Source organism: Athene noctua, chromosome 1 (assembly GCF_965140245.1).
Source record: "Athene noctua chromosome 1, bAthNoc1.hap1.1, whole genome shotgun sequence".
Lineage (NCBI taxonomy): Eukaryota > Metazoa > Chordata > Aves > Strigiformes > Strigidae > Athene > Athene noctua.
The window spans coordinates 19,700,013-19,844,191 of record NC_134037.1 but is presented as its reverse complement, the minus strand read 5'-3'; the positions used below and the strand labels follow the sequence as shown (position 1 = coordinate 19,844,191).

General features: G+C 40.7%; 3 protein-coding genes across 3 annotated transcripts; 2 read left to right on the top strand and 1 right to left on the bottom strand.

Moving 5' to 3' along the window:
• Positions 1-30,650: 30,650 nt before the first annotated feature.
• On the bottom strand, positions 30,651-36,748 carry CMPK2 (cytidine/uridine monophosphate kinase 2). Its single transcript, XM_074922223.1, has 5 exons — positions 36,473-36,748; positions 36,076-36,190; positions 35,097-35,298; positions 33,725-33,958; positions 30,651-32,022 (listed from the first exon to the last, which is right to left on the bottom strand). Exons 1-5 carry the CDS (start codon positions 36,566-36,568, stop codon positions 31,902-31,904), a joined length of 768 nt encoding a protein of 255 aa, XP_074778324.1. The 5' UTR covers positions 36,569-36,748; the 3' UTR covers positions 30,651-31,901.
• Positions 36,749-44,259: 7,511 nt separating this feature from the next.
• On the top strand, positions 44,260-49,726 carry RSAD2 (radical S-adenosyl methionine domain containing 2). The gene is made up of 6 exons (XM_074922210.1): positions 44,260-44,620; positions 44,802-44,963; positions 45,406-45,635; positions 46,938-47,087; positions 48,988-49,020; positions 49,562-49,726. Exons 1-6 carry the CDS (start codon positions 44,260-44,262, stop codon positions 49,724-49,726), a joined length of 1,101 nt encoding a protein of 366 aa, XP_074778311.1.
• Positions 49,727-54,061: 4,335 nt separating this feature from the next.
• On the top strand, positions 54,062-124,587 carry RNF144A (ring finger protein 144A). The gene is made up of 9 exons (XM_074895679.1): positions 54,062-54,224; positions 58,811-58,958; positions 94,546-94,691; positions 111,698-111,802; positions 112,006-112,066; positions 113,169-113,376; positions 115,215-115,362; positions 116,655-116,744; positions 119,846-124,587. The coding sequence occupies exons 2-9, from the start codon at positions 58,913-58,915 to the stop codon at positions 119,975-119,977; spliced, it is 936 nt and encodes a 311-aa protein (XP_074751780.1). The 5' UTR covers positions 54,062-54,224; positions 58,811-58,912; the 3' UTR covers positions 119,978-124,587.
• Positions 124,588-144,179: the final 19,592 nt, after the last annotated feature.

Genomic DNA, 144,179 nt, shown 5'->3' with positions numbered 1-144,179 from the left:
GAGCACTGAAACCTTAAAAAAAAAAAAAAAAAAAAACAAAAAAAAAACCCAGAACAAAATAAAAACCCCAAACAGCACTACTATTGTCAGTTTTAAAATAGCACTCAGTTTCCTAGCAGGTTCCTTTGAAAAGAGAAATTGTGTATGAGGATCATGTGCATAGGGACATGTTATCAATTCTGAACGATTTTCAAGATGTAGTCCTGCCTGCTGCTAACACATTATACAGTGCTGCAAATCGGATGTACCCTTAAGAAAGGTCAGAAGAAAGATATTTTAAATACCATGGGATTCTTCTTCTTTTTATACAAAAGGCCATGCTTTATTGAAGAGGTTAGGAAATATGGTATTGTAAAATCCACAGTGCAGAACAATTCTGTGGCACTGAAATAGGAGGGTATGTTATTTACTACATGTGTAAATATTAAGGAATTGAAAATCTGTTCTAACTTAACATTAAAACACATTTTTCAGAGATCCAGGCATGTATCTAATAAATTCACCCTCTTATTCAGGCAAACAAAGAGGTAGAAATAAGTATTAAAACCTTCTACCAAACCTGTCCAAAGAAATATTCACTGATGATTTTCATTCCTTATTGCTTTTTTCCCCCTCATTTCCTTTCTGCCTCCTCTTCCTTTTTCTGGGTCTATAAATACTTATTTTTTCAGGGTCAGGAAGGATGTTTTATAGAAAAGGAAGGAAAGTCTCCTATTATTTCTTCTTTTTTTTTTTTAAAAAAAAATCTTTTTTTTCTTTCATATACTGCAACAGAAATAGTTTTAAAATACTCCCCAAATATTGAAATTCAAAAGAATTAGAAACTTTCAATCTTTTTGCCCTGACCTGATCAACCCTCATTCTAGTCTCTCCAAAGCATTCAACATTTCACTCAGTCAAGCTCATGGCTAAAAGATTGATGAGGAAATATTTGTCTTGCTGTCCGATTTTATTATTTTAACAATAAATATATACTGGTTTTACTGTTATATTTGACCATGTCTTCATTGTGAGATTAATAATTTCTTTGTGTCTATTTATTGGTCCTGACATTAAATCCTTCTCTCATTGATGCTTTGTAATCATCACACACCTTTTAAAGTAAGAAGAAGGAAACCAAGGAACTGTTTCTTTATAGAATGTATTTCCTGCCTTGACATTTCAAGAGCCAAATGCAGATGTTAAATATCTGCAGGTAATGTGGTTTACCTCTATTCTGTCAAATAAGATCAGGTAAATCAAAATCTACCAGGACCAGTCTTTGCAGCAATAGTAGGAAAAAAATATCTCTTGTTAGGGAGAGTACACAGGAAGGCTGCAATGGATGTATCTCTGCAGCTGTGACCCAGTCTCCTTTGTCCACCAAGACAACATCAGTCACCATCACCAGACATGTGCCTGTGTGTACCCTCTCTGTGGTTACATTTACCTGGAGAGGAACACCTAGTTATATATGAACCTCTGTTTGAAAACTTGCCTTTGTTGAAATACCCAGTTGTCTTGAAAGTTATTAAACAAATTGCAATTATGTGTCCATGCATAGTTGCAGCTATAGTGCTATCTTTGTATTTTGGATATTAATTAATTAAAATTACTCATATAAATACACAGTCTTCTTTCATTACTGCTTTACACTCAATAAATCATAAAATTAAAGACAGAGCAGAGCAATAGAGTGTATATTATAAACACTCCATCTACAAAATTTCTATTCCTGAGATAGCTTCTATCAGACAGGACAAAACATGGATCTATCTTGTCATTAGAGTTCATTAGGCAAGTTGCATACATGTCGGCTGAATTCCTGGGTCAATGAAAGGAGGCACTGGAAACACAAGTTAATCCACCCTGTGCTGTAGTTCCTTATCTCAAAACCATGAAAAATTATTGCCTTTCCCAAAGGGGTATAGGAAGTACAAATCTATTAACGGTTGTGTAAACTTGGATGTTACAGTGTTGAGGACCATAGGAAGAGCTTTTTGTATCTTTGTTTTCTTGATTTCCTTCTGACTTTTTTATATTCCTTAGTCCCACCACCCTCTGGGAATTCCTACAAATATTCCTCCATCTCATCTTGCCTCCTTTGCATAATGTACGCTGGTTCACCATGACTGAATCCAGCAGTGGCTGGGGTCAGGCTGTAAAACTATGAAACTGGGAGCATAATCTCATGGTTTTAATGGGGATCAACCACCTCCTGAACCCTTCCTCTAATGGTAGTATATCTTAACATATGCATTAGTGAGGAAAATCAATTAAATTACCACCACTTAATGAACTATTGCTTGTTGGCTAAATCAGGGTACCTGACTATGTTTACCACAATTAAAAAATAAGCCATAAAGGGATAAATTAGATGCATTTCATTTCTAAGTGAGGCAGGCTGGGATTTCGCACATATTCAGATAGCAATGAAAAGTATCGATTGGGTTTGTTTGTATTCAGTCTTCCTCTGTGGACAAACTACAAGTCACAAACTACAATCAATAACTAAACCTCTTCTTTGGCATCTCCCTGCAGCAGGCTAGAACTAACCATGTCCCATTGCTCTTCCTTTCCCTGAACTATATGTCTTGCTTTGGACTACACCTTAGCAGGAATTCTTGATAGAATATTTAAGACAGGGAATCAAATCACTGCTGCACAGTTATTCATACAGGTACAGTCAAACGTTAATTCAGTTCTGCTTAAGCTACAGAGCATATTTCTTAGATCATTAAGGACAACCCAATGTTTGTACTGGTGCAAGGATTAGCATTTAGTTTGAAAACTTTGGGGCTTTTTAACTTTATAGTTCCTAATACATCTAAGGTTTCAAGCACTAAGAAATTTGTGATCATGCAGTTGCTAGTAGTTCACACTGCAATGTCAGCAGTGAGTGTCTTGCATGGCTCTACACAGGAAATGGCCATAAATGATCTGGACTAAATTTCCCCTTTTCCCTCAAGAGGACTTCCAAGGTCAGAGTTGAGGTCATTAACAGGACGGTGTGGGGAAACTCACACTGCAGCTATCTCTTGTGTTTGCAGCTCATGGATAAACAACCGACTTCACTCTAAAATATTTCAGTCCATTAATCTTCATAAATACAAATATTTATAATGCAGTAAGAATGTATTAGCCCTGTACACACTGTCTGCCTGGTTTGCTTCCTTTGTGCAGTTCATTAACTGTTTTAATACAAGCTCCAGTTTCAAGGTGTGCTGTATTCACTCTTCACCCATCTCTCCATGTAAATCATCCACAGAGTATCTGAGAATGTCGGGATCATCTTCCTGCTTGTGGATTTTGTTATGGCATTTAAGAGTACTTAATCCTTCCAACTCTGTCCTCTCCCTCCAAGGCTGACAAGGCCATGAGAAAGAAGGTACTTTCTCCAATCGCTTTGAAAATCTTGGGAGCACCTTCAGAGAGTACAAAAAAAGAGCAATTCCATAAAAGGTTTTTTTGTACTCTATTCTCAAACTGTGCCAAGCACTTTTCAAAAAAAGATGTTGGTCCAGAAGAATAGTATTTTCAGAACAGACTTTCCTCTTTGGCATTTTCATTTAAACAAAAAAATGTCTCATTCTACTCATCGATGCAAATAACAATGTACTTACCACCTCGTAACTGAGATCAGTATTTTTTCCACTGTGCCTACCTTTCAAAAACAGGTTCAGAACTCACAGCTGCAAGGAATGATTTTTCAAAATACAGAGCAGTAATACTGATGCTGTTTTTCTTGTAGAGCTACTATAACTGACATAATATCATATCTAATGGGCCACTGTCAACAATGAACCTTCCATGAAAGAACACATTCAGTGCTGTCACTTTCTAGGCAATTAGTTTCACCATTTAAATTATTACATTTCCAGTAATGTTATGGCAGTGACATACGCACATCAAGAAAAAACTGTATTCTGGCAATTCTTCACCCATGCTAATTGCTTGCAGGCCTGCAGAAAAGGCAATAGAAGGAAAATAAGGAGAGGAGAGAAGGCAAAACAAGCCTCTCAAGTTATGAGTCCCTGATGGAAATAGCAACATTAGTATTGTGTTATATCAATTTATAGATACATAGATGTTGCTTGTACTGTTTTTACAAATATTTGCTTAGATTGCTAGTTTCATAACATTAACTAAAGGATCAAAATTATCTAGTGTATCTTTTTTCTTTCAGATTTCAAACATAGAAAAGTAGTTCTACTTACTTGCTTAACTTACTAACAGAAACCAGTCTTTTTTCTATACGTAGCTAAACTTTTGTGTTTTGCTATGCCCAGCCACCAGTGCAGATCATCAGCACCATACAGCTTACAATTTAGTGCAGGATTTTCTAATAAGCAGCTAGATTTTTGCTCCAGATAGTTCTGTGAACTGGGCAGAACAGGAGCGTACTCTGGCACCATCTAGCAAAAGCACAAAGTAACTCTCATTCTGAGTATAGACTAAAATGGGGACATGAAATAACTTAACTGGGAGAGAATTCAAAATATTGGCACTGGGCCTCTTTTTTGACACAGGTGAAAGAGTGCTTTAAGGATCATTTGTAAATACGTACCCACTGCTCAAATGTGGTTTTGTGCTGTAATAGCAGATACTAATTTCTTCTATTTCAGGGCAAATGGAATAACATATATAATCTACATCAATGATTTATGCCTCTGCAGAAGGGGATTAAAAAGCAAACTCTCATTTCTTAAGTGTAGGCTTCTGCTTTAATCTTATTTGAAATCACCAACCGAGGCAAACACCAATTGTCTCCTGAGGACAGGGGTGATTTTAACAGCAATTTGTTTACTGACCATGGAAAAGCACCTGACACTGGTTTTCAGTATCTCTGTATATATAATGGAAAAACGAGATTTCTTCTACAGGATTGGAGTGAAAACAAATTCTTGAACACTCACTGGTTCTTCTGAAAGCATGTCTCAATCTCAAGCAACTATTTTCCTTCCTATTAATACTCTAATCAGACAGCTTTTAGGCAGAAGCTTAAACTTTTAAAGGGACTTGAACAATCAACACCTAGAGATGAAAAAGGAAAACGTGTTATTGTATTAAAGGGAGCAGATCTGCTGCTCTTGCTTTACCTCAGGTACAGAGGGTGAGCTCCTCATCTGGTGATATAAATTGCACTCCTTCCACCTGGCTGCAAATGATACCCGTTTACAGTGACTGAACGCCTGGCCTGTGGTTTTCTAGTAACTCTGACCTTACAAATCCCTTTGTGTGAAGACATTTTATGGAAATGCCTTCAAAGCATTTGTTTTTGAAAGACAAAATCAGTCAGAGAAGCTTTTTCATCAAATAATAAATAATTGCTAATTTCTCTAAATAGGGCTTTAGAAAAGTTAAACACAATTAGCCTAACTTTATAAGTCCTATTGTTTAAGCTTGTGTTTTAATTTTCTTTTCATCAAATGACTTGTTTCATAAATACTTCCTTTTCTTTCATCTCACCAGTGCCATCTCACTTATACTTTCTCATAGATTTTGGGATGATTTATAAAGAATGGGGGTTTCTTAGTGCTTGCAATTTATCCAGTCATTTTAAAGTATCTGTAAACTTTGGAAAAATCAGGGGAAAAATTGTTTAGAGAGGTTTGAATCTAAAATTGTTAAAACCGTGTAAATTATTTCAGACATAAATTAATAACTAAAATGCCCAGGTATTTGTAAACACGAAGTTTATTTTAGAAGTTTAGCTATGGAGTTTTTCTTGCCCTTCTCCATTTACCTGAAAGAAGGAATGTATTTAAATCTCAATTTAAGCCTCATTCCACCCTCTCTTTTCCCACCTATTCTTGTTTCATTCCGTCACATCCTGTATGAAAAAGGCCAACTTTTGGAAGATCTACTCTGGAACCTGAGTGCATTGAAATTCTCCTCAATACTTCATTAATTAATTCATATACCATTATATAATATCTGTGAAACACTGACAGGAGAGATCACATTTCTGATTTTCTCGCCTTTACAAAGGGACACAGACAGTTTCCAGGTCTGACGGATTTTCTCTTCCTGGCTCCTCTTAGTCCCTGTAGCGCATATTCAGTCTACAAAGAGCTAAATGCTTCCATCCGCAGGGTGTAACCTCAAGATATGTTATAGACCTCTCAGTTGTTTTCTGGGCCAACAAATAACTTTGATGGAGATGTGTACAAGCACACCAGGTTATCAGTGAAGAACAGGCATACATACCTTGCCTCCCATGGCATACATAGGCACAGCAGTCCCTGACACAGCAGACTCTTAGAGTTTCTCTCGTCACCAGCCTCTTCTCATGGGTGGGATGTCCCCACAGTCACTGCCTCCCCCAGGCACCCTGAGTCCAAGCACAGCTAGTTGAATCCTAATTCGAAGTCATGCTCCCAGCTGAAGGAGCCACATGGAGACTTCATCAAATGACCACGCTAATAAATTGCAGCAGCAGGAGAGCAGTATAACTCACATGACTGGTCTGTGGTCCTGCCACCATTGCATGGACTGGTGGGCGGACTTAGCCCAAGATCTCATGGAGATCCATAATGTCAGTTGATTATAGGTGGATAGCTTTTACCGAAATGCATTTTTAAGAACAACATTTGGAAACATTTTTAAATCTGATTGTATATGTTATTTAGCCACCTGCATTGGCTATTCCACACACAAATACAAAATTTTGTTGGCTTCTTGACATGAGTTTAAAATATGTTTGTGAACATAGCTTTGTGGGAAGTGATTTGAAACTGGACCTTCCTCCATTCTGCTGGAAAAATCCCTATGGCTTCAGGGTAAACTAAATGGAAGGCATTTTATTTAAGCTCTGGCAAGTCTCCATGCTCCAATTTTTCACAAATTCATGATACACATAAGGAGAAAATGTTGACATACCTGAAGTCTTTATGCAGCACAAATGTCATTCTAATAATAAAACAAATGGAGTATGGTTTAGGCCTGGGTTTTTTGCACCATGCCAAATTCCCCTTTAAGATGAAAAACAGAGAAATAATCACTGGAAAAACTGATTGATTATACTTAGTTTCATTAATAAGCTGTTGGTGTCTTCCTCTAAAAGATCTACATATGCAAATACTGGCCTTCATATATTTAGATTTTTCTCTATCACCTCAAGACTGTCCTAGCTCAATGCAGCTGTGTCCTTTCCAAGCTGTCAGACTCGCATATTAACTAATATTTCATCAATTTGGCCTGAGCTGCATTTGTAACTGAGCCCCAAGGGGAAAAGCTAATGCATTAAACACAGAACATTAGCCTCCTGGAAGTCGTATTTCCTTCAGAGGGAAAGAAGCCTTCCTCAGTCGAGCTGTACAAACCAGAAGCACCAAGATGTCATGGAGAAACTCATATTGTTCCTCGTGAATTTTTCATGAACACTTCTGCCCATGCATCTCTAACATCCAGCTGTATTTTACTGACCTTTACTTAGCCTCATACTCATGGTAAAGATGGGAAAGGTAAAAGTGATCTGGTCCTTCACATTTTTGGGGGTATTCGATACAGAAGGAAAATTAAGATGCTTCTGTTAAGATGCTTCTTTTCTGTTTAAAAGGAATTGAAGATACCAGGGAGTATTTGGAGCTGGAGGTGGGAATCAGGATGGATGGATGTTAGTCTGCTACTCCACAGCCCAATGTCTACAGAATCATGCAGTGCCGGAGGTAGTTAGTTTGTAGCTGCACAGATGGTCATGGATGATAAGATTTGCCTCAGGCAGGAGAGCTGTTCTTGCTTATTCTACTGAAATGCAGCCTTAGATATCTGTAGCTAAATTGCTTTGATTTTTTTATTGTAAACTCCTCAAGTTAAAAGGGTAAAGCTCAATTTACGAACAAGATGTCAGAAGGCAAAGTATAAAATGCAAGCATCCCTTAACCTAGCTTAAATACAAATTTCAGAAACAATTTCATTTGAAATACATTTAACTTGCAAGCTTACCAATCGCATCATTTCCCATACAGTTCAAATCAAGACTCAGCAGAACTTTCTCATTAATGCATCAAATAATGCAGATGTCCTTTTTTTGCCCCCTTTGAAGTGACATATGCTTCAATTTATTTTTAATCTTCTAAGTGATGTTGTAAGTAAAGCCGCCCTGTGTGACATATGAAGTTACTATTCTCTTCATTGCTGTGGATCTGGAGAACTCAGACAGTAGTGGCTTAAACCCAGATTGAATCAGGCTGTTTAACCTAAACGAAAGGAATGAAAGCCAGCATTTAATTGTGAGGACATACACAAAGGCAAATGCAATGAATTTGCCCCGTGCACTAAGACACAGAATACACTAAACACTTAAAACCCCACATCTGCACTTTTCTTTTACAAGGCACATTTTCACTGCCAGATGAAGCCTTTCAGTTGTAGCTATGTGGAACAACAGTGTCATCCAGTGGTTAGCTGGCTAACCACAAGTTTTTTCTTCCCTCCGGATTTTCCGAAGTGTGCATCCCAAGCTTGCCGTGTTGCTTGAGAGATGACAGCTTGAAAATGAGCTGGCATAAACAACTTGCCCTCTGCATCACATGCTTAAGCAATATTTCAGGTAATAGAATAGCTTTCTGCAGTGTCAACACTGGGGGAAGGAGAATGGGTTCCATGAGGAGCCTTTTGGGGACAAGGTGCAATGAGCAACCATTTCACTTCAGACTGATGCAAGCAAGGAGAATTTGCAGCTCAAGGTGGTCAAAGACATTTCAACAGATGTTTTTAGGTTTTTGACTCTGGAAAGTCCTTTAAGAAGACTGCCCAGAAGTCCAGCTAGCCCAAGGAGGGCCAGGTGAGGAGGCCTTCACACTGCTATAGTGACACTTTGCTAACTTCCCTTGGCCTCTGGAATTTGCAGCCAGTCTTCCTGAACCAGCAGCAGCACCCCCATGTTCAGCAGCAGACTGTCATAGATTTTCACCCTGTGGTTTGTCTGCTTGCTTGGCAAAACTTTGATCCTTCCACATGCAAGGTGCCCCATGGCTTATATGTACTTGGGCAAGGTAATACCTTCTCTTGTCTGTTTTGTCCTTTCTCCTTCTTACAATGGAAGGGGAAATGAATAATCTATCCCCATGCATTTCTAGGCCATCATGGTGCCAGATCTCCCTTCATCCACCTCTTTCCAGCCTCCAGACCTGTACTTGATCACAGCAGTCATTCTACATCCTTGAGCTTCTTTGACCTTCCCTGTGCTGTTATCAGATCTACAATATAATTTTTGAGACAGAAAGACATGACTGCAGGTAATATTCAAGATTAAAGATGGCACTTTAAGCAAAGCTGAAACATATTTTCACTTTCAATAAAAGAAAGTCAAAATTAATAATATGGTTTTGTTTCATTTAAATAACATAAATATCTTCACTGGTATTAAAATAAATTGATTTGGCTTTATTGTTTTTGTGCATTTTCCTCTGACCTAAGTATTAAATATTAATGTTACTCTCTATATAACATATCTATCATAGTTAATATTTTATACTGTGATTTACCATGGTCTAAATGAAATCCTTGAATATTACCGAACTGAAACTTTCTGACATTTTCGAAAAATAAAATGCAGTAAATGCTCTGATACTTCCAAACTTAGGGACATAATTAATAAATGATGCAGTCTGACATAAAATTCAAAATTTCCTTTTTATTTTGGCATAAGATGGTTTAAAAAAAATTCCATGGGAAAACTATTCTATCTTCTAAAGGCTAGTTGCAAGAGTTTTCCAGATGGGAAATGATGCAGGTCCTCATGGGAATATAATGTTTTCCATATATTTTGTTAAAGGAGTGCATATGATCATTTTGGAAAAGATATATTAATCTCAAGATTTATACTATGTTTGCAAGAAAAAGATGCTGCCAGGGAAAAATAAAACCTAAAAGACAGCCTCAGAGAGGCCATCCTTATGAGTAAAGAATAAATTTTTGTCTTTGTGAGAGATACCCTCCTTTTTCAAGGCCTAATTCTCCTTTACCTTGAATGGAACCTTTAAAAGAAAATCAGCGGTCTCAGAGCCTTTTCTCCATGCAGACTTTCTATTTTACTGAAATAGAGCACTGGAGATAAGGAATTTTATAAAAGAATATAAGCGATTTAGGTATAATTAGATATGTGCTCTTAAATCTGCTAGGTGCATTTAAAAGTCTCCCTAGACAGGTTATGACCATTTATATCCGCATTTATATGGCCTGACAGGACTACTTCTTTAAATTAGCTTGAAGCAGGCCAGATATACCTCGAAGGAAGTCAGTCGTCTTTTCTTTTTTGGCATATAGATAGCCATTGCTTCTGCTTTCAAGGCTAGCAACAAACAAGATGAGGGTAGAGATAAAGAGGACAAAGACTAAACTATCTTTTTCCTCAAGAGCTCACCATGCAAGCAGCAAAATGTCAGAATGAATTGGATGAAATAGTAGAGTAAACTCCAATAGGAACAATACATCTTTTGAAAAGAAAGGCTGCCAGATAGCCTGAAAATGTTCCTTGGCTAGATTACCTCTTCCCCAGCAAAACTCATGAAATCATCACGCTAAGCAATCACAGATAAAATGATGGGGTAATTATGAAGGTTTGAGCCATAATACTTGAACTTGACAAAAAAGCAAGATAAAAGCTCCCTGTTCATTAGTGTTATTAGGTTTCAGTTTGTGCTGAAAATCTATGATATTTTAAGGAGTCTGGAAGCATAACTCAGTTTGAAGAGTAATTTCTGCACGAGCATACAATGAAAGAAGAGGAGAGCCTGTGTGATAGGATCTCTGCCAGTCTAACTGGAACTGGGTGCTGGGGAGGGTGGGAGAAGGCCAGAGTAGGTCTTATAATGCTTCTCGAAATGTAGCATTGCCAAGAAAGTTTCGGGGAATGTGTGTTGAGAATCTGGAGTAAGAAGGCAGGTTTTATATGAAGGTGACCTTTAGAAACAAGCAGAATTTTATCACTGACCTCTGCCTACAGCAGGAAGAGCAAGCGGGAGGGGGTGGGGGGGAGTGGGGTCGCAGCTACAGACCCAGGTGCTCTCCATATGTCTTTGTAGTCTGATTTTAATGAAACTATGTAACACTGATGCCTTTTTTTTTTTTTTTTAACCCACTGCTTTGTTTGGGGTCTTTTTTTTTTTTTTTTTTTTTACTAGGTTTGGGGTTTTTTGTTTCCTTATGTCTTCGGCAGGGTGTTTACAGGTGTCCATAGCTGCAGCTGTCACATAGCAAAGCATATGCACACACACATATGTTCTGGGTTCATATGAAATAAGTTTTCCAGCCTCCAAGGAGAAAGAAGCAGGAGAAGGAAGCCAGTGACTTCATGCAATAAAGTCTTTAGCCATGTGAAGAGTAGCGCACAGAAAGTTCATGTTATCAGACGGGAAGAGAAAAAGCAAGTTCATTCACAGAGAGCAAGAGGCTGAAACAGGCAAAAAGTGACCTCAGCCACAAGAAGTCTTAAAAAATATTGTCAGCATATGGACAATACAGATGTGGGCACCTACAGGGTTAAACACAACATCCAAGGCAATACAATGAATTTAAACTCCCATTCCTAAAGCAAAGTTTCTCTAAACATGACTCTCTCTGCAGCTGTTGGAAGCCAGTCCTTCACAACCAAACCACCCCTCGCCCAGGTTGGTGGTGCGGAGATCCTCTAATTCACTTGGGTTTACAAAACCCAAGGTGACACCTCCACTGACACTGCAGGGGACAGACATATCCTCTCCCTAATCTCTCCACACTGCTCAGGACTGTTCAATAAGACTGCTTCAGACAAGAGCAGAGAGGCAGCAGTGATAGTATGCCTGCCCCATAGTGCAGCAAGTGAAATACTCCAGACCCTCACAATTGCGTCTGTAATTCCATTGAGGGTTTCTGGTGACATTAGCCAACCCCTCAAGTCTTTCTCTTGATGGAATTAGAGACCTGCTATGGTCTGTGGGATAGACATCGATGCTGATGTCATTAGCATCAGCGCTGGTTCTGCCTGAAAAGGCTGAAGCACTGAAAAACAGTTTCTAAAAGTAAGAGCTATTTGAAATAAGGTTTTAATGGAAACCAAAGAGCTCACATAGCTTAGTTCATATATAGCTTTCAAGTCAGCAGTAGCTGAAAGATATAACAAAATACAGAGAAACTGAATGTGCTGCTTATATTATTTGTTACAACATGGTACCTCCTTGCTTTTCACCTTGCTTGCACCAATATCAACTAAAATAGCATCACTGAAAGCAGTGGGATCACACTGTATAAACCCTCCTGATGTGAAGCCAGGATGGAGCTTTAAATATAAATATATTACTAATTCTAGGGCAGCTACTGGACAATGGTGGAAATCCTCATTACCTAAGGGGCAGTTTTGTGCCTGGAGCCCTGTTCACACAGAGCTTTGCCTTCCATAGACAGCTGCCTAACTGGTTTCTGCACTTTGTCATCTCAAGTGGCCTAAAAATATGCTGACAATAAAAGCTTTTTTTGACAGTTGTGTAGAGGCCTCTACTGGGGAGATAAACAGAGGGTGGAGGTTATTCATCCTTCTCCCTCCCCCACCCAGCCTAACACTCCACCCAAGTCAGCAGAGCCAAAAATGTGTCTGCTGCAGAAGCTTTCTCTTATTTTCGAAAGTTAATCTCCTCCAGAACTGGATTACCACTGGCTAATCCCTTTAACCACAGGCACATAATGTTGGAAATGGATAATTTGCTTAGAAACCTGCTCAGAGCACACTCATTTAAGATACATACATGGCCTTTTGGCTGCTCGGCATCACGCCTGTTAGAGCAAACTGCCCACTGCTATTTGCTGGCTTCTGCCTTGCCTAAAAGGCCTGTCGTGCCCTTCCTATGTGCATTACAGAGGGGTTTTTACTGAGCTGTTGTGCGCTACCCTCCACATCATGCTGAAGCTCTGCTATTCCACCTCCTGTCTTCTTGGAATGTGTTTTATATTTTAGTTGGAGAGCTGTAGTAAAGATTTTAAATGAGCGGTTTCTGCTCATTACACAAGCCTGCCGCCCTATTAAACAGATAGATGTTGCGCTTCTCATTGTGCTGGAGTCTTCTGCAGCAGTTTGTGTACTGTGTCCCATACTACACTGCTTTTTATTTACCTTTCAAAACACCTGTCTAGAGCTGTGCATGCCGCACAAGAATTAAAATTACAGCCTAGTGCTGGAAATATGCTAAATATTTCTGCCTCATTGACACTGCACTGGAATGTGTGAGAGGAGAGAGGGAAGAAAAAGCATTATTATTTCTCTCAGAAAGTATATGAAGAACAAGAGCTTTTTGATTAGCAGTGTGAAGCACAAAGGTGAGTTATGGTGCAGGAGTAATAATACATCTTGGCTGATGAGTCAGCAGCACCTAGCAGGGAGGCAGTGACATTGTTTTTTAGTCTGAGCATCGCTGGTATTTGTTCCACAATCAGACAGTATCTGCAATATTGATTACATATAGATAGCAAAACTGGCTATAGTCTAATCATATAACTGGAAGGCAGCTTCCAGTTATATGAACATACAATTACTTATACAGAAAATCATCCATGCTGTGTGTTGAATTATCATATAAAAAGGAATATTATTAATATTCTGTAATAGCACAGAGGAGAAGGTAATGATGATCCAGTACATCATGAGTCTCACATTAAAGACTAATCCAATGCTACATTGTGATTAGAGTGTGAAGTTAGAGGCAGTCAAATGCAGTTCTACCCACCTCATAACCTTGTATGTTGATACCTGCTTGATGTGAGATGGGTCTCTTTACTCTTTCAGCATAAGTAAACTCAAATTTACAGATTCTTCTTATAAAATGGTCATTGCATTTGCCTGCAGGCTCTCTGCAGTACCAGTTTCTAATCAGATAAGTATTTTCAGTATGTATAATCCGTAGAAAGTCATTCTGTGTTACCTATGACTAGAACATTTAAAACTGATACAGAGAGACACTGTCATATATGAAATCAGGCCCTGTTTAAAAATCAGTGATAATGAGGAGCAAAGGCATTATTTCTTTTTGTCATTTTAATATTGACCAGCACTGGCATAATCAATTAAGAAGAGTTGTTAGATTCACAGATTTCTACTACGTTGGAAATACAGAAGTGACAGTATGACAGTATGCCGTATGTGCATCACTTCTGTCTCCTAGGCATAACAGGGAAACAATTTATCACTATAGTGCACCCAACATGTCCCCATCTATCAGCCATCCCCTTTATCATATGTTTGTGCCTTCATTTCAACAGAAGGTACCAAATGTCACACTCGTATTTACTACTGCATGGTTCTGCTGAGGCAGCTCTTCAAAAGCCTTTGTACTACAAACACCAATCTTTCACCAGAACAGACATTAAAATCATGCACAAAGACTGTGCCAAGGTAAGTGTCTGCACTGGTTCGGCCACTGTTGGCAGAAATCCAAGGTCTAGGTAAACTGTTTTGGAAACAGTTCAGATGCTCAGACAATGTCTAGTCTACAACCAGCATGTGAGCTTCACCTGCTGCCACGAGATTTCCAACAAGACAGCTGGCAAGTGAGGAAGTCCATCAGCCCACGGAGGCTCAGAGGTGTTGATGCTGCCCTTCTGCAGGCATCAGCTAAAGCAGTCTGAGGATGGCCTTTGTCTCCAGGGGGAAACTATCTGCAACAGTGAAGTTTTTTCAGTTCTGTCAAACTGAGAAGTGTTTTCCATATGCTGAAGGTTTGTTTTATTTTTGATGCTGTGATGGTTTACTGTAATGAAAGAGTGCAATATGGGCTGTAGTCTCACTGGAGCAGAAAGCAGAAATTATCTTAATTTATTAAGATGAAGACTTTAAGTATTGCTAATTCCTTAAAATAATTCCTAAATGAGGCAACTAAATCTACAGAAGACATTTGCTTCCAGTCTGTGGAATGGGGCTGGCTCTCAATGTTGCAGTGACGAGGATGTTGTCAGATATGTCTGACAGAGACTGCATAGATGTTTCAATTTAATCATGTACAGAAAAAAATTACAGTTTTAATTCTAGTCCCCCTCCATTTCCTATAAAATTCAAGGGTGCTTTCATTAACTGAAAGACCTGACAGTGATGAGAGACTTATAAATCTGGACTTTAAATTAGGTAATTTAGATTACTTGGGATAATCCAAAGCACATTCTTAGTTTGACTGACAGAAGCTTTGTGTCCCAAAATGCTGAATTCAGATCTTTTTCATGGTCCTCTTGGGAAGACAACTTGGCCAGAGACTGCTGTCCCAGAATAGGCTACAGGTCTCAGCTACATCTGCATGTTCAGCTGAGCACTGGTGCAGGCTCACCTATGATTGTTAGCGCAGTCCCAAGGATGTTCAATGAACTAGTACAGATGTCTTGGTTTTCAGGATGACAGCAGATGACGCAAGAAGCTGTAGAGACCCCACCTTCTGGCTGCTGTCAATCACCATTTACCACTCCAGAAACCAATATTTGATATTTTCAACCCATGATTTGGGGGCTTTACAGAGGTTCCTAAAAGTGTGACTGTTTGTTTGAAATAGTACAAGCTGTAGACAGATCTTTCAACCACTGCAACACCCAGATGCAATTTCTGCCCCAGTTCCTTCAACAGTTGTGCATGTTTTCTGAATGCTGGACTGAATCAGCTGGGACATCACAAATCTTGTGCAAAGTTTCTCCTGGAGAAATGCTGCTGAATCTCCTCCTTATCAATACACAAACAATTTTCCTAATTTGACTGCAAATCTTAGTGCTATATTGCCCGTAAGAGCTATTCAAACGTTGCTAGTTCATGAACTGAACTCAGGCATGATGGCATCTTGCACTTACCTTCATAAGACATAAAAAAATTAAGCAAGAGCTTCATTGCAAGTGTTTAGTACAATGAGTTCATAATTTTAAATTAGTTAATTGCAAATAAACAGACCTGTAATAGGTAAGGAACACAAACAAGTACCAAGGAGTTTTTACATCCATTATATTCTCACCTTAACAAAGCAAAATTATTTAAAATTACTTTGGTGGCAAAACAACTGGTTGACTATAGAAGGGAAGATACCACTGCTTAAGGGAAGATACCACTGCTTAAGAAACAGTATTTGCCTCACAGTAGTAGGTGAAATCTGTCTCATGCATGCATTTTGGCCATCAGCTGGTTTTGTGATGGAGCAGCAAAGAGTGTACAGATGGGAAAAGATCTTTTTTTTAAAAAATTTGAATCTCCTACTTTGAATGTCTGATAATGCAGCCAGAGAATGCATTGAGGGGAGCATGCCGATGAGGCACCTGGATGAAGTCAACCTAGCCAACATTTTTTTTTTTTCAAATGATAAAAGTAAAAGGTTATACAAGTAAGTGCAAGAGCATCTTCAAGAATACACACACAGACCAGAGATTACCAGGTTCCGTGTGATTAGTTGTGTACTGACACATTAAACTGTTCATTTCAGTGAATTTGTAATAAAAGGACAGGTCACTCCAGCAATTTGTTTCTCAAACAGGTAAGCATCCTTGGGGCCAAATTGTGGTGCAACTTCCAGAGTCACACAAGAGAACAACAGAACTCAGACTCCCCATAAAAAAACTATATGTGAGTGGCTACTAGAGCAGGGCACTTGGGGTGACTCATCTTGCCTTGCAGTCTGCTGCTGGAGCAATGTATCATTATCCAGCCCTTTGCATGGGTCTCACAGCAAAGCCACAGGTTGGCCTTGAAACAATAAATCTCCATCATCATATTATGCCTAAACTGTCAGCGTTAACAGGCCAATGGTTAGTTTTGGACGTTATATGGTGTTGCTGGTTAATATAATGGCCAAACATGTGTAAAGTGGGAATTCTGAATATTGCAGCAGGATATTTAAACTTAACATAGTTTGTCAAGGCAAAATTCAGCGTTACTGTTAGTGGCAGAGTGATGGCAGAGTCTGTGTTGGGTTTGGGGGCCAAGGAAGTGTAAAAGGGGACAGAAAGGTAAAGAGGCAAAAGTTTCAGTGAAGGGAGCTTAGGTAAGAAGGTCCTAAGGAAAAAGCGTGGCAGAAAGGAAAAGCAGAGAACACTATAGATGGAAATGCTTTCCTTTCCTGCTACTGCTGGTATGGGAATAGGGGCAGCAATTTTATCTGGGTAGGAGGAGTTCATGCCTTGAAGTAGTAACTGTCCCATATACTCCTGCATGGAGGCTGGAGCTGGGGAGTATATAAGGTGGAATAGCCTGCCTCAAGGCAGCTACCTGCTCTGACCCTGCCTTGAGCATTTTTGAGATGTCCCACCTTAGATTTTAGCTGTCACAAAAAGCGGGAGCTCCACTCGCTTTGGCGTGCCACCTCTTCCTTTTCTTCTCTCATCCCTGGAAGCAAGAGGGGCAAAAGCACATTGCATGTGTTGCATGTTGCCAACAGGAACGGCCACTTGTGAGTTTTTAAGTCACATGTTCATTGAAGAATTCACATCTTGTTTAACGGCTGTGCTCACTGTGCTCCAGCCTGCAAAGCTGTGCTGCTTTCACACGGGAGCCTGAAAGGGTTAAGAGTCTGGCTGGAGCATATGCACAGCTGCAAGTTCTGATGAACTCTTGCAGACATTGTGCTTCACTGTTTGTACAGGGTTCATTTTCTACTGCGCTCCAGCACACTTGCATACCCCCGCTCACACACATATACACATACGAGTACCCCTCTGAGAAGATTACAGTAACCAGCAGTTATAATTTTACTTAGGCTTTTATAACGTTTTTAATTAAAAAGGCTTTAGTGCTTTTCTAGCATGACATTTGATTGCACTCTAGATAATGCACCCTTGCCGATTCTGGCAGCAGCAAAGCGTTTAGAAAATACATGAAATATTTTTATAAGGAATTTTGCCTGATGTCTTCAGTGAAAGACACAATGATTTCAAACCATGTGTATTCTTGTGAATAAAACAACAACATATGTCAGAGCAAGATAGCTGAAGAAAATCACCCTGTCCAAGCTACTGTCCATTCAAAACTGTGTTTTCATTCTTGCTGCCTAGATTCCTGTTTATGTTTTATATAAGAAATTACTCAAATTTTTTGTACCGTTTTGAAGTACTGACTGAAATAAAGCCCACTACAAGCTGCTTCTTCCCTGTCTGGAAAAGCCTGGGTCTGATGCCCTTGTCATCCATACCATTTTAATTTATTTGACTTAATCCTGATTTTCATCTCAAGCAGAATCACAGACCCTCACTCCTCAGAAGCTGTCAGAATTATGCTTTATTATTATTTTTATCACTATTAATATTTATATTCCTTTGATTTATTCACATGTATTCCTTTATCCACTTTGGTCAGCAATAATCACACTTTGCTTAAACATGGTACCTTGTTAATCTCTGACACTGAGCTCTAATGATATGCTCTTTCCTGGATTTATGCAAATGTGAAAGCAGATATGCTGTTACTAAGGTCCTCACACACTTTGAAGCCATGGATGCATTTCCAAGATCAAAGAACAAAATTCTAACACCACTGAAGTAATCTGAAGGTAGCCATTGACAAAAAGAACACCAGATCTTTCTCAAAATAAAATATCTCTTAGACAATTTTATGTTTGTTTTGGTTTGGTTTTTTATCTAGTTAGGCAAAGATTCTGATATTTCAAACAGTTTCCACCCAAACTGAAGCAATTTTTAAATTTTTTTTTTAATCAACTATGAGGAAAAAATCCTGGATAAAACCAAGTTGCCATTATTCAACAAATTAAATTTTTTTTTTTTCAACTTGTAGCAAAAACTGTGTATATTTTGTGCTGAAAAATGTTGAGAAAATTTTACTTTGATTGTCTCTTTTCAAAATAAAACCTCAGTGGAATACCCATTTAGAAAGATTCAGTCGTGGGAAACAAATCAGTAAGTTCATGACCAGTTTGTCTATGGCTCCATCAGGATAGTATGCAAATGCTTCCCAAATGGATTTGTCCTGATAGCATCCTTATGACATGAATAGTTCTCACCCTTCTCCTGCTATGGATGAGGAAAAAGGTACAAAGATTCACATCAAAACCTTCTCATTTGTTAAATCCTTATTTGAAATGCCAAGCCGCAGATTTTTTAGCTAATGTTGTTTTGTGGTGCTTTATTTATCATAGGATGCTTTATTTACTCCAAGCATAATTTCCAGTGATTCCAGCTGTCACCCTGAAAGCTCAGTGTTGCTGCAGACCAGATACCAGATGTCCCCTGGTAGGCACTACAATGAGGAACACACACACTTAGTTACCACCTGTGAATAAAAAGTGATTTATGCCTCTTGCCCAGGGATGTGGGGTGACCTGACCCTGCAAGAGCCCTGGGGCTTGGATGGACCTGCCTGAGCCTTGGCCCATCTGCCTGCATAGAGGGAAGGAAGGATGGAGGCGACTGGCAGGGGGCAAGCCGTGTGTTGCAGGAAGGAGGTGGCTCCTCAGGGGACCAAGCATTGTGTAGGAAGATTGCCGCAAATTCGATATCTGCTTGAAAAAATTTGCCACACATTGGATCTGCTGTCAAACTCTTTGTTTGGAAGGGGCTGGGGAGAAAATTGTTACCCCCACTGAAGATTGCACAGGGCTTCACAGTCAGAGGGCAGGATTGGGTATCACTCTGCTTTAACGACCCATCGAGCCTTCCCCTGGCTGCAAGCCCTTCATTGCTTTCCACTGTTAAAGTGAGACGAGGGTTCTTTTTAAAAAGGCTTTGCTAAAACCCTGTGTTGATCCATTTCCTGAACCCCATGTATCTCATTTAGTGTGCAAGGTGGGGATATAGAAGAGAACATTTTGTTGGACTGAACCTGGTAAGTCCTGTCTTGTTCACCAGCGGCTGGAGCCTCAAATGACAACAAGCTCTGTCCATTGGCTCCATAACAGAACGTGGTCCTCCGTTGTGCACATTTGAGTATGTAGCTCCTTGGTTTTGGCTCATCCCAAATTTTTTGATCCTGAGCTCTTCTAACTGCCCAGCAGTCCTGGTGGTGAGCTGGGAGAGCCGGCAGAGGCAGCCCTGTGTCGTGCCCAATGCCTGATGCTGGGTGTGGGTGATGAGGCTGCAGGGAGAGCTCTGCTCAGCCCCGTCAGATCATGCTCACCGATGGCAGCATTGGGTCTCTTTAACAAGCCTCCTCTGAGCTGCCATGAATTGAAAGGATGCTGAAGCTTATGACTTGGCCAGATGCTGATAGCTTTTTTTCAGGTGAACAGTACAAGCATGTTTCTGACACCTAGTCAGGAGTGGCCCACAACTCAGGTTTCAGATGTGGTGCAAACAATGGAGATACTAGAGTCCTTCAACAAAATGGTGGTCGAAACTTTCTAAAATGGGTGAAGCAGCTCATCTTTTCTTGTATGCCATGCTGGGAAATCAGTGCACCATTTTTGAAATGTTTTTCCTGGATGCTGTCTAAGACTTTTCCAAAAGCATTCACCCAGGGGCAAGCATGCAACAGGGGATATTTCAACTCAGAAAGATGACAAGGTTTTGAGAAACTAAAAATGGGGTCTTAAAAGGACACATTTCAGGCACCTTTCATTATTAGTAAATACCACTAATTAGACTGTTTAGAAGAGTCATGGACTTTCACAGTACATGCAATTCTTGAGGCACCACAACTGATTTTTCAACAGCAAATTTTCCCCCTTCTTTAAAATCAAAACTCAATACAAGCTTAACTGGGGAGGTAACATGTTACCTCCACAATGAAATTTTGTAATATCTTTAACACCAGTAATTCATATGACTCCAGCCATTATTTGTGGCCTGAAAGATATCAGAAGAAGGAGGGGGAGGAATTCCTACTGACTTGAAAGAGGTTTTAAGAACCAGTGTATTATGGAGTACAGTCCCCTTTTTCTTAATGGCCCAATTTGGTTCAAAGAATGCTTCAAGGCATTCAAAAATGTTTTAAAAGCAGCAGGTTCTCAACTGCATATGTCAAGTTGCAGCCAAGAGTGAAATTTTATAGCTCACTGAAAAATAAGATCGTATTATGGAAAAATCTGACACGCCCTTAATTATTGCAGCCTGAACGAACCCATTACAATAAAGCAAACTGATAAAACTCAGGAGACACAAAAGACAGGTCTGTAATAGGAAGCCAGATCAATGCCATGCGTGCCTCACTGCAGAGCTCTGGGGATCTTGACTTTTTAATCAGAATACCTGGCTTGTAGTCTCAGCAGCGTGCCTTCTGCATGGCTGCATGGAAAACCAGCCCAAGATACACTTGAACAAAAACCAGCATCATTAAAAAAAATCCAGTTATTTTATGCTAGTTGTAACAATCAAAGCTCCTGAGCCCCAGGTACCTGCAACATATAATCTTCTTACACTCTTTAGTGTATTGAGCATGTTCAGTTTCTCTGTGAGGGGAAGAAGTTATAACGCATTCATTTCAGACCTATAGAGTAAATGGGGCATAGGGGAAATAGGACTACAGTATAATTTAGGTACTTCAGTTCGGCAATTTTTCTGAGTATTAGTTACCTAATTATCCCTGAGGATCTGAGTTTGGGTGATTTGCTCACAGCCACACAAGAGAGCGGTGACAGAAAAGCCAAACCTTGCTTCAGCAGTGCTGTTGTGAAGATAAAGTATTGTGCTTAAATTCTGTGCAATCGAGGGTAGTATTAATCATGCTATTTAATATACCTCTTTTCCTTTTCTCTTAGAGGGATGGTATAAAGGTACTTGTAAAAGCTACATCTTTATGTCATTCAGCAGTTTAGGCAGCTTAGCCAGTGTTCTCTATAAAAACAAATCAAGAATTGAAAAAAAAAAAACCAACACCTACCACATGTAGCAGAATGGCTTTAAGTTATCTTTTGATTTTCCACCTTTTAGTGCAAACATACCTTCTGAGCCAGGCCCCCCTGTTCCTCCAGCTCTTTATGTTTTATGCGTTTCTATCACTCTAAAGCTGACTGTGCTTATCCAGATGTATAATCCCCTCTTAAATCATAAACTGCCTTATTTAGTGCTCTCGCTCCCTCTCGTGGCCCTATATTATCTATACACCGACTCTAAAGGATGCCTTGCAGAACTGCAACCAACTTCAGAAGAGACAGTTTGTCTAATGTGCTGCAGATTTCCCTTTATGTGCAAGCATGCTTGATACAGTGGATTAATAGGAGGCGTAAAATAAAAGAAACTTAAAAGAAAAGGAACTGGCATCTCAACACAGTTAGGCAGGCAAATGGAGCAATGTGGGTGGGTCAGACAGAGCCTGATGTCTCATCCACAGTGCTTCCCTCTTTGATGGAATTTATGGCACGGTGCATTTTGAAATCAGACTGCTCACATCGCCCATGCCAGATCCGCTCCCTGAGTGGGGAAATCTGGGCAAGCGGCAGCAAAGTCTGTGAGGTTCCCTCAACGAGGCTTTCAGGGGATTGTTTTGTCAGATGTTGGCCACCCTGCAGATAAAGCCTCAGGGTCTGTAGATCTCTGAGGGAGCCTGCCAAAACCAAGAGTCACCTACCTTGGGTGGCTGGGGCTCTGCCCTCCCTCTCCACCTCCTCTCAGACTTTGTGGAGGGGAACCTGCCTCCCTTCATTTCCCTTCGAGCCCCTGTGGTCCTGCAAGAGGAGGGTTTCACAGTACAGGAGTCTGCCTTGGGCAAAATTCACTCCCCAAATTCACACTAAAAATCCTTTTTCCAGAGGTCAGAAAGAGGATCTTAATGTCAAGAGGCAGGGCTCCTTTCTGTATGAGTCTCTGCACAGATCACCAGGGACAACAATAGGTCATGTGTGCAGGCAGCCAGTGATGGAAAAAGCATGCAATCTGAGATCCCTGCTTCTCTCTGGGATGGGTAGACAGCTCTTACAAAAGAAAACGTTTGACAAAAGAAATAAGAGATATTTGTCTAAAAGAAATGCTGTTCCTTCCATGCCCTTTTATGCTAGAGAACACATTATGAAGACAAGGAGGTCTTCTGAAATTCATTTAAAGATTTCCCATACAACTCCATTGCTTCAAATTTTTGATTCTTTTTATTGCAGAATTTGAAAATTAGTATATCTTGAGTCTGTAAACCTCTTCCACTGCTTGAAACAGAGCAAGACACTTTTTCACCACTGACCAACATGCAGGACCTGCTAGGCTGAGCCTCAGCATGCGTGCAGCTCTTGAGCTTAGTGTCCAAGGCTCTCTACATTTGAATATTAGATTCCAAATCCACCATGTGGATCCTGTTAATTCCACACTGAGAAAGAATATTAGAGCTCAGAGTGATAATCTGTAATGGACCTAATCCAAATCCCCAGTCGAAGCAACTGTGACCTCTGAAGGAGTTCAGACCCAGATCCAGACTTCTGTGACGTGCCCCAGCTCCACAGGCTGCGCATGTAACATTAACACAACCCCAGTCCCAAGAGACAAAAGCAAACCCCAGACTTGTTGATGCCTCATCTGTGCTTGATTTACTGAAACTGGATTCAGGACTTTCCCTATCACAACTGGCCATACCACTTGGCATGGCTGGAAGCAAAATAACATGATTTGGGTTTTTTTTCTGTGGTGTGCTAGTATGTTCCTGTCTATTTTCTCCCTAATACTGTAAGCCAAGGTAAAGCAAGGTTTGATATTTACGAAAAAGCTGTTTCTCTGTAGGGTGAAAACTAGAACGAGGAGCTTGATTACAGAAATCTTTCAACTCCTCCTTCCCACTGGTCATCTGTTCACCCCCTCTTGGGTCACTATCTCCAATTCTGCTGCTATTTTCTGCTCCTTAACCTGACAGTGGGAAATGTTAAAATCACTCACCTCTAAAATTTTTCCTCTGGGATATGAGCCAACACCATCTACAATATATATATTCATTTCTCTCACAGTAAGTACAGCTGCTGAGGAAGACAACAAAACAAAAACAAACCCTCAAACAGAAAGGTGAAACAATGCTGAGAACAAGCATCTCACAAAGCTTTGAAGCCTGCTGTGGTTTTATTGACACAGTCCCCTCTGTGAGCAGGATTTCTTACTGCCTTAGCATTTATAGTCCTGTGTGAAGGTGGGGAGAGATATATGTATGAGAGAGGTTGAGCTTCAGAAACTTCTTGAGCAGTTTCTTGGGCTGCTAGGTTTGGTTTAAGCATTTCAATCATGTCCAAAACACTCCTTCCATCCCTATTGCTGACGATTTCTAAAAATTGATCAACACATCATCTTTTTGCTGTCTGCCAAAGATGAAATCAGAAGTTTGAATGAGGTACCTGCACTTTACATGCAGAATGTAGACTTTAATCAAGGAACTCATTACAGCAATTACACACAACTTAATGGTCTCCAAAAGTACCAAAGTGGAAAGACTGAGCAGAAGGTCCATATTAAATCCTTCTCCCTATCAGATGAATTACTCATATCTGCCCAGCAGTGCAACCACACCTTGGTGGTATCCTTCCAGTGAAAAGACTGGCCAGGGCTCACCCACCAACCTTGAGAGCACCAGGACAGCAGTGCTCCTCCTTTGTACAACAAATTGACAAAATACATTCCACGAAGGCATAACCACCGGTCAGATCCTTACTCTGCCTTCAGAGGTTCAGTCCCTTGACTCTTTTCTCTGATAAGAGTCAGGCTAAAATTGCTTTTGGAATAAGAGTGTTCTTGCTCTTGTAGCCCTGTAGGGAAAAGATTAGGAAATCACCACCCTTGTCTTTCCTATGTGAGAGAAGTCACGCTCTACCAGAGGATCACAGTGCAGACTGAGTAACATATGCAGTGGTTTTAGAAGTGTGCTAAATGGCACTCAGATCTAGGGAGGCAAAACAACACATGTGAAGCATTTCACCCGCTGAATTGTCCCTTGCATGGATCAGGTTATGCATGCATGGGTCATTTCTCCCCACTGGTGAGCTATACAGGCAGCCTGGGTGAACTACTGGGATCCACTGACCCACAGTTGCCATTCCTTAGGGATGCACATGAAAATTCTAGGCATGAAGCATTTGAAAAAAAAAAATCCTGTCATATACTTAAGCTATGTATTCAAAGACAGATTTAATTCCCTATGCCTTCCCCCAGCACGGATGTACACACATACACACGCACATGCACACATACACGTATACACAGTTCAGGATGGTGTGCATCCAGTCCAGCATCCTTGCATACTTGCAATCTTACAATCTTGCATCAGTGTGATTGTCTCATCGATGGTGAGTTTTTGAAACAGAAAACTCTCTACCGTTTGCTTTTTCTTCAGGTTTGGGTTTTTTTTTTCTATTGCTGATTTTGTATGGAATATTTACTGTGGTTTTTGTGGCAGGAGGGAAATGTGTGTTCCTCTGAGCCTGCCTTTTGTTTGAATATCCCCCATTTTTCCTGTCTCATTCTTTATTATGGCATGGGCTGACCACAGCCCTCGCTGATTCCCCTCTGACTCAGATCTCCCCTCCACTTGGTGGGCCACAAATGTAGAGCAGCTCCCAGGTCTCCCAGGTTGTTTTGTTTGTGTTGGAAGACTTTTCCTGGTTTCCTTTGCCCTCCCCAAGGTGCTTTTCTGCAGCCTTCTGCCATTTTGTTTGATCGAGTTTCTGAGGCATGGGCAGTGTCCCAGGGCCCTGTTGTCAGGGTGGACATCAGGGACTATTCTGACCAGTAAATTTGTGTGTACCGTTCTGTAAATGGCTGCAGACCATTCTGCTCTCCTTCTCCAGGACAGTTCTGCAGCTGCTCTTTTGTTTTGCCCTGAAAATAACTGCCCAAAGAACTCCTTTGGAAAAGATGAGGGTAGCAACCCCTGTCCCTTCTGAATATCGTGAAGTCATCCTGAAAAACCACCTTATAAATCCAGTGGCTCTGGAGATTTATGTGAGCACAGATTTTGGTCCAACAGATTCAGATTTACAGGAAAACCTTTGTAAAATGCCAAGCAATTTCTTGCTAAGATCAAACACTTTGAGAAAGTGAATCTATTTTTGGTGATCTCTGGCAATGCTACATATAGGTGCTTCCTTTGAATTGCAGCTGCAGATAAATAAGTTCTAATTTCCTATGCAGAGCCCACATTCAGATAATTTCCTAGCTGTCTGCCTAGTGAAACTCCCACACAGAAAAAGAAGAGGCTTTTTACAGTACCTTGAGAGCAGTTTGTTGCACAGATGATGCATTCTCCAAGGGAGGCAGCTGTAATTGTAAAGTAGGTGAACTCTAGACCTGAACTCTGCTGTGTTACAAAAGTCATATGAGAATGCTGATGGTAGCTGAGGAGCGGTGCTGCTACAGGGAAGCAGAGTCAGACCCAGTTAAAAGCTTTTGATCCCAAATACCACAGTTAAAGCCAATGGCAGTTCAGAAGCTGGGAACTGCTAAATAAAAGCTAAATAAGGGCTTTCCCTTCACTAAAATAGCCTATATTGCATTTACCAAACAAATCTCGTGGAAAATGGAAAAGCAGAGCAAAACCCATATTGTTTGGGCAACATAGATACGTAGTACACAAAAATAAGAGATGAAAGTTATTAAGGAATGTCTATATAGCTCATTTGACAACAGACAGGCTTAGGTAATCAGCTCCTGTAAAACACTGCTGTAGGGTGAAAAAGCTCAAATGAAAATATTCGCACAGAAACATGTTTGCCAACCTGACACAGAAGCATTACATACCATTTTGGAGAGAAAACTAAAAATAGTGTTAAGATGTTTGAGGATTTCTTTTTTGGAAGGACAAGATGGGTATTGACGTGTCTGAACTTGTGCTGCCAGCTCTTTGGAATGCAGGAGGGAAAGGGAAGTTTCTGGGAGCTGCAGTCATGGACTGGAGCATTTATCCTGAAACCTTACAGGCTGGAAACAAGGAGTACATGCAGCAGGATACAGACCAGACTTCAGAGACAGCAGAAGCCCAGTAACTTCTGTGTGTCAACAAACCGAAATCTGCTTGCGTTAGCAGGTGAGACTCGTTAGTGTGGAGCATCGTTACTTACCACGCCAACCTCATGCAAGTCTGACTGATACCGCTAAAGTCAAGGAAAGCTTATTTGGACATGGTCTTCTACAAGAGTGTTTGTATCACCAACAAAAGCCTCAGAGTTGCTGGCCTGGGAGACCTACAGCTGTGGGAGGTGGTCTTGATCCTCTGCAGAAACTGTGTCTTCCACCCTTTCAAGAAAAGATGTGCCTGCCTGATTACAACATCTTTTGCAAAAAACTGAAGGCCCAAGTAAATGCACAGACTGCACTAACCTTTGACCTGTACAGCCCCAGGGGTGGGGAGAGCAGCAGAAAAAGTAAATTACCCCACTGGAAGTCATTCTGTACCTACAGAGTGCTTAAAATGGGGCTTTATCTGGCTGGCTCTTTTCATAAACAATGAATTTGCAGACATAGCATTTTTCATCATATTTCCCCTGCTTCAGAGTACATGACATGCACTGTCTCTATGGCTCAATAAAAGGTCATGACTGACCAGCTGGTAACACAGAATGCATTTTTCCACTAATGACAGGGTATTCTAGCTTTTGTTTCACATGACAATGACTGCATATTTACATAAACCCTACATCTGTTTAGTTAAATTAAGCCAGAGGGTGATGATCTTTGTCTTTACAAAAGAGCTGATTTAATTTTATTGAACATAGCTTTCCATTTAAAAGATCAAAGTCAGTGCAGCCCCCCGCAGCAACAATTCAGTCTTACGTGTTTCTTCAAAAATTCAAATTACAAAAATAAGGGAACTGGGACTGAAAAACCTAATGAATTTTAACAGACAACTAGCAATTATTCATTCCTTTAAAAAAAAAAAAAAAAAAGGAAAAAGGAAAAGGATAATGGGCTTGAAGAGAGACATTTTTTCTTCCATCAAAGTCCCATGGAATGTCCTGACTCTTCTTCCACTGAAACTGTCAGGAATTGATAGTGGAAGCAGCATGTGCATTTTGAGGCAAAATTCTAGAAGCTGGTAATGCTATGCAGAAAACACGCAAAATACGGAACTGTGAAGAAACCTACAGAACTGAGCTCTCTGGCTAATCACGTGTTAGTTCAAAGCACTCAGCACAGTAAACTCCTACTTGATAGAACACCAGGTTGTATGTAAAGTCACTTGTTATCTCTACAGAAAATAATGGTAAAAGTCATGACTATGAAACTCTATCTGTAATGGGGATAGGTATTTCATGTCTTCTGAAAGAGCCTGCATGTCACCGCCTAGCATCTGACTTCAAGGAATTTGTCTTGCAGACTTTTGTTTTTGGGAGAAGAATGGCTGAACATGAGCCTTACATTTCACTGCTGAAGTTTGATAGTTGCTTACAGGTGGTTACCTCATCTCTCAGGCTGATAGCAGCACTTACTACTCCCATCTCTGGGTGAGAGCACCATGGGTACACCCCATGCTACGGCAGGACGGGGCCAAGCACACACCCAAATGCACTCTACTCTGCTTCCATCCTGTGGTTACCCCCTTCAGAAACCTGGGAACATGGACCAAAAGGAGATGTAGCATATTCCAGGTCAGCCCTCAATCAGGACACTGAGGAAACCGGACCTGAAGTCTGTTTTGGTTCCAAGGAAACCTTTCCAATAGATACATGTTGCTTCTACACTGCATCTATTTAATACAACCACATTAGCATTTCAGCTTGGATCAGCAACGCACTTCTGAAGGGTTCCTCCTGACCACCCCTCCTCACCATGCTTTGTTTCACATCGTGGAACATCCTGGCGTCTGTGAACTGGACTCCATCCGTCCAAAGCTAAACCAAATCTGGTGTAGGAGCACAATTACTGTGCTACAGCTGCTGACACAAGACCAGTCAATGTGATGAGATTCGAGCTGGTCTAAATAAATCTCTGAAACACATGAAGGGCGCACACTGGGTCCTCTGTGCCAACTCCTCTGTGCTACGGATCTGCCCTACTTGTTCCAGGCCACCTGCTAATATAGGCATAGCCCAAAGAGGCTGCACTGCTGCTTTCTAACCCTCTCACTGCTTAAATGGGTGAATAGTGCCATTTTAGGCACCATATGGTATCCCTGCAGGCCTCCAGCTGCCACTCTGCAGATCAACAGCTCAACCAAATGTCTCGTGTCATATCTGGCAGCCCCATACAGACATCTCAGATACCTTAGGGAGACTAACTGTCTGCGGATGTCTATGTTTAGGCAACTGAATACCATTTTATTTAAGTATCTATTCCCCTCTAGACCAAAAAAATAGAAGCAAATGAGATTAAAAATGAGAAGAGAGATGCTTGAATTACTATAGTGAGTTCTATAAAATAAAAGGACATTTTTCGTAAAATTCTCTCACCTAAAACTCTTGGGGACTTTTTGTAACTAAAAAGTACACAAAGCTTAATTTGGGCCGATGAAATTATTGGTTTGCACTTCAGGAAACATCTGAACTTTACAAATAGCATTTATTGTTCAATAAGGGCCAGTTTCACTGACTTTAACAGCACTATTGAGAAGCTTGAAACCAAGTGTGTGTGTACTTCACTGGTCTAACACCCCAGATGCTCTGAGGACTGTAGCATCAGGATCTTTGCAGGATCACATCCTAAAGCTATGTCTGTACTTGTAAGTTAGTAACTAAATTTGCTGGGGTAGTAATAAAAGAAACAGGCTTTGGCATATCCTCTGCCCTGAGGATGACTGACAGAGAGCAGCGTTCTTCTGTGCTAGCAAATGCACCGCCTCCGGAATGGGCTGGCTGCAGATAATCGGAGGTGCTCCAGGGGCTGACCACGCTTGGGACTGTGGCAGACAGAGACTGATGGCCACAGGCCAGCGCTGTGTCATGGGCTGATCTCCCAATTTTACACAACGATCACACTCCAAAACTGCAGAAAATCGGTCTTATCTACCAAGAAACGGCCTAAATTTCTGAATCTGCATGGAAATACTTGGAGCTTCAGATCTTTTAAGCACTGAAGCCAAAATTCTGACCTCTTGTGGCCATCAAACTGCCAGCAAAACAGCTTCTAACACATGAAGCAGGTGATGCTCTCGCTGGGTGTGCAAGAGCCAGCATTCGTGTATTGCTGCTGCTCCTCTCTCAGACCTGCCTGCGTTTCAGCAGCCAGCGACAAACCTCTACATTTGTTATAAATGTAATTTAAAGTAGTAGTGCAGTCTTTTTAGACACTGTGGACAAAGATGTGGCAGAAATGGGAAGTATGGGAGTGATTATGCACACCAACATCCTGCATGTGGCACACAACCTCTTGACGACCTTTAATTCTAACAAAGGCATGAGAAAGGGAACATTAGTCTGCCTTGCTTTGCTGTTCTGCTAGTCTGCCTAAGCAACTTGGGGTTAAAGAAAAACATGGACTATGAATATATACTGCATGTGTGTAATTAATAGTGTCTGATTGCCACTCGTTGCATATATATTATCAATGCTCTTTTAAATACAAACCTATACTTTTAAGAACTCAGCATTAAAAACCATGCAGTTTGGCTTCATGCAAGTTTGCAGAAGGAGAAAAGGCATTCAGTGGTGTTTCTCTGGCCAACTGATTTCTAACCTGAAAAAGGTAAGGCTACACAATGTTTAGGGCAAGAACACTGTTTTTACCCTAATTATCCATGTGCAGTGATGCCCTCTATATGTGAATTTCCTCTATCCAGGACTGAATGCTTGAATATTTCAGAATTTTTAAAGTAAGTGGAGCACCTAGAACTATGTATTTTCTGTCTGCATGTATGGAAAATCCCAAGGCTACTGTTATGCAAATAATACACCAAATACAACAGCATATATTACTAATATGTATAAATGTATTATATTAATTGCATATACTCACAAACATTAAACAGTGAATTAATAAAATCTATTTTTAGAATATCACCTTGCATATACAGATTGGATATAGGAACTGCACTAGTAAGTACATTTTTCTTTACAGGACAGATTCATTGATAATTGCACTTGCTTAACACATGGAAGTAAGAAAAATAATGCTTTAAACCAAATTTACATTTTAGTTATGTTCTTTCTGGATCTGCAGTTCATTTCTGACCCCTCAAAGGCTTATCCATGTATTTAGTTTTGCATTTAGCAGTAACAATAGTGTAACTGATGTACATAAAAACAAGCCTTTGCAGAGCTGAAGTCTTGATGGTAGACTCCTTTCACATTCAACATGTGCAAAAACCCACACAAGAAAGAAAAGGTGAAGTGAAAAGGTACAATCATTCCCATTCCTGAGATTCTCAGCAATTTTTCTTTTCACATTCTCTTAAAAGAACACAAATACACATTAACAAATATTAATAGGATAAATGTTTTCTTCAAAAATACTTTAGCAATCATTTATGATTTAATTTCAGGTTCTTCTCAGGTATCTCTTTATAATATGTCAGCATTCTCTGTTTCCCTCTAAAATGAATTGATATTTCAGTTGCGTATGTTGACAGGCTTGGACTTTATTACTTAGGAGCCTAGATGTGCACTGGCCCTCACTTATGACACATTTTTTCCAGGACGCCCATCACAGCAGCAGCTACTCATTCTCTAGTCCACTAAACAAGACTGGGCCACTCGATTGTCTGTTCCTAAATGTTATTATTATTTTATTGGTTTACTGCTGGATGACATTTCAGCCTCTCCTTGGGCACCTAATGCTCCTGCTGCAGTCCAGTGAAATCTGGTACACAACAGATGCAGGAACAGGTTCTCCTGGTGATGAAGATGCAACATGATAGTGTCTTGAAATGTCACTGTGTCAGAGAGCACTTTGAGGTACTTCGTACCATACTATGTTGTGGCTTTACTAAGAATGTTGAATAACATGTGAGTAGTATTTTGCCTTATACAGAAAAGTACAGTAGGCAACGGTGAAACAGATAACCTGCACAGATTACTGTTGACAGAAGAAAGAAAAGATTCTTCCGTGGGATGAAACACATAACAGTGCATTTTCAGGTACCAAAACAAAAGGGGCAATAAAAAGCATCTTTTAAGTGCACTAACAATTATCTTTTAAGTGCTATTACACAAAAGTTGCTTTCACAAAGCACAGTGTTTCTTAATTAGTTGTAGCACTGTCTTAAGAACTTCTTCCTTGGAGGGGCTGGCATCAACCTCTTGGCATGCAGGATTCACCATCCTTCTGTAGGACTCTTCAACTCTATTTAAAACAAGAGAAATGAAACTTCAAATTACAGGGATATGAAATGGCATTAGTCATCAGTCTTGGGAGAAAGTGTTCACACTGCAGACACAAAGGAAAAAATCTAATATGAAGCTAAGAATGAAATCTACTGCAAAGAGCAATAAACTCATAGTAACTGTTACAATATGAACCTCAAAGGGCATAGTTTCCTTGACACTGATTCCCAGAGCTCTATCCATATTCACATGGCATGGCATTGAAGTATTTCTTTCTTTACAGCTTTGCACTGGATACAGTCTGGTATAGCAGTACAGTGGACAACCTGCTTCTAACACCTGAATTAATTTATTCAGAGCCTGCTAAGATGTCTCTGAACTATATGGCAGGGCATTGTGCAGGTGTGCTCACTGACTGATCTCAGTTTTGATTACTGGATTACAGAGTTGACCCATTGTTCAACTCTTTCCTCTGATCAGCTCTGCTAACTGAGGAATAATGGGATGAAATACAGGATGAGTACCTCCTTGCTTAGACTATGAGCCTTCTCATAATGCAGAACTCTTCCACACTTAGACTGTGAGAATGTGAATATCATTTTCTATGCCCCCACAATTAATAATGCCAAACATTCAGGCCACAAGTCATAAGATGAATCAAGCAAGATTCTGGATGTTCTCACATCCAGGTTGACATAATTAACAAGTAGAAATAACCAAACCAAAGGCTTTCTGACAGAAATAGGAAGAGAATTAGAACATGAAAGATTCTTAAATGGCAGCATGTTCCCTAGCTCACTCATCCCTCTGCAGGTTCCACTGTATAAACTGTGTGTCCGCACAGAGTTTCTGTCAGAATTAAGCCGTGGATATTTTTTAAGGTATATCATCACCAGAGATGTTAAAACCCTAGAGGTAGATTTCAGCTTTGTGATTTGTAGGTGCCGACACTGACATTCAGGTGCCTATAACTGAGGTATCTACATGAGCACTAGGTATTTAAGTTTCCACTGCAGACAGTGATGATCTAATCAATACGTTAGGCAGAGTCTAGACAGCAATTCAGCACACCCTGAAGTCAGATACCTAGGGTGCAATTCGGTTGCTTAACGAATGTATCTAGTACTGCTTGAGATTCTCTGGACTATCTCATTTAGCTTCCAGCTGCTGGACCAGAAAGTGTCCACAGATTCTGCATCACATCTGCCAGCTTCATGCAGATGTCTCAGATCATATCAAATGGCTCTAGATACTTACGCTTAGATCACTGGGCTCCAAGCAGGTGGTGAGTTGAACCACTTTGAAGGCTCCACTGAATGTATTGACTATTTTATTCTCTTAATCTGGAGCTCAATTCCAGACTTTTCTGGGGAAGCTATGTGTTTCAACTTCTTCCCTCCCAGTTCTGGAATTTTTAGGTCTCTCTCCCTCATTACCTCAATGAGAAAAGTGCTACAATAAAAGCAGCAAGTAGCAAAATACAATTATTTTAACTCAAAGCTCCTTTGCAGGAGAATGAAGCTCTTCACCTTCAGCTTTCAAACACTTTCAGTTGGAAGTGACAGACCCTCCTTGTCAGCCATGAACGCTTTCCAAAAAAAACCTAACCCAACAGCTTAGATGCAGGAAATCCTTGTCCCAGTAATGCGAGTGGGACATTTGCTACTGACCCCACAGGAGCCAAGATTGCCTCCATCCTTTTATCCCTCACTAAAGCGTACCTTTGGCGAAACAAGGTATTAGCTTCCAGCTCAGCTTCCTCCTTTGTTTTCTCCAGACCCCGACGCTGAAGTCTCTGAACTCTCTCCTCAGGGTCAACAGTCAGGAGAAGAACAAGATCGGGTTTAAGCAGATCATCTGGCCACTGGTACACCTTGTCGTTAGCTGGAGGAAGATCCTGGACTTTCCCATTTATTTCAGTGGCAATTGTGTAGGCAGCTGTGCTGTGCCAATACCTGTCAGGAAAATACAGAATGAAGAGAGAAATTTTAAAGAGGACACTAATTCTTAGGTAATATAGGAGACAGGTGTCACTGTAACAACAACTGCATAATGACAAGGAAGGTGACACTGTGATTTTGAAGGGAAATGTAAAGAACAGTTCTGTGCTATCCATTATTTCTTAACAGAATGATAATACTCAACACAATATGCAGAATTACTGCAAATTTTTAATTAAAACATATGGCGAAAGCTACACATTCTGCAAACTGTGTTCCAAATAATCCTATCAAAAAAAAGTCTTCTCATAGATAGGTCAAAAGAAGAGACATTGTATGTCAAAATCCAATACCCTTGAGTTCCTTCTTTGTGGTTCCCATTCTACTTCATGCAACAGGCAGTAGAGAAAGTACAGTCTTCAACCACATGTGAATGAAGACAGATTTTAATAGTTGTGCATTTCACTTGCATTTAACATTCCCACCACTATAAGTCACTGTATTTTATACATTTCAGTGGTTTTGAGGCTGGTTAAAACCAGCATGCAAACCACTCTGTATCTATGTTGTGGGGGGAGGTTACAGTACATCTACTAAAAGAAGCCAGGGGTTTCAAAGTGCATCTAGACTTTCTTTATTAAGAGTAATACTGAAAGCTGTCTACATTAGTGAAAATAAGAAATATATAAACAAAACCAAAAAAGTGGGAAGCATATTTCTGGCTTTACATCCTCAAAGAGTGAGTCTACCTGAAACTCAGTCATTCTAATCAGCCTGTATCTCAGACCCATCTTACATACAGACATGATCAGCAGCCCTGATTCTCCTCAGGTTTATCACAGAGCCCTGGTTTGGCTCAGGCCCCACAGTCCATACCTCCACTATTCCTAACTGAAGATGTACAACTTTTCAGGTGTCCTAAAGACAGTTACGAGTACCACACTGTGATGGAAGTCCCCCATCTTAAGTATTACTCTTTAGAGTAATTACTATTTATCTGACTATCTGCAAAGTAGCACTTCAAAAAAAAAAAAAAAAAAAAAAAGAGAGAGAAAAAAGAAGAATCCTAGAGTCTGTCATGACAACTTCTGCTTGTAACACTGAACAGCTGTATGATAGCACTGACGTAAGATGACTTCTTAAATATACAAACCTGTCTATGATCACCGGTGCCTGAGTGGATGCTTTTGCTATTTCTGAAGCAAGAATGTAGTTGCCCGCAGCATAAAATGCTCTTTTAATGGGTGCTGGCTCACCATCAAATATTGTCCTCCACTGGCTGATGCAAGATGGTGGGGAACTTAGCAGAATGCCATTGAGGGTGTCCTTAACAGACCGGGTTACAGTGGTTTTGCCTGCATTCCATTTAGAGGAGGAAACACTTATTATATTGTATATCAGATGCAACTGAATTTTAAAAACTGGAGCTCCTACCTGTTCACCTGGAGCACATGTTCTGACACCTGACTATGTAACCTGAGTATCTTGTGATAAGGTTTTCAGTGGGAAATGATTATGTCTGGTTGCACTCCCTACTCTCAGGGCCTTCTGCCCCTCCCTCCTGCCAGCTTTCGGTCTTCACTCCTTTAAATGCATTAAATGTATGGCAACTTCTGTACATACCCATTTATAATATTTTTCTAGGTCATAGTTCATGTGGATGTTGACATGCTGTCACCCACTACTTTTTAGAGGGAATTTTCAGTCCTCTTTAACTGAAAAGTCAGAAAACAAAGTTATTCAGAGGCAACTAGTATTTCTCTCTGAGACAAACTGCTGCCAGTTTTCAAGACTACCACCACTTCAGTTCATTTATTAGAAAACTCTTTTGCAAAAGTATGTTTTATAATCTGCACAAGAAATTTAATTTTCAGTACTCTACTCTTTGTATTCTTTCATTTACATATTATAGATAAGGAATTCATCCACTGAATGAAAATTAGCATAGGCCGTTTGATCTTTTACAAGTAAGAGAAGATGGACTGGTATTTATAACTACTGATTCTTTCAAATCTGTCACAGGTTTCCAGGGCTTTTTGAATTTTTAAGCCTCACGCCTGGCTAAAAGTCATAGCAGTTGCCGTTTCCAACAATTTCTCATTTGCAATTCTTCAACAGTACATTGCTCTTACCTGTGGCATCCAGCCCTTCAAAAACTACGACGGGAAAACTTCCCTTCTTCTGGTGCTCAGGACATTTCTCCAGCAGGTCGAGTAGGGCTCCAGCCTCCGGGATACGCGCCGCGCACTGCCGGGAGAGATGCGGCCCCTCGCACCCGTCCTCCGCCCGGGATGCTGCCCGCCGCCCGCTGCGCCTGCAAGAGCCGCCGACCGCGGGCACCGCGGCCCCGCGGCCCCGCCGGCGCTCACCTCCCGCACCCCGCGGCCCCGCCGGCGCTCACCTCCCGCACCCCGCGGCCCTGCCGGCGCTCACCTCCCGCACCCCGCGGCCCCGCCGGCGCTCACCTCCCGCACCCCGCGGCCCCGCCGGCGCTCACCTCCCGCACCCCGCGGCCCCGCCGGCGCTCACCTCCCGCAGGCGGGCGCGGACGGCGGGTGCGGCGGGCGGCAGGACGCGGCGGGGAGACCCGGGTCCCGGCGGCCCCGGGGCGCAGCGCCGCAGCATCTCTGCCCAGAGCCGGGGCCGGCAGCAGCGCGGAGAGGGGCGGGCGGCGGCGGAGCCAGCGGGAAACGAAACCAGCCCCGCCGGCCAGGAAGGAGCCTGTCGGCGGGGAACGAGGGCTGCTCCTCGCAGGGGCGGGTTTTCTGCCTCCCCCCGCCCCCCCGCTGTAGTGGCACTGGAGTGAACGGGTTTGGCCTCCGCGGGAAATGCTCTGTGCGTGGACGGACTGGAAGTGAAAGTGAAAGAGAAGGTCTTAGACTATGGATCCGGTCTGCCCCCGCCCCCCCCCCCCCCCCCCAAAAAAAAAAAAAGTGTTCCTACGGAGTCGCGTAGCACAAATACACTCTGCTGCTTGGAACCGTCCCAAAGAGATGAGCAAGTCATAAAACAAATCGAAACTGGTTTGCTGTGTTTCAGTGCCCAAGTAGCACCAAGCCGTACCAGGGCATGTTGGTAACTTAATCCTTTTATTTTTTTACTCAGTGCTTTCGATAACAAGGCCAACGGACTCAATTCATTTGGGAAGTAAAACACACTTTTACAAGCCTGCGGTGTTTTCATAACTTTTTGATGGCCGATTTCAGCTTTCATCAGCTCAGGGGCAGGAACCAGAAGCACTGCAAATAGCTGTAACACTTACTTAGTTTTATGTCAGCTGCTATGAGTAATGTTGCCCAAAATGTGGATTTTTCAAAAGATGTAACTTGAAATGTAGGTCAGCCTGCACCTCTGCAGAATCCTGCTTCTCCCTTCAATAGTTGGGAAAACTGCCACTTAGAGATATTTAAAGTTAAGCTTCTGATTCATCTTCTGAAACAATATACAACAACTACACTCTACAATAAATTCCTCAGAAACTTGATGTCTTCATCTGGTCAGCTGCACAAATAAATACCTTTTGCTTAGCGCATCTGCAGGGAGAGGGGAGCAGCTGGTAGGCAGTGTAGGTTAGCTTGAGATCAGCTATACTGGTTAGAAGCTGCCTGTGCTGAGGAAACTGGTGGCAGGCAGGGCCAGAGCAGGAACTGGGAACACAGTCTCAGCAGCAAGTACCCAAACTAGCTTTTTCAGGCGAAATGCACCCTTTTTCATAACTAAGAACTCTTGCGTCTTTCCACATCACTCAAACACGTGGCTATATACCAAATACCTAATACCAAATTAGGTATGTTAGACAGCACATCCTCATCTCTTCCTCTTAGCACCTATTTATGAATCCTTGCTCATACATGTGTCTAAATCCCTTTTTGACTTTGCAACAGAGTCTACCTCTGCAAACCCCCATGGTCTCAAATTCCAGCAATGCACCTGTTGCATAAAACCAATTTTATTTTATAAGTTTTAACCTCACATCCTACTGGTTTCAATAAGTGCCCCTTCTAATAATATTACTGACTTTGGTTAATAACAGATCAATATTCAGCTTATTTATCACCTTCATGATTTTGTAAAGGTCACTCAGATTTTCCTTTCAGCTTTTTCATGTCAGAAGTGAGAGTCTGAATCTCTTGTAAGGCAGCTGCTTCCATCCCCTTGATCATTTAGATACAGGGATAACTTCTTTAACTCCGCTGAAGTCCTGCCAAGGCGTGGAGACCTGAACGGTATCACTAGTCAAGGTATGGTTACATGTACCAAGGTTTCACAGAGCAGCAAACTAATGCCATCTGCCTTGCTCTCAATACTTTTTTGGATGATACTAAGATTTTTGTTGACTTTTTTTGCTGCTGCTTCCCACAGAGCCAGTGATTTCAGAGGGGTAACAACAGTGACTCTAAGATCTCTTTCCTGAGATGAAAGTGCTACTACTGAGCTCACCATTAGGTATACAAGGTTTTGGCTATTTTTTCTGATGTACATTTATCTACACAGTTTATCTGCCAATTTTCTGCTAATTCATTTTTTTTATGTCCACTTGACTTGCAGATAAGTTTCTCTTCAAAAGCCCTTGAAAAGCTGGCTGTGTTCATCACTGACTTATCTGATTCCTTGCTCTTCTGTTTTCATGTTTTCCTGATGCCACTGTTGCCTTTCCCCTCCCTGCTGACTAAATGGGAAGAGCTTACTTTCATTTTCCCTTATCCCCTCCCATGGCCTTGATACAACTGTTTACAAGCATTTGCCTAGTTGGTGGTGCATTTTTCTTCATTTATAATATGCTTATGAGATCATTTATAATAGGTGTGTGATGCCTGTCCTCCTGGCTAATTACTTAAAAGTATTTTCTTGCAAGATTTTAGGTCTTTCTCATCAGATCATACACAAAGAGTTCAGGAAAAACTATAGGAAAAGAGAGTTGCCTTTTATGTCCAAGACAGCTCTCTGTATGTGAAATCAGTGTAGAGAGTATGAATCTGTTTTGAAATTATCTTATGATAATTATTTTTCAGTTTCTTCAGAAGGACCTTTATCATTTTGTCCTCTGTATAACATGAAATAACATGGAAGAGCAAATGTGCTAATTGTATGAAAAACACTGTTCTGTAGTCTCTTCACATCTTTGAGGGCCCACTGTACTTGGGTGTAGGTATAGGAAAGAGATACAGACACAAGAAGCCGTATAACCATTCTAAAACTTTTTAATCCACCTGAAATGGAAAAAGAGGAAAAAAACTGCAAATAAATCAATCTGTAACTTTAAAAATTTATCTGAGTGCACAGTCCTACAATGTAAATAAACAGCTGACACAATAAATTACATAAATCAAAGGCCCATACAATACATAGGTATGTAAAATACACACAAATAGAATGTATGTATTTTCATGCAGAATAAACTTTAAAGGACATCAGTAAGGGGCCCTGCAGTAAAGATAAAAGGTCTGCAGATAAGATCGTAAGGCCACAGAAGTAAGTATAGTGTCAGGCCCTCCTCTTCTGCCCATGACAGTGGCCAGTGCCAGATGTTTGCCAGTGGAAAGGACACAGAAGGATCCTTCTCACATCCTGTCCCAGATTCTGGGAGTCATCTGTTCCAATACTTCCTGAGCTGCAGATCACATACACGCCATTAAGGTCTCCTGGTAGACATGTTTCAAATGTGCCTAATCTGAGTCTATATTACATGTTTCATATGTGTTTCATAACCTGATGGCATGCAGGCTTTAACTTTCTATTTTGTAATTTCAGTGGCACCCCTTGGATTTGTGCATCCCGAGGAGGGATGAGTCACTGCAAGGACAAGGTCCTTAACAGAATCCCATTTATGGTGCTGCAGATGCAATGGAGAAGACACCATTTCCAGCTGGCAGTGGATCAAGAAACAATACATTTATCAAATGCTAAAAACGACATCTGCCATTGTGTGACTTGCTTGGATGTCCTTGGACCATTTCTGGTCCTCACAGGTAACATGATAACAGTTCTTTCTTTAACCTTATTTATGTTTGTCATGGTTTGAGCCCTGAGGGCACTTGAGAACCACACAGCTGTTCAATCACCCCTTCCTCCCCGCCACCCCCCCTACCCCCACCCCCACCCCCAGCGCTGGGAAGCAGAAAAAGTATCAAAAGGCTCAGGAATTGAGATAAGGACAGGGAGGGGTAGCTCACCCATTATGAGTATGGGCAAAAGACAGGCTTGTTAGGGGAAGGAAAAAACTGCAGCACTTTAATTCAAAACACTAATGACAACAACACTTAGCAGACAAAATAGGACAGTGAGAAGCTTACCACATCTTAAAAACACCTTCTCCCACCCCTCTCTTCTTTCTGGGCTTGGTTTTGTCCGGATATCTCTACCTCCTCCTCCCAGCAGCGCAGAGGACAAGGGATGGGGGGTGTGGTCAGTCCTGCCGCTTCCTCCTGCAAGGAGAGGCAAAGCCTTCCTCTGAATTCTTTCACCAGCTCCAGAGGCATCTGTCTCTTAGGAGACAGTCCTCGACAAACTTTTTCTGCCTGAGTCCTCTCCACAGGATGCATTCCTCTCAAGATGCTCTGGTGTGGGTCACCCCCACGTGTTGAAATCCTCCCAGCGCCAAACTACAACAGGGGTGGGACTTCTCTCCACAGAGCCCCAGGCCTCCTTTAAGCACAGCTGCCTGCTCTGGTGTGGAGTCCTCTGTGGGAAAGGACTTGAAAGAAGCAGACAGGACAACGCGCCCTGCTTCACTGTTGTTGTTAGAAGGGGATGTACTGGAACCTGTAGGCCATAAACCTTGGGCAGCCTGATAAAGGGAATAAAGAAGTGCTGATGTGGGGGAGAGTTACTGCCCTATGAGTCATGTGGCACTGGAGAAGAAGAAAATATAAAGTCTCTGAAAAACAACTTAGTGTCCGCAAAAACAACTTAGTCGTAAACAGTCCTGTTGTTAGAGTTTTAATTAACTACCAATCAACGAGCATTGATAAAGAATGTGGAAGTATAGTAACAAATCAATGTAAGACACTTATTTTTGATTTCTTCTAATTTTCTATATCAATGAATGATTTCTGCAATAAATCTCTTGGGCTCTCGAGCTCGGACTCTGCTTGCATCGAGCTGTGTCCCGTCTCTCAATCGCAGCAGTCCTCCACAGGCTACAGGGGAATCTCTGCTCCACTGTGAACCTCCATGGGTGGCAGTGGGGGCAGCCCTTCTGTCTCACCACGGGATACAGGGATGGGTCTCTGCTCCAGCGCACCTCTCCCCCTTCCTCCTTCTTCTTTCCAATGACCTCAGTGTTCACACAGGTGTCCTTCTAATACGTCCTCCTCACAAGTCTCCACCCCCTTCTTAAATACCTTCTTACAGAGGTGCGGCCACCATTGCTAACTGGCTCGTCCTTGGCCAAAGGCGGGTGACTTGGAGCAGGGGAAGCTCTGAGAAGCTTCTCACAGGGGCCACCGATGTAGCCCCCTCCCCCACTACCAAAAACCCCACCACACAGACCCAGCACAACGTTACTGGCTCATGTCAGTAATTTGCTTTCCTTAGCAAGCTACTGTTTGACTGGAACTGCCAACTAGACACACTGGAGAAAGCAATCTCTTTCTTTAAATAAATAAAACCACATTATTTGGATAAATAATATAAAATTGTTTAAAAATTTTGCTTTCCTGGCAACTAGGGAGCACAAATGCATTATCCATGTTTATCCAGTTGGATTCTTCCATGCTAGTTGTGTACCTATGTACCATCCAGTGCACCATTAATAACAATATTGACTAATTTTTGAAAAATTGTATTTATCTTTAAAAGGTTTTTGGTGCAGATTTGTAGAACTGAAACATTTTGAGTACTGGGATTCCATGATATGACTATAAAATGACTTCCTTAAGAAAGAAAGGGAAGGAATCAGACTTCCTACTGCTTTCAGATAACATCATGCTTTTCTGAGCCTCTTCTAGAAGGCTCCAGGACAGAAAATTTCATTACATTTCTTGCTTGCAACATTTCTTGCAGATTCAAAGCTAGTGTATAAAAATGCACATTTGTGTTTCTGGTAGGTCTCACCATAGAGTCTGTGAGTTAGAACAGTTTGGAAAGTAAAATGTAGAACATCTTCCTTGTTGCTGCTAGGACTTGCACATCTTTAGGGGGGCATGTTCCAGTTTACTTTGTGGGGCTTTACAGTAATGCAGAGAGTGTCACCTGAAAACATACTTAGTGGAGGCAAAAAATGGAGACAGCTTTTATAGCTATCATTTTCTATGAAAGCATAGATAAAATGACAGAGAACAGGAAGTCTTGAGTAAGCTTGGGTGTTAGGTTCTCTGCATGTTTTGTTCCTTGGAACAGAGATCTTCCCTTTCAAAGAAAATGGTAAAGTTTTTGTTTACTGATTCACTGAGCAACACTCTTCTGACATGTTTTTGGAGTGTTTGTGTATCAGATGTAGTCTTGTGTTGAGAGAATTTGTTAATCATCAAGGATTTTTTACCGATTTTGGAAATTAAGTATTTCAAACCTAATTTTTCTATCCAGCTGAGGCACTAGTCAATGAGTTCAGGGCTGAGGCTGCAATAGGTTGAGGTCATTGTGCCAGTCTCAGTGGATCATCTGCAATTCTCAAACTTTAGAAGGTCAGGGAAGTTTATGAGACAAGGTCAGCTAAATGATAGTTTAGCAGTAAGATCTCTATGCAAAGCTATATGCAGAAATTGTGAGCTTGGTGTCAATCATATATATATACACACATACACGTATATACTCAGACACAACAGAATATTTCTTGAGATGCACATTTCTCTTTAAGATCTTATGCTTACCTTTATTCTTAGTAAAAGTTTTCCACCTCAAAGGAGAGAGAAAGGCTGTACTGCCTATATCTGGGCTGCATCAAAAGAAGCGTGAACAGCAGGTTGAGACGTGATTCTTCTCCTCTGCTCCGCTCTCATGAGACCCCACCTGGAGTACTGCATCCAGCTCTGGGGCCCCCAACATAAGAGGACATGCACTTGCTGGAGCAAGTCCAGAGGAGGGCTACAAAGATGATCAGGAGGCTGGAGCACCTCCCTTATGTAGGATGAGCTGAGAGAGTTGGAGTTTTTCAGTCTGGAGAAGAGAGGGCTCCAGGGAGACCTTATAGCGGCCTTCCAGTACTTAAAGGGGACCTACAAAAAAGCTGGAGAGAAACTTTTGACAAGGTCATGTAATGATAGGACAAGGGGTAATGGCTTTAAATTGAGAGTGGGTTTAGATGTAAGGAAGAAGTTCTTCACGGTCAGGGTGGTGAGGCACTGGCACAGGTTGCCCAGAGAAGCTGTGGCTGCCCCCTCCCTGGCAGTGTTCAAGGCCAGGTTGGACGGGGCTTTGAGCAACCTGGTCTAGTGGAAGGTGTCCCTGCCCATGGCAGGGGAGTTGGAACTAGATGGTCTTTAAGGTCCCTTTTAACCCAAACCATTCTATGATTCTGTGAATATGGGAATTGACAGCTTGGTCCCAGTCTCTCACGGTGTTACCATGAGGGGCAGCCATCTGCCCTGCCAACACGTCACTTCAGGCAGTTGCCAACTTTCCTGTTGTTAAGACTAACTATATTCAACTTAGTGCAATAGCTTTGCTTGAGGTGCTTTAGACAGTATTGGAGACCAAGAATTAAAGAACCTTCAAGTACTTTCTTTTCATGAATCTGAAGTCATCAGGCTCCCTAACCTGGTGTGCTCTGCAATGCAACCCGTTTAAACTTACAGTAGCTCATGGCTGTCTCTGGGAAGGATGCAGGCAGTTATAGAAGCTCAGCTTTCCCCGTTTCACGACTCACGCCGGTTTTGACCAGAACTGAAGCCACTGAGCTCACACACATCGAAGGGCCCCGCTGGTGCTGAACAGCTACTGGCCCTGGGCCGCCGCAGGGCTTCGGGATGGCCCGGCCCAGAACCCGGGCTGGGGGGGTGTGGAGCAGGGGGGAGGAGGGACAAAGACAGCCAGGGCCCGCGGCTCCGTGCCAAGTTTCCCTTCTGCGGGAAACGAAAACGAAACCGAGAGCTTCGGCACGGCGGGGCGGGGCGGGACTGGAGGGGCCGCCGCGCTCTTAAGCGCGGTGCGCCGGGCGCCTCGCTACGGCTTGCGAGCCGAGCCGGGTCCAGCCGAGTCTACTCTGGTCGAACTGAGCCCAGCCGGGTCGAGACCAGTCGAACGGAGCCCAGCCGGAGCAAGTCGAGCCGAAGTGAGCCCAAGCGGGTCCAAGTGAACGGCAGCGCATCCCGCCGGGTCCGAGTGAACGGCAGCGCATCCGCCGAGCCGAGCCGAGCCGAGCCGAGCCGAGCCGAGCCATGCCCCTGGGCTTGCTGTGCCGGCTGCCGCTGGCGGTGGCGCGGGCGGTGCTGGCGGCGCTGCGCGGGCGGCTGGGCGCGCTGTGCTGGAGCCTAGCGCCCCTGCCCCTGCCCCTCTCCCTGCCCCTGCCCCTGCCCCTGCCCGGCTGGCGGCGGGTCTCGGCCCCCAGCTCCGCCGCCCCGGCGGGACCCCGGCGGGAGCGGGAGCAGGACGACGCGTCCCCGACGCCCACCAGCGTCAATTACCACTTCACCCGCCAGTGCAACTACAAGTGCGGCTTCTGCTTCCACACGGCCAAGACCTCCTTCGTGCTGCCCCTGGAGGAGGCCAAGCGGGGGCTGGCGATGCTCAAGGAGGCGGGTGAGTCCCTCGGGGAGCGGCCGGGGGGAGCCCGGCCGGGGGGATGCGCGGCGACCGCGTCCCGGCAGGACCAAGTGGCGTCGAAGAAGTTTTGTCGGGCGATGTCCCCCGCTAGCGCTGCGGAAGGAGCCGGGAATAGGCAGGCAGAGGTTCACAGCATCTTCCTTTGGTCCTTTTTTAGGAATGGAGAAAATAAATTTCTCCGGAGGAGAACCGTTTCTTCAGGACAGAGGCGAATTTGTAGGCAAACTGGTCCAGTTTTGCAAGCAGGAGTTGAAGCTACCAAGTGTCAGCATTGTTAGCAACGGCAGCCTGATTAGAGAGCGGTGGTTCAAGAAGTACGGTAAGGGAAAACAGGCGTGCGCAGAAGCACGGGCGGGTTTGGGAGCCTCCTCGGGGCAACCTCACCGAGAGACGTTTTGGTGCAAGTGGGAGATGGTTTGTGAGGGGTTCATTTACAGTAAACACAAGCCAAACGTAGATACCAGTGAAATATTGTTAATTGCATGTTGTGAACATAGGCAGTTTGTACTATTGCTTTTTTGGTATACTAGTATAACAAAATAATAGCTGAGACTATCTCCGTAATGCTGAGGACACACACACGCACACAAAATAGGTGTTTTGCTGCTGCTGCCGAGGCGTTTGTGGTTCATGTGATAACTCCACAAAACTATGTTTACATGGCACTTTGTGACAGATCACAAGGAAGTGGAAGTGGGCAGGGTCCTGCCAGCTTTTACCCAAGAGACAGAATATTAATCAATTTTAAAAATTGTTTTCAGGTGAATATTTAGACATTCTGGCAATTTCATGTGATAGTTTTGATGAGGATGTCAACGTTTTAATTGGCCGTGGTCAAGGCAAGAAGAACCATGTGGAAAATCTGCATAAACTGAGACAGTGGTGCCGAGAGTATGCTGTTGCTTTCAAAATAAATTCAGTGATCAACAGATTTAATGTTGAGGAAGATATGAATGAGCAGATCAAGGCACTCAATCCCGTGCGCTGGAAGGTAAGAAACTGGTGTATCCCACGGGTTTCCTGTTCAGAGAAAAGTAATAGCCAAGTCCTGGAGTTGTCTGAACCTCTAGTGATCTCAGTCAGTTTTCCAGCTCCAGCTGGGGCTGGTGCTAGCTGACTTCTTGTCAGTGTTACATGATATTGAGACAGATTCTGTTTCTTTCTGCATTTAAATGGAACCCAACATGTCAAGGATCTTTTTTTGTTGTGATATTTACAGGAAATTACCATTTCAGAATAACTTGATCTAATTTTTTTACGATATTAAATATAAGATAGAAGGTCTTTAACATTTGAAAATGTGTCATGGTGTAGACAAAATGAGGAAAAGTTAGTGTACAATGATACATTATAGTTAATATAACATTAGCAATGTGTAAGTGTACATTAGACATCAGTGTTCTGTTATAGAGTGTTAGGGGCTAGTGTGCATATAGTATGATATTTTCTACTAGAATTGTATTAAATACATTATCAGTTTGAAGATGGATAGAGATAATGTGACTTACAGATATGGGAGAACTTGTGGAATAATTTCTCATTATTTGTTTCATGGAAATTGGTATACACACATGATTTCCCAGGGAAAAAATATCACTGCAAGTGAAATCTTGGTCCTACTAAAGGAGTGTAAGGAAAATATTACATACATTTTAAATATTTTATCAAGCTTCCTGGCCTACTTTTTTTGCCAGAGTTACAGAGCATGTTCATGGCAAAGGCATCGTTTTTCCCCAAAAATCTATTCTGAATATATTTGAGGACTTGGCCTTTAGAAGGAGGCTCTTAAATAGACAAACTATTATATTTTGTTTCTGGGGAGTCATCCCTGTCTTTTCTGTGACCACCTGAAGCTAGTTAAACTTACAGTCATCAATCAGGTTAAAATCTTTAATAATAAAGATTGAGTTGATAGTCTGCATTGTACATAGCACTTACTGGTATTTATAATACAGCCATACTGCTTGAGGTTCAATCAAAAGTATATTCGAGTTTTGATTATATGTGCCCTTATTAAGACCAGAACAGTTAAGATTTCTGGGGAAATCTGATCAGGAACCATGACTCTATAATTACATTTAGAACTATGTAATGTTAATTTGCTAAAAATAAATCTGCACTGTGCCTTTCATGTAGTATTCACTTATCACAAATTGTGTCAGTATGGCTCCACTGACAGAAAAATTAAAGACATTGCTACTGAGACAACTGGAGGTTTTTGTCATGGTGACAGTCTCTTATACACAAGGCAAGTGAAAACAAAAAATCTTAACCAGGTGTTTTCTGTCTTCAGGTATTCCAGTGCCTGCTCATCGAAGGGGAGAACACTGGTGAGGATGCCCTGAGAGAAGCAGAGAAATTTGTTATCAGTGATGAAGACTTTGAACAATTCCTGGATCGCCATAAAGATGTCTCCTGTTTGGTACCTGAATCTAATCAGAAGGTAAAATTGAAATGGTCCCTTTGTAACTTTATTTTCAAATAAAGTTGGAAAGATGGAAAGGAACTAGAAATTTTCATGGCAATTAACACTTTCTCTATTAGTATTGGCTTAGAAGAGGTACAGTACAACATTGTCAGCAACCAGTTTTGTTATGGTGGAAGCCAAGGTCTTTAATTTTCTTTAAGGCTTTTTACTGAGCACTAAGTTATTAACAGAAGAGTAAAAACTCATTATTCCCAGTCCTGTGGAAACCACTGGGAGTCCTCTCACAGCATTGTGTGGGCTTCTGCTCAGTGAGACGGATGTATAAGTATCAGCACGGGAACTGGAGAAACTTGTTTTTTCCATAGCTGAATGGTGAACTTCAAACCATAATTAAGCCCTTTGGAACTGAATAGCTCTCTTCCTCACCAGGGAACAAGATCCTGAAAAGGTTGAATGTTGATGTAAATGCATAGTTTTCTAATAGAGATTCACCATGATGTTACCCTATGGCAGTGTCATTGACCTACATCAAGTAAGATATCATCCCAGTCAGGATTATATTGGGTATCGAGGAACAAGAACTAGTATTTTTGCCTGACACATCTTACTGGGTACTCCTGCCCACAATAAAGTTACAATTTTAACACTGTCTATCTGAACTCCTTTGGACTGCACATTCGGGCTCTTGATTCACAAGCAGACTTCAGAGCCCAGCAGTTAACTCGATGAGCTGCCATTCAGTTTACAAAGCTCAAGTAAAGGACTTTAGTGCCTAAGGGTGGAGCCCAGGGCATTTTGTAAGATGCCTACAGACCCTATACATTGGCATGAGGAGAGTTTGAAGACTCACTGTTAAGAAAGTTTATGAACTGAGTGAGGAGATAACTCAATTGAACCAAGTTCAGGAATGCCTTACAACTCAATCTCGTGTTCCTTTTCTCCTCCACAGTTTAAGGCTCTCCATTTACAGTTTACTTCTTAGTGTATAGAGAGCTCAAGTGAGAAGTCTGGGTTGCCTTTACTGTTAAGACATAGAAGTGGGACTGTGCAGTCTATTGTTTAGGCATTTGGTGGGAGAGAGCACTCATCAGAGAAGGTATATTAGATGAGAACTCAGAAAAGTTTCTACATTTTCTTCCATGTAAGAAGTCCTACAAAAAACCAGGATACTTCCCTTAGTAGGTTTGGTTCCGGAAGACTGTTTTTGATTTCTGTTAAACCTCTGTGAAAGATGGACACCAAATTGATCAGATTTCCTGTTCTACACAGCTGCAATCTCCAGCTACCCAGAGAATATTAGGGAGGATCATGTAGGAGATGCCCAGTTAGCTGAGCAAACATGTCTTATTTCAGCTGTTGGCCTATTTCTTGGTGCACACCTGAGAACTTTTTGAGCTGGGAGATGACCTTTGAGCTGGGATAAGACCTTTTAGCTGGGAGAACACCTTTGTCTGCTGGGGTGATAAACACTCCATCTTAAACGGTCATGTCATTTTTTTTTTTGAAAATGACATAATCATAGAATCATAGAATGGTTTAGGTTGGAAGGGACCTTAAAGATCATTACAATATGCAAAACAGTGTAAGTTCTGCTAGTGCAGAAGGTAATAGAAAACTTGGATATTATTTAAAATGCCTTTATCCAGTTGGGTACCCACATTTCAGTTAGATGTTTGAGAGGTCATATTTCAAGGATTACTGGTTTATTCATGCATTAAATCATGCTAGTAATCCTGTCATTTATTTCTATAAATTTGATCCAAGCTCAATGAAACAGTGTTAAGACACTACCTGTTTGTATTAAAGATTTGGATCAGGCTTTGAATGAATAGTTGTTTGTTTCAGCCTCGATTTTTCACTAGAATGGAATTTTGGTTTCTATATTAATTTAGTTTTTTATGTTGATCTATTACAGATGAGAGATTCATACCTCATTCTGGATGAATATGTAAGTCTTTGTTTGATACTTGGTATTTGTATGCTAATATATGTATGTGTACAACTGTGAAAACCAATTCAATTTACTGTGCATTCTATATAATAATTTTACCATGAAGTACAAGGAATAGATGTGATTTCTTCCCATCAGACATACTGAGAACTTGAATATAAGTATGACCTAGGGAGGACTTGCCATCAGGTTGCACGTATAATCATTGCATCGCGAATCTTAAAAGTATAGATGTGTATCTTTGCAGGGCATCTTTGCTGGTTTTCTTTAATTTAAAAATACAGAACTTGTCTTGAACGCTATGTTTCAAAAAGCCTACTTAGTTTACATGTAACTGAAGAGCAAACAGTCTTCAGGAATTATGGTGTGGCTTTGTTCCTGCTAAAATGTGTCCAACCTGAGCTTGAGCCTTCTACAGTGAAACTGTTCATGCAGTTACATAGGCTTTTGTGGGATTGCAGCGCAACTTGTTTAATACTGTAGAAAAATTAAGCTTTTACAAATTGATTTTCTAATGTCTTATCTATTGATGTTCCAGATGCGTTTTCTAAACTGCAGAGAGGGACGGAAAGAGCCTTCCAAGTCTATCCTAGATGTTGGTGTACAAGCAGCTATAAAATTCAGTGGATTTGATGAGAAGATGTTTCTAAAAAGAGGAGGAAAGTATGTGTGGAGTAAAGCAGACATGAAACTGGACTGGTAACTCAATATACTGAGTTAGGGCAGGTGCATTATGTAAAGAAAATAGTGTGTATATATGCGTGTGTATCTAATGCTTTAAACCACAGTTGGTATACAGATTGATATTCATTATAACTCTATATGTGAACGTGTTATATGTTTTTAGAATGGAGATTATGTTCTTATCTACTGATTGGTTGAATATCAAGTACCTTCAGAGCTTTCATATAAATAGATCTCTGAAATCAACTTTCTAGTCCATTGTATGAAGGATTTAAGGTCAAACCAATTACATAATATTACACAGGAAAGAGTTTTAAGATGGTACATAAGTGTGCATGCCAGAAAACAAATCAAAACCCACCCCAATCTCTAATGCATTATAAACAGCTGTAATGACGGATGAGTGGAAACTCCTACCAGGGAGCGTATTCTGCCTCTGTCGTATGGACAGGTGAAAATTGCAGTTCCTCGCTAGATCACAAGAGGGCCAGCTGGCAGTCCTTTGGAAGCAGCCCCTGTCTTTTTCAGGGCTAATGGAGGGTCAGAATCTAGGAATCATTATCTGCAAGAATATATTTAAAAGGAAATCAAGATGAAAAAATTGGCAATTTTCATTCTTTAAGAGTTAACTGTAAAATCGTCTGTTGTTCTTCTCCCTCTCCTCCATATACACACATGATATTTGCAATAATGTTGAGGGATATAATTTTCTGTGAGAATGTATTTTTAGTCATGACTGAATATTGTATTTGTCCTAAAACATAAAAGTGCATTTTACCCAATGACAAGCAACTTTTTATTTCAAACTGGCAATGGCCTTAGTTCTAACAAATATTTACAGTGAAAATAATGTTTGCATTTTATTAATAACTTCCTCCATTTTCCTTTTAACTGCAAATATTGATTTATTATTTTTCATGTTTTTCTCTCCCTGTACATACAGTTTTGATGATATTTCTTCTGAAATTAATTAGTACTATGTGACACACCTAACACGTTTCTTCTGTTGCATTCAGGCTGTGTTATTCACATGTTTTTTTTTTTTTATATTTTTTTTATTTTGCTAAGATATGGAATTACAAACAACACAGTTCATATATCACATAATCTTGCTTGGCTCAGGGATCATTCTTGCTTGCTGGTTACAAATGTGCAGGTATTAAGTGAAATTAATTGGGTTTTGTGGTAGCTGCCTTTGATTTTAAGAGCTGGCAGCATCGATATAAAATAGAGAAAAGTCAAAATCCCCTGCAAAAACAATAACTTAACATGCTGCCCTTGTTCTTGGTTTTCTGACAATTGTTATGGCATTATAATTGCAGTTCTCCAAATTTAACTAGTCCCCCACCCCCCCACCCCCACAAAGCTCTGTATGAAGGGCACAGGGATGAACATTGCACAAAGCACAAGTGAGGTGACACTACTCTTTTGATGTAGTCCATTGAACTCAATGCCTGGACTGTCTCACACGTTTAAATATTTACAGTAGTTGGGACCTGCAATTACACATTCATTTTTCTGATAACACTAGTTGATTTTTTTAAAGAGGTTTTCAAGAGAAGTGTTTTGCACTTGCCTAATGCATCTTCAACGTTGAGGGGGAAAGCCCTTAGATAGGAGCGGCTACTTCTGAATAAAGGAAGGTGCATTTCTGAATACATGTTTCCATTTATAATTCCTTTGGTTTCTATTTTTACTATTCTAACAGTAAGTATACTGTCTCAGTGGTGCTCTTTTGTCTTTTTGTATTTTGCAATCGCAACACTTCCTAGACACTTACATTTCAGTATTTTTTTTCTTGTATTAATACTAAGTGACATTCCAAATGTGGCCCACACACATTAACCCCACAGTCTTTTTGGCAGCTGTTTCGCTGACCTCAGTTGGAGTTCTGCCTGAGTAGCAACTATGGGCAGCGCAAATTTATGTAACTGTGGGGTTTGACTTCCTCTGCATTCCCATTGCTCAAATGTTAAATCTAGCCTCTTCCTCAGCATCTACACTGCATGATAGAAAAGAAGCATTTTCCTTTGCTGCTGGCTCAGTCCCAGCATGGGGAAAGATTTAGTGCATCAATGTACCAGTAAACCTACCAGCTTGCTGCTTCTACAGAAAATGCCAGCTGTATCACAGCACGCAGATGTGAGGTACACAAACTCCCATTCAGATCCAGAAATCCTGCCATTCTTGGCTTTGCATTTTACTCTGTAAATGGCTATTCTTTTGCTGCAAGAGATCTTTTGTGCCTATGGAGGAAGCTGCAGGATAAACAAACTGAAGGTGAAAATGTGAAAATCCTGTAAATAGTGTAAAGACATTGAAGATAGCTTTATCAGAAGGTTCTAAATTCTTACCTTCTTAAAATCTTAAGGATTTTATATCACCTCTTGCTACCATGCACAATTAAGAAAAAGATTGTCCTTTGTGTGATACTCTTTGCAAAGAAAATGCCAGTTGTGTGCATAACACAGTTTGACAGACAATCATTGAAATTAATGAATTGGTATTTTCATATGGAAAATTAATTTTTGTTTAAAATCTCAAAATTTTTTTTGGCTAGAGTTTGATTAACTTTTTTTTTTTTTTAATCTATAACCACAGTTCACTTTGAACCAGAAATGGACTTTAGATGTAGTCCAGATTTATTCTGTAGATGGGCCTAACTTTCAGCATGGAATTAGGAAAATAATACTGAATTCAACAGGGCTACTCCCAGGCTTAGAGATTACATGTACATTGTGACCCTGGAGAGTCAGGATTTAAATTTAAGTCCTGTAAACACAGATATGCTTAATTGTATTTTCACATGTAATCTCATAACTGCAGCTAAGCACTTGCTAAAGATGCTGAACGGGGAAGGAATTTACACTGTAGTCTACTAGCATTATGCAGGTGTTCATATTTGTAAAATTTGTAGAGAACAAGCATTTGTGAGAATTACTTTGGTTAAGATTATGAATATACCTTGGGTAATGAGTAAAACTGTTATTTAAAATGCATTTTAGGATGTCTTCAGTGTGAAGGATGTTGATATATTTGAATGTTATACATTATGAATTTTTAAATGATACTGTTACATAATTAGTGCAAAGTATTTTACATGAGGATGTCACACATTTCAATAAATGTTTCTATTTTCTTAAGTTTGCCTCTAATTTATTTTTTAAAAATTTTAAAATATAACCCAGAACCATACTAGCAGAATGTGTGACTGCAATTCACAAGAGATCTGTAATTCTGGATGCAGTCTGTATTTAGCACAGGAGGCTGCTTGCACGGTGCCAAGGGCAGCATCTAGGCCGAAATGGAGAATAGTGGTGACTCTCCTCGTGATGAAAAGCATTTGTTATAAGCTGGAGTGGACAGGGCTGTGCTGGGAGAAGACAGCTAAAATATCTTGTGCTGTTCAGATGACAACCATTACGAAAGACACGACTGCCCATAAATATCTGAGGAGAGAAAAAAATACATGCTGTTATAGTAAATAAGAGAGCAATGCTAGTCAGTTGAGTAAAGACAAGCAGCTTCTCAACTCATCTCCTGTCTTCAGGCTGCAGTATAACCTCTCATATACTAGTCAACCTGAAATGGAGCTTTTCTCCGTAACTGGTTGGTTGTGGGGGGGAGGCTTTGCATGCCCCCCCTCCCTTGCCTTTGCCAGGTTTTTCCTGCACATTCTAGAGGAGCGAAGGTGCCCGGGAGCAGAGCTGCAGCAGGATGCCCAGGGCTCCCCTTCCGCGACCCCCCGACCTCCGTTACGGAAGACAGCCGGTCCTTGCTCCACACACAGATCAACCACAGGAAAGCAGCTGTTCTCGCTACACAGGGCTTGCAAAAACTGTGCCCATCACGGTTTCCTTACGCTTCCCTTCTCCCCTTCCTTGCAAGGAAGGCAAACCCTCCCGCCCTCCTTTGAAAAATCAGTCCCCCGGCGTTCCTCTCCTGGCGCCGAATGACCTGCTGGGCCGGGGGGCGGCACGCCCGGGCAGCCTGAGGTGCGATTCCTTAAAAGAAAAAACCCCCGTGGGCAAACCGTGGGGGCGGCCGCCGCCCGGACCCGCGCAGGGAACGCGCCCGGCGCTGCCGAGCGGGAAACCCCGGGATCCCCGCGCCGGGAGGCGCCTCCCGCCGCCGCCAGGGGGCGCCGCTGCGGCCGGCGGGGCGGGGCGGGGCGGGGCGGGGCGGGGCGGGGCGGGGCGGGGCGGGGCGGGGCGGGGCGGGGCGGGGCGGGGCGGCCGCTTCAAAGCGCGCGGCGCCGGCCGCGCGGCCGTTAATGGCGCCCGCCCCCGCCCGCCCTCGCCCCACCCTCCTCCTCTTCCTCCCCTCCCTCCGCCCCGCCGGAGAAAAGCCCGGGAGCGGCGCCCGCCGCGCACACTCCGGCTCCGCGGCTGACGGCGCCGCGGGGGGTGGAGACCATGCCTGGGGCGGCGGCGCCCTGCCGCGGCTCCGCGGGATAGCGCGGGGCGCCGCGCATCTTCCGCGCGCCGCCCCGTGCCGGCGGAGGCGGGAGCGGCGGGGTAAGGCGGCCTGGGCAGCGGGGCGGTGGGGAGCCGGGCGCGGCCGGGAGGTGGGGGCGCCGGCGCCGCCGAGCCCCGGGGCGGGGGCTGTCCCATGGGGGGTGTCCCCGCTCCGCGCCGGGGCGGGGGGGGGCGACGCCGAGCCGCGCGGCTCCGCGCGAGGCGCCCACGTCCCCTTACGTAAGGGGCCGCGCTCGGCGCTGCCCGCGGCGGGCGCACGTGCCCCGCGGCGGGGCTGCTCCGGGGCCGCGGGGAGGGCCCGCACGGCCTCACCTCCGCTGCCGGTGGCGGGGGCTGCCCCCGCACCCTGCGCCCCCCGCCCCCTCTGCCGGCGAGGGGGCGTTTCCGTGTGAGTCGGGGGGCGGTGTCGCCGGGTTTCGGGAGCGGTCCCGGGCGGCGCGGCGGGCACGGCAGACCCCGGGCTGCCTTAGGGGGAGGGGGGCTGCCGGCGGCGCGGCTTCCCGCGGCTGCTGTCGGGCGCGTAGTGAACACGGTGATTTAGGCTCGCGTGGTTTTTGTTCTGCGGCTCCCCTGAGGCTTCATGAAGCGGTTCGGTGTTCGGATGTACAGTTCGGTGCCTCGGAGTGCAGTAGCCGCTCTGCGAGGGGGTGAAAATAGTAAATAAAGGGGTGCGTGCATCGCCATCCACAGCCAGTGCTCTCACATGCAAGTAGAGCGTGCAGTGTGGAGAGAAATCGGTTTGGATTGGTTTGGTTGGGTTGCAGGGTGGAAAAAGTAGGAGTAGGACTCGGTTTTTTCGTGCTTGTAATTTTTGTCTTCCCTCACTGCACAGAAGAGATGCTACCGTTGACTTTTTTGAGGTTCTAGAAGAAAACGTATGTTAACGAGGTTGTGCCCTACCCCCTCGGATCCCAGATGTCTCTTTGAATCAAGGGTATCTTGTCCTAAAAATCAGGCCCTGTATCAGTTTTTATTCTATAGAACAGGAACAGGGAGTGTCAGTGGGGCAGGCTGGTGGAAGAAGATAGAAGCTGTTTGAATTTCTACTGTATTTTTGGAGATACTGGCATTTCTGCCCTAGAACATATTATTCTCTGTCCTACAAGCACCAACGATGATTTATAAATAGATCCATTTGTTTATATTGTTCCCCGTGTAGCCAAACAACTGTTTACATTGTGAAAAGGCTTGCTTCATTTCAGGTTAGCTTATCAGAGCTGACCCAGGAGTGGCTACAGCTGAAGTTACAATGTTCTTGGGCAGAGTGCTACTGGAGAGATTATATCAGTGGTTCAAACTCCTGGTTGCTGGCCTCTCTGTTTGCTTGTGTGTGCTTGTCGCGGAGGCATGAGATGTACTGAAGGGGTGGGGTGGGGGGCAGAAGGGTATGTGAGGATGTGGTGTGCTGAAGGGCAGATTTGTGCCTTTAAAGAAACTGGTCTGTCTATACTTAGGTGGGACTTTACAGTGTAGGAGAACTTAAGTGATTGTCTCCTGGTAATGTTAGGGCATCAGTTAAAGGGACCTGATGAAGTTTGTTAAACGCCTGACAGATGCAAGATCAAGTGGGAAGAGGGGGGTGGTGGTGAAAATATTTGCTTTTTCTTAGGAGCTACTTGAAAAAGACAAGATTTTTTTTTTTCCTCAGGATGGAGTTTTATTCCTTTTCCCTTTGTTTTCCTGGTCATCATGTCTCATTATCCTCTTCTTGTGCAATCTGTATCATGTTCACGAGGGGGACAAACCATCTGTTATTGAAATAACAATGTACAACGAGGGATGTTTCAATCCAAATGAACCATCCTTTAGATAAAACAAAGGGTTGATTTTTCTCCTCCTTTGTAAATCACCCTGATTCCTATTCTAGGAGCTGCTAGATCAAATCATGTGATTATTGCTTGCAAACAGTTATTGTAGATTTTTGACCTTAAAGCAAAGTATTATAAATTAGCTTCTCTCACAATCTGGATTTTGCATATTTCAATATTTTAAGGCAATATTTTTTTTGGGAAAAAAAGATTATGTATTTGCTTAAGTGCTTTTGTTTCTAAAACTTTTTCCAGTACTACATTCCAAGTCTTTGTCACATTTTCTATGTTTTGGGTTTTTTCTATAACTACTGACAACTTTCCTTTCAATTAAGTCAAAGGACAAGGCTGCTGTCTTAACCATGAGTTTTGGCTGCAGTGCCATACTGGGGGTATGAATGGCTTCAGTGTATCTGGTGTATTTACAAGAATGCTCTCATAGGCTGGCAGAAAACTGTTGTTTGCCCTCCCAGTGCTGATTCAGGAAAAAATAACTCTGATCATCCCACAGTTTGATCTGTGCACGTAGACCTTTTCTCTCCTAGAGACCTCATGTGGCAGGGGAATGAGAACCTGTTATATTTCTCACTATGTTTCCTGTGGAGTAGTATTAATAGTTAGGCAGTTGAGTTAATCTGTGGTTTGATTAGGAAATTTGCTTTTAACTGTGTTGCTTTTTGTGTCTTAAGTTACAAAAAGGAAATGGAAAACAATTATAAACCAACCCCCCACTCAATTTGAATGGTTTAGCAATTCTGGTGTGCCTAACTTAGGCTGTGGTCAGCTGTTCTTTTTATAAGACAGGATCCTGTTCTGTTCTGCTTTGCAAAAATGAGCTCATAATAATCATTCTTCCCTGACCTTTTGAAGGAGATCAGACAAAAAGATCATAATGATAATTTCTATTTTTCACTTCTGATGGCTGGGAGGAGCTGTTGAAAATACACTTGCTCTTCTAGCTGCCTTCTGCAAAGTGAGGAGAATGATTTTTCTATTTCATAATCAAATCAGATCAGAAATGCTTACAGGTTTTCTGTGTATGCAGTAAATGGATACTGGAGCTGGCAGTGGTAGTAGAAAATGCGTTTTCAAATAGCTTGATTGTTTGCTGATGGTGCTATTTATGGTGGTGACACCATAAATGTCCTTTCTCAAGAAGGCTGAAGAAAATGAGGAACAGAGAAAGTGAACCAGTGTGTCTGGTAGACTTATTTACTGTGAGGAAAAAAATTCTCATCAGATGATTCTTGTCTTGGCAAGACAATGTTATTTCCTTCTTACAGCATCATTTCCATCTTTTTATTCAAAGAATAGTGAGTGGTAGCTTGTTGCATTAAAATACTTTCCTGTTATCTTCTAGGTACCGCTATGGCAGTTTAATACAACTACATCCTGTTTGCATTGAATAGAAATGATTTATGATTGAAGAAATGGACTAAAGCTTACCTTTTTGTATTGCATGGTATCCAGAAGATCATCTGAAATACTTGGGAGTGAAGTTGGGTCTTGCAGGTTGTCTGGAAAACAGCAGCTTATCAGGTTCAGGCATAATTATTCTTCACTATGTAGAAAAGCTCAGCTTTGTTCACAGGGATCACTGCTTTGCTTGTGAGCAGCTGGGTTCCCAAGCTTTGGAGTCTTTATATTTACTCTTGACTTTAACTTGGAAATTTTACTGACTGTTCTGTTTCTGGAGTATTGGGGTTATTTCCTGTTATCATAAACCTCTACTATGAATTACAATCTGTGAAAGCCATCGCTGTGGTTCTTGGAAAAAGTTCAGCTGACCTGCCTTCATCTCATTTCTGGCCTTTAGTAAATAGGTTGTACGCAGAATAAGAATTGGATAATACCTGAACAACTGTTGTATGCATCCAGCCCTTGTGGAGGGCTTATATTTATCTATCTAGTAAAGAATATGAAGATGAATTTAGGAAAACATACTAAGGCAACAATCCATTATTGGCCCACCATAACCTGTACATGATCAACTTCTTCCTGTGCTCATTATTTCTGCTATTGCTGTTTTCCAGACGGTCTGCTTCATGTTTTATTGCTGGTGAGAATCCATAGAGAGGGAACCATGTGTGGATTTCTTCATCTCACAGATATTAATCTCCTTTTATATATAGTTGTGTGTATGTCTATCTAAAGTAGCTTATATATAATTTTTATAAGTGCTATAATGTTATATATAAAAATATTTTTTTACCCTTTAAGTTCTCTAAACAATGTCTGATAGGGGGCAGATATGGCAGAACTGTCAAAAGTGATCGTATGCTGTTCCACCTACACTGGCTTTCCTGAAGCACTCATTATTATGAGTTGTGGTGTCTGTCTTTTTCTCAGCACATTGCCTTTGAGCATCTTCTACAGATTTCGATATGCTGATAATGAAGCTTTCATTTTGTCAAGCAATGCAGACTCAGAGTAGTCTGTTCCTGTTGCAGGTAATTGGTATGCACAAACTGTGGCAGACCTGTGCAGCCTGTTCCTGGTGGGGCAGCAGAAGTGGCAAGGAAGCCGGGTCGTTGTTGATCATAGAATCACAGAATGCTTTGGTTTAGAAGGGACCTTTAAGGGTCATCCAGTCCAATCCCCCTGCCATGGGCAAGGACATCCTTCACTAGATCATGTTGCTCAAAGCCCCATTCAACCTGCTTTTGAACACTTCCAATGGCAGGATCATTGAACTAGATGATCCTCAAAGATCCCCTTCTAACCCATGTGATTCTATGAGGAACATGGAGCTATTTAACTTTTCCTGGTATTTAAAAGGATCTTTCTGGCAGATCATTTTTTCTGTACCTACCATAGATGATCCTGATAGATGACTGCTGAAGCTACACATGCAGTGTGATCCCAAGAGTAACTCGGGGTGGTGGGTCTGCTGTGGCCCTGAGACTGCAGTACAGCCAGATGCTCTTGCTTGAAGGACTTTTGGGAAACGGCCAACTGTTACCAGGTACTCAGGGGTGTTGTTACATGGCATCAGGCCCTCCCAGGAGGAATGCACACTTTTCAGGCAGGGCTGCCTGCCCACAGTGACCTGTACACCAGCTAGGTGGGGTGGGGTGGGTGTGCAGAGCACACTCTCTGCCCAAATGCTTCCTCCCTGGAATGGCAGGAGGGGTCATACCATATTGTTTAGGCAATTGTATTTTTCTGCACCTGCTGATTTAGACAATGTTTATGTCCTTTTAGGAGGAAAATGAATGATGTTTAACTCCGGTTTTCCTTCTATGACTACTTAAGGAAATAGTTTTCCTTTAATCTCTCTATACCTGTATTAAGAAATACCTCTATCCAGATGGAAAGACAGTGATGCTCTGACTTGTATGGTCAGGCTTATGTCTTCAGTGTAATCTTGTAACAGCAACTGCAAATTCAAGACCAAGCTATTTGCAGTCAGTACATATATATTTAGCTTGGTTTTCTGAGAAAATAGAGATTATGTGCAACTCTGTGAATGTCTGTCTCATGCTCTCAATAACTTTCAGACCTTTTGACCAATTCCAGTTGCATTTGTGAGAGAGGTAGAAGCTTATCTCCAATAAACCTTGCAAGTTTTCTGGCAGTAGGCAGCCGAGGCAGATGGAAAGATGCCTGCTGAAGGAGAGACTGCAGTCTGAACTTTTCCAACTTCGACACACATTCCTAGGAAACTGCATTTTGCTGGCGCAGTTGCTTACAAATCAATTTGTATTGTGTTCCTATTTTTTGACCCTATCTCAAATTAGACTGTTACTTCCTCTGTGAGTATTTCTGTAACAATTTTGAATATGGAGGAGGAGCAAGTGTTTAGTCTTTAGTCCCAAATTGCTTTATAATACTGCAGAAAGTGCGTGATGAGAAAGGAGAGGCTCTTCAGCTTTTTAAACATTATATTCTAATAGCATTCTTCATATATTATAATAATGTTCTGCTTGTGTGAATTCCCTTTTGTTAAAATAGTTAAGTTTTTTATTAATTTTGTCTTGTGATAGCAATTCTTTAGTCACTCAAACTTTTAGGATTCTTATAGTTGTCTTGTATAAAGCTTTTTGCCTGAATGGAGAATGTTACTTGACAGAACACAAACTGAAACAGGTCAGTCTTATTTCCGTATTTCTCATCTGTATTTGTTTTGCATAAACATATCCTGTGTGATCCTTTCAATTAGCTGATCACTTTTGCACACTGATATCTGTTGAATACATCTGATGGTCTTCTGTTTGTTTCTTCATGCCGTTTTAATGTATGTTGTACAATCACCTTCAGGTATAATGTATTTCTTGTCATACATTTGTAGCCCAGAGAAGAGAACACCTACACCTACTTTCTTTGCATTAATAATGCATTACTTTTGCTTTTGTGTACTGTCAGTTCTTTTGTGGAAAAAGTGATGACCCAATGTACACATTGAGAATGTGTAAGATGTTAGATGTGTGGAGAGGCGGTCCATATTTAAATTAAAAAAAAACAACCCACAATTCTTAATAAAGCTTTCCAATTTTTTTGAGGTCTTTGTACTTCTGATATTTGTTGACATCCTAGATTTTGACAGGTTTGCAGATGACCTTTCTATCTACTTTGACACAAGCACAACCTAGTAATTTAATCATTGTTTACTAGTTGTGTGTGTCTGACTTTCTAGCAAAGATGTAGTAACAACATCCACTAGGTTTCACTAACTGCAGCTGGAAAGCTGGGAGAGGTGCGATAACCACAGCCATAGCTGTGGGATACATGTGCCAGCTCAGATGAGCTGTTGGTGCCCATTGCATCTTGAGGTATAGTTTTAGCTCATTCTCAGGACCAGAATTGGAGCTTGCTGGGCTCTGGCTTGCTCCTAACACCAAGCTGGGGTCATAGCCCTTGTGCCTCAGGTAAGCTGCAAGTAAAACAGACCAGGCAACTCTTCCTATTCATCACAGAGAGGTGAAATCTGTAAAGACTGTTAAGCACAACATAGCGGTGAACTTTGTCGTTGCTACATGTGCTGACGGTGACCGTTTCCTAAGGGTGCAGTGTGTATGATCTAATCTGCAGCTCTAAGGTTAAACAGTTAAAAGCTTTATAAATTCATGGATTTTCATTTGTTCATACTCACCTGCAGAGTGTAAGTTTATCTTGAAGCTCCAAGCTAGTTTGTTTTTCTTCATCTTGTGATGTGACAGTCCCTGGCCTTGGGAAAAGTTATGCTAGGAGCATTTGTGCTGTGTGAGGCTTGCACTAAACAGTGCTGCTGACCCTGGCACCTCTCCATGCTGTTGTTGGCTCCAGCATGTCTGTTCGGTTGTGCCCTGTGCTTTGGATCCATGTGGCTCTGAGGGACCTGTTGTCCGCAGTTGGGAGTTCATCCTTCTCTCTGCTGCAGTTTCACACCTCTGCTGCCTGCCTGAGCAAATGCTGTTGGAACTTGGCTCGCATCAAATCACTGTCATCGCTGGGCATCAGCTCTGGTGGTGTTCAGAATATGTAACCTCCCATAGCTGTCTCCTTCTGTTATGTGATGTCCCACTGGAGCAGCATCAACCATGCACTTTGCATGCATTTATTTCTGAAAATCCATTCTCAAATATTTTACCAGTGATTATTACTGAGGATGAAACGTATAGTTCTTACTTGTTTTACTGTCCCCTTTGCATCTGTGAAGAGTCATTAGTAGGGTGATAACCCACTTCTCTCATCTTTTGTTCTAGGTTGACATTGCCTTTGAAAAATCTCACTTCAGAGGGAACAGCAATGTAGTTCTATCTTCAGTTTGTTAGATATTTAGCTTAAAATCAAGTTATGACAAAGCCTTAGACAACTCATAATCCAAAGAGTGTGATAGTCTTTTTAGCAAACTGTCAGTTAGTGCTAAATATTTTCACCAGTCACTTCACATTTCCATTAGCTCCTTAAACAGCTGAAGTTCACAGATTTCAATGAAATATAATGTTTATGGCTGTGTTCCCTGCCTTTCGATTTAGACTACTGCTATGGAGCTTTATTATAGCTAGTTAAATGTATTTTCAGGGACTGCTCTTTCTTGGGAAGATCACTGTTTTTTTCTTGTCTGAAAGGTCTGCATGGGTTTTTTTTGTTTCTTTTGGTTTGGTTTTGTTCTCCTCCATGATTCTACTGTACTGGTCTGCAGGCTTGTCCTTGTTACTTAGTGGGAAGTGTTGCTTTTGGATGGGATGACTCAACATAGCTGCCACTCTAACGAAGAGTCGAACCATCATGTCCTCTCATTGCGCTAGTAATAGTGATGTTGCCTAACAGAAAAATGGTACAGTGCTGCTAGCGTCAGCTTCAGGAGGGATCGCTGGAAGGGCAGTACGGTTATTCAGGTTGTCTGTTTATTCCTCTCACTTTGGCATTTTTTTCTCATACAGCTTCATTTCTCATCCCTTGAGACTGAACCATTATTTTCATTGAAATAACTGTGTATTTCTCACTGTGGTATCAACTAATTCTGATCTTGAACTGTAGAAGAAGGGTGAAGATGGTGCCTTTTTTTTTTTTAAAAAAAAACCAAACAACAAACAACCAAAGAAAAAAACCAACAAAACAGTTTTTGTGTTACCCTGGATAGAGTGTTAGTAAAATTACAACTTGGAGAGTGCCAGGGTAAAACAATATGTGGATGTGCACATCAGGATGTCCTGTCAAAATCACCTTGACTAACATGAAAATCCACTTGTCTTCTCAATACCAAGGGAACTTTCATATGACTCCCTTAACATGGGTGACATGAGAATTATCTAGCATTGCTGTTTATAGATGTTTTGAAGAATTCACAGTACCTGGAATTTGATATGAAAAATAAGTTATTTTTTTCCTTAAAAAAAAAATCTTTATAGTTAAAGAGACTTGAGGAAAGTAGGCTTAAAAGACAGTGGAAATCTGTTGGTTTATGACAAGGTCTTGATCTTTTTTAGTTTAAAAATTTCTGGTAAGTGTTTTATGGACTTTGGGTTTTGTTTCTTTAATGTTTGTGAGTTATGCTAAAAAGTTGTTAATCTGGGGGTGGGGTGAGGGTGCAGGGAGAGGATCTGAAGCAAATGAAGAAAATAACCTTTAAGTACGACTTAATTGCTTTAGAACTAGCAGCCCTATCTTTTCCCTATGTAGCTGTCTGCATTACTTCAAGGACCATGTAAAACTGTTAGCAAGTCAAAATGCCTCATTCCTTCACATTGAAGACTGCTTGCCTGCCTTCCAGGAGGGGAAAACCAGCACATACAGAGCAAGGCTGTGGGGTCAGTGTTTGTATGATGGAAGAGAGCAGCTTAAAGGACTTACTGAGCACTACGTGAAGCTAAAAGTGAATGGCTTGCCTCTAAACAGATATTTGGAGGTGGTGTTTGGGAAGACAGGAGGTATCTGTGTTCTTGAAAGTTGCTGAAGGGCTGGAGAACGTTAGTATCTGACCATCAGCAAGTAGGTCTTCCAAGAATCATGTGGGAAATATTCTTTATAGAAGGTGTAGACCTGATCTTAGACGTTTCAGGTTAGCCAAAGTCTGTGTCTGCTGTCCAAAGGTTCCAGTGCTGGAGTGGGAGAAAATCAGAAGTTCTCCAATGAGATCCCTCCCAGACATCCATCAGAGCTTTATTTCCACTCAGTGGAGATATTCAGAACTCTAGTACTTGAAAATGGTAAATGCTGTAACATGACAATAAGAAATAATTTAGAAGACTTATGTTCCTATTTGGTATGGACATCTTATTTTTTAATACATCAGATATAAGCACATCATGTTTTGATGCATTTGTAAATGCTCAAGAGGGCTTCATGATAACAGTATCTTCTGTGATTCCATCATTATATGCTTAGGGAGTCTAAGTGCCAAATTGACTTTCTCTTTAATTGAGGTGTCTCCTTCCATTTAAAAATAAGATATACCTACAGTGATAGGAAGTCTGCCAGAGAACTTTTTTCTAAATATACTGTTCTCACATTTCTCTAAAACAAGTTACTTTTCATAAGAATAATACAAAGAGCCTCCTCCAGTTTCATTTTTTTCCTTCCTACTCAGCAGCCATTCAGTACACTGAAACAAGGAAATTAGGATATTTTGAAATAGGGATACTTTGCATAAATTATTTCCAAAAATACTTGAGGGTTTTGAATGTTGACATTTCCTATGGATGTTAACAGTTAAGTAATATAATGGAACTATCAAAGAAAACAAGATACAAGTTCCTCAGAAAAGAATAATATAAATATGTTTTTCTTAATGCAGTATGCTTTGGCAGATGTCATCTATTTTGGGGAAGTACCACATATGCAAAACACACAAATGCAGAGTGGTTTCAGGGCAATCTATCTCAAAATAAACAAGTATTGGGCATCTGATGGTACATCTTGAAAGTATATGAACTCTTAATGTGTAAAGACTTGGTTGTCAGTAAATGAGTAGTGTATGACAAGAAAGATGGGAGTTATTTAAGGACCTTCTTGGAGGATTGTCTGGTGTCAGCCATGGAGGCAGCCAGGCTGAACCAGGGGCCTTTGACTACTGTGGTGTTATGAATTACAGCATTGCATGCCATGCTGTAGATGAGCACACAGAGAAGGGACTGTGAACCTTGTATGCAGAGCTGTATTCTCCTTCCTGACAATTCTTGCTTGGATCATCCTCATCTTCTTTTACACTCTCTCTTGTGTTCTTTGTGTGTAAGGGGATGTTGGTTGGCTTGGTTTTGAGGCTACATGGGAAACTTGAGGCAGAAAACTGAAGATAAATTACGTATCTAATTCCCTTTTCCATTAAAGGACCATAGTCCTCTCAACTGATACAGCACCTTTTGTAAGTATGCTGATGTAACACAAGATACAGGGGAGGAGCACTGACAGTCACTGCACAGTGCTAATCCAACAGGTGTAGGGGAGTGCTCCAGCAAAGTTCCAGGGATATAGGGAGTGTATGCTTTGAGATAAGGCAGTTATATCAATTTTTTCTTGCCTTCTATTTTGTCTTTGGTTTTGCTGTGTAGCTCAGTGCCAGTCAGCAGTGATGAAGTCATTGCCAAGTCTGTCCATCTGGCTGTACTCTATACAAAACGCAGTTGTACCTCTGTTAACCTCTGTACCTCTGTCGTGTGCTGTGCAGACATTTTGTGGCCTGAAAGGAGTTAGCCTGTGTGATTCTCTTCACCCAGTCAATGTCTTGTGTGCTCAGGTTTCAAGGGGGAGTGTAGATGCTTCAGGATTGCAGGAATAGGAATCTAGGGCATTTAAAATGAAAATGAAAATTTCCTTCATAAAAAAATACTACATTTTTTCCCAGTCAAATACTTTGTTTCAAAGTATCACAGATGAGCAGCAGCTTCTCTGGTCCCTTTGTGATTGACTGTCAAAATGAGGTCAGATTAAATCTGCGTAGAATTCTAGGTCAGGCTGAACCTGTCCTTAGACTCCTGTTTAATTTCTCTCTAGTACTTCAAATGAACAATAGCTTTACAAAATATTTGTAAATGGAGGAATTAAAAAATGGACTTATGTTCTCATACATGTCTGACGGATGGATAGAAATTTTCTAGAATTTTTACACCGCTTGGTATTTCCATCCAAATCATAGTCAAATTATTTTAATATTTCTCCTGCAGAAACTAGACTTTCAAGCCATGTGGAAAACATTTTTTTTTTTCCTACACAGTGTTAAGACTGTGCAAAGTGGTGTAACATGCCTACATCTCCCTTCCTGTAGGAATATTTCATCAACTTTACTGCATCTGGAAGGATTAGAAAACCTTCTCTAGTAAGATATATATGAAATGCTGATTTCATTATCTTAACAGTAGATTTTGATTGTTTGTTCTTCACAGGAAGACAGGGAAGACATTTTCCATTCCAACTTTTTAATGATCAGGTGTGTGTGTGTGGAGTTGTCTTCTCATGAAGGCTTAATTGCATGTGCTTTCCCATTGCACATATTATAGTAATCCTGGTAGTTAAATCCAAGTTAAGACCACCCCTTCTTAGAAGTCTAAAATGACAAGGCTTCTTTTGCAAGTGCATCTAGGAATTACTAGAGTAGTAATAGCTGTCAGGTTCAAAGCAAACCTAGTAATTAAATCTTCTGGCTTCTCATGTTAGAAATGTAATGTATTTCCCTGTTTTCAGCACACGGTATCTCCTGTATTAGTATGAAGGGATCTATTAAAACACCTTTTATCACTATGCTTTGAGGTTTTCTGTCTTCAGGAAATCATGTAGCTGCTTTCTGTAAAAAGCCTTTTAAAGAGCTTCTCACATCTGATCTGATAAAAAGGCACCTTATTGTCATGAACCAGCCAGACAAATAACTGTTCAGCTGTGGTAATCTGAATAACACTTCCCAAGAGAAATTTATGTGGGATATGTAAACCTGAGGGAAGGAGGGGAAGGACTGTGGCAGGCCATACCTTTAGACTCCAGGAAGTCCATGGGAATTTCACCTCCTGGCTTGAATGACAGTGGAGTTAGGCTGGCACTGAACAGCAAGGAGTGTTACCCAAAGCTTGTATGCACTTCTCTCATCACTAAACAGTTCAGTTCTGCCTAAGTGTTTCAAGGTGTAACTCTGTGACCTCCCTGGCACAGGGATCACAGGACTTTGGTTTGGTTGTGGCATGTAAATAAATACCTTGCACAGCAGAATTTCCCTTTGAGTGTGGTGTGTCCCTGGCTGCTGTGGGAACTGCTGATGCTGAGGGATCTCATCTTTCACTCTGTGGTTCTTCCCTCTTTCTGTAGGGGTGACAGGGTAGGACTGTATGAAATGCAGTCTCCTGACAAGGCTAAAGAGTCTGGTGAGGACATCCCATTTTGCATAATCATACACTGTCACCACTATAAGTAAAGGTGAGAATCCACAGCTGAAATTCCTCTTGTGCATGTAACCTGTCAAACTTCATCCTCTTCCCTATGTGTCCTTTAGCTTTTGTCCTTGGACCCTGTGGCTGCTGGACTGTCAGCTGCATCATCAGCTCTGACAGGATGAAGTAGAGGGAGATGAGTTTTACAGTGATTCATGGCTCCTAGTTGCTCTTGGTTGTCAGAAAAAACAGATGAACCATGGGCTGTCACACAAATACAGTGCAGATCCCACAGCCTTTCTTTCTGCATCTGTCACTGGTCCTGTGCTGAGCCTGACACAGGTTTCCTAGTTCTGCCTGTCAGCTTGTGGTTCTGTACAATAGAGCTTTCTTGTTGAGGAAACCATTACAGCATGTCAGCAGAAGCATGCAGAGTGAATGGAGTGGCAGCTGACTGCAAAATATAAACAAGTAGATGTCTGTGGGAAATAAACTAGGAATCAAGATGTTGCAGGACTGGGCCTAGACCAGATACCTTTTAACAGTTTTCATTTGTAAGCTTAAAAGAAAAAGGAACCAATTATGCTCTTTACTAGTCTGTCATTCCCAGATTTTAATAACTAAGCAGTCACAGAGAATGATTTCTTTCTTTTTGATGAGTAAATCAAAGGTAGGCATGCAGGGTGTGGCTGAATGCAGTCAGATTTCTCAATGACAAATTTTCTGGACATCCATAGCATGGGAGACTGCATTCTGGAGGGCAGCAACTCTGCTAAAAGTATTAGGGATCAGGCTGGATACAGAACTTGTAACTTAAAGTGCACTGTTGCAGGGAGAGGAGAGAGGGCTAATTTAATCCTTGGCTGATGGGATATATAAAAGAAATGTTTTTCTCTCTACACAGTATTAGTGATAGTAATACTAAAATTCTGTATCTGGTCCTAGTTTTCACATCTTTAAAAGGTCTTTGAAAAAAATTCCTGGTAGTGATTTAACATGGAAAGGGTGGAGTGTGAGCAGCTTTTATTTTTTTTTTTTTGTCCCTGTATTTGTCTTACTTGTAATTATTGGATCCCTGTCCAGATAGTTTCAGGACAGACTTCGTCTCATCCAAAGACAAATGTCTAAATAAAACAGGTCAATGGATTGATCTGCCAGGTCCATCTCTGTGACATAGATTGCTATGTTGGTGATGGAGGACAATGTCACCAGCTGATCAGAAGTAGGCAGCTGGCTCTTGAACACTGGTAAAAAATGATCAAGATAAAACAGCTTGAGAAGGTTATTAAAATTACAGAGAAGGAGTTTAGGTTTTTTTACGTGAATTAAATAGCAGAAAAGGGTTGAAATGGCAAGGTGGCATGTGGTAAAGATGACCATTGCTTATGCCCCTTCAGAAATACTTTTCAAAGTTGAATTTTGTTTGTTGAAGCCTAAGGAAAGGAAAAAGATCTTGAGTGCCTGGATGAACATTTTAGCTGTCTTTCAGAGCAGAAGGAAAAGACTGCATTTTTTGTGTATTATGCATCTTCTTTCTACATGATTTAGACATACAGGTTGTTGAATATAATGATCAGCCTGCAGGCTGGACGACTGGCAGAATGCTGGCTAATCAAGGAAGAGCCTCTTGGGAAAGCCTTGTGTGGGAGGGGAGATAAGAGGTTTGTGTAGAGCTTAACCTAGTCGCTGGGTATCTCTAAGGAAATGTCAGAGAGGAGGACTGAAATTTCCCATTTGGATAAGGAGAGAGAGGCCTGGAATAGGACGTAAACCTGTGAGGTCCCTCTGTAGAGAAGATAACTGCATTTTTGTGGCTGGAAGAAATTGCCCAGGAGCAAATAGGAGGAGAGACAAATGCCGCTGATAAAAAGGAAATTGTTTCCTCAGGATCCCGCCTGCCTTTGAAAGATAGAAGTGGGAGAGAGGGCCCCAAGAAGGCAGTGCTGGTGGAGCAGTTAGTGAAGTGCTGAGTGGTGCTGGCAAGGGCACGATTTTTTAAGAGGAAGAAAGGTCAGGAGACACCCGAGTCAGATGAAGCTGATGCAATGACTGAGAGTACTCGCCAGGACAAGTTTTGTGCGAAGGAAGAAGGGCTGGCAGAAGAACTGGAAAACATGTGGTAGAACTGTAGGAAAGGAGTTTGCAGGCAGTTTAAACACTAACCATACCCTGACAGTATGAGAAGAGACTGAGCATCTTAGCTGCCTTGACAAGGAAATATCTTGTACTTTCTTTTACTTTCCTTTTTTCTGTTTTCCTCCTACTTCCATTTAGCAGTACGAGAGGTACCATTTACAGCACCAGAACCACTGGCTGAAGATCTAAATGGAAAGCAGGTGAATGGCTGTGGCTCTGCAAACCAGTAAATTACCCTTTCCACCACTGGAGATCTCTTGAGGTGTCCAGGCCCGAGGCAGGTCATGTGTCTGGGCAGTATCTGTTAGCCACATATAAGTTACTTGTCTTGCTTTCAGGGTACTTGGGAAATGGGTAACAATTTGTGACTGTTCAGGTTAGCAAGGTAATGCATCCAACAGTCCTTCTGACCCTGAGCTCCAGGAAGATGTTTTCTTATTTTATAAGCAGATATATCATAATGAAAATAGATTTTGTTTGTCACTTTTTTCTCCCCTCCTAAAATCTGAAGAGAATGTGAGAAGAGAGCAATAACACAATTTTGTCAGATTTCCTAATTTTTCAAGTAGGATTTGTGGCAAAGAAGCAAGTAGGAGGGGAAGGTTAAAAGTGAGGAGGATGTGCAAAAAGGGAGGAGGGAACCTCTTTTTGGTGACATAACTGTTGGCTGAATAACTGATCAGTAGCCTAGAATGATACAGTGCATATATATATATATGAGCTTGTTCAAGTAAAGGTTGCCTGAACTCAGATCATTCCTTTAACTACTGTTTTTTGATTTTTTTTTTCTAGAAGTATGCTAGATATTTTTTCCATATCACATCTCTGCCCCAATGAAAATCAGTGGTGGATGAGAATGTTGCAAGAATTATATGCTTATTTTTAGAAGTTCCAAAGGTTAATGCATTCTTCAATAACTACAAGTATTTTTAAATGGCCTGTTGTTTAAAACTTAAGGAAGACCAGAATCTTGTGTATTTGGCTATAAACTAATTTCAAGCTGCATTTTTTAGACTTGCTAATGAAGGACAGGTTTTATGTTAAAAATCTACATACTCAGTTTGAGGTTTTCTGAGTATTCATTAGAAAGGAGCTGAGCTGATGATTTCTCTCTCAGAAATAACACTGGATAAACCTGAAAATAGGAAATAGTGTAGAGTAGGACTCCTGCCAATTGATGTGTTCTGAATTCTTCTCTTCCCTGGCATCTCATCTAATTTATTAAAATCCTCTGCCTGCAGACTGATTTTGCTCAGAGTAGTGTGCTTTGCTTGTGGTTTTGTATGTATATTTTCTGGTACAGTTTCTAGTAATGCTTTGTTAAGTTCATTGAAAATTGTTGTAGTTCAGTGTTCGTTTTATATACGAGGAGGCCCTGAACCTAGTGCTGGGTACAATTTGTGATCCAAACAGAGTATGTTTTCCTGAAGTTCTGGATCATGGGGGCTGCAGCTATGTAAGATGTTAGTAAAATGAATTTTTTTTTTCAGGCTCAGAAATCTGTTGCATAAGAAAAAAACACCTCGTGTGATGGGATTAGTCTTCCCAAGATAAGTACAAACTAAGCCAGTTGAGTGCAGAGAGTAGAAGGGATTAAGTGTTGAATTTTGTCTGTCTTCACTAAGACCACTTGTGCTACCACACAATTTTAAAAGCTCATGGACAGAACAGAACTGTTAGTTCAGTTTTATACAGTCAGTCTAAAATCTGACCCTTATTTTTTTGTCTTTCAGACTTGTCTAACACTACCTTGAGCCAAATTCCTAGACTGGTTGGTGCTTTCTCATGAGATCCCTGTGACTGACAAAGGAGAGATTGTTGTGGTAGGCGTTTGCCTTGACTGTCTTGACAACTCTTGGCCTGGGCACAGACAGATGCAGTTCCCAACGCAGCCACTCTTTCATAGGACTCTTATGTCAACAGGAGCTTGGGGGTAGGGAGGAAGTGCCTGAGATGGGTTTTATAATCTTTCAAATTGCTGTTTTGTTACCCCAGAAAAATCAAAACCACACAGCCCAAACTACTACACAGGAAGGAATTTCTCAAGAGTTCACTTTTAATTATGGAGGTCTGGAATGAAAAGGGTTGGTTCATTTACCATTTAAATGTAGGAAAACAAAATCTGCATTCTAGTTTACTTTCTAGAAAGTCCAAGGTGCAGAGGGAGACTTGTTCTGATACAGTTTGATAACTGTCTTTGAAGCACAGTTTTACAGTACTATCTAAAATGGGTTTGCTAGGCTTTTTATTTTTGTATCTCTATATAACATATATATAATACCTATATCTAAATCTCTATTTAAATATAGATATTATATATAGATATTTAAATATAGGTCCCTCACAATTTGGGCTGTAGATAGTATAATTCCTTTCATAAACTTTTAGCTTACAAGTAATCAGTATTTCTGTTCCCCCTACTTTTGGAAAGCTGTAATGTAAACATATAATGCATCTCTGATACTTAGAAACTTAAAGAAAATGTCTGTAATAAATGGACAATGGCAGGTTTATATGTATCTGTAGTTGCAGTCAATGATGTGTGTTTAGCTTAAATAATTCCTGTGTCATTTTACATTAGCCTGCATCATGTGTGTTTTGCCAATTATCAGGCCTAGCATAAAGGACACAGCCAGCATAAAGATGAACCAATAACCAAATTGTATTTGATGCAAAAGGGTCAGTACATGGGTGAGCGCTGGGGGTACAAACAAGTCAGTCAGATTATACATAATCAACATCAATCCCACGGGTCCCAACAACACCACTGCACGACCAACAATGCGTGGAATAAATGGTGAAATGCAGCCTCCCATAGAAGTGATGGGAGACAACTGAGTCAACAAGCCAAATACGTAAGACCAAGGAAGCCACATACTGAATCTCTACACAGCCCACATTTACAAAGGCCAGACCCGACTGGAGCCCAGCTCCAGGGAGGTGGGAGGTCCTTCCCCAACAGGGAACTCTCTAAAGTGCATCCACCTCACACACAGACACTGCCCCTTCCTGCAGGTGGTCCCAGCTTTTATCCCCAAGTGGGACACCTGACCTTGGGTTACTCAGTGAAGGACACCTGGGGCTCATTTACCCAATGTCTCTGTCTGCAAGGCCGGCTGCACCCTGGAGGGAAGCCTGAAGGCAAACTCACCCCCACTTTGTGAAGGGCTGTGGGAATCACCCATATGTCAACCTTAATTTGGGGCTTGGGGTTGAAACCCCAGCATTTCACATGTGTATTCAGGAAGTGACCCTATCTCCATCTCCATGTGCAAAGCTAAATAAGCAAAGGTCTGTTAGCCTCAGCTCTTCAACCCTATCCCTGAGAGTCCCATGCCTTTAGGCATAGTGCTCTGCCTCTACACCCATTCCCCACCATGTTTCTTAGGAGCAGCGCAGCTTGCTCTCACCTCCCCATTTGTTTAGTTTTCTAATGATGTGTTTCTAAAGATCCTCAAACATCTCCAGACACCATATCCCATGTTCTGAAACACAAGGGGAAAACTGTGAGTAAAGTACTTTGAGGACCTGTGTCCAGTTTCCTGGAAAAACAGTCAGAGTTGGTCTTTCTTTTTTTCTTAAAGAAGTAGAAACCTCAGTGTAGTGTCATTGTTCTGGCAAATGTGAAACAACTGTGGACTTCTATGATCTTTTGTGATCAATGTGAGGCCAGCTCTGACATATTGTGCACATACATAGCTGAAATGTGCCTTGAGTTTTTGAATCTTTCTGCTGCCTGCCAACTGTATTTCACTAAAATGGCTCTGAAGGATTACTGAAATGAAGCATATCCTGGCAGAGGTCTGTATTGGAAAATATTTGTGGCATACGGATGATCATGTGGTATTTGTGTAATGAACAAGAACATACCATACATATTTCAGACTATTAATACAAAGCAGAGGAGTGTTGCCCTCTGATTTTCCTCGTCTAGAAGGCAAGAGCCTGCCAGTGCTGTCAGTGTGATAGTGAACATAGTGGCAGAACTCACTGATCTTTCCCAAGCATCTAGAGAAAAGCTTGTGTGTCTTGTCATCTTTAGAGATGCTTTCATAGATGTAGCTTGTTCCTGCTCATTAGTAGGGAGAGAGGGAGCAGATGGGGAAAGTCAGAGTTTGCCAGTAAAAGGCAAAATTCTTCTCTAATGATCTAGTGTGTTGGCTTGAAATTGTGGAGCTTTCTTATGGAGTTGTTTATTTCTCATTGTTTATGACCTTAAAAGAGTTGTAATGCTTCATTCTGCTGTGGAAGGAAGCAATCAAAATCTTTATCTGAAGCAAAGCCAAAATACAATGTTTTCTAAGTCTCTGTCTGTAACCCTAATGGCAGCTGAGACCTCTATAACTGAGTCAGTATACCATAATTTAGTGACAAGTGTGCAGTGTGGATGATCTAGCTCCAGTGACACATTCATAATTTGTATTATTAAGTCTTGCAGCAGTAGCTAAAGGCACAGCTTGGCTCAGTCCAACATAGAAAACTTTGATAGCAAAAATGGAATTTAGTAAAGATAAATATAATCTGCCAACAAAAGTTGAGTAGTGTTTTTCAGCTTGTGACAAGAAGGAAGAACTGCACTGCAGGGGTGACAAACTCATTCTGTGGTGACAGCTGCAAAGTAAAGTTTGGTTTTAATTGTAGTTCATAAAACAGGATGTAAACTTAAACTTATTTATTGGCTTTAGTCCACAAAAAATATCCCTCAATAGCAAAGAAAGGTTTGAAGGTGGGGAATTACTATTTTTAGTAAGCAGAATTTTTAAAAGTAAATTATATCAACTCATTCTGGAGCCTTCTGCATTCCTTTTTTGGTTGGTTGGTTGTATGTGCTGTGTGTGGCTTGTTCAGAGCAACATGGAATGGTTCTAACCAGTCAAGGGCTTCTTAGTCTTCAGAGGCTTTAATTCTTAGTTCTAAATCACTCACTAAAACTACAGAAGAACTTAGTGTATTATTAAAATAGCTGTAGGTTGCATTTCTATATTTCAAATAATGGAGTTTTTTTCTTTTTTTTCCTTGTTTTGTTGTTGCTGAGTGGTGGTTTTGTTTTAAACCTCATATTAGTTGCTAGTAAATTCAGATTGAATAAGATGTTTTGGGGTAGTACCATATACCAAAATCTGAATGGGAGTTATTTCTCACCTTCGTTTGCAGTTTGTAGAACTGGTCTGACTGCAAATGGTTACTTTTTGAGCAGATTCTATGTATATGTGCAATTGGCTTTGAGTAGCTTGTTCCAGGTTCTGTACAACTAATTCGTGACTTTTCTGTTAAGAAGGGATTGCAAGAGTCAGTGGAGTTGGGGATAGTTTGTTTTTTTTTTTCTCGTCTTCAGTGAGTGAGAAGGAACCAGAAGCCACTGACTACTTCAGATGCATCAAACGACAGGGAAAAGCAGTAGGATTTTAGTACTTAAATCTGCTGGAATGTACTGGCAATATATGAATTAGGGAAAGAGGCACAAGTCAAGACACTGCTGCTGTGTATTTTGACTTTCATAGAGAAGAGTTAGGCAACCACTGCATACCAGTCCTTGTAGCAATTGTCTGTCTTGTGCAAAAGGGTCTCTTGCTGCATAACAAAGTCAGTTCCAGAGCTTTCACAAGCAGAACTTCCACTTCTTTGAATGCAACTTACACAAATTCATTACAGCAGCATCTGAGAAATTTTCTTGACCCTTCCTAGATTCAGACATGACAGTGGGACTTCTAATTTTATCTCTGATCAGTTTTTCATTTTCCTCTTGGTATATTGATCCTAGCATGGACTGATAGCTCTCTGTGTTTACTGTCATCTCAGTATTACTGAATATTCCTCCCATTCCCCATAGCTAGTAATTCAGCTCTTCCTTCTTTTTCTTTAAATCTGGCTTGCTTTGTGCATGCCTCAATTCAGTTTCACTTTCCTATAACATTTGCAGGCTGGCATGAAAACATCCTGCAGGATAAGAACCGCCAGTGGGAATGAAGCTGCCAGAGAACTCTGCATTTTGGAGAGGGGACCTGTCAGCTTCATCCCTTTCCTTTGCCCCGGTGGTAAAAGGCTGATTTTTAGCTCGCCATATTAATCAGTAGTCCTTTTAATGTCTCTGTCATAATTCTGAGGTGTTGGTTCCCATTTCAGTAAAGAACAGAGTGCAGGGCTGAGGAGGAAGGAGGTTGGTGGCTGGTCTGTCACAGGCACAAGCTGAGCTGTACAAGCAAAGTAGTTTTCTCAGGGGCTATGGAAGAAACTTATCCAGGAACTTGGAGCCCTCTCAGACCTCACTGTCCTCTGTTCCAAGCCAACACCCGCTTTTCAACCATGCTTTCTTTAACCAAAATGCAAAGCGAGTATCCCCAGAAGAAAACATTTGAGTATTAGTAGAGAAGGCAGGAGAGAGTACAAACTGTCTGTGACACAGGATAATTATATTGCCTTGTGCACTACATACCACTTTGTCTGCTTTTTCTATCTGTTAAGTCGCCAACCACTGTTGGCGTTGCAGGAACACAGGCCTTCTGGTTGTTTCAGGTCACTAGCAGGTATTGGAGTACTGTCCTCAACTCAGTTTAGGTCATTCAAATCTATGGTTGGAAGCTAAGCTCAGTTTGTCACTCAGTCTTGGAAGTGTTGTGCCCAAGTGCAAGAACCTGTATGGCCAACCAGCACCTGGGAGAGGAGGTCTCTGCCCTGTTGGAGAATGGCTTCAAGAACAAGGACATGGCAGTATGGAAGAACTGTTTAGAGATGAAAAGCAGGGTGATTTGTTATGTCTGCACAAGATAGATGTTGCTTGAGTTGCTTAGCTACTATCTCCTGCCTGGAACTGAAGCTTCCCCCCTACCTGCGAGAATGCCTATGTCAGCAAAAGATTACTCCAAGAACCTACCCAAACTGGCTCAGCGGTTTAGCCCGGACCCAGGGCGCAACGGAGGCTACGCAAGACTTCGTGGTGAAAAGGTCAGCAGTGAGGAGGAGGAGAAACTTCCTCTCCATGACCACCAACCAGCCCTTTACGCCCCCTGCCCAGGACATTGAGAGCTCGTTGTGCAGGCGTAAAAGGGAGGAGACCTAATTACAATAAGAAGCGAAGATAGGCGGAAATAGAACATAAATAAGTATAGGCGTTCTATGTATATGCAATACTTAGTGGATATAAGGATGTAAGCAAACAGAATAAAGCTGAAGCTTGCTCTGTCATTCACATTGAATCTACTGCTTGCTTCCTCCGCTCATCGAAAGTTCGTGGACTACACTGCCCAGCAGCCTAAATTTTTGCTCTATCATTATTTTTCTCTGACTATAATTGGTACCTTTTATATTGCTTTGTGATTATTTTTTTTTCTACTGATTTTGGTTATTTATCAGGCATTTTTACAAATAGTTATTTTTATTCATTTGCTAACAACTATATAGTCAGAAGCCTCATGTGGTCAGCTTATGCTTTATATGTTTTTAAATCTTGGTTTTGGATGTTTTCTGATCTTCATGTTCTTCTCATTTTCACTGTGTTCTGTAGACCTTCAATAGTGAGGTTTGGTTTTTTTGTTCTTTTACAGTATGGGTAGACTACAAATATGCTGGTAGTTACTTCCATAGTTGCTTTGTTAGTCATATTCCCAAACTCCCCATTAACTCAACTGCGTAACTTCCGCTAGTAGACTTCAGGGGCTTAAAGCTTATGTAGCGTTGCCTTGGCTTGGCTTACAGCTGGTGTAGTGTATCTGGTGCCAAAACTTCCCTATTTTCCATCTAGAACAGAGGTTGGTATGGATGAAAGAAACACTGAATCTCCCATCTTCTGTTGTATTGTCAGGTCTTCCTACACTGCTCTGCTCCAACCTTTTCCTCCTAAATGAGCTCCGAAGCTCACCAAGTACCTTTGCTCAGGTTGTGATGCTCTTGCTCCACTTTGTGCTGACTGATGTAACACATGCACTGCCTTTGTGTCTCCAATTTTTAAACAAATGGTTTGTTCCAACACTTGGAGAAGCAGCAGCCAGCTACTGTGGTCCTTCCTCTTGTTTGGTTTTAAAGTAATGCAGCTTTGCTCTTGAATCTATTTAATTGGTTTCCTGCTGGAAAGAAACTAAAGGGCTGCTTTTGCGAATTAACTTAGTAAACAATGGAGGTTAACCAAGGATTTCAGAAATGGAATGTGAGATACTTCTGATGGTTAAACACTTTTTCTTTGGTGGGAGTTTCTTTTCATTAAATATGGAATAGGAATTCAAATACGTTCCAGGGTTCAGTTCCTTCCCTCTGTAAGTTTTCTTCCTGTCTAGTTTTCACACTGACAGCCTATTTAATCCTAAAAGCATGTAGAGCTCTTAACTCCTAGCCAAGCACTTACTGTCCTTTGACAAAAAAAAATAATGTAGAGAATGACTTCAGGCCTGTGACACATCTTACTCATGTAATAGACTATCTTTAGGAACATTAATAGCCATATTTTAAATTGAATTTTTATTATTGGCCTCCTAGATTGCTAGGTGCAATAAAGCCAAACAAGAGAGAGCAACCAGATTGAGTTTACCAGGAATATCTAAAAACAAACCACAAAAGCTAATTTTAAGCAGTGGATTGCAATCCATGTTGTTCAGTTTAGAACCTCTGGAACAATTCCTTTCCAAATGTCTCTATTTTAAACTGGTATGTCAGACCACTGTGGCTGCTCTTTAATGGTCGTCTTAACATAAAACACTATGGTGACTGTTAAAGTAAATAGGAAAAAGCAGCAATTACAGAACGTACCAAAAAAGATTAGTTTCTTAGTACAGTGGATTCCCTCCAAATAGGAGGGTATGTCTGAAGAGCTGGGTGGGTGGTGCGTGTGTACCATGTTACTTGGCTGGAACCATAATGAACGACTTCATCTGTGATCTTCTCAGAACCTGAAAAGAGGGCAGGCTTCTGTGGTTTATGTCTTGTTTGGTTTGGGAAAGCACAAGCTGAACTTGGAAAGATTCCTATAATGTAAAATGTTCCACACGTGGCCTCTGGAAAGTGTGGAATATCTTTAACTACCATTTTAAAATAATAACTTTCTCTAACAAAATTTTGTTTTACTAAGGCTTTCCTGCTTTATTTTTTAACTTTGAAATAAAGTTAAATGGTTGACATGATTGCTTCTGCTTTTTTAGGCTGTATACAAAAGGGAGGAAGCTACAGGAGTCAGAACTGCTCAGACAAATATTGTTTCTGGATACTACTCGACAGTCAGATGGGTCTAGAGAAAATGCTTGTCCACTAAATTCAGCTACTTATCCGTTTTTTGAGGCAGAGAATTTAGTACCAAGTCTATTAATAATTACTTGAATTGTTTTGTAACTTTGTATTGATTTAACTCCTGAAACCTGTGGTCCACTGCGGTGTGCACTATACAAATATAGAAGAAAAAGTCAAATCTTTTTTCCACAGAGGAGTTTGCAGTCTGGGAGTGATACTGACCCTATTCTGGGTATCTTACAGTATGGAGAAAAACCTGACCTAGTGTTTGAGGTAGTTTGTTAGATTCCTGTTAGTAAACTGTCTGTGACAGTGCTGAGCAACATCTGAGTATCTGTCAAGCTCCTGAAAAGTTTTATTCAGATGTAACTGATGTTCAAGTTGAGAGGCTTGACATAAATGTTTTACACAGCGGAGAAGTCTTTAAAGACGGAGAAGTCTTCAAAGAGCTATTGGCTGTTTCATGGGTATTGGTTTTGTGTGACAAACTTTAGTCACCTTTTAGATAATGGACTCCCACTTGGACTTAGGGAAGGAGCTTATCTGAACAAGTGGTTTAGGGAATATATTGTGTATATCAATCCTTTAAGCATAAGTGTTGCTGCTTTGTTTGGGGTTTTTTTAGGAAATAAAATTGCTTTTTTCTGGTAATGTTAACTTCCTTTAAAAACCATCAAGACTCACTGAAGAAAGCTCTTCTTCTGATTGTTTTGTTTTTATAGCTCTTCTTTATAACCCCCTCTAGAATGATGACCACAAACTTAAGCTGCCCTAGAAATGTTTAACTTCTTGCTAGAATAAGTCTATGCAAATTTCCCTCACTATATGCTGCAATGCCAGATCTCTCTGCTGGGAAACTGTAAGGAATAAGTATGTGTTTTCTCTCCCTGTGCCCAACATGCTGTCTCCTAGTCAGCAGGTCAGCACTGTGACCCACAAGAAGTATCCTTCCTGCCCACAGTTACTAGCAGGTAGGAGTTACAGATTGAGTAGAATGCAGGTGGTATTTACAAACCAAACTGTTCCTGTGAATGTGCAGCGTGGGATACACCTAACATGCCAGAACTGAGTATCTGTTGCAATGTGTGTGTTGATTTGGGGAGGGGTTAATAGGGTCTAGGAGTGCTAAGAGCCAATGTAAAATGTTAGCAGGCAATTTCTATCTTGTGAGTAGGCTGTCACTTTCACTACATGTCAAATCTATAGCAAAGTCAAATATTCTGATCACACTGGGTGTTTTTGCATTGCTTCATTGTTACCTGAGGTGTTCCCTCTTTATCTGGGTGAATGATGTGGGTATGTAGAAGGTGTAAGGGATTGATTTAAGTACTTTCAGTTTATCCTTTCTAACAATGCAGTGATGTGTTAGGCAACGTGCTTGTTTATTTTAATTTATTTTTCATCGCAATTTAAATCAACTATGCTGATATCATTTTAGAAAAGCTTTATTTAAATTATTGATAGCTTATTCTATACTGAGTTGGTATTTTCTGCTTGGGTAACTCAAAAGCAAAGTCTCTTCCATAATATTAAAGATGAAAAACCCAAAAAGTCCTAATCAGCTCCACACTGTCCTTACTAAATGAATTAATTGGCAGGGAAAGCCATTTACAAATGTAGAACCATCAGTAGTTTGTTCTTAAGGTTTTGTTATAAATGAGAAAAGAAAAACTATAGTTCAAGCTCCAAAACCACCTTAATTTAGTACAATTAATCAATGAGTAAGAAGAGAAAACTAAATGGAATCTAGAAGTAATAAACCAAGGCCCAATACCTATTGATTTTCAAGAGCTGTACTCAAGCATACAAAGCAGTATGGAGAAAATTCTGGTTGCATTCCTCTGCATGTGTTCTGGAAATCAAAGGTCTGTAATTTACCAGTACTTATTATCTAGAAAACTATAGCGTGGGGAGCCCTGAAGGAAGTGTTTCCACTGTGGTCAACCTGTGCTCTTTCTTCCCTTTATGCTTTCTGCTGTCTCTACGTGCCCTTAGTGCTTCAGCCTTTAGTTTTCGTCTTTCTGTCCTTACTGCTGCAGAGGCATTATGTGTGGTCTCTGCCACACGCAGATGGGGTGCTACAGTGCTGCTGCTTTCTGCAATAAAAGGGTATGCATGTTATATGTATGTGTTATACTGCAAATGCTGTTAAATATGGGGAGAGGGGAAAAAAATACCACTAACAAGAAAGCAGAAGACATTACTATGCAACAGTAAGTTTTACTGTGAAGGATTAGAGCTGGGGCTGATGTTGAGGCTAATACATTAGACCTCTGAAAATACTGCAAATGCTGATTCTCACTCTGCAGAGAGAGAAAAGGAAAACGTGCAATCAGGCAGCTAATGCACTACTCATCCACCCACCAGCCTATGTGATGTGGTAGGTACCAGCTAATGTCTGAAGCATGACTAAACTGTGAGAGCTGTGCAGTTATGCAGTAAGTTTGAGGCAGAAGAGGTTATCAGTAGTTTCTTACAACTCAGGTGATATTCTAATCACCAGATCATCCTTTTTTTGGTGTGTGCATTCTTGGTGTTCATGCTGACATGATAACTTCCTCTTGATTGTGTTTGTTAAAGGTCTTCCAAGGTCTGTGCTAAATGACTGTTTTGCTGATTAAGGATATGAATCAAACTCGGACATCAGAGTGACAAGAGTAGGTGTATTTTACTGTTGAAAACTAAATAATGTAACAGAGTAATACAGAAAACATACAGTAAGACAGAATAATGCACTTAAAGCAAAAAAATAGGATAATACAGAGTAATACATCAAATCATTACTACATGAGAGAGACAGTATTGCTTAAGAAAGATCCCTCACCACTTGCACAGGTTACCATCACCCAGCCCCGCAGTGGCTGGGCAGCCCCGGTTACAGCGAGGGTTTGCAGAGCCTGTCCCGGCAAGGGGGAAATCCTACACGGTGCATCCACCCACAGGTGAGGCTGCCAAAGTCGCTGTGAGCGGGTCCAGCCTTATATACCAGAGATCGACCAGCCAGAATAGCTGGCACCTTTGTTTTGAGCAGAAAGTGTCTGGTTTCATTCTCCTGTTGGATTCTACCCAAAGCCTGGCCAGGGCTTGGAGAGGGGAAAACCAAGGGAGTTTCTAACAAGGCCAAATACTTGGGTTCTCAGCCTTGAGCAAGGCTGAGAAAGGAAAGCTGCAGACATTCTCTCAGCATTTCATCCTCACTACTGATTGTATTCTGTCTAAGCTGCATCTTTCACTAGTAAGCATACATACTTCATTAATGACTACATGCTAAGTCAGCAGCTTTGGCTTGGGGCCTGTTGAGGCTTCAGTACTTCAACACTTCAGTACTTTTACATCACCATAAGTGGTTTGTTATAACTTAGTACAATGCCTACTAGCACAATGTTTTTCAGTTATAAAATATACAGGATTCATCTATAGGTCAACTCTGGCTTGGGCCGGTTGTCCAAGCCTTAGCACTTTCATGACCTGACTGGACCATCAATAAGAAGGGAGGAAGAAACGAGACCAAATTAAACATCTGCCCCTAATCACAGTGTTATTACAGAGTAAGAATCTGTAAAATCCCTAGGCCACGTGAGTGACAGGTCTGTGCCCAGGCACGAGCATGAATGTCACACTGGATTGTGGAAAAATGTAGTTGGAGCAGGTAATCCTGTAATGTGCACAAGGAAACTTGGGAACAAACAAGATTTTATTCACAAAGCTGGTATGGCAGAGATATTAACATGGAACATAATATAATTAAATTTTGTAACATTATGCTTTAAAAAGGTAAACTGCTTCTCTCCCAGAGAGAAGAGGAAAACTCATTCCAAGCCAGTTTTCTAGTGGGACACCCTGACCTCTCTTGTTTGGCTGACCTGGGCTGTCTTCCCTTGGATACTGTGCAGTGAAGGTGCGACTGAAGAACTCTGTTGTGATGCAGATGATGTGATGGGAAGAGGGCAGGCTGCTTCAAGCAGGAGGAAGTTAGAGCAACAGTATTGTGTATAGGAAAGGAGACAAAAAGTCAAGACTTATAGGAGGGTGTGTGGAAATAATCAATTGGATCTGAACAGTGCCCAGAGATTTTAATCCAGCATCATCAGCTTTCTCAGAGCAGAAATTGATGTCCTAGCTGATAGGTATAACCATGTGAAGCATCAGATGATATGAAGGGTTGACTTTTTGGTGACAGATACAGGAATTCTCAAATCTTTTTTTCTGTTATCCATTTTTAAATTTGGTACTACTACTACTATTAAGAGAAACAGTGAGTAGATAGTACTGTTGGTCAGGCTAGATCCTGTTTGCAGGATGTACTGAGTAGGCTGTATCAGAGTTTTCTTGGTGTTTGAGAGGAAAGAAAGAAATCATCTTACTGATCTATAATTTGGCCCATTGCACAGCCCAAGCCATTGGATTTATTGTCAGGAGATGTAGTTCTTCTAGAAGGACGTGGTGGCATTTTTTCTGTTTGGGTGTTCTTTTTCCTTTGATGCCTGGTATTGGACATATGATCTTCCTTTGAAGGCCTTCAAAATCACTCCTTCCTCTCACTCAGTACGTAATGTAGGCAGTTATCTTAAAAAATCTGCTTTTTAAGCACCAATAATAAGGTGACTATTTTAGGTAGTCTAAATCCCATCCTAAAATTCTCCTTATGCTTAGTCAGGTGTGTCACACTAAGATGGTGAATGAGTTTGTATACCATGATATCTAACTCAAATCAACTGTACTTTTCTATTTTCAGAGGACTAGAAGGGCAGTTCTGGGTCATAGCTGATGTACAGTGCAATATGGTATAAAAGAAGCTGTTACTTCTACAGAGAATCTAACTGCTAGCTAGAGTTTCTGATTTTAGACATGGTTTTTGAAAAAGTAAAAGTAACTTTCCAGATGGCTGTAATTACTGCACAAAATATTTCTATGAAGTTTTACTCTTTCTATGAAGACTCTTTCTCTTTTCTTGTACTTAGCAATATTTTTCTTCCTAGTCCTTTTGACTAGATGCTCTGTTGGTGGTTCTCCCTCTTAGTATTGTTAGTGGAAGATAACTCTTCAGAAAAAGGGAGAACTTCATGCTAATGTCTAAAGGGCATATCTGGGGCATGAGACTGGGAATTTACTGTCCACATTGGGAGCTGTGAAAAATGCTGTCTCTTACAAATATCTGCCTGGAATTTGGTGATTGTTACTGAGTCACAGGAACAAAGAGAGCTGTGGGTAAATTAAACAGACTTCACCCCACTCTGAATGCTGTTTTCAGCTACCAGCATATCTGATTTGCAGTTCAAGTGTAGCATGTGAAGGGATGGTACTTGTGGATGTGGTGTCTTACAGCTAAGATATGAGCTGTTATCAGAACCTGATCTCCACTGCTAATATACAAATGACAGACAGTAAGAGGGTTGGTGGTGGTTTTTTTCAATCCCATGTACTTTTTTGCTTTATCTGAGACTTATACAGCACTGGGCAGTGCACTAAGCATGTATTTTGCTATAGTTGCAAGGAAAAAGAGAATTTTGATTTCCTTTTGACTGGTGGAAATGAGATAGCTGCTTAGCTGGTCTCTAAGTGTCTCAGTGAGCACTAGGGCTCCACTTCCCTTGGTTATATACACATTTTCTCAGTAATTTTACATAGCTTTGAATGTGGCTTCTAACTTTAAGCTTCCAAGGTTATTCTCTTCCATCCAATAGAGAAAAACTCACAGATCTCAAGCTTGGTGGTGTATCAGCTTTGTGTAAACACAGCTCTTAATTTTCTGGAAGAGTCAACTATGGAAAAGGAAAAACCTTTTGATACATTAAAGTTTCAAACTGCTCCTTACTGATCTATTGCTATTGTGGAGACAGCTCTGTACTAATTTATCAGTTCCTTGTAAGCAGAGAGGAGGGAAAGAATAGGAGGAAGCAAGGAAATGGGTGGAGGGGGAAGAGTTGTGGAAGAAAGAATAAAAACATGGGAAACGTAAGGGATGGGAGGAAAGGCATAGCAAAGCAGCTGGTTTTTTTTACTGAATGGTTTATGAGTTTCTGGAAAACAATATGAGGTAACCCTAGAGAGTAGTGGAATTGTCTGTGCCCTTGTTATTACTGTGGCCTTCACAAGCTCGAGCATAATTCAGTCATGAGTGACTTCCCACTGCCAGATAGTGTTCAGGGGTTGTTGCAGCTGTGGATTGCATGTTCAGATTAAAGCTGGGTTTGGTTAAAACCAGTCTCTTGGGTTGTCTTCATCTTACCTCACTTTAATAAGACTTCTGACAGATGTTGAAGTCTGTCAGATTCACCCTGTGCTCCTTTCAGTGTGAGACAGGACCAGCAAGAGGGCAAGGCATATGGGTGGAAATCAACCTAAGGTTTAAGGTAGTTTAAGGCTGTTGGGTTACCTGTAGCCAGTAGCAGAGCTCTAGCTGGTATGGCCAGCAGAATCACCAAAATAGTTGGCACGGTGACTTTAATGAGAGCTCATGCTTAGCTGTGTTAATTCAGAGTAGGACTTAACTGTGTTCTGAGCTGCCTGCCTTGACTGATGAACGCTAGCTGTGTAGCCCTTGGTGTATGCATGGTTTTGAGCATAAATTCTGTTAACAAAGGTGGTGGCTACAAGGTGCAGAATACTCTGTAAATCTGAAAACTTAGTAACCATCAGCTTTCTTTCAGTAGAAGCAAAGTCTGAAAACGTTCAGCCAGTAAAATGAATTTAACTTTTTGATTTTGTCTTGTGATAACCAAAAAACCCAAGTCAACAGCATGTTGCTCTTTCAGTCTGAAAGTCTTGTGGTTGTTGCCAGCATCTGCTGAAATAGTTATTCATGTCACAACTCCTTTTAAAAAAGACTAAACTGCTTTTGTTGCATTCAGCTGTCAGTAGAGGGGGAAGGTTTGGGTTTTTTCCTGAACTCTTGTTCCTTTGGTCATGATGCCAATAGGTTGTTTTAATCTGTGCTTGATCTCAGAGTCTCTCAACTGTATCAGTCATGTAGTCTCGGTTCTGGTTTGTTGAAACCTGGGGAGAAGAGGAGCAGTGGAGTGTAGAGTGTCACTCTTCACATGGAGAAAATCTTTATTTCCTAGATTCTGTGTGCAGCTGATTTTCCTGTCTCTAAAATATTTAAAGAGCTTAAACATTTCAATTGTTAATGATTTAAAGTGTGATCTTCCACACTTTTACATGGGCTTAGTGGTTGCCACAATAATTCATAGATAGTGCCTTGGTCTTTAGTATTCAAAGGTAATGTTTCATTATATTCAAATTTATGGGAGTTTTTAATGAGGATCTAATGTGTTCATGACTCAAAGCAAGCAGATGAGAGGCAGGCTCGTTGTCTTCAGACCAAAATGTGTTGCATTTGTGCCAGTTTCAGATCCAGGTGATATACCTGTGCTACAGCATCTAGCCTTTTCTCCAGTATGATGGGAGTGGCATTCTTCTGCTCAGGGTGGAGGAGAATGCTTTTACAATGCTTATCATTTTGGTCTAGCTGTTACAGATTCTCTTGAGGCCTTGTCTCTCAGGCTGCTGAGGATCTGGGACTCCACTGCTGGGAAATAGGATGGTGCAAGGACTACCTAGCTCTCTCCCTGACATGCTCTGCTACTCTAGGACTCATATAATCTTTTGGATAGCAAACACTGATTAGACACATGAATTCTGAGCAATGTTCCCTTAATATTAGATATCTCTCTCATTCATGTCATCTTTTGGTGATATTGAATGTTTGGGGCATAAGGCAGTGGAATTCCACTTCAGTAGTTATTCTACCCTGTACATCAAAATACATTTCTTCTGGGAACTTCCAGGAAGAAGATATTTTTCCTCCTATTGTTCTCCTTATTTCTCCCCTGTCTTTCCTGTGTGATCTGGCTTCCTTCTCACCCCTTTTTCTTTTTATTAAATTATGTGGGTTTTTTCTGCATACCCTTGAATATTTCAGTTCTTTCCCTTCTGCCTGACCACAATTTCTTTCAGATGAAATAAAGTGATTTTTTTTTTTAAAAATGTTTTCAGCCCGGCCTATGGGGTCTGACTAACAGCCACACCCAGTTTATTTCAGGTTGCTGTTTGGCAGTGCTTCCAGAAGCCACAGTGGCACCAGATCTGGTGACAAGCACAGGAAAATGCAAGGTCAGAAAAGCCTTTGTCTGTGTCACATTACTCAGCAGCAGTATTTTTTGGGATACATGAAAAGATCTTGTCCTCTGAGGTACTTCTGCATGGACAGAAGATGAGCTTGTGGCATGTCTATTTGTAGTAGTCTTTAGAAGTTGGCTGTTTAAAAATCTGTTTGTTTTCTGTGTTTGTCTCTAATATCTTTTCCTTTCTACCTAACCATGCATTTGACAGGTCATATCATCATATACATCCATAGATTCAGAAGCTGTCCATTACTTTTATAATATTTAAAATCTTTCATGGTCTGTGCCATAATCAAACCAAGTGGTGTAATTTTCTTTTTTTTTTTCCTTATATGATACTAATTTCTCAGGAACAAAGAACAAGAAAAGTTGTTAGCCAGGTATTTAGCAAATAAAATATTTTTTAAACTTCCCTCTAACAGTGACTTTTCCCAGAAGCAGCCCAGTAGATTTTTTTGTTTCCACTCTTGATGCTGTTGTTCAAATGCCTTTTACTACCGACAAACCAGCTGTTCTTTCTGTCTTCTTTTTCTTCTTGGGCGTTGGAATGTTTCAATGTAATCTTTATACATATATATATAATTTTATGTTATATATACATGTGTACATACATTAGATATTTATATATTTTTTTAAATGTTTTTTATCAGTCAGGGACGTAAAGCAAAGAAGCATAGGGCTATTCATGAGGTTGACTGAAGTCCCTGGAATACTTGTTTCAACTCAAGGAAGAGCCTGTTTCCCACATGCTATATTGGGCAGGAGATTGAAGTTGCTAACAGTGCTCTAAGCTTTTACATGGTCTTTTATCTCTTCTAGGCTCAGGTCCTGGAATAGCTTGAAGATAAGAACAGAGATGGCGAGCTTGAGTTGATGGTTAGCTGGTATAGGGACTTAAAGGCCAGGTCTGAAGAGTTCACATATGCTATGTGTTGACATGAATTTCTGCAGTATTCTCTATGAACTGAAGTTTCTTAGGTGTTGAAAAGTCATGCCTGAAAACAGCAGCCTGTTATACTGATGGAAGACAGGACATAGCTTTACTGGTTGGTGTTGTCTGGACCTCAAAGGATGACTGATCTGCTGGACTTGGCACAGTTGATGGTGGATCAGACTTATGAGTGAGCCTTAAGAGTTAGGTAGGCATTTGGCAGGATTTAAGAACTGAACAAAGGCAGGCACTAAACCTCTGTAAGCTAGGCGTCTCTAAGCACCTAAACATCTATGTAAATCCAGTCTTCTGTGTGTTAGTTTGTCTGACATCTAGCAGAGAATTATTCTACTTTACCTCCCAAGCAGTTCTGTGAGGATGAAGACTTGGAGACAGACAGTTAATGCAGTGATAGATGTCAGTAGCTAACTGGGATTGATAAGTGAGAGATACTAAGTCTGCCTGCCAACTTTTATAGCCATAAAATGTACCTAATGTGTGAAACTATTCATTAATGTGCTTTACAGAGGGACTTTTAAATGGCCTTATCAGTCTATGGTAGAGTTGTATAACTAAACTAGCAACACCAACAAAAAATAGTTGTGAACTGGTAAACTATGTCATGCAGACTTTTATTTCCCTAGCCATATAATCCTTCTGAGGATTGTTGGAAGAGCCTAGAGACAGAGAAAAATGGCATCAAGTTAAAACTCTGACAGAGTATAATAATCTAAGGTGTGGGACTGTTGCTGAACACCCTCAGCCACCAACCTTGATCATGTAAACTAGTCTTTGCTGATTTGGGGGTTTTGGAGATAGCTCACTGTACGTGATTTGATAGCTATAGCTGTGTCTACATAGGAAGGCTCAGAATTGTTTAGGTCAGAGTCAGAATACTCAATAGATGCGTCAGGCAGTGCCAGTTCCAGAGTGCAGTGTAGTAGCCTTTCAGCAGATGACTCTGCTTCAGAAATATGCATTTTTTCAACATAAGTAAAAAATCTGGAGAATATTTTATAGATTTATATTTTTATAAATATTAGATGTATAAATACGATACGTAAACATACTTTATATATTAAGTATATAAAATTGTACTGCGACAGATGTGTTTGACCGTGTAGGAAGAAGTGTAGCGTGGATTATGCGTATACACACACATATACTGATTTATATATATACATACACAATTAAAACTGTACTATAGCAGATGTATTTGATTTTATCAAGTAGCCTGGATTATTTTAACTAGAGTTGTTCTGGCAAACAGGGACAATGAGAATGAAAACCAATTTTAAATCCCATTTCAATCTCTTCCTTTGACTTCTAAAAGAGCTGGTTTCTATCATGTCAGTAAATTCAGAATAAGATACCTACTTAAGGCAGATGACTTAAGTGTACCTGATTAACTAGCTGTCTGGTAGGAGAGGGGGCTGAAGCCCTTAATTTAGAAATTAAACCCAGCCCTGATCTGAAGCTGAAATTTAGATTCTGTTGAAAGCTCTATTCTGAGCTTTTCTGGGTGAAAAAGACCCACTAGTTAAAGCATGCTGTGTATGGCTATTTTATTCAACCCTATTTTCTAGTCACTTTTTTCTCAAGTAGCTGGTCATGTATCTGTGAAGTGTTGACAGTGTAACTGCAGCTTGACTGTACAGTGCCATGAAATACTTGACTATAGTGCAGTAAGAAAAATCATACTGGTTTATGATTTCTTGAATGACTTGCATGGAAGAAAGTTGCGTTATTTCCTGCTTTCACAGAGTTTTTTGCAGTTTCCACAGTATTTTGGTTTCACTGTTTTCTGCAACTTATTGAAGCCTGGAAAGAAAGAATTGTCCTATTGACCAGAGATCAAGTCAGCCATTTGTTCTCACTTGAAAATGTAGTCTGTGTAGGTGGACAAAAACTAAGGGATTACTGTTCAGAAAGCCAGTTTGTATTCATTTAATTCATTAATTGTTGGGCAGAAATAATGAAAAATTCTTTCACCTTCCATACCCATCTCCCAGAACACGTAACAGTCATGCTTTAAATATATTAACATGTTGTTACAGCAACAAGACTGTCACTTCTGTTTCTCTATGCAGTGGTTCCTTTCTTTTTTGTGAACATGCACATGGTTGAAGAATTAAATAGTTGTTAGGTTATGGATTATCTATGAAAAGACTTTTCTTTGAACAACCTATTACTAAAGCTATTTCCTATGCTTCACAGAATCACAAATTCATCTAGGTTGGAAAGACCTCAAAAATTATCTGGTCCAACCATTAACCTAACACTGACTGTTCTCAAATACACCAGATCCCTCAGCACTATGTCAGCCCAAGTCTTAAACACCTCCAGGCTTGGGGACTCCACCATCTCCTTGGGCAGCCCATTCCAACACCTAACAATCCCTTCTGTAAAGAAACACTTCCCAATATCCAGTCTAAACCTTCCCTGGTGCTACTTGAGGCCATTCCCTCTTGTCCTATCACTTGTTACTTGGTTAAAGAGACTCATCCCCAGCTCTCTGCAACCTCCTTTCAGGGAGCTGTAGAGGGCGATGAGGTCTCCCCTCAGCCTCCTCTTCTCCAGACTAAACACCCCCAGTTCCCTCAGCCGCTCCTCGTACGACCTGTGCTCCAGACCCTGCACCAGCTCCGTTGCCCTTCTCTGGACACGCTCGAGTCATTCAATGTCCTTTTTGGAGTGAGGGGCCCAAAACTGAACACAGGAATCGAGGTGCAGCCTCAGCAGTGCTGAGTACAGGGGTAAGATCCCTTCCCTGTCCCTGCTGGCCACGCTATTGCTGACACAAACCAGGATGCCATTGGCCTTCTTGGCCCCCTGGGCACACTGCTGGCTCCTGTTCAGGCGGCTGTCAATCAACCGCCCCAGGTCCCTCTCTGACTGGCAGCTCTCCAGCCACTCCTCCCCAAGCCTGTAGCGCTGCTGGGGGTTGTTGTGGCCCAAGGGCAGCCCCCGGCATTTGGCTTCATTGAAACTCCTCCAGTTGGCCGCAGCCCATGGCTCCAGCCTGTCCAGGTCTCTCTGCAGAGCCTCCCTGCCCTCGAGCAGATCAACACTCCTACCCAACTGGGTGTCACCTGCAAACTGACTGAGGGTGCACTCGATCCCCTCGTCTAGATCATCAATAAAGATGTTAAACAGGAGTGGCCCCAAAACCGAGCCCTGGGGGACACCACTCGTGACCAACCGCCAACTGGATTTAACTCCGTTCACCACAACTCTTTGGGTCCGGCCATCCAGCCACTTTTTTACCCAGAGAAGTGTGTGCCCATCCAAGCCACGAGCAGCCAGTTTTGGCAGGAGAATGCTGTGGGAAACGGTGTCAAAGGCCTTACTAAAGTCAGGGTAGACAACATCCACAGCCTTTCCCTCATCCAATAAGCTGGTTATCTTGTCGTAGAAGGAGATTAGGTTTGTCAGGCAGGACCTACCTTTCATAAACCCATGCTGACTGGGCATGATCCCCTGGTTGTCCCACACGTGTTGTGTGATGATACTGAGGATGAGCTGCTCCGTCAGCTTCCCAGGTACTGAAGTCAAGTTGCCAGTCCTGTAATATCATGGATCGTCTTTCCAACCCTTCTTATATATGGGCATCACATTGGCCAATTTCCAATCTGTCGGGACCTCCCCGGTCAGCCAGGACTGCTCGTAAATAATGGAAAGCAGCTTGGCGAGCACCCCAGCCAGCTCCTTCAGCACCCTTGGGTGTATCCCATCCGGTCCCATAGACTCGTGTGTGTCTGTGTGATGCAGCAGGACACTGACTGTCTCCTTCTGGATTGTGGGGGGGGTCGTTCTGCCAGTCTCTGTCTTCTGGCTGAGGAGGCTGGATTCCCTCAGTACAACTAGTCTTGTTGTTAAAGACTGAGGCAAAGAAGGCATTAAGCACCTCAGCCTTTTCCTTATCACTTGTTGCCATGTTTTCTCCTGCATTTAGCAGAGGTGGAGACTCTCCTTGGTCTTTCTTTGGCTGTTGATGTACTTATAGAAACATTACTTGTTATCCTTGACTGCTGAAGCCAAATTAATTTCTAGCTGGATGCCAGAGCCTGTGAAGTGTTGATGTTTGTACTGAATTTGGTAATTCCCCACTAAATCTCTAACGAATTAAATATTTTTTGGGCTATGATCTGTTCAGGAGGTAGATTGGACTATAGTTCTGTACCTTTACTAGTTGTATTTCTTGGGGCCTCCTAGCAGGTAGGCAAACCATGAGGCAAAATTTTTGCTGGCTTGTGCTGTAACTGGTGGTCTTCAGTATAAGGGTACACCAGTACATATTTTTCAATATTTTGTTCCTCTAGAGCTCCTTTCAGTTGCCTTCTCTTTCTTGGTGATGTTAACTTTACATTGTCCCTGAAGCATTCATTGCACATCACTAGAAGGCATGAGAATTCAATCTGAAGCCATAGGAGATCACAGCTATGGAACAGTAGGAGTCTTAATCTGGTTCTGACAGAAGGTGTTTTTTTCTCTGCTCTTTTCTTGTGAGCTTGTTGTTTGTTTTTTTTTTTTTTAAGAAAAGCTTTCTTAAGCATCATGATGTAAACACAGAAGCTTATTATTTAGTTGCAATACTGTCAGATGATCATGAAGCAAGATTTAGCCTGTGCTTTGGAAAGCTTAATTCTATGTATTCCTTTACAGGGATACCCAGCAGTGATGCTCCACTCGGATGTAGTAGCTTTTTGTACATGTTTTCTAAGGCTAGGTGGCAAATTTCTTGATCCTCGGTTTAATGCCACCAGCGACAACAGGGATTTCCCCACACCCCCCCCACTCCATAGTGAATGGAGGATTTAATTATTAAACGATGATGTTTGACAAGGAGTGGTGATCTCTGCTACTGTCTGAGACTGCACTCAGGTTTTGCTCTCTGTTATCACCATGGCTGAGTTCATCATGAATTATATGTCAGCTGTGTGGGGCAGCCAATTTCTGCTGTCCTGCTGGATGCCAGCTTGAAAGAAGTTTCACTTTGATTCACTTTCGGTTTGCAGGAGAAGACAAAAAGAAATTACCACAGTGATACCATAAGCCTCTGTTGAAAGTTCTGGGAAACAGGTGTAAGCCTTGGAGCAGAAAGGTTGATATTTTCCCCTTTATCATCGCTTATTGACCCACATTGATTATATATAAACTTATTTTTATGTCTGGATTGAATTATATCAATGTATTTGGCTTGAACTGTGTCAGATTTTACATCTTCGCCATAAAACTTGCTAGGATTTTGGTCTGCCTAGTGTATGCAAGTGCATCTTTAACTTAAATTTATCCCTCTCCATTGTTCATCTGCTAGTTTCATCTGCTTGCTGCCATAAACAAATGTGCAATAAACTGGGCAGGACAAGCAAAGGACATTCAAACTAATAGCAAACAGAGTTAGTTCAGGTGTATTTGATTACTGCTTCTCAAATACTTCATGAGTCTATTTGCAAATGTTAGATAAACTAAAGTTTGGAAGAAAATTATTTTCGCTGGTATTTTGTGTTAAATGAAAAAGGGGCAGTTAACAGGAAAGAAGCAGTCTAATAGCCTTAAAAATCTTGGGATTTCATTTGTATCACCATGTCAAACTTCCATGTTAAAGTCTCAGAAAAGACTGCACAGCACAAGTCCGATTTTGAGATGTGGAGCTGTTATGTGCTGTTCTGCAGGTCTGTTTCATCTGTTTCATTTGAAACAGTGTGGAGCTTGTGGGGGGGCTTTTAGAGAAAGTGATCCAGAGCATCCCTGGAAATTGAGTTGTTTAATCTTTCCTCTCTCCCCCTCTCCTCCCTGATGGCTGCACTAGAAATAAATATGATTAGGTTCTGCTTTTTTTGGTGTCTTTCTGTACCTTTTAAAGGGCATCTTCTAATGAGTTAGTCAGAATGGAGGGCTAGCATAAAATCCTCACTTTGTTTCAGAGAATTTAGAGACCTGGGTGGAGTCCTGTCCACAATTAATTGAATATCAAAGAATCAGACTTCACAAACACTTCTTTGAACTCTCTATGTAATTTGTTTGGGAGCAAAAAGCATATTTTGCTTCAACATCTGCCTAAACCTAGTCTAATAAGCCTTAAAAGTCATTTGTTGCAGTTGTGGAGGTCTTGGAAAGTTCACAGATAATGTAAGTTAGAGATAAGCAGTTCCTGCAAGTGCCAGTGGAAAAAAAAAAAAGACCAAACAATAAAACAAACCACCTGTAGTCATGGTGAGTGTAACTGGCAGTGTGGGGAAGGTAGGGAACCAGCTAATTTTGGGAAGGAGGGAGATGAAATAATGTGGATCTCACAGCAGCCTCAGGATGTGAATTTCTCACACTTGGAAGGTCAATGTCACCGTAACAAAACAAAACTAGTGAATAGGATGTTAAGGTTGGATGTACTATGCAAATTAGCCTAGGTGTTTGGAGGTGTGTTGAGGTTTTTTGTGGGTTGTTCCCCCCCCCCCCCCCCCCCCCATGTGTAACTTGTCAATTAGGTTTCCTCTTTGTAGGAATACATTTATTAGTGTGAGATTATTTTCTTTCTGGTTAGCCATTTGACAATTCCATCTGGACACACTGAAGCATAGGATATAGGCTCTCTGTGTCGTGCTCTCCTATTGCTGCCTTTGAGGCAATAGCTTAAAATACCTTAGAGGTATTTTATAGCCTCTTTTTATAGCTTTGTTCTTATTTGCCCGAGTTGGTTGTTGCTGCAACAGTTGTGCTCTCAGTATATTGTAAGGATTGGGAGAAAAATACAGGCTAAAACTCTTGAGTGTACTCAAGAATATTCGTTGTTCTTTCTAAAATTATCTTAGAAAACTGTTTGATCTGTTATGCTCTTAAGAACAAAAATATCTGCCTGAGTTGCAATATCATCAGGCTGGAAAAAAGGCATAATAAATGGTTGGTTCATGAAAGACCTTGTGAGTCTTGCCTGGGTAGCTGGAGTTGTGGGGGTTAAGTAAGGTATTTTTAGTGATAAAGGATGTATTTTCATTGATGGGTAATCAATATTGGTGAGAGAAAGCTTGCAACTAGTGGTCAAAATGACAGGAACTGCAAATGAGATTTTTGCATGTATAATGTCAGATGAAAGTCTGTGACCTAAGGCTATTTCCTGCCTGCTCTCCTGTTTTGTTAGTGTGTTACGTGTTTTGGGTTTTTTTCCTTCTGTTTGTTATATGTGTGGTCTATGAGGCAGGGGATGTATAGCCTACTGCAAGTGCTGACACTATCAGATTAGCCATTGCTGTTTATAGGGGTTTTTTACCAAAGCGCTAACAGGCAGCAGCTGACAATGAGATTTTTCAGTGTCAGAAATGTACTGAGTATCAATCTAAGGAAATGATGTAGTATCTTTATTTTTGTGCTGTTTTTCAGACTGCTCTGCAATGACTACAGCAAGATATAGGCCTACCTGGGACTTGGTACTTGATCCATTAGTGTCCTGCAAGCTCTGCCTTGGTGAATATCCTGTGGAGCAGATGACAACAATAGCACAATGCCAATGCATCTTCTGTACCCTGGTGAGTTGGCTTTTTTATTAGGCATAAAAAACAATGCACAGTTTTAACTGCAGAGATCATGTGTGTTTCTGCTGAGTGTTTCACCCTGAAGTATTGATGCTGCAGTGGAAATAAATACTGTTGCTGTGGACTTGACACAAATGCTAGCAAGTAAACTTTTCCTGTTTTAAAAAAAAAAGTTTTACTCAGCACTTCAGTATTCTGCGGTATAGTTACCTCCTCCCCTCCTTGGCAAGGTTATTCACACTTCCTTTTACCTATCAATATCTTGGATTTGGAGTAGTGGTTTTTTGGTTGATTGTTTTTTTGTTATTGTTTGGGTTTTTTTTTTAACTTTAGCCTAAAATGGAATATTTCAGTTGGAAGGGACCTACTAGGATCATCTAGTTCCTCTGCCTGACCACTTCAGGGCTGACCAAGGGTTAAAGCATGTTAAGGGCATTGTCCAAATGTCTCTTAAACACTGACAGGCTCAGGACATCGACCACCTCTCTAGGAAGCGTGTTCTCGTGTTTTTTCCACCCATTCAGTAAAGAAATCCTTCCTAATGTCCAGTCTAAACCTCCCCTGATACAGCTTTGAACCATTCCCACATGTCCTGTCACTGGGTACCAGGGAGAAGAGCTCAGCACCCCCCTCTCCACTTCCCCTCCTCAGGAAGCTGTAGAAAGCAGTGAGGTTGTCCCTCAGCCTCCTTCTCTCCAAATTAGACAAACCCAAAGTCCTTAGCTGCTGCTTATAGGATGCTCCTGTCACCAGTTTTGTTGTCCTATGATTGCACTCAAGGACCTTCACATCCTTCTTAAATTGTGGGTCCAGAACTGCACCCAGTACTTAAGGTGAGACTGCACCAATGCTGAGTACAGCAGGATAGTCACCTCTTGTGACCAGCTGGTTACTCTGTGTTTGGTGCACCCCAGGATGTGGTTTGCCCTCTTGGCTTCCAGGGCACACTGCTGACTCATATTGATTCTGCTGTCAACCAGCACCCCCAGATCCCTTTCTGCTGCAGGGCTGTTCTCCAGCTACTCCTCTCCCAATTTATACTTGTGCTAGGTGTTACTCTGTCTCAAGTGCAGAATTTGGCATTTGGACTTGTTAACTTTCATCCCATTAATCTCTTGTCCCTCAAGAGATCCAACAGCACCTCCCAGTTTGGTATAATCAGCAAACTTTTTAATGGTGCATTCAACTCCTTAATTGAGATCACTGATAAGTATATTGAACAGAACTGGCCCTAGAACTGAGCCCTGAGGAGCACTGCTGGTGACTGGTCACCAGCCAGATGTAGCCCCATTCACTACAACCCTTTAAACCCTGTCCTTCAGCCAGTTCTTCACCCAGCACACTGTGAACCTGCTCATCCCACAGTTGGACAACTTGTCCAGAAGGATGCTGTGAGGGACAGTATCAAAAGCCTTACTGAAATAAAAAAAAACCCTACACCCACCACCTCCCCTTTATCCACTAAGTGGGTGACCCTATCACAGAAGGATATCAAAATAGTTAAGACTTTTCCTTGTGAACCCATGTTGACTGTGTCCAATGATTGCATTATTCTTTAAATGCCTGTCAATAGTACCCAGTATAGCCATACACACACTTGTAACTAGAAAAATATTTAATGTATTATATATTCTAATTTCACAGTTTCATAATTACGTAAAATCACATAATATGTTTTCATTACTATGTTGTACAAATGCATGCGTGGAATAACAAAAATCTTGTCAGTTAAGTACAAAACACTGTTTGGTGAGTTTAAGTGTAGTATGTAGCAAAGAACATCATCACAGTAAATGTTCATGTTGTTAACTTGTAAATTAACTTGTAAATGTGGTGTTAATGTTGCCATGGATGCAAGTACACCAAAAACCTTGTAGCAGTGGTTCAGCGGTGGAAAACAGTCACATCAGTAAGAATATAATTTCTGGGATACATGATTCTTAAAGATTTTAACATCTCATAAACTCTTGAGAAATTATAGGTTCAATCATGGGATTAGGCGATTTTTATTTTTTTTATTTCAGAAGTTCTTTTCAACAAAGTTAGTGCTTTGGTGTTTTTTTTTTTTTTAATGTTGAAGGGAAGGATTTTTAAGTAGTCTTTTCTATCTTTTTCTTCATGGAAATATTACAATTTTAAAAAATAATAGAGTTTTTCTGATTGTTATTGGAAGATATAGGGGTTATCAATAGAACAGACAGCTCCTTTTTGTTGATTATAGAAAACAGCAAAAAAGCAATGCAAAGAGCTCAGTTTCTAATACATATATAATATTCTAAAAACTCAAAGTTGTTGCAACCAACTTTAATGTTGATGTTCTTTGGGAAAAGAGGAAGTGAGCACACAGGCAGATAAACAGATACAGTCTGTTGCAAACACTGCGCCCGTCCAATTAAAAAATAAATATTGCTTCGTTACGCACTTTGAAAGGAGTATTTGTTCAATCATGCAAAAGTATATAAAATAGGCTTCATGAAAAACAGAATAATAGACTTCATGAAAGCTGTTCTCTACTGTTCTAGGATTTACAGCTGAGTTTTCTGTGTGTCTCCCTCTTGCCTGGATGTGGAGAATATTTTAATTTAATTTTTTCAGTAACACTTAAGGGGCAGCAGAAAGGCTGGGTTGCCAGATATGCATCTTTTTCTCCAGCTTGTTCCTTCTGACATTTTCTGCCATCACTGATCTTCCATTTCTTCTTGGCAGAATACAGTTACTGACTCTTACGGCTGTTTCAAAAGATATAACCCATTGTAGATATTAAAGGTGTAACCTTTGATGATAACCTGTTCTTAGAACCTGACATAAGTAAACTTACTGTTGTGACATTGAATTCTTGTGTCAAACTCTATTCAGGTGGAATCCTCAGTCCATTTTTACCATTTGTGTTTTGTTGTCTTGAAATGCTCATTTGGCTTTCTCCTGTTTACACAAATCAGCATATCTTGTCTGCCTCTTCTTTGCCATTTGTATGAGCTTCACTACAATGACATTTGAGTTCTCTGAAAACATTATCTGCTCTGATTTTTTTTCAGTGAATTAAGAGGAAATAATATTACCCTTGCTTTTATTGATGGTGGTGTGGGAAGAAATAAGAATCAGTCCAAATAATTGCAAGAGCAATAGCTATAAACCTGGTGTAACCAACCAGGAATTCAGTGTGACTGAAACCCAGGACTTCCGTCTCTACCTTGTGGACAGCCTGCAGTTTAATAAATTGCCTAAGAAAATACTCCTGTAATGAGTCAGGCAAGACTGTTCAGTGCATTGGCAATGGTTAAGGAAGAGTGTTGCAACTATGCACCGTTTTCTTCACTGTGTTCCTCTATATGCAGTCCTCAGTACGAATTGGGTTTTGTAAACAGGCAAATTAAAGTTATTAGAATACCAGTGGGAAAAAAAATATCCTTTTGACTCAAGACTTTGTATGGAGTTTACATACAGTAGATCCAGTACACTATACTAGGTTAAGTGGAAATAAAATTGGAGAATTATTTGACCATCTCGGTTTTGTTCTTGATGGATCAATATATAATTTTGTTCTGGCTTTTTGCTTTTATGTAAATGATCTGAGTAACTGATGGCCTCTGCAGTGATATGAGCAAAAAAGAAAAAGGGGTGTCTATCACAAGTGTGAAAACTGTTTTTGCTGCAGTTCTTGCTCCGATCTCTAGCCCTTCTGTGCAAATTGCAGCAAGCTGAGACAGTGTGAGTATGTATTACAAAGAGATCTTTCAAGTGCAGTGCTACTGGTATGTAGGCAGAATTTAGATCAACATGCAGATTTCTCAATCCCGTAATATTTCTGTTTCCAAGTCTTTACTCTTTATAACCATAGAAATGCTGTGGTAAAGATCTCATGAAGAACTGTCTCTTCACAATACTTATGCACTAACACAACATTGCTATTCAGAAAGATAGAATGGGGACACTGTTTCCTTTTGGTCTCTGACAGAGCTGTGCATGGATTCAATAGAGCAAACTGCCAGTCCTCTGCTGATACGGCATAGACGCTACAGTTTCCCATCGTATTGTTTTGCCAATTGTGGCTATTAGTGCAATACTACATTATGGGTTTTATTGTTATGATTGTTAATGCATACACAATGCTGTGAACTCTCTCAGGTTTTGCATATCTCGTCCATTAGGAACGTATCCGTTGTTGGATTGCTCGAGGAACCAAAGGAACAGAAGTTTAGAGTAGAAAGGAAAACAAGCTATCTACTGTTGGCTGTTTGTTTTTCTGAGTATTGTCAAGGGGCAAGCTAGTGTATCTTTTCTTCTGGAATGATGTCAGCAATAAGACCAATCTTAAGTGTGCTTTTCAAATTTTGGACCAAAATGCTTAAATGTCTTGCTTTTTATTAAATCACTTTTTGCTACTTAAGTAGCACACAGTACATAGCTAGTAACCTTAACTTTCGAGATAGTCATTTAGCAGTTGCTTGCCCCAGCAGAAGTAATTGATTTTGCATGTTTTCTGTAGAAAGCTTTCCTTATGACACCTTGTCCGTATGGAAGGAAAGGGAGAGCAAAACAAATATAGCATCACTTCTTTCTTTTTGTTTAATTTGTTTTGTATTCTTTACTGCACCAAAATTTTTCAATTATTAGCCTTTGCTTTTTTGGGTGAGGAGGGGAGATAGGGAGAGAGCAATTTGAGTCCAACTCCTACCTGAAATTCTGACCATTTTATAATCTGTGATGAAATTTTTATGTGTCTTAAAGGACAGGATATTCCCTTGATGTGTTACCAATTGTATATGTGCTAAAGTTACAACAGGTTTTGTTCCAGTTGACATTCTTGCATGGAAGTCAACCAGTTAGTTGCTTAAATCTGTTCTGATTAAGGATTACATGTATACGTGTGTACATATGTATTATGTAATTTATATATATATAAATATACACATAGAAATGTCAAGTAACTTGTTGCAAGTACAGTGATGCTACCATTACTCAAGGCAGGCTAAGTTCCTCTTGACTTCACATTAGATTATTCACTTCCCTTGAAGGTGTTATGCAGTGCTGATCATTCTGGTACAGGGGATTTGTTGCTTTCCTTTCTCACGTTTTAAAAGAAAATCAGTCAGGTAGGCAGTCAAAGCAAGCAAATATCTAGAAGAAATATGAAGCCTGAGAGAGAACTTGTCTTTGATGGAAAAATTTACTTTGATTACTCATCTGCAGTCTACCTTGTTACTGATGGAAGGAAAGACTGCTATTCAGATATGTGAGAGAGATGTCCTACAATCAGAAAGAAAACAACAAAACTAATGTTAAGCCCTACCTCCTTCTGCTTGTTTGTGATTTCTTGTTGGCCAGCTGTGGACATGTAGATCTTTGTGGTGTTTGAAACCACCACTGCTATGTCAGTTTTATATCAGTTTAGTAGATACTGGTACTCTGATTCTTACTCCTAGGCTCTACCTTAAGCCCTCTGGTTAATCTTACCTGGACCTTTAGGTGTCCCTCTGAGCTTTGTAGAACTGTGATTTAAGTCTATATCTAAGCGTGTTCTATCTCAAGTAGCATGGCACCACTGCCGTGATAGTGATAGACTGTACCAGCTATCGCTATCTCTCTTTAACCAGGATTACTGTGTTGGTGTAATCATGACTGTTCATACACATACGCTTCATTCTAGTCATTCCCCTAATTGAGCTTCTCCACAGGCTGAAGACCTGAAAGGAAGACCCTATGGTCAGCAAGGCAAATACCATTATTCTCTCTATAGCTAGCAGCAGGCTTTTTTTTTTTTTTTTCTTGTTGTCATGCTTGACTGGAAGCGCATAGAGCTTTGCTGGCTTCTGAGTTGAATAACAGGAAAAAGCATGATTTACTTAGTGTTATCCCTCATCCAAATGAGGCACAGGTTGCCTCAGCTTCTCCTCCCCCTGGGGCAAGGCAGATATCATGAGCGGCATGGATGGAAGCAGGTGGGCTTGGCTGCCTTCCCTGTCCTGCAAGATTTGTCCCTGTTTGCCAAGGGAAACCTGCCTTAGCAGGGCATCACCAGGTTGAGACCAGGCTGTCCCCTACCTCTACCAAGAGGAGATGCCCTGCTTGCTTTGAAATGGGAGGGAGCAGGGAAACCTCATGGCTTGTGAGGTTTTACAGAGCTCTGGGTACTTCTTAGCAGTTGTAATATTTTCCTGTTTCCCATCAGCCCGCTGGCAAAAGCTGAGAGCTTGTTGCTTGTGCTCACTTCCCCCAAACATGAGCCGAGAACTGATACTAATCTTGACATGTGATGTGTCAGTAGAGGCTTTATGGTTAGAGGTCACTGTGTGTTTGCATAGCAATTCACATGGTTGTCTGAGTTCTGACTTGTTTTGTAGGTGCTGTGATGACAAAACTCCCTGCTGAGATAAAAAACTTGCCTATTTACAGAGTAATTAATGTACAGTTGGGAACTGTATAACCCTGAGTGAAAACTAAACTTGATCCAGAGCCTTTAGGTCTCCCCTCTCCTGTGTGATGTTACTAAATGAGATCAACATTATTTGTCTTCATCTGGGTGTTGGGAAAACTAGTTCATTTTTGTTTGCATAATGTTTTGCATGTGAAAGTGAAAGGTACTTTCTTTGCTGCAGGTGTATTGTCCTCCCACTCAGAAATATTCTTTCTGTTCTTAAAGAGAATAAAATTTTCTCAGACAACCATATTAGGGAAGACTGAATTTTTCTGTTGTTGTTTTTGCCTTCTGAATATTTGAGCTTTATCCTGAATATGTTAGCATTTGAAAACAAATTTATTTTTGTAAAGTTTATCCTGTGTGTTTCTACGAATTGCAGCCCTGAATAAGTGAGAACAAGCAGCTTATGCAAAGTAATTGAAGGGTAAAAATCCAACATGAAAAAACTATTTACATGTACATGCACTCGAAATGTCTATTCTATAACAAAAATATGAACTGCAAGATTAATATCTTGTCCCATTTGTCCATTTTCTGCTGACTAGCTACCAATGTGAAAGATTTTTCTGAAGAAAAATTGTTCATCTTCTATATATATTACAGTACACACTCATATATAAATGTGTATATAAACTCCCTCAAAAAAACCCAAGAACAAACACAACTCAGCATTTCAAAGGATAGGCAGCTGTAAGTCTTCCATTTCTCTGTTAAGACACTCAGCTGGAAACAGGCACTTTCTTTTTCAAGTTTAGTTCCCATTGCTTGATCCTGCTTGTGATTTCCACAGCCATTTATTCCTGTGTCTCAAAGGGTATTGGATGCATTCTAATATTTCTCAAGCTGAAGAAGTCAGCAGGGCTCCCCTTTCTGCATCCTTGATACATACATTTCTTCTTGCCTCCCCTTCATCACTTGTTGATTAGTGGCCTGATACTGTCACTTTTCTGTGCCCAAACTGGCACACTTACTCCATGCAGAGGGTTTGGAGGCTCCATTTAAGCAGAGGGGTGCTGCACCTCATCCTTACTGTGAATATCTTGTCTGTGAGTTGTTTGGATTGGTTAAGAAGTGTGCACGTGGGACTGCTGTGATATTTAGATGTACTGTCAGAATGTATTTTGTCAGAGGTAGAGCCAAAACAGCAAAATCTCTGCTGCTGTCCCCAGGATAAATCAACAGGCATCTTAGGGCTAACCACAGTGGCATCTGCAATGGGTGAGTCCTTGCCCTGGCAGGCTGCTGGCCAAGTCCCATCCTGAGACTACCAACTCATGGGAGCACAAGGACTTAGGGACAAGACCAGTTTTTACAGCTTATAAAGGATGCTCAGATGGTTTGTCCCAAGACATGGAAGCACATGGGTTGTGTTTATCTTCCCCAGCCAAGACACCATTTGGCCATCATCCCCAGGCAAAATGATATGACTGGATTTAGGCTGACAATATAGGCTGTAGCAGGGCTGCACAGCAACTGGTGCAGTCTTTAAAAACCGACAGCAGGGCAGGAGGAAAAGGCATATACCCTTGGTAAGTTTGAACAAAAAAATATTTTTAGAAAGAGTCCAAGTGTTGGGCAGGTAGAAGCAGGAAGCCTGTCAAGCAGAGCTTTTTCAAATGCCACTTCAGGGAGAATATTTATCACCTGTGATGTTCTACATCTCTGGTCCTGGCTGAGGTCCCTTTCTTGGTGTGTACCACCTTGTTCACAGCATAGGAGACCAAATTTGGGCACTAGATATTGCCCTGTTGCAGAGCCCTGGAAAGCCTTGCAGGTGCTTGTCTTAGAGTCAAGGTTTTGTAGGCTTGTGTAGCATGATTTTTGTCTCTGCAACAAAACAAAAGATATAAAGACCAAATGTGTAAGACTGTTCTCTGTTACTGCTGTCATATTTGTAGATTTGAAGTACTGCATGTCAAGATAGGGGACTGTTTCCTCCTATGATTTATTCTTAAGGATGATGAATCAGCTGCAGTGTTAATAAAAATTGGAATTTTGATAGTGAAGATTTCTGTGAAAGTAGATAACTGACTCTGAGAAGATGTCTATAGAAGTGGAAATGATCTATTAAAGTTCAAAGTAGTATCACAAACATCAAACATGTCTAATGTACATCCTTCTGAGATCTAGATGGTTTGTGAGGTTGAATATAGCTTATGTCCTTGGATTTGGTCAGTATAGCTGACAGTATATCTAATAACGAAAAAGAAGATCACTCCCATGGTGATGTGTATGCCTCAAATAGATCTCTGTGATTAAGTGTGCAGAGACCTTTTCCAGTAAGTCATTTGTCAACCAAGTAGGATTAAGGATGATACTAAAAAGCAAGATTGTAGATTTGTTGTGGAGAATTGTATATGCTGGAGCAGCAATGCAAGAGTATTTTAAAGTTGAGCCTGTGATTAAATAAGAATACATTTGAAGAAGGATTATAACTACTACTCTACACAAAAAGGCCATGTAGTTTGAAAGAAGCTTAAAAGTGCTTCAAGGAACCTACCATTTTTTTTCTTTTTTCTCACGTGTTTTCTTGCATGCTCTAAGTGTACCATGGAAATTCGGCAGAAAGTAGTTTTCTTTTTCTGTGAAACACAAAGATTAAAAGTACATTTGTCCTATTACCAGATGATCATTCTTGTTACATTTAGAAGTATCCAGCAACATATTAAAAAAAGGTAGCATATGACAATTTTATATATGGCTACAGGAATCCATGCTTTTCAAGAGTAGGGAAGACTCAGGGTCAAACATCACTCTGTTATTCTTCCTCTTCAGAGACTAACCCAGCTGTAGGCTTATTTTAGGAGAGTTTTTCTTCTTGAGCTTGTTCAGATTTGTCTAAATGGAAAGTCTTTCTAGAAAGTAATGTTTCCTTCATGGAAAATCTCTCTAGTCCAGAGTGAATTTGTTATTTGGACAAAAGAGAGGGAAGCTATTATTCCAGGGGGACCCACTTATTGGATGAGGGAAAGGCTGTGGATGTTGTCTACCCTGACTTTAGTAAGGCCTTTGACACCGTTTCCCACAGCATTCTCTTGGTGAAACTGGCTGTTCGTGCTTGGATGGACACACGCTTCACTGGGTAAAAAAGTGGCTGGATGGCCGGGCCCAAAGAGTTGTGGTGAATGGAGTTAAATCCAGTTGGTGGCCGGTCACAAGTGGTGTCCCCCAGGGCTCGGTTTTGGGGCCACTCCTGTTTAACGCCTTTATCGATGATCTAGACGAGGGGATCGAGTGCACCCTCAGTCAGTTTGCAGATGACACCCAGTTGGGTGGGAGTGTTGATCTGCTCGAGGGCAGGGAGGCTCTGCAGAGAGACCTGGACAGGCTGGAGCCATGGGCTGAGGCCAACTGGAGGAGTTTCAATGAGGCCAAATGCCGGGGGCTGCCCTTGGGCCACAACAACCCCCAGCAGCGCTACAGGCTTGGGGAGGAGTGGCTGGAGAGCTGCCAGTCAGAGAGGGACCTGGGGGTGCTGATTGACAGCCGCCTGAACAGGAGCCAGCAGTGTGCCCAGGGGGCCAAGAAGGCCAATGGCATCCTGGCTTGTGTCAGCAATAGCGTGGCCAGCAGGGACAGGGAAGGGATCTTACCCCTGTACTCGGCACTGCTGAGGCCGCCCCTCGATTCCTGTGTTCAGTTTTGGGCCCCTCACTCCAAAAAGGACATTGAATGACTCGAGCGTGTCCAGAGAAGGGCAACGAAGCTGGTGCAGGGTCTGGAGCACAGTTCGTACGGGGAGCGGCTGAGGGAACTGGGGGTGTTTAGTCTGGAGAAGAGGAGGCTGAGGGGAGACCTCATCGCCCTCTACAGCTCCCTGAAAGGAGGGTGCAGAGAGCTGGGGATGAGTCTCTTGAACCAAGTAACAAGCGATAGGACAAGAGGTAATGGCCTCAAGTTGCACCAGGGAAGGTTTAGACTGGATATTGGGAAGCATTGCTTTACAGAACAGGTTGTTGGGCGTTGGAATGGGCTGCCCAGGGAGGTGGTGGAGTCCCCATCCCTGGAAGTGTTTAAGAGTTGGGTCGACATAGCGCTAAGGCATATGGTGTAGTTGGGAACTGTTAATGTTGGGTTGATGGTTGGACTGGCTGATCTTCAAGGTATTTTCCAACCTAGACAATTCTGTGATTCTGTGAAGAGTATTAGCCTCCACCTGAGACATGGACACCCAAATTCATCTCTCTGATTTATTTGTAGTGAGAGGCATTCACTCTCACGCACATTCTCTTCCCCTACCCTGGTGAGTATAGCACACTGCATCACTATGTACTATTCTCATCTGAAGCTAAAAAAATGATCATTGTATCATATTACCCCAAAGACTTAGGGACTATGTATCTTCCAGCATAAATACCTATTCACCAGACTGACTGCTGAATTAGCTTAGTAGAATTAGCACAAAGCAATGGAGTAACTGTGATATTACACTGTTTTATGGCAAGAAAAGGTGTCGCCTTCTCAGTATTCATTTTTCAGTAATATAAAGAAAAATACCTGTTATGGAGAGCATAAAAATGTTACAAAATACTATTAAAAGTAGTTGAAGTAGTTTTGTGCATCTGTGTAGCCTCAGCATGTGAATTTTGAGCTTTGGCTTAGTATTCTTTTAGCACAAAAACTAGCCATGGACCAAACTGTAGATTTGTAGCTGCAAAACACTAAGTGCGTGCTTCTCACTCAATATCCTTTTATATTCTTTCCTAAAATGTGAAGCCAAAAGGGTTATTTACATTCATCTGGCCTGATATAATCTGTAATGTGTATCATAAAATACCAACCAGCATTTCCTGGCTCTTCATGTGGTTGAATGCAACTTTATATAAATATGTGTGCATGTATATATATGTATGTATATTTTTAGAAGTTCATGTAATCCTGGTTTGCAGATTGTATAGAATTTGCAAGACTTCAGCAATTTAGTCTACATGTTAATCATCTTACGTGGAAACATCTTCTTGTTCAGTTTCATCTTCCGTGCCAGTATTATTTTCTATTTCCCCTCTTCGCATTGATACTTAGGCCCACTAATTCTAGAATCAGATTTTTTTGTTTAAAAAAAAAAATAGTCTCCCTCCTTGAGAAAACATTTCATCCCTTCCTTGTGTTCCTGAAGCACAAAGCAAAACTCTTAGTGAATGTGTGTCCAAGGTGAAGGGTTCTTTACCTGGTTAATATTTGTGCACAGTAGCAACTGCCTTTGTCTACTTTCAATATTCACCTTTACCAAATGCATTGTAAAAAATTAATTCCCTTTCTTGCTTAGAACTTGTTAAATGCTAGATTTCTTTCCTTCTATTTCTTCTTTTTTCCTTTTCAATTTTATCAGTAGGTGTTCGGGGTTTTTTAAACGTTTTACTAAACCAGCATGTGATGATTTTGCATGTAGTGCATGTTTTGTTTTGGGATGGCTGTGGCCTATTGCCAGCACTAAAATACATTTAAAATTTTAAGAAATAAATCAAATTATACTATAGTAATCTACTTGGCTCTGCAATACTGTTATGCTTTTTTGGCCTTTTCAAATCCATTGACTTATAAAATTTCCCATATGACTTGGCATTTGCATCTGCAGCATTAGTGTAGTGAGAAGTCTGCATTTTGACAAAATCCACCTAGCAGCTCTTAAGAAAATAGTACAGGATAGTCTTATTGCCTGCCTACTCAAAAGGTGACATCTTGAATAGCCATTTCTTGTCCCCGATGATAGTAGTAATAACATGTTCTTAAAAATAAATTTGGTGTAACTCTTCAAAAAGGTATGTTCTTTTATTTTAAAAAATGAAGATATTAACCAAAAAATATCTTCAAGTGTTTCTAATTATGTGCATTTTGTATTGTAAAATTACCTTAGGCAAGAAATGAATACATTTTTTCTGTCAAAGTAGATGGTAGATAAATGTTCCCCCACATTGAAACACTGAAAGTCAGATTCCTTCTCATAAATTATGATGGTTTTTATTTGGGTTTGGGTGTCAGAAGAAATAAGTTAAAGCACAGTCATCAGAAATAGGCATAATTTTTGCTCAAATTCTCCTAAAAGAAAATCAAACCCCAGACATTTTAATTCTTTATATTGAGATTTTGCTGCAGCCTGTGCAGGTTCGTTAAATTCAGCAAAGTAAAATTATGTGTTATGGTTTGGGAATTAAAATAACCATTTTGATTCTCAGTGTATTTTGATCTTTATAACATTAGAAAAAAGGAAGTGCAGCTCTAAATCAACAGCACATCAATGGTCACTGAATCTACTTTTCTGTGTGGTGCAATCCTTGATGTACAGTGGTTAGAAGTACAACTCATCTTTTAGAGCTTTACATATTAGGCTATGCTTGGCAGCTTCAGAAGGGCAGTCGTTCCTTTATTAGCCATCAGTCTCTTGGACAGAGGCAAACAAAGAAAAAAAGTGTTCCTAATTTACATAGGCAACTAATAGTAAAACCGCTGCTGCGTTGGGCTCTTAGCTGAGCCTTGTGAGAGAATGGATCTGGGCCAAAACTCCTCAAAGTGGATATGCTCTTGCCTTTTGTCATGGGGACAGCAAATGACAGTAGGATTCTTGGATTACCAGGTGAAAGAAAAAGCCACCCAGACACTGGAAAGGACAACAGTGATGTGCAAAAAAGAGGACAGAGCAGGGATGCACAAGGAGTGTGCATACAAAGGGAAAAATATGGGTGTAATGCTCAGGAGGGCTACCTGGTCTCTTCTGACTGATCTTAGCAGCAACTGCGGCATGCGATGTATCTTGACCTACAGTTTATATAACCTTATATAAAGTTTTAAATATAGTTTTTATATATGTGGTTTATATATATAGTTTATATAGTCTATATATATACGCATATGTTGTGCAGTGCTTTGCTTTCATTTCTCTACAGGAAATTACAAAAATTATGTGGCAGTTTTCATGGGGTTCTCTGTCTAACATTCATATATGGTATTATAGTACAATCTTCTTTTAATTTAAAAATATATGAAGTTATAAAGTGAGTGTTAAGGTATAGATCTGTATAGTTAGGGAGCTCAAACAACCTTAGTAGTGTCCTAGGGTGCCATCATATAATAATTGTTCTTTTCCTCCCCTGAGTCATTTGGTATGCTGGGAGTATAAATGCTGGACAGAAATCTAAGATAATGCAATTACTTGTTCACTTGTTGCAACTGCAATGTGAAACAGAGTAACTTGCCTAAGGATTGTTATAAACTGACATATTTTAGTTCTGGATTGGGAAAGAAGTAGGAGCACACACATGGCTTTTTACTGTAGCTGAACAAATGACTAAAATCTAAGACACTTGGTCCTCTCCTTGTGCTGGCTAGGCAGGTCTTCATTATTATTCCAGGTGAAGATGATTATCAAGAGTACAAAAATGAAGTACAAAACTGAATGCAAAGGAAACATTTTCTTTTATGACCTACTTACTTCAGTAAAGAGTTATTTTATGTGAAATGCCATGTCTTATTCTGGCTTCATCATGTCAGACTATATACATAAGCAGAAATATACAGAGTAACCACCATCAGTCTTTGATAGGTTTAGAGTATCTCCAAGTGTGACTTACTTAAATATTGTTACTGAAGTACAACGAGGATTTTTTAAAGAAAGAAACAAGTGGATTTTAGCAAAATATTACTTCAAATATAACTCTCCATTGACATACATCCATTAAAGGAAGAATAAAGATTCTCCTCAGCATATTGGTTTTTTAAGGGTCAGTGTACAACACAAAGGAAATCTTGTGACCTTATTCCTGCCTAATAATACCTAATAGTACCTAATTTCAGCTCCTATTTTTTTCTGAGAAAAATTATGTGATACAGTTAATTTTGAAAGTTGTTTGGGGCAATTTATATTCCCACCTTTTTCATTCATCCTATATAGTACTTTATTGCCTTAATATAAAGGCTATGAAGATATTTTCTTCCAGCATGGGGTCAACTACAAGCTGCATAGAAAATGATCAACAGTTAGTTTGTCATCTTTTTGTAGTTGTTTTGTAATGAATATCTCATAGTATATAATTGGTTTGCTTGCATGATGGTGCATTTCTAGTACTGTACCAGTTTTATAATTTTCTGACATAAGTGACACATCTTGTGTCTGCTCTCAAGAGAAGACACTGGTACCCTGTGCTTCAGATTCTCTTGCAACGTCTTTGGGTTACTACTTCTCCACTTGAGAAGTCTATGGAGCAAGGAAGTCTTGAGTGGACAGGGTGTTTTATCCTCTGCCTAATTTACAGTGATATTTCATGGCCTTGAGACAGCATCTGTGTTCTCAGAAGGTGTAGCAGAAGTGCACTTTGGCTTGAGCTGATTTTGAGGAGATAGGGGCCAGTATCACATCAGGAGAAGTAGAAGGACTTGGACACTGCTCATGAAAGGAATGAGTTATGTCATTCCTTGGAAGATGTAAGGAAAGGGAAACAAATTGAATAGGCTTTGGCAATGAGGAGGAGAATTAACCATATTAATGATTAATGATGATAAAGCTCATTCAGCTTGAAAAGTACTTTCTGTAAGTGCTGCCATTAAAAATGTATGCATTTTCATTTTAATCCACATTTGGTGTCTGCAAATGGAGGGGAAAGGAAAGAGCCAACAGTGTCATTATAGTAACACTAATACCTCACTACAGCTGAAATCACAGTTTGCCAAGGCACGCAACCTGGGATCTGGTTCTTGCAGAACTCAGCCTCCTGTGGTTGCTGCTAGTGGTTCTCTTGAACTGCTCCACCACCCACCCTGCAGAGCTCTAAGTGAAACCTTCTGAAAGTCAAACATCTACTAAGTGAAAGTTGCCTTGATTAAATCCCTACTGATAAAGAGAAAGACAGAATCTGTCACATATATTTCTTACACATGTAAAACTTTTAAAGATATCAATTATCTAGTCTCTGTTTTTCTTTTCCAAAAAATAGACCTGTTGTTTCTCATAAGTAGGAGACAGAGAGATTATTTGTTGTGCTATTGAGGTGGTGGCATGTTGCTGCCGGAATAGCTGGGTACCAGAGCCGCAGAAATCGTGTGGGCAGGAAGTGAAGTTTTTGCTGCAATCAAGCTGCAAGATGTAAAACCTAGAATAGAATGTTAATATAGATGATAGGGTGTCTGAAAGGAGCTGAATACACATATCAAGAGTCAGAACAGGAAGAGAAGAGGCTGAATGAGCAGCATCAAAGTCTGGACCTTAGCAATTACAAGCCATATACAAAGGGTTAGACTGGAAATGTGCTCGTTGATGGGCCTGTTTGGTGGTGTGGTTGGAAGGAAGAAGCAGCTTTGTGCTCTGACCTGCAGATAGGCACGCTGTGCTTGGCAAGGTCAATGCAGCCCGTTGCCTTCCCAGGCTGATGGTGAGTCAGTGGCTGCATACCTTTTGCAAGCTCTGTCTGGAAATAGTAATTGAAGTCTCTGATTTGCCAGCTTGCTGGAGAGTGTGTAATCTTTCTCACCTCCCACCCAGCTGTATGCTGAGCTTGTTTTGTATCTTCATTTCACTCTGCTGTTGGTCTAGCCTCACTCTTTATTTGTATATCTGGTAACAAGAGAGTTAGGGGCCTACTTCCAGTAACTGTCTCCAGTTTGCCACTGCCAGCTTAGCTCACAAGCAGGGTGAGAACACCACAGGGTGACCCATATACTGAAAAGCAGACCCTTGTTTGCTTTTCCTGTGTAGCACGAGGCTGGTAGAAGTTGCACGGTATCTGCAGAGAGAAGGATCTCTCTTTCTCTCCATCACTCCCCTTGCCTCCCCAGCAGATACCTATGCAGTAGCTCTCACCTTGGTGTGAGAAGTGTGGAGGTGAAGGGGGGTGGTTGGTTGCTCTTCAAGAATAATAAGGTTTGGTCTTAATTTGCCCTTAGTCTAAAATGCCTACCTTTCTTCTTTGTTTTGTTGACAGTTGTGCTGTGCTCTACTGTTAGATGCTATGTTTTCAGTTATGACGAGTAAAATGCTGTGGTTGCTAGGGGAGAAAAGTATTAGTATTACCAATATTTATTATTCGGTCCCCATGGAAACTGTAGTTCTTCTGGGAGTTCTAATTCTCACATTTTTCCTTCCTATGGAAAAGATATATCTTTAATCATGAAGTTCAGATAGTTATTTTCTAGAAATAGAAGGCAAGATATACCGCTCCCTTTTGCTCTCTGATGTGCTTGACAGATGTCTGTCTATGGGTAGTTACTGCTTACTAAGCTGTGTTGTGGTTTCCAGTCACATGAAGATTTTTGGAATGTGGTTAATCTAATTTTGTCTTAGTGGTGTTTTATTATTTTTTTTCCCGTCTTAGCTCCCTGTTTGATTTGTCCTTTTCCTCATTATTGTTATTTTTTCATTTGCTCTGTATTTTAAATTAAGAAGAGTTATTTGATGGGAAAATGAACTTGCTGTTTTCTATTTAAAGGTATAACCATGTCAAAACTGTGAGCATGGCCCATGGCTGTAAAATGGACACAGTAGTATCTGTTTTTTCAAAGAAGTTAAAGTTCTTCAGATTTTCAGAGGAAAGCTGTTAAAATACTGAGTGGATTATTCTTGGTGGGATAGTTAATTCAGTCTTTGGCTCTCTTACAGTGCCTAAAACAGTATGTGGAACTTTTGATCAAAGAAGGTCTAGAAACAGCAATCAGCTGCCCTGATGCTGCCTGCCCAAAGAGAGGTCATCTGCAAGAAAATGAGGTACACTTTTACTGCAACTAGATGTTTTTTTTAATTTCCAAGATATTTAGATGTGTATTGCTCTGTATGTTACAGCTGCCGTTGTTGCCAACATACATTTTAAATAATTCTGTAAACGTCAAATATTTTGTCTCCATTTGTTGAAAATGCCTTAGATTATTGCTATTCCTAATTGGAAATTTGTCTTTTCCTTCCTTCAACAGATTGAGTGCATGGTTGCATCAGAAATCATGCAAAGGTATAAGAAGCTACAGTTTGAAAGAGGTAACACATGTAACACTACCCATTGCAAGGCTGTGGAAATGGTATCACTCCAGAGAGATCCCATAAATCAGAATCTGGCTCTGCACATGTGTTCATGCAGCAGCATTGTGCATTAATTGTTTGGTCATCACAACCTACACACACCTACCCACTCTCCACCCCCACCCCAGCCGCCCCTGCAAAAACCCCAAACCAACACCAAATAAAAAGCATTGGTTCTGTTCTTGCCTGCATGATTCCCAGAATTGCAACATTCTGAGAATAAACTAAGGAAAGAAAATTGCTATGTATTATATTGCTATGTAACTAAGGGAGGGACTGACTTCTATTTTGAGCTTTGCTGTTTGAGTTGATTACCAATACTCTAGGGGCTGGGGAGCTAGACTGACCCCTTTTATGGAGCCACCATTATCTTCTGTGATGGCATCTGGTGCAGAATTGCTAGGCCATTCTGTGTGTAATAACATGAACCTTGTTAATTTTTATGAGGATATAAGCTGACTGGGTGCCTGTGGGGATGTGGTACTGTGTGGCCATAGAGAACTTACAGTAAGGTTTGCTGAGGGCAGGATCCAGCGTAAAAACCCATGAGGTCATTGGTAGGTTTTTATTGACTTCACTGGGCTTTGAAACATGAAATAACTTCTCAGTAAGCAGCCTGTGAGAAAGGGATGAAACTGTATAACAGTCTTACACTACAGTTAATCATGTGGTTCCATTAGGGCAGAGGCCAACTTGAAATAGAGCCCTACTGGACAAGTCTCTGTAAAACACTTTCTGATGGGTTATACCGGCATAGTATATGCTCTATTTAACTTCAAGTACAACTGAAGAAATATACAACATCTCATTCTCAGAACAAGTTTAGTTCAGTGAATGAAAGTGGACAACTAATTCAAACTCAGGAAACTCGCTTTAGTTTGATGCCTGTTTGCAAAGCAGGCCAGATTTATGTCTTAAGTGGGTAGCATGAATTAAAAGACTTCTTTTTAAAATGTGTGTCTTCAAATGCCTTGCCAGTCAACCTCAGCTGGAATACATTGTTGTGGAAGGCTGGTCTTGTAACTGCCTTTGAAATTTGTTCTTTCATGTCCCTTTGCAGAAGTGCTTTTGGATCCGTGTCGGACTTGGTGTCCATCTTCTACTTGCCAGGCAGTTTGCCAGCTCCAGGAATCAAGCCCACAGGACCCCCAGCTGGTCCAGTGCAAAGCCTGCGACATTGAGTTCTGCTCTGCTTGCAAATCTAATTGGCATCCAGGTCAAGGCTGTCAAGAGAACATGCCAATCTCTTTTCTTCCAGGAGAAACAAGGTAAAGTATTGCAAAAGATCAAGTATTTAGAAACAAAACACTCAATCTTTGAACAAACCAGAGTATGAATAGCAAAGAGGCAATTTCCTGATATTTTGTCTTAAAGCTGTTTCCTTCACTTAGTCATTCCTGTTCTTTTAATGCTGTATTCCAAAACTGGATAGCTCTTGGCAGCTTCACTCCTTGCCACCATTCCTGGCAAAGCACAGAGGAGCTGCTTGAGCCTCTGTCGACAGCCTTTTTGCCCCAGTGGGAAAAATATGATATCCAGTTAGCTCTTGAGCTTCCCTTCAGATAAGATCTTGTTGCTGCTGGTATTCTGGACAGTGTGAGGGTTGGTAGCACCATGCCAGACAGTGATTTTTAGGATACCCTGTCACTCATCCCAACTGCTGCACATTTAGCCAATGATCTTAAGTTCTGTTTCAAGCTGTTTCCAGTGGCATACTGCAGCCAGTGAATAAGAAAGGCCATTATGTTTGTGTTCCACTTAATATTTGGGCTTTTTCAAAAGTAGTGTAGCAGTTCAAGGTACCATTAAAGCCCTGGCCAGCCTTGGACTTAGCTATTCATAACTTGTCTTCTTTCAGGCTTTGCTGTAACAGATGACTGGCTAGGATGCTGTCATGATGAGTTCCTGGTCAAATATAGTAACTTTTGCGCATGCTTTTTGTGTGTGCTTGACCAGAACTGAAATTCACTAAACTTCATGGCAAGGTAAAAAACTTTGTCTGTGTTCCTTAGTGTTTTGGTTGCTCTTAGTTTTTATTTCATGCTTCATTTTTTACTCCATTGAGGTTTGTTTTTTCATTATTTTGGAGCATAATGTGCCAGTAGCAGTTTGTGTTACCGTGCGTTTGGAGTTTCATAGTTTATGGATTCAAAGCATTTTTGTGGAATACAATTGCCCCTAGTGTGACTAACAAGTGTGTGTCCTTTTATCCTGTCATTGGGCAAATCAATTGATCAATCAATCAAGGGTCAGCCCTGTTTTCCAGCAAACTGTTGATCCTCATCAGTCGTTCTTGTATCTCCCACTGGCAGTGGCTGCAGGAAGTGTCATTTGTTAAGGTACATTTTAGTTGTTAGATTGCATAAAACCTGCATATGGTGGAAAGCTACTCAAGGGAAATGAATGTTCTTCGTGTTTCCACATTCCTCTGTGTTGTGCCCACTCTATGATGAACTTGTTTTGCGCATTTGTGCAAGACAAGAAGATGCGGTGCTGACCCTGACTTGTGAACAGTGGTAGATCATTAGAACAGTGTTAGAGATTAAGAGATCAGCTCTGAAAGAACAGTATGCCCCAAAAAATTCATGGTTCCTGTTTTGGAGGGAAATTCCTAGGGAGGATCCTCAAAGAAGGCAGAGAGAAGCAACCTCTCCCTGTTGCCCCAGTCTAAAGGAATGTAGTCTGGGCTTGTGCCATCATTGCTTCCTCTTCTTTTCTGAGAAAGAAGAAGGAAGGGAAAAAAGGAAAATGGTCTAGACATACAAAGCATTTAAGTGTGAACTGGCTGCTGCTCATCTCATGTTTTCTGGGAGAAAATGTTATAATATCTATTAGTAGCAGTTGGTAAAATATGTGGCAGAGAAAACGTCCTGACTCTTATGTAGACACTGGAGTCACTAAACATTTTTTGCTAGAGAAATATTTGAAAAATAAAATATAGCCAAAATATGTGAATAATAAAATTCAGTTGAATACTTGGATCTCTAGTAATTTACCTTTTTTTTAAAATGAAAAAGTAGACTTACTTTCTTAGCACCATTCTTAGACATTCTTCTCTAAACTGACATGGCCACACATTTTACTAATTCCTAACTGTCTCCCACAGTTCAGTTTTTAAAATGGAAGAAGATGATGCTCCAATCAAACGCTGTCCAAAGTGTAAAGTTTACATTGAACGAGATGAAGGCTGTGCCCAAATGATGTGTAAGAACTGCAAACATGCCTTTTGCTGGTACTGTCTGGAATCTCTTGATGTAAGTTTATGCCAAGCATTGTGGTTCTCAGAAGCTTAGAAGTTCATTGTTTTGTCATCCAGCTGTCTCATTAAGCAGTTAAATAGTAGCTCACTAGCTTCTGCCCAGTTTGGTGGATGACAGCCCACCAGAGCTGATGCTGGTAATGTTAAAAGAATCGTATGCTCTGTTTTAGTTGTCTGACCTGCATGATCTTCACATTTTGCCTATGTGGATCAGTAAGTAATTATTAAAAAGTAAAATTTTATTAAAATATTCTGTTTGCAATCTTTACATGGCAACTAACATGGGGGAGGAGTGTTGCTGCTTTTTTTTTTTCTAATAATACTTTGTTTAGTACTGACTTCAATGTTCACCTTCTCAAAGGAGTTACAGGATGAGTACAGCGATGGTTTTTGTCTGTGGAAGTTTAACAGACAAATTCTAGATTTGGTGCATTACCATGCAGGAGACTAGCAGTCAGATTTGTTTACCGTTCGTTGTATTCTGTGGGACGAGGAATAGATCTGGCATGAAAAAGAATACAATGTTCTCCTAACACCAGGAATTTGTCAGTCTATAAGCTGCTGCTGTCATATGTTTATGGTTTTTTAAAATCAGGCTGTTATCATGCCTAAGGATCAGAGTATATATAGTATACAACATGTGTTTCCATGTCATCTGTTTTTATTTTGTATCATTATTAACAATAGCAAAGGAAATGTTTTAGGTTCCTGAAAACTACTCTTGACTATTCAAATTGCGTGGATTACTAACAGTCCTTAAGTCACAGGCTTCTTACATGCTCGGTTAAAAAGCAGTGTTCCCTTGGTACTAGGCCTGCAATCTTGGCTGATTTGTGAGAAGGTGGCAGAACAGATAGGGACATAATTTCTCAAAAATCTGTATTGTCCTTTTAGCCTTCAACTAATAAAAGGAACCAATTTTGGGAAGTCTGTGGTACAAGTATTCATTTTCTTTTGCTCTTTCTGTATGTGTGAATAATATATGCAATGGTCAGCTTATCCTCTTGGATCCTCTTGCTAAACTCCATGGTAGCATTTAAATATGCATCTTGAGCATTTGGGAGAAGAATTCATTATATATATATAACACTTGCTTAGACAAATCTATTTGTGAAGACAATTATAAACAAAGCACTTTGGAAAGGTTGGACCTGGCCATATCCACTTACTAAGTTTTTATCTTCCTGTAAAATTCCTGGTTATAAGTTCTCAGGAAATAGTATTTTATAACTTGAAGAACAGTTTGTACTTCTGTTTATTGCCTACCTTTTCATTTATATTTTGTAGGATGATTTTCTCCTGATACATTACGACAAAGGACCTTGTCGAAACAAGCTGGGACACTCCAGGGCATCTGTCATCTGGCACAGAACACAGGTAAAGGTTAGATATTTATATGTCACAGTGCCGTCCTTTACCTTACTCATTTTAACATCTTAGGGTAAAATTCTCTGCTGATGGTAACTGATTTTCATAGCAGATTTAAAGAGGGCAGTAGATTGGATGGAATAGTTAGCTTTCCCAGAGAGGACACTCCTTGGCAGAAAGCCACTGTGAACTAGTAAAAGTACATTTGCAGACCCGGTTAAGTGTCAATCCAGATATGTTCTCAGTAAACCTGAAGGATGAACTAGGTTGTCACTGTGCATATTATTAACAGAGAAGCTCATCCTGCAAGGGATCTTTAGCTCCAGATCCAGAACTGGAGAGGAATTAGCCTGAGTATGCTCACTATCTTGGTATGGACTCCAGTTGACTCATTCATGTAGGTTGGATAGAAGGTAACCCCATGAGATTATCATAAAATCATAGAACGGTTTGGGTTGGAAGGGGTCTTTAAAGGTCATCTAGTCCAACCCCCCTGCAATGAGCAGGGACATCAGTAGGTTCAAACACAGATTCAAATTGACAACTATAGAGAGTGTGGGGATACCTCTTGTAGTCTAGATCCAGTCTTGCTGGAGCAAGCATGAATACTGGTAATGAAAGAGCTCTCTGCACTACTTTGATGTACACAGTATAGATGCCAGTGTGTGACTTGGTCCAATCTACTGCCTTTACAGTCACTTCAGGGATACAGGGACGTCTGGGTATCTGAGTCATCTCTTCCTAAATTAACTGTGTGCCAGTAAAAAGCTACCTTAGCTTGAGATGAAGTGCTTTTCTTGAAGTACAGGCTTCTTTCCATTTGAGCATAAACCCCAAGTCTGGACAAACATCTAAACTGAAATAGAAGGAGAAGGATTGCACCTTTCTCTCTCCACATACACCCCTGGGTGCCTGAGCTATGGACTGGGTTTGTCTGGGCTTAGCCAGTGGCATTTTAGGAAGTGTGTGGGTACATCTTGATATACCTGTAGTATGAGCTGGTTAGTCTGATATTTGGAATCTGTTCTTAGCCATAGCAGATAGTGCAAATATGTTTGATAGACAGTATGTTCGATGTTCTGGTCACTGTTGAGCAAGAAAGTGATAATTGTCTACCAATCAGGGTGTAATTCTGTTAAACCCACTAACACCAAATCAACATTGCAGTAATTTCCTTATGTTAAGTTTCTTTGGGTATTTATCCAAGGCAAATTGAGGTGAGCCTTTGGTTTGTTGTTAGTGGATTAAAAAAAAAAAATTTGTTTTGGCCAGAGGGAATGGCTTGATGCTGAGTAGGGCAGCAATTTCTTCAGAAGCAGCAGAACCAAGCAGAAAATGAGTAAGTAATATTCAGCAGAGAGTTTTGTTTAAAAAAACAAATAAACAAAACCACCAAAAAAAAACCCAAACCCCACAACAAACAAAATGGTAGTTAATTAATTATTTGATGACATACTGAGACTGAAAGGAAGCTGTAAGTAGGTATCTATTACCAGTAGTCATCCAGTCCACTTGAAATGCCAACTTCCAGCTTGGCTCTCTGTCTGACTAGTGCACTCTTAGCCTGGGCTGCAAAGGACTAGGCAAGGGTGTGCTGTCTCCAAAGAGCAGAATGGCAATAGTTGCAGCTTACAGTTTTTAAAGGAGATGAGAATTTAGCTTTGTATTATATGTGTAGTAAATAAACGCAAAGATTAGTTAATGGAAGTTGCATTAGATTGTCAGCACCTTCAAAAAAAGAATGAGTAATAAAACGTGCACACCTCTGAAGCTGAAAAAGAAATTGCCTTTGGCAAGAAATAAAATTGTTAGGGCATGGAAGTTTGAGCTTCTTATCTCTGGACAGCCATAAGTCAAGACTGAAAGAATTTTGCGTAGTAGGAGGCAGCTTGAGAGCGGTGACTCCTGTCCCACAGCGCCATCTCCTGCAACCAGCCTTTCCTCTCAGCCCCCAATCTGAAAATCCCTGGATAGAGGAATTGCAAAAAGAAATACATAGTAATCAGAATGGGAAATTGTCCGTGGCCGACAAAAGTACTAGTAAATCATCCCATCTATACCATGGCTAATTAAATATTTGCCAGATAATTGAAGCAGCATATCTAGCCCTGGCTGGAAGAATTCTTAATGGGTACTGCACTTTAATTTCATTTTGCCTTCTGTTGTGAGGTTTTGATAGCAGATTAGCATTCCACTCCTGCCTTCATTATTAAAAATTATTCACAGATGCTCTCACATGAATAAATCTAAATTCATTTCTCAAATAATTTGCGGGTATATTGTTGCAGCATTACTCTTATAGTTGCCTGTGGCAAATGGGAAACTTCCTCAGGCAATGAACCTCAACTTGGATGTTTTAAAAATAATTTTCCAAATTTATACTCTGTAGAAACTAAATAGACTTTGGCATTCTGACAGGATGGGTAGGTCTGTGGTCCTCTGCCCATACTGGAAAGAGGTTGATAAATAAATATGAATGAAAAAAATACTTTTAAGTAGAGTTAGGTCATGTCCCCTGAAGCAGCAGGATAAGCTCAGGTCTGACTGCAAAGAGCCATTGCAAAGTTCTCCTATAGTCCATATTGCTTGTAATCTGTGGCTGAGGTTCCCAAGCTTGTGTTCCTGCTGGTGGGAAGTTTGTGGGAGTCTTTCCAGATTCTTCATGAACAACACCAAAACCTTGACTGATTCTTTTTGGAGCTTTTTCCAGCAAGAAGGGGAGCACCTGAAAGTGGGAGTGTCTAACTCATGGTTTTTATCCTGATATTTAACATTTAGGTTTGATCAGGAAAAGAAGTTCTTCATTAGTTGTTTGAGATATAGCAAAATTCAAAAAGGTGAATAACTATCTGCATCACTTTGTCTGCTGAAATTGAGTTGTGTGGCATGGTTCTGACTGGCGCAATGAAACATGAACATTCACTCTTTGATTTCACTCACGTTTATTAGTCACAGGAGCTGACTGTAGTGTTCACTTGGGGGAAAGTCCTGGCTCTGGTAAGCTCCGTGGCATTTTCTGAGATCCTTTTGAAGGACACTGATGATGCACTGGTGTCGGCAGAATTAGACAATTGCTATCCCTAACACAGTGCTATTCATTTCTCTTGTAGGTGGTCGGAATTTTTGCGGGATTTGGTCTTCTACTTTTGGTGGCCTCCCCTTTCCTTCTACTGGCTACACCATTTATTCTGTGCTGCAAGTGCAAATGTAATAAAGGAGATGATGACCCTCTACCTACCTAGACTGAGAGAAGATTGGACTCACCACAACATGTGTTTTGATTTTATTGTTGCTGTTGATGTTTCCCTCTTGCACTTAGATTGTTGTAGCCTTACTTGCCCCATTCTGCTTTTCACTGACACACAGTCTGGGTTCCAGGAACTTTTGTTACTACTGTTGCATAGATCAATTGATAATAGACAAGGAGGGTAGTGGAAGGCAAACTTGGTGCTAAAGGGAGACCAATGACCCGGGTAGCTATCTGAAATGAAGAGGTGATACTGCTAAAAGTAATGCAAAAAGTTTCTGCTGCCCTGCTGGTGGACCAGGAACTGTACTGAATGACATCAGCAAAACAAGCTGAAAATGTGTATAAATCTAAGCTTCTGTATGTCTGTTCGCATCCAAATTTGGTGTCTTATTCCTGTATATATTTAAGTTGCCTATCATTTAAATCAGATAGTCAACTTAGTGTGACTTTACCATGTTTATTACACATCTGGTTTTGTTAAAGCCATCACAATGTCCTTTTTAGTACCTTTTTTTCCAAGTATGACAAAATCAATAAGGTGCATATAGGCCATCTTATGCCTTTCTTGAAATGTAAAGAGAGTTATAGAGACAAAATTTGTCCCGTTGCCTTCCAGGAGTTTTTTTTGAAGTCTTTAAGAAGTATGTTTGATTGAAAGCTACATTTTAAAAATTAATTCATGAAGCTGTAAGGTTGAGTGGTCACACAAACCTGCTGTCTAATCAAGGTTCTTTTAAAAATGCATTGATGATATTGATTACTGCTGGACCACTAGTGTTTTTCTGAATTGCTAATTTTTGCTGTTGTTTAGGGTTCTGCTACACTTACAGGGCTACGTAACTTCTAATCCAGGTATCTTAATCTTTTTATATAGAGAGAGATATATATAATCCTATTTAAACCAAATTTGTAAATAGCTGTGCTATTGAAATATTTTGGAAGTTCACGATAGCTTGCTTCTGTCTTTAGCATAATTATTAAAAAATACAGGACTAACTTTACTATTTAGCAGACTCTTGGGTTATCAGTGAATCTTTCCTTTTAAGTATAAAAATAAATCAGGGTTATCCCTGTAGTTAATAATAAAAATGCCTGGGATATTTGTGGAAGTATTAATTTACATTTAATATACTTAGCCCATTTTCAGAGTTAATATCATATGATGTATGGTGTATGTTGTTAATAACAATACTGTGACAAAACAAGTTTTTATTTGAAAAATAATAACTTGATTTGATAGTTTTGTGGAATTCACAGTGCTGTGTTTCCAGGGCAGTAAAGTGTGCTAGTCAACATGCTGTTATTAATCATTGTAGTTTCTCTTCAGAAATATTTTGTTGAAAAGCATTTTGCTCAGATTTTGAAGTCTACAATAATTTGACTAATAGCTTCTTGCCATAAAGTATGAGGCACCTGAAACAACGTGTATGTCCTCGTGTAGTACTGAATGAAAACATGCATTTGAATGGCTTGTGGACTGAAGTTTGACTTTGTTTTTTTCTTTCATCATTTATTTCTGTGCATTATCAATGTACTGAGATGGATGAGTATGTCAAAGCCAGGATAACTTTGCACTGAAAATGTATTAAGACCCTTAAATGCAACTGCTTCTGGGTGCTATAACAGGCTGGGAATATGTGTTCATAGCTTAAGCGTAAGGAAAAGAGTCCTTTCTATTATCTTTTGTTTTATACTGTCTATCTGTTAAATAAAAAGACTGTAGGGTACAATTTTGGAAAGGGCCACTGTCTTTTTATAAAACTTCTCTTGAATTTCTTCTCCTGCTTCTTCCAGGATTAATGATATCCAAATTCAAACTCTATCTAACCCCAGATTTTAGTTCCAGGAGCTGTAGGTTATCTGCAATTTGCTTATTTGGCTTCATTTTAATGAGTTCAGCCATTGTAACTTGAAGCTGGTCTCCAGCAAGTCTGAACCCCTTGTGATATCTTCAAATTGTTTATGGCAATGCACAGTTCACATCATCTGTTATCAGAGTATTTTTAGTATTTTAGTTATCTTTGTTACTAAAAATTCACTAGTTGTCCAAAAATATCTGTAGGGAAGTCTGGGTAGTGCATTTGATCACTGTTTGCCAGCCTCCAAGGGGTGTGTGAAGCACTGCTGAGTTAGCAGGCAGTGAAGTGGTTCTCTCGCTCTGGCTCTGGCAGCTGCTCAGTCCATCTCCCCAGAGGCACCCTGAGCCGCCAAGCGCCTGGGTTGTCCCGACTCATAACTTCAGTGTGCAGAAGTAATGGAAACCCTTCTGCAAAGGACAGCTTCCTCCAGGTAAGCTTGAACTATGGCCTTTAATCCTTGGGCCTGTAATTCTATTTAAATGCAGAAAAGAAAACTGGACAACAGGATGTAAAGACTTCATGGGTTGTTAATTTTCTAATTGGGAGCACTAAGGGATTTTGCTGTATTTGGCAGTGGCTTTAATGACTGATTCTACTGTTGGGGTAAGAGCAGAGGTGCAGTGGCCTGTTAACAGTACCAAAGTGTCCTGGTATGAGGTTTATTTTCTCTGTGCCTTTCTTAGAGACAGCCTTTATTTGGCAATACATCAAAACTTGAGTTTTCCACAGTACTGTGTGCCAGTTAATAACCAATGTGAAAATTAATGCATTTCCAAATTTAAAAGAAAAAGTAAAGAAAAAGAAATACAGACATTTTAAAATGATAGTTTATAATTGATGCTCACAGGTAACATATATAATCAGAAAACTGTACTACTGTCAGTACATCTCTGTCTCTGATGTTAACATAACTTGAATTGCTACTGGAGATTGTTATGACATCTCCCATTTCACATTCTGGCTGTTGGGATAGACTATGCCTACATATATTTATCCAACACCTAATCCTTTCAGGTTTGCTAAATCTCATTCCATCTGTATTCTTCTTAGGGATATTTTTGGTTTGGTTTTTTTTTAATTATTATTTTTTAGTACTGATTTGTTTCCAAAATAGCAGCTTCTGGCAGTGATGTGTTAAGTTTGGGGTGTTTTTATGTTACAGCTTATGTTGATAGTGTGACATTTAATACCCTGAAATTGAATTGTAAATACATTATTTTAAACTCTGACATTTAAACCCCTTGCCATGGAAAAGTGAATGTTTGTCTCTCCTGCTTTTCAGATGAAATTCTGTTACAACAGCTTTGTCTTTTTAGATTTTCACCAGAAAAATAAGTTTCACTGCATGATTTCTGTTGCATTTTTATGGTTATGCTATTATTTAGGGTTTTTGCATTGTCTTAAATGCTGTTTTTCATGGAGTTTTTAACAGTACATTGTTTGCATGTTCTGTTGGAGTGAACTGATGTCATGTCTAGTGAGCAAGTGTGGAGTCCAGACTCCAGAGGCTTTGCATCTCCCTAGACATGCATTAGTTGGGCTGAAGACAGTCCTGAGAGAGATCAGTATCACAGCCTGCACCGACTTCAACGGCACTAGCATTGGGCTTTCCCCACATGATATTGGACAAGTCACTTATCTCCTTTTATCTCAATTTAGCCATCTCTTAAATGGATGGACCAATGTTTACCTACCTCCAAGGGGGGCTGTGAGGGCAAATTCATTGGTTTTGAGGCTCTTCAAGATTCTGTGGTGAAAGATTGTATATAAATGCTTACTGTAGTTTTATGTTAATATTTCAATATTATTCATATTGGCATTCATCCTGAAACCTCCTCCTACTGAACTTAGCATGCCAAGAATTTGGGATGGTTTCCCCCACATACCAAGCAGCATGATCTTTCTTCAAATACTCCAGCTTATGAATTAGGCAAAACCCCAAGTAAGAGCTGACTGGATCAATTCTCAGTTTACAGTTGATCTCCTGACATGCAGGAAACACAATCAAAATTAGTGAAAAGCTCTCTTGTTTATTGAGCTGACAGGATAAAATATTCATAGGTCAGAAAAAGTAAAGTGCTTTTGATTTAAAATTGTTATGGGCAGGAAAATAAAAATTTTGTGCATTTTGTCTGTAGGCCTTTTACTGTATAGGAATAAATATATTTAATACAGGCTGTTTTCATCCCAGTGAGGTTCAGCATGCATAAAGCTTTGTGCAGATTTGCTTTTTTAAAACCAAAGTTTGTACATTTCACATACATAATCTAAAATGCTGAGGAAAACAGATAGAATACAGTTGTTGATGACAGTGATATCAAAGACATCAAAAAGCCTGCATCAGTGCTTAATTGCTAATGCACTTATACTAAGTAAGGCATGCTGTTTGTGTTTAGAGCCCTGTGGTCTTCATTATTGCTTTGATTTGTGTATCTCTCATAGGAATTCCAGGAACATTAGGTACAGGTACGTGATACATAACTGAACCTTTCTTGATCACTTTATCATGGATGTATTTTAAACTTGTATAGGGGTAAGCATGAAGGAGTCATGCGTATGTATAAATAATGTATCTGACCAGTGTAAAAATAGTTCTGTTGATGTATTTGAAATGTAAGTACATTTTGTGCCACTAACACTGTGATGTATAAAAGAGCTGTTGAATGCCTTTTAATGTTGTGTTTTGTACTTTGAATCATATTGAAAAGTTTAATTTGTAATTTCAATAGATATTTTAAATGAATGTGTCTCCTGTGATTCTTCCTATTGACTCTTCAGTGTGATATGTTCACTAAAGAAAAGTGCTTTAGTTATGGTAGCACTTCCTGTGCATATCTGTCAGTCCTTCAGAGCAAGCACAGCCTGTAGCCTGGATACCTCCTGCCTCACTTCTGGGCATAGCTGCAGTTTCTGACTCATCATCTCCCAGTTTAGCTGAAACAGTAAATCTGGGTATCTCTAGAGCTAATCTGACCCACAGCTGGGTCTTTGGTCCAGCTCCTGTTGCAGTCCACTGATCTACTCTCTAGCTGGGTGAACGTGCTGCTCTGAGGATCACTCTTGAGATGTGTGTGTATTCTTGCAGCATGGGTTTAGGTTTCATGGAGGTGGCTGCAAGTAGCTTGTATTCCCCTCAGTTTGGTGTTGTGGAGGTGAAACTATTAAAGGTAAAGCCCCGTCTCTTGAACAACATAGCATACTTAAGTCTCTTTGACTGTGGGAATTGGCTTTTATGTTCTTGACTCCAACAGGGACTTTGACGGAACTGCAGGTGAGGATGCAGTCGTTCTTTCAGTCCCCATAGTTTCTTTCTCACTTGTTAGGATGCAATTTGTCTATACTCATAAAAAAAGTGCAGGCACAACTTCTTCAAACAAATGGTGTGCATAACTAATACAGAATCATAGAATAGTTTGAGTTGGAAGAGTAATTTAAATGTCATCTAGTCCAACCCCCTTCAATGAGCAGGGACACCTTCCACTAGACCAGGCTGCTCAAAGCCCCGTCCAACCTGGCCTTGAACACTGCCAGGGAGGGGACAGCCACAGCTTCTCTGGGCAACCTATTCCAGTGCCTCACCACCCTCACAGTAAAGAATTTCTTCCTTACATCTAATCTAAATCTACCGTCTTTCAGTTTAAAGCCGTTACCCCTTGTCCTGTTGTTACGTGTCTGTGTAATAAGTCCCTCTTCAGCTTTCTTGTAGGCCCTTTTTAAGTACTGGAAGGCTGCTATAAGGTCTCTCTGGAGCCTTCTTTTCTCCAGCCCGAAAACTCCAATTCTCTCAGCCTGTCTTCATAGGAGAGGTGCTCCAGCCCTTCGATTATTTTTGTAACCCTCCTCTGGACCCACTCCAACAGGTCCATGTCATTCTTATGTTGGGGGCCCCAGAGCTGGACACAGTACCCCAGGTGGAGTCTCATGAAAGTGGAGTAGAGGGGAAGAATCACCTCTCTCGACCTTCTGGTCACACTTCTCTTGGTGCAGCCCAGGATATGGTTGGCCTTCTGGGCTGTGAGCGCACATTGCCAGATGATGTTGAACTTCTCGTCAATTAGCACCCCAAGTCTTTCTCCTCAGAGCTGCTCCTAATCCACCCATCACCCAGCCTGTATTTGTGCTTGGGATTGCCCTGACCCATGTGCAAGACCTTGTACTTGGTCTTGTTGAACTTCATGAGGTTTGTACGGGCCCACCTCTCCCGCCTGTCCAGGTCCCTCTGGATGGCACATCCCTTCGCTCCAGCGTGTTGACCGCACCACACAGCTTGGTGTCCTTGGCAAACTTGCTGAGGGTGCACTCAATCCCTCTGTCCATGTCACCAACAAAGATGTTAGAGTGCCAGTCCCAACACCAACCCCTGAGAAATGCCACTCATCACTGCTCTCCGCTTGGACATCAAGACGATCTCAACTCTTTTGAGTGTGACCATCCAGCAAGTTGTCCATCTGTCAAATCCGTGTCTCCAATTTAGAGACAAGGATGTTGTATGAGACAGTGTCAAATCCTTTGCGTGAGTCCAGGTAGATGATGTTGGTATGCACGTACATGCTTTATGCCTGACAATTTAAGAAAAATCAAGGCCATGTAATAGCTGCTACTCAGTCATTCCTTCTTTCATTTTCATGGAGCGTAATGATTTTTCACCACAAGGGAAAGATCATTTTAGATATTTTGTTCAATTAATTGAGCAGAAAATAGCCTATAAGTGCCACAAGGGGTTTTGACCTATTCCAGGAGCAGGTATTATTAACAAAGAAATCTTTCTTCTTTCTTCCTTTGCTCTCAGTCTGTTGCTTCCAATTAGGGTATGTTTTCTTTTAGAGAGGAGGATTATTTCTCAGTCACTTGCAATTATCATGTATTTTAGTAATGTTTAGCTCCTGCATGTTTCCTTAGTCTCTCTGCCAGGGTCAGCTTACCTTGATATAGAAGGATTTTTTTACCCATACCTTCATCTGTGTGGCTGGGTTTCCGCACAAGTCTCTAATCGGAGAATCAAACACTGCAGAAACTTTAAGTGGAGTAACAGACTTCAGGGTCTAAACTAAGAGCATTCTAGCCCATGTACATTATAGTAAATAATGTCTAGGATCAGGCCAGACGTGAACAAGTTCTGCTAGGAGGGGCCCCAGCCCCAGAATAACTCCTGAACTGTATCTGGGCATTGGATGGGAGAGTTCAGGTCAAAACCACACCCGTAACTGTCCTGTAATAACTGAATGTTCTAGACAATTGAATCCCACAGCAAAAAAACATTATGCTAGTTCTAGCATTCTACTAGTTGTAGTGGTACTAATAGAGTTATGACTGTAGAATTTGAATTATGTACACACTCATATATGGGGGTAGGGCTGGAGATTGCCACTGCCAACCTGCGAGCACAGTGCATCCACAGCACATTTTTTTATTTTTATTGGAGCTCATTTAGAATGTTTCTCATAGGAGATTCTGTGCTTGCCTATTAATAGTGCATCTATACCAAGTCTTATTTTATGTAGGATATATAGAAACTGATGGAACTTTTGTTGATTTTGAATATAAGAGAGAAAAGGCTATTTTGTACAAGGAAGCCTTTCAGACTCTGCACTCTGGAAACCAAGATTCAGCCTTGAATCTGACACCACTTAAGTATGAAGTTTGTCTTAATGTTCAGGTGTCTGGCCTTAACTGATGGTAGTCAGGGCAAAGACACATCTCCTGGGTCCTTGGGCCATTTCCCTTCCCATCCTATTCTCCTTACTAAGATAGTCAACTTAGCTTTTTTAGCCTCTCGAGATGCTTTTCCCAGTGTGGATTTTTTTCCCCTCCCACTTTGATGACAAAAGCCTAGGCAACCATCTTTGTTCTGGCATGTAACTATTACATGGCTAAAACAGAGTGAAACAGTTGTAGGGTGCCTTATCACAAATACTGCTTTCAGATACCAGGGCAGAACTTGGTGCAAATTAAAACCAGGTTACCCTGCTCCCCTATAGTGTTTCTGGATGAATGTGTGTGTGTGATGACTATATCTTAAAATATGTGGCACATATACAAAATATTTAAATGCTGTAAATCATGCAAACTAACTCACAATTGAAATGCACTTGAAAGACTGAATAGTCCAGTTCCTTTGCGGTGCCTGCACAGGAGAGAACAATGTCAAGCTGTATGTGCTAACTGATAATTTATTCCTGGTGTTCCTTGGTCACTTTTTTTTTTAAAGCCAAAAATGAAATGAACACTATAATCAGCATATAAATGCTAAAATTAAACCTAGGTCCCAAAGAAGAGAGCCCCTGGGAGTAAATTCTAGGTGTCCTAACTCAGTGCCATTTTCTAAAATCTGAATGTAAACATGTGTGTTTAGCTGATCTGTGTTACTTTATGCGCAGCATGTCCTTAAATGTCAAATGTGGCTTCTAGTCAGTGTGGCTTATATATGTCTACAGGAAGAAGAAATTCTACTCTGTAATATTGTAGAACAAGAAATCTGATCCTGGAGCAATGCAGATTGCCCATATTAAATAGACTGATAAAGGTTGTGGGATATATTTTGTATCTTTACATAGAATAAAGTGTATTAGGAATAGAATTAAATCACTTCCTCCTCCAACACACTGCCTTTTTTCCCTCAAGTAGCTGAAAAAGTAAAAACAAATGCCTTTAAGCTTGAGTAAGTGGGACTCCATGTATGGAGTGGCTATGAACTGGATGCTCAGAGCCTATTAAACAAGACTAGTCTTTCCATTACTTTTTAGTGAGTTTGAATTTTCATTTTAGGTGAGCAATGAGCTCATCTTGCCGTATAAGAGAGCATCTGTGACAGAGAACTGTTTTTACAGGCTTTTCTCTGCAAGTGCTTCTATTGCCATGATCTGTTTTGTGTGACAATAAAAGAGAACAATGTCACCGTGGACTATAGGAGAAAAAAGTTAAATATCATTAAAGGAGAGTGAAGATAATGCACTAGTTTAGCAGGTTCTGTAGGCCTGACCTGCTTATATCAGTCTAACTTAAAGTCTGCAGGCTCAGTCATTTCTGAGGTCTACACTGCTGTATTTTATTCTTGAGAATGATTACAAACAAGCACACATTTTATTTTTTCTCTTTGCTCCTTTGAGATGATTTTTTGGGTTTTGGTGGGTGGCAGAAATGCTTGAGCTGCCTCAAAATCCTGAGGTTTCATTATACGTTGAGAATTACACTGTTATTTTGTGGGATTAACCACAGGAGAAATACATGAAATTGTGCAAAATTTAATTTTAAAATTGCCTTGGCAGATGAGCATAATGCAGCATTTCTTTATTTTCATGTCTCAGTAATTACTGTACTAACTTTCATGTAACTTCTATGATGGGTACAGATCGAATGAGGGATACATGGGTCTGAATATGGATAAACTTTTCTTGATGCCTTAGAAAAGCACGTGGAAAGAGTATTTTAAGCCCTTGCGGTGAGCGGTGCTGCTGCGAGCCAGCAGGGTGCAGTCTCTGAACACCACTGCAGGCTTTCTCTGAGAAATCCACATTAACAAGATTTCTATCTCAAGCTTTTAAAGTGTGTGTTTCAAAACCTCCACAGAGTTAATTGTAATGATATCATGGCTAAAAATAACGACGTTATGATAGGCCTGCACACTCTGCTGGGGCTGTTCTAGTCTCTGGATATTAACATATGTTATTGCTCCTGTTCTCTGAGAGTGTATAAACCTTTTCTGAAAGTGAAAAAGCCTAAGTATCTGAACTTTCAGAAAAATGATATACGCATAGAGATATTTACCTCTGCAAATGCAAAACGAGAGGTTCAAACCAGAGGTCTCTTTCAAAATGCCGTGTTTAGAAAGCACTGATTAATCACACTGAGAGAAGGGGGAACACTAAGGATCAGAACAGATTCAGTATTGGTTGAAAACAGATTAAATATTGGCTATTAAAATTGCATTTTCTCTATATTTTATAATTGACGGATGTTGTAACTAAGCCATATTATTCTCTTCTCCCTTCCTACCCACGCCTGCTGTTGTATCTGTGTTCCTCAATACAGATGTTCAGCTGAAACAATGCAACTGTCCAAACAATAACTCTAACCATCCGTTTAGCAGTCAACATGTTTGGCAGGGGAGGCATGCTGCAACGGGGGTTGTTTTGTGTCCTTCTGCTTTTACCTCACTCTATTTATATATGTTCCAATGTTTGTGTGTCTTCCTTCCCCCCATCCCCTAAGTATGTCTGAGTAAAACAAAGTGTAAAGTTAGTTTCTTGTAATTTTTTGTGGCCTAGAGGTATGTTTCAGGATCCTGCCAACAGTAACACAAACTCTAACTTTTAAAGAAAGTATAATGTGCTGTCCAGTCTGCTACCCTCTCCCTGCCAAACTTCCAGGGACTCCTGGGAAACTTCTGGTTCATGCCAATTACAGACTGTTAGGGATGTGTTTGGAGCATGTTTTTCAGCAGGATCCATTTTTCCTTTTCAGGACCTCACAATTATCTTATGCAAAATGGTGCAATTAAAGGAATGGGGCAGCACAGTGTATCTTACCAAACTGTTAACACTTTGCTTCCACCGTGTCACTGCATTTTGTACAGCAGATTTCCCCAGCCTTCAGCACTGATCAGGTGGTTACAGACTGAAGACCTTCTCAGTGCATGATGCCTCTGGCCTTTCAGTGCTGCTTGCAAATCTTCCTGGCTTCCCAGCAGCAGGATATGGTTTCTAGGTACAGAGCAGCATTGTGTGTTGAAGAATGGCCTTTGGAAGATGGAAGTCTACAGGGGCCATCTCACTGCTTCCCACAGTAGGAAACACAAAGCAGAGAGGTCCAGAACAGCAGAAGGGGAATGCACTGAGAAAGAGCACCTTTCCCTCTGTCACCTCTGCCCATGTAGTGATGGATAGAAATGTAACTTTGATGCTTAATGCCATGACCCTTACCGGCAATTTTTCTCCTTTCACTTGTGATATTAGGATGTGCTGCATTGCAGGCTCTGCAGTCAATTAGTGGCATCTCATTATAACTAGGACTTGGTAAGGGAGGCAGTGGGGGGATTGTGACTGGGTTAAAATGTGAGAGTCTTAGATGAGAGCTGATCCTCTGAGTCAGCTCCTTTGCACTAAAACTGAGAAAATTAACGCAGATATTTTCTCTGCCATTTCTCTGTGAAAACAAACTGAATGTGAAAAGCTACAGTACCGGCAAGCAGTATCCTTGATCCTTCTAGAGGCATCCCAAGGCTCCTTTGAATGTTCTGTAGGGTGCAATCATCCCCCTTTGATAGCTTTTACTGTTGTGTCTGAGAAAATTCCTTCTGAGCCACAGGGTCTGTCCAGAGGCTATGGCTGAGAGGCAAAGAAAACTGAGAAATGCCTGAGGTTCCAGCAACATCTGCTTTAAATCACAGAATACCTTAATGACCCTTCAGGACACTCAGTACTTAAGGTCTTTAAAGTTTTTGATGGCAACCTCAAATGTGCAGCCTGTCAGCACAGCTCAATAAGGTTGTAACACTTCTTTTGGCTGGATGGACTGTGACTTCCCTTACTCTAACTAGAATATGAAGCTCATAGAGGAGCTCTAGCTGCTATCCAGAGCCAGCAAAGCAGCTGGGAGCTGCCTGCCTGCCTTTTTGCTGCAGCTCACAGCACCATAGAGCACTCAATGGAAATGGTCATGATCATCTCCACTCGTAGATGATCGTCTCTAAATACAGGTGGGCAGTAGCCCCACAGTGATGGCTGCGATGTTCCTGGTGCCTTGCTTCAAGCAATAGTTATTGGTCTCACTCGTAAGTCTGCATCAGGTGGGATTTGCCAATAAAACAACTAATGATGCCCCAGTGGAAGGGTTTTATAGGGCTTTATGTTTCAGAGTACTCAACAACCATGTGTGAAACACTACAATCTGTAAAAGCTCCTGGATACAAGGAGCACTTAATGTGTTGAGGGGAAGAAAAACCTTTTCTGTTTACAGGAAAATATCATAATCTCTTTAGAGAGCCATAAAAGCAGTCAGAACATGACTCTAGAGTGTCCTGTATGTCCCTTGAGTAAAATAGGTATTTCCACCCTGAAGAACTCACCCTCTCCTAGCATCTCTGAAGAGCTACTGAAGACTCAACATACGGTTTGTGTGATGGGTGTGTGGGTTGTGTGCTGCACTCTGGGTAATTGCTGCCCCTAAAGTAGCTGGGAGGGGGTGGTGCAGAGGAAAATTAAATGAGAGTAGTCCACAAAGATTAGAAAAAGCAATAATCACTTGATTTGCCAAGAGTGGAATCAGGCAATTTAAGCAAACATCTCTGATTCATTATTATTATTATTTCCTTCAACAAGCAAGATTTCAAAAGCTATCTGGCATTCACCACTCTCCCACTCCACAGTGGAAAACCTCTTTGGTGTTACTGCTGACTTTTGTTTCACTAAAATGGAATTTTCTTGCTATTTTAAACATAAGAGACAAAACCCAAAATTCCAACAAGCCCTTGAGTGCTGCATAATGCCTGGCTCATTTCTTTTCATGCATGGTGTCATGGCAACAGGAAGAATTCAAAATTAATTATAATCCAGGCAAGATGGCCTCTACTTATATGTTGGGTTTAGCGTGGCCTTGTGATTTTTCTTTTTGCCAAAACATTATCAAAGGTGCTCTTTGCTACTAAAGATTTTTCTTTCTCTGGTAAATAAATCTTGCGGTCACTAATTTGAACATGTAGCAAACTACCAATGAAAATTATGATATTGAATTTATATAAAGATACGAGACAAAATGAAGATTCAAAGGGAAAAGCAGAAAAACTTAATAAATGATTAAGAGAAACACATCTTCTTAAACTTTAGTAAACCCTATGAGTAAAACAAGGCATGTTCTTTTTAATAGGAATAGCCCAATGAACATTGCTGTTAACAATTTCTCTAAAAAGATTATATTTATGGGCTTAGTAATCAGATATGAGAATGTGTTTTACCTGAGAAATGTTCGGTACCTGCCTTAAACTTAAAGACACTCTGATGGTACACAAAGACAAGTCAATGAAAATTCAATTAGGTTTTCCAACCTAACAGGTGTTTCACTTGCTCATTCAAGTACAAAGTCTCAAATTCTTCATTTTTCTCTTCTGCTCTGCATTGCTAGAGTCATGTATTATGTTTTGTGTATTATATTTTCAAATATAAAGGGCTAAATTCAAGATTTTAACCATTAGATACCTTTCTTACAACTGGAAAGCCAGCTCTGCAAATCTGTATCACTAAGGCTATTTTGCATTTCCACCTGAAGATGTGCTGTGCAGGGACCACAGCTGGCAGGAGAGCTTGAGAAAGCTGAGATTTCCCTTCAGCAGATTCCTGTAGCCTCTGTTCTGAGTAACACAGAAATAACTCCTATATGATGAACGAATGACCCATTTATGAGGCAGCTTCCTAAAAACCATGAGAGCTATGAAGGCCTAAATCATAAAGAAAAAGGTAGTTCTGGATTCTTTACGTCCATATATTGTTTTTTGAACCATAAACATTCATTTTCATTCATTATGAAGACCAGAATCAATATGTTTAAAAAAACCCAAACCAAAATCAAAACTGACATTCCACACAAGCTCCAAAAGTAGGATTTCTGAAGAAATAATAAATTCAGCAGGGTGTTGCTTTTTTATCCTTTTGTTTGTATGAAATTATTTGCAGGCAGCTTATTTCCTATATGCCAAGTCAGTTCTGAATTACACATTCCAATTATCAGGTAGCCACAAACAACCTACTATTGACTAAACAGGGTATTTTCTTTCTTTTTAAGTGGAAGGAGAAATGCTAATTTTTATTGGAATGGGAAGCCGTATTCATCTGGGGGGAAAAAATGTTTTATTCAGATGTTACTGTGCATTTAGTTCTTGACTGAAGAATGGAAGAGAAGACCTTGCTTCTTCTGATAATCCCTCAAGAGTTAGGCATTATGTCATCCTGAAGGCCTGTGAACTTCACTGTTGTTCAAGTGTGCATGCAGTCAGAGATATGTAGAGGACACAGTGACCGTAAGTCTTTTCACCCTTATCTGCCTCTGTGGTCTCAACACCATTTCTAGGAGTTATTGCACAAGATGTGCTGTTGACGGTGGAAGTTCTGCAAGATAATGCTACCCTGGACTTTGGCATTGGGGATCGGTGGTGTTGCATATCTCTGAATATTGTGACTAATTTCTATGTCAGAGCAACAGCTACTCATTGCAACAACTGAGGAAGAACACGTGGGAAAAGTAGCAGCAAGCACTGAACACACTGACACATGTTCTTCAGGCAGTGTTGGAGAATTGATCCAGTTACCAGAGGCGTGAGAGAAGTTCAGACACCTTTCCCAATTCCTCTCATCTCCACATACAGAGCGTCAAAGAAATGAACAAAGACTCTGTTGGCCACATTTTTGAAGAAGGAAAGTTACTTAGTTCTTCAACAGAAATATTGGGGGTGGGGGGTGGGGGGGTGTAAACGCTTCCCCAGGGTGGAGGATGGAGATATTCTGGTGTGTGGTATCATTTTAGGATCAGATTTCTGAAGAAACCTGGGAGTCTAAAGGAGAGTGAGTAAGAGACAAGGAAGCAACCAGATTTACTAATCCGCAATTATTCTGAGTAGTGCTTTAGCTGTGGTTATCTCACTGTGGCTCTCTTTCTGTGTTTTGTATCTGTACTGCCTGTAACCAGCACTGTTTATAGCCACAGATGATACTGGAGGATTTATGGCATCTGAATTGCTCTAGCATGTTTTCAGATAGTTCCACAAATGACTATTGCCATTTATTTTGGATATTGTTTTAAATGACTGTGTTTCTTTTATGCACAGACATAATGAGAACCAGGTTTTTTCCATATAGACTGGCAAGTGAGCAGTGATCAAGAGTACTGACATGTACTAGTTATCCCTCTCTCTCAGGAGCATGCTCCCAAATCGTCCCTTCTGAAAAATGTGGTCCTAGTTAGCAAAGCAGTGAGACCTCTCAAGCAGCTGAGAAGAATCTGTAGGTTTAATCCATAGTTAACCAGGAGCGGGAAAGCAGTAGAAGCCCAGTAACTTCCTGGATATGAGCAATGTTAGTCAGCTGAAAACTTGGCAGAGCAGATTCGTAGTTGGGGCAAGGGCAAAAGCTCAAAAGAGTTAGGGGAGAGGAGTCCAGTAGAGTACAAGAAGACTCTGTATTTAATGAAAAAGGGAAACACACAGCAGTGTAATTAAAAAAACAACACCATGCAAATACAAGTGAAAGGAGAAAAACCACCAAATGCAAATTGAGCAGGTGTAAAATATTTGTGTGAAAAAACATTTATACTTTATTTCATAGAATACCTGTGTGAAAGACTATTCTTACTGTGTTTGATAAAATTCCTCTGTAGAAAAGTGTGTACCAGGCTTACTTTGCACCCACTATGCAAATCTACTCAAGCCAGCACTTCTGGCAGGATACTTTCCCTCAGTGGCAGCAGCACTCCCACCTGGCTGAGCACAAATAGACTTGCCTTTGTTCAGCACTCCAGCTGGGGTCACCAAAGAGGGGGCACTTTGCATCTTGATACAGGGCAAGTTCGAGGACCAAACCTTGCGATACTCTAATTTTAGCATCTCATGGCTTAATATTTCTTAAGACTTACGTTAACATAAAGAATGATGAAGCAGTTCCAAAGGTGTCCATGGGAAACTCTTCTCAACCACAGGGGATAAAATTGAATGAAATAAGCTTTGAAATTAAGAAGAATTTGGCCTTAGCAGAAAGTGGACTGAAATCAGGGACTGGCAGCCTTTCAAGACTGTTGTGCCAGTCAGTCTTTTCCTGCCCAAATTAGAGGTTAAGTATGCAGGTAGGAAGTTGACAGGAGCCAGAGGCACTGATTCTCAGCCAGACAACGTGCCATTGGTGAGAGGTTCAAACCCCTCAGGAGACAGGGCTGGGAACTGCTGCCTCTTGTAGGAGACTGGTCTTCTAGATTCCAGCCTATGCTGGCCCTGCTGATAGAACCTGATGTCTTTCCAATAAACTGTGGCTGCAAACCACCCTGATTTTCCCATCCTTGGTTTCTAAGAGCATTCTGTTGCATTCAGTGTTAGAAGCAAAATGCTAAGACTAGTCAAGAAATGGACCCAAAAAGCAACCACAGAAGTCACTTGTTTCATATTATTCAGCATCTTCTCTTTAACTTCATTCTAACAAACAAGCAAATCCTTAAATATCTTGGAGAAACTTCTGATTTTAAAAAACAATAAAGGAAGCTATATCAAAACAGTAGTGATGGCTCTAGCAGTGGTCACATCAAAAGCAGTGAAACCTTGCAGAAGCACAGCAAGTTTCTACCTGACTTCAGTCTGGGAACTGGGTTATAGGTAGCAACAGTAAAAATGCGTCTAAAAGAAACAGAGATTTGCAAGGCAGACTTATTTCTTCAAAATCTTTATCTTTCTTCCTCTTACATACATACATATAGATTTCCAGTATTTACATCTGGTGTGCTTAATTCCTATTGCTTTGCAAAGTTATTCATTCATTCCTTTCACAGACCTGTAGTGAGGAGCCCAAAACTGAGTTTCTCAGCCTGATTCCTGCAGGTTTTTTATCTCACCCAAAATGGATGTCTACAAATTAGATAGCTAGACAGTAAAGTATCCCATTACATTCAATGGAAAGAAACAGTTACTTCCAAAGGGGTTTATCTCATGAGTTATGTGAGATTTAGACTAATTTATAGATTTGTTGTCTAAGAGAGATGGGATGAGATGAGATGAACTGCTCACTGTTTCAACCCATTGATGTTGAAGAAGCATGGGGTTGGCTTCCCATAGCCCAAGCCAGCCTGACTGAAGACTGGTATGGACCTTTCCTCCAAAAGTCACTTGTTTCTTCCCTTCCCAAGAACCAGTGCTGAGCCTGTGGGATCCTTTTTCTACATGCTCATTTAGCAGGCCATCAGAAGAATCACTGAAGTCTCTATAAAATTGCTGTCTGAGATGAATAACTTTTAGCTACTTAAACTTTCTGAGCTAATTTTATTTCTGTTTTCGTTTGTGTGTTTGCTTTGTGGTACTGGTTAGAGGGTTATGTTCCTGAGTGTTTACTACAGAGGTCATTTCCTATTCTGGTTTCGGAGTTGACAGGATACACTTGCTGTTTTCAAGTGTTATTTCTGTGAAAAAGAAAAAAGAAGTCTAGAAACCTTTCAGGGATGTGAAAACAGAGTGTTGCACATGCTCTGTATTTCAGCAGTTGAATTCCTGAGGGAAGCACCCAAGACTGGAGAAAGTGGAAACAGTGAACTTGATACAGCCGTACATGGAAGTGCAAACTGAGTTTGATTAAGAGTAAAAACGGTAAACAGTTAAACTTTTGTGTTTTCTGTTCTGAACTCTGACTAGAAACAGTCAGCTGAACTCACTATGCAGCAGACTTGTCTAAACTTACCTAAAACACACGGGGCCTTCTTAGTGACTCTTCTGTTTATTGTTGTTTATGCCCATCAGGTATGCCGGTGTGCTTTTTCCAGCTAACAGTTCACAATTTCATATATCCAGATGTAGCCTGTATATAAAAAGGTCCATATCGGGATGTTCACAGTTTAAATCAATATAATTTTAGGTAATATTCTGTCTTTCCATTCTCTTTTAGTTCCCATGTCTCTCTTCCAGTATAACCACAGAACACCAATGCCAGAAGCCAGATGTCTTCAGTTTGAATGTTTATAAGTAGTTTATAGTCCCCTTTGGTTTATTGTTTCTGACTGATCTTTGTTTTTAGAGCATTCATCATTTTAAAAATAGATGGGTGTGTTACATTCAAAAATCATGATGAAGGATGAATGCTTTGATCTTTTCTTATTCAAAAATGTGCTAAATAATAATTCTTCATATGGTGCAACTCTCTAAGACTTGCTTAATACAAGTATCTATATGTTTCTGAGCAGTTTGATATTCCAAAATGATATTTTATTAATGAAAATGAAGTTCAAAAAATATAGGCCAAACTAAATTCTGTTGACATTAACAGGTTTTTGGCAAGTCTTACCTCTCTAATGTATTTTGGTTAAATCTGAGGCTTACAGTTGCATCTTAGATTCACTTTTGTTTGAAAAACATAATCTCCTAAATTTGAAGGCCATGACCTTCAGATTATTTCTGAATTCATATCTGAATAATTTCAGATTATTATTACTGGAGTAGCAAGACCTAAGATGAAATACATACTCATCTTTTTTATTTTGTACTCTAAGTCTCTAACTCAAAGTGAAAAGGTTCTGGGGAACAAAATGAAAATAAAAATTGGGGAATTTTTAGTCACTTGGGTGTTTTGGGAATTCTAAAATTAGCAGCCTACAAGGCTGCTGAAATATATGTGACATTTGAGGAAGGCTATTGCAACCCTCCACATCAGAAGCTGAGTTGAACAAGTGAGAAGATCTTTTGAAAGGATGCCCCAGCTTCTGGCTGTTGGGTGGTCTGTAGTCTGTAATCCCATCTGTGCAGGGGAGCTATACTGGCTGTATGACAAAAGCAAGGGATTTCTTCAGATCTCTTCAGTTTGGACAGTCCTTCTAATGGCCAGGTAGGTGTTGAGTTTCTGCCTGAAAACTGGTCACCTCCCAGCCAATTGCTTGCTTCTGCAGGTATTCAGTCCTTGAAAACTTAAACTGTAATCTTCTGAGTTATGAACCAGGAGTTATGGAGTCATTTGAAAATAGGTACTTTATATGGCTAAATCAAAGATTATCTCAAAATTCACGTGGGAGGATTTTGTGATCATTCACTATCACCTTTTCCCACTATAGTATGCTGCCTTGCAATGCTTGAGCTGCTTTGTTTTCCTCAGAGCAAGATGTTGGATGGTTGAGGCATGCTCTGTCTGTAGTGAATGGGTAAACAGTGGCTTTAGCCTGCAAAAAAGGAGCATGAAGCTAGAAACAAAGATTTAATAATGATTAGGTTAGCGAAGCTCCAGAACAGACTCAGAACTTTGAGGTTTCCCAGTGTTAGAAGTTTAATAACTGATTGGGCAAATATTTCTTAGGAAGGGTGATCTGGTGATGGATTGGGACTTCCTGAAACGTCTCTTAACTCCACCGTCCAACAACTCTAAATCCGTGATGAGACCTTGTGTTATCAATAATAATTCAAGTAGCACTTACTCCAAACCTTGAGGGAAGTTCAGGTGTGTGAACACTTGGGCAAGTCATTATGGCCCCCTAAGGTGTTTTATAGTACAGGAAAGGTACCAAAATCTCACTCCCTGGCAGCAACTACTCAAGACAGCATATTGAGGAAACAGTCTGAGTCTGTTCCAGCAGCTGCTTCACATGATTAAGGGGGTGTAGATATTCATATTACTATTAAGTGGCTGTGAACAAAAGAGATGAAGTCTCCTTTAATGAATGGAAAAGGCTTTTCCTTGCCCTTCTAACAGCCCACAATAATGTCAGTGAAAATGAAAGGACAGAGCACCCTGTGCAATGGGCTCAGTTTTACAGATGCTTTTTAGAAAAGATAGTAAGAGGGCAAAATATCTGGTTTTGAAATAGTTTCATCAAAAGCTTGGGGTTGAAGAGAGCTCAAGAAACAAAAAGGATGTTGAGAAAAGGGTATTTAGGCAAAACCACTGGTAACAGAATGTGCTGTTTCAAAGGCCTATGTCAAACCTGCAACAGAAGACAAGTTTACTTGTCCAGAAAGTAAGATTTGATGTAGTCACATTCAATAACCTTCTTCTCTTTTTGATAACCAAACAGTGGGGCAGTTTGGCACACCAGCTGTGCCAGGTTGACTAGATTTAAAACAGAACCAAGTACTTCTCTGGTTGGAGGCAAGACTTGCTGTCTTTGCAGGTATCAGTTACAATCCTTAAGGAAAGTTTTTTTATGAAAGGAAAGAAATAACAGGCAGTGCTGTTTGCCAAGTTAGACTTACTTGGGAAGTCAGTAGACTAAAGCTCTACTTTGTCTTCATATTGTTTTAGTGGAGTGAAATCATCTCACAAAATCCTGCCATACCATGGTGTTTCCGGAATCTAGAGACCCTTTCCAAAGCTACACATCCACACTGTACAAAAACAAACTGTTCCTTCTCTCACTTTGTATAGATCAAAGTGAAGATAACATTCGCAGGGACATATTGGCAAGTTACTGTTTTCCAGGTGTGTACTATATTATTCCTTAGTCCCTTCGGGCTGGCTATGAGCTGAACAATTATATTGCAGAACAATACATGCACTGAGAACCAGTAGTCAGACTCTGTACTACTCATGCAAGCCTTATACAGATTAACCTCACACAACATTGCATGTGTTCATTAGACCTCAGCAAGACCTAAACTTTCCCCTACTGCCAAAGCAATGGAACAAAATCCTATTAATGTGTTCTCCTATGAGACGAAAAGCAAGGAGACAACTACATTTTAATTTTCCCTGCATATTTCTAATGTAAGATAGCAGCAGAATTTACATATGGAGGAGTGGCAGGAAAAAATGTGACTCATAATTTAATCTTACATAGGGAAGGAGGGAAGGTGTTATTCTTCAGGTTGTCACAATACTGTACTTCATTTCCACCAGTATTGTATTGTACAGAATGAAAAAATTATCTCAATAGTTGCAAAGAAACAAAACACTACAGAGTAAGACAGAGTATAAAGTCTGACTGGTCATATTCCAAAATAATGTTTCACATCTGATTGTATATGTTATTACTTTATCTTGTGAAAGAAAAAAGAAAAAAAAAAAAAAAGAGGAAAATAAATCAAAGTAGGAAACAGAAAAGAGCCATGGGAAACAGATGAATGATGACATCCAAAGAATGGCATGAAAAACTGAAGAAATGCTACACAAAGCCAGGAAATTGTCATTTTGCAGCAATGGCATCTATCTGTGATTGTCTCCAGTGCTGTTTCACGACATCCATCAATGAAGGACATGCAGATGTCACCATGAGAAATTCACAGTTTGAATCAAGTTCCACAGCAAGCAACGGAAAGACTTGATTGACTCCAGAGGGCTTTGGATCGGGCTCGTTCCATGTCCTGGCTCATTTTGGCTCAGTACCTGCAAACACTGTTATTCTTTTTAATAACTACACTTTCTACTTCTGTACTGACTTCCATCCACATAGCTCAGTGAAAGCTCAGAATATTTCCTCTTATGAGTTCTATTAATATCAAGCAAGATAAAGACCTTTTGGCTTGAAATACAAGTCTTCTTACCTTCTATTGTTTCCATTGTCCAAAACCAACTGAAAATTGTAATTAATTTTGAATAAGAAATTGTAACATATTGAAATGTGTTCTCATTCTGATTTACAACAATGTATTTCTTATGAAATGAATATTATAAAACATAATAACCTAAGAAGTTATTCAGATTTTGAAATATCAAGTCAGAGATCATTCTTCAGTTTTATATTTTACTTTTGAAATGGGATTTTCTTTTATGCATATGACAGTCAACTTTTATCATTAATTAGTCTGAATTATAAGCTAGTGCTGCCTGTAACACATCATAGTATGATAGAAATATAATTGAAAAACCCCATTTAGTCCTTTTTTTTAGATTGTGGGGAGATTTTGTGGGGGGAGCTGCTCTGTAGTAACATAGCAACAAATAAAATCTCTGTATTTTTCTATTTTTTTTCCTTTATAATCAGTATCTCCTGTTTATGTTACAATGAAACTGTTTGAACCTTTAAGACAGGACTACACACTATGAAAACTAAAGGTAATAAAGTAAAAAAAGTCTCTCAAGCGCAAAAATTAGTATGAAAGTTGTTCTGCTACATGTTTAAGGAAAAAGTGTTTGTGCAGAGCAATATGATAGTGGATTCTTCTGGGAAATCTGTCCTGGATTATAAATAAGTAAAAGTTTCATTCTGAATAGACAACCAGTGACTTGTAGACAATGAAGACAAAATATCTCTGCAGAAATATAGACAGTGATGAGCACAAAAGACAGGGGTGTGGGGGTGTGTGTGGGGGTGTGTGTGTGCATGCATGTGTGCAGATTACCTTCCTCTCCCCCGAAAGGGATTTCCAAATCCCAAAAGAGAAGACTAACAAAAGCAAACAATAGTACTGCTATTTTAGCAACAAGAAACAAGAAAAAGGCAGCTCCAGCAGGAGCAGCTTGATGCAAAAAAGGGCTTTTATCTCTCCTTCCATCCTGATATCATAGCCAAGCATCATGATGAGACTTTCAGTTCCAGTGCAACAGTACACTCCATTTTTAAAGGCCAAAACGGATTCTGATGAGGCTGTCTTGATTCATTAAAAATAGCCTTGTGCTGAAGTGGAAGAGGGCTTGTTCCAAAGCCCACTGAAGTCAATAGGAGTTGACTTCAATTGCCTTTGGATCTAGGCCATGGTAATGATAGAGGCACCATGAGGTCATAGTTTAACAACTTTGTTCTAAAGGACAAAGCCTAAAATGTTCCAACCCTCGTGAGTTCCTTACTTAGCTGCAGGAGGCTTCAATGGACAGTTTGCATTATGAATTGAATCCACTATCCTTTTAGTTGAGAGGATGCTACTGAGTGCTCAAGTTAGAAAAGCTTGTGGTTGTGGTGGTTAGGGCTGCCTCTAGAACAGTGAGGGCTCTCAGGGAGCTCTGAAGCTATCTCCATAAATTACAACAGTACATCTCAACTCCCTTCTTCAGCTGCCCCCACAGATGGCCTGGATAGGTTCAGTAACTGCATGTCACCGTAGCTGTGATTGCAGAGATCATCCTAAGGGCTTACATCAGTAGTTCAGCATTCAGCCCTCTGCAGCAGATTTCTTTTTCTTTTTTATATTTGCAAGAAATAAGGAAACAGTATAAATCTACGGAACACTATTTTTTTCTCTCTCTCATTTGTAGAAGCCTTCCTCTCTTTATCTCTTCTGTCCCGACACTGTTACAGTCCTTTGTTCTATCCAAGCAGGTATAGCAGATCACATATTGCTGGTGTCCTGCCTTTGCACATTGGCCTTTAATCATGCAAAGGGAGCTTATATGTGTTTTCTGGGTAATCCTGGGCCAGTAAGGTGTTACTGTTGCTTTTGTCCCACAGCTGTGTTGCAGGTTGTGTGTACTTCAAGATTGCCTTCAAGGAAATGCTTTTCTGAGCGCAAGGATGGGGTTTGTCATTATATTGTTCTGCAAAGCCACTGAGCTAGCATGAGGCAAGGTGTTCTCTGATGACTCTCCCAGAATGGCAGCTCAGATGTGTGGGAGTTTGATGACAGGTTCAGGATGAGGCAGGTAAAGTACATGAATGGGACCTTGCTTGAAATTAACTCTGATTTTGATTCAGTCCGGATCACCATACAGTCTCACATACAAACCGTGTAAAACCTGTATCTTTTCCCCAAGATTTCATGGGAAGGTTTGGTTAATTCAAGTAAAAACCTCAAAACATAGGTTCAAACATAAGAAAAATCTGTGAAGAATCATTACAAATGAAACCATAACCAGAAAATGAGTCCCAGCCATCCCTCTGAAAGGAAATACTATGGTGGATTTCTTTTTCTTCTGCAACAGTTTCAAAATCTAAAGAAATAAAAAACAAAGGAAGAAAATGTTGTGACATTGGGCTAGATTTGCCTGTGTAAAAGAGTCCCATACAATTAAGAATCTAGATGTGGGGGGCTGTGGCTTAGATGATTTGACTGAAATATCTTCTTCATCATCAGAAATATCTTAAATAAATGGTTCTAAAATCATCAGGTTTTGAGAAGTATTTAGCAACTTAGAAAATGAGATGTAAAATTAGGACAGGTTTATTCCCAGGAAAGAGTAGCATGAGCCTTTGTTATGATCAGAAATTCAATATTCCAATAACAACATAAAACCTTTGTCCGTCTTAGGCTTATACATTTCCCAGTGTAATTATTTGCTGCCTGTTAGGCTCCATAGATACAGTCATCTGTCTGGTTCTAGTAGTCTGAGCTCTGGTATTTCTGATGAGTTCTGCTGCTAAGGATGCTTGCCGGTTCTTATCCTTGATCAAAGCTTATGTCAGGAAGTATTTTACACCAGTACTACTAAAAAGGTAGCTTGAATTAAATAATATTAGCTAAATAAATAACACAATTTTTATTTTCTGTACATGAAGCGATGCTTTCATGGACAGTAAAGTTTTTGTCCATTCTCACTGAATAAACAGTATTTTTAGTCTATTATCTCCCATCATTATTGTAATGTTGCTCAATAAAACTAAATGCTTTATTTGTTCAGCAGGGTGACAGTGTATTTCCTTAACAACACAACATCATTGTGTGCTTTAGGAAACAGCTGCACAAGCCAGTAAAGTGATGACACATACTTGGAATTTTCTCCATCTCTCAACCACATTTTGATGAATATCCCATGA

Bases quoted from the DNA above. Each gene is read 5' to 3' on its own strand.
- RSAD2 (XM_074922210.1), top strand. From the start codon at position 44,260: ATGCCCCTGGGCTTGCTGTGCCGGCTGCCGCTGGCGGTGGCGCGGGCG. The intron at 44,621-44,801 runs GTGAGTCCCTCG...GTCCTTTTTTAG, and splicing joins GGCGATGCTCAAGGAGGCGG to GAATGGAGAAAATAAATTTC. The intron at 49,021-49,561 runs GTAAGTCTTTGT...TTGATGTTCCAG, and splicing joins ACCTCATTCTGGATGAATAT to ATGCGTTTTCTAAACTGCAG.
- RNF144A (XM_074895679.1), top strand. From the start codon at position 58,913: ATGCTCTTGCTTGAAGGACTTTTGGGAAACGGCCAACTGTTACCAG. The intron at 94,692-111,697 runs GTGAGTTGGCTT...GCTCTCTTACAG, and splicing joins AATGCATCTTCTGTACCCTG to TGCCTAAAACAGTATGTGGA. The intron at 113,377-115,214 runs GTAAAGTATTGC...TGTCTCCCACAG, and splicing joins TTTCTTCCAGGAGAAACAAG to TTCAGTTTTTAAAATGGAAG.
- CMPK2 (XM_074922223.1), bottom strand. From the start codon at position 36,568: ATGCTGCGGCGCTGCGCCCCGGGGCCGCCGGGACCCGGGTCTCCCCGC. The intron at 36,191-36,472 runs GTGAGCGCCGGC...CTCTCCCGGCAG, and splicing joins TCCGCGCCCGCCTGCGGGAG to TGCGCGGCGCGTATCCCGGA. The intron at 32,023-33,724 runs GTACGCTTTAGT...TGTTTTAAATAG, and splicing joins AATACCTTGTTTCGCCAAAG to AGTTGAAGAGTCCTACAGAA.